Here is a 108426-nt window from a genome sequence, read left to right on the forward strand (position 1 = left end):
ACATAAAGTTGAGAAAATCCAACTTTCGCCGCCCCGCTCGCCTTCCCACAATACCCTACGCGAGCGGCGACGCCCCGCTCGCCTTCCCACAATGCCCTACGCGGGCGTCAACGCCTGGTTTCATTGAAAATGAATGGGAAGCCGACGCCCCGCTCTGCCCGCCCCGCTGCAGTGTGAACGCACCGTGCGTTCACACTGCAGACTTTTTTACCGCTCAGCACCGCCGGCCTTCCCACAGTGCACCACGCTCGGGGGCGTGCCAGACAGATTCATTCAGAGCTGTAGTTCTCTTAAATCACTGTTGTAGTTCTATAATGTCATGGCAAATGTGCAGACAAAATACAACTTTTACACACATTAAGCAAGAATCCGACACGCTTTCTAGATCTGACATGATCTTATCTTCAGCACACAATAGGTTATCTTTTTCCACACTTTTTTTAGGCCGAGTGAAAGATTAAATGCCACCAGCACTCTATGTAACGGGTCTTTTTCCGGCTGGAAAAAAAGATGCATCAGACATAAACGTTGACATGTGTAACCTTTTATTATATTACTCGAAATCTGTGCAAATCATTCGCTAGATTATGACTTGCCTCTACACATTCACTGTATGGATAGCGAGTGGCCGCCAGCCAGCATTTCAGCGTTGAATGTCAATTGTGTGCCGGGTGAGCTATAGACTATGCAGCTAGCACAGAAGAAAGTTACGTAATGTGAAGAAACTGAATTAAAGTACAAAATACAACAAACCAAGGACGCCGACAACCTCAGCAACCCTGCGCCAGGCATATTTTTTTTTGTTTACGTCTCTGTAATCTAACATAGACGTATCATACAATACTGGGTATGAAGACACATACGATGAGTTGCTCTTCCATCTTGAAAATGGTCAAAGTTTGACTCAAACCTAGAAATGTTTACCATTACCAACAGTTGCTACGTTACAAGAAACAAGAAACCAACCCGATTGGCCATCGCTGGCGTTTTCACGCTCCTCATTTACATAAAGTTCAGAAAATCCAACTTTCGCTGCCCCGCTCGCCTTCCCACAATGCCCTATGCGAGCTTCGCCGCCCCGCTCACCTTCCCACAATGCCCTACGCGGGCGTCAACGCCTGGTTTCATTGAAAATGAATGGGAAGCCGACGCCCCGCTCTGCCCGCCCCGCTGCAGTGTGAACGCACCGTAAGCCTAGCCATCTCCCAGAAGTTAACGAGCTGCTAAACTAATGTTCTGCTAGAGATAGTCACGCGAGTTTTCGTGACGTCAGTGACGTTAGTGGCGTCAGTGACTGGGACGTTAGTGACGTTAGTGGCGTCAGTGACTGTGGCTAGCAAGTTAGCCACCGTTAGCTTCACTTTTCGTCACAAAAACGTAATTTCTACTAAACCGTGCAACGGAACGTAAATCCCGATACAAGCAACTCAATCGCTACCAAGACGAAACTTTTGACACCTAGGTTGCCTATGTAGTCCAAATATTGACAACGTTTTAGGGGTGGGAAAATAAATAAATAATAATATATATGTGAGATATGGTTGTGCCCTTGCCGAAGGCAAAGCACACCCAATAAACACTACTAGGCTAGTACCAGAGAATGTCTAATATGGGCTCTGCTAGTACCATCAAAACGTGGGACATCTCGGAAATGTGTTTACAATAGTGCTGTCAGTTTAACGCGTTATTAACGGCGTTAACGCAAACCCAAATTAACGGCGTCAATTATTTTATCGCGCGATTAACGCTCTTTTTGGCCTAGCAAACTTTGTAGTTTTTTTCACATGCTGTTGCAACAACTACCGACGTTAGAAAAACTACAACACCACACCGGATCTAGCTAGACCGGAAACAAAACAACAGGCACGCCAAACACTCGTTTGGCTTGCGAGCTGGCTAAAGAGTAGTAGCAGAGCCCGTTTACGGATATTAGACATTCTCTGGTAGTAGGCTAACGTTACGTTTTGAGTGGATGACGAGCGCGAGATGCCGAAATGGATGCCAATAAGATTCTGAATGGAAAGTTTGCTTTTAAAAAGTTGCCAAATGGTTCTATTGACAAGACCAGTGATCTGTGTGTTTTGTCGTTGTAAACTGAGCTATCATCGCAGCACGTCCAGTCTGAAATACCACTTGATGGCCAAGCACACAGCTGATGCGAATTCTCTGCCCCCTCGTCAAAGCCAGGCGATTGCAATGTTGTTTTCAATAAAAAAAATATTTGCACAAAGCAATCCGAACCACTTTTCTATGTTGATAAGAGCATTAAAAATCGAAAAAAGTTTGGGACAAAAATAAATCAGGGACATTTAGAATAGATAAAAATTTGAGATTAATTGTGATTAATCGCGAGTTAACCATGACATTAAGGCGATTAATCGCGATTAAATATTTTAATCGTTTGACAGCACTAGTTTACAACGTTGGGAAAAATATTTAATTAGCGATGATCTTGGGGGGATTTTACAGGTGGGACTGGCAAGTAAAAAAAATAGCTAGCCCATAGGTAGCATGATGTCTTCTGCTGTACTACTAGTACTACTAGAGGTAACCAAGTGGATTTTTTTGTAGGGCAAGTGGAAGAGAAATGTACTTGCCCCACTGGACAACAATCGCTACCAAGATGAACACAGCAGTAGTCTAGTACTGTACGGCTACTGTAGTAGTACAATTTACTGGTGCAGCTTCTCCACACAGGGCTATATCGCATTTTGCGTTGTTACTGACAGTGATCGCCACCAGTAAACTTTTTATCAATGAGCGATTTTTCCCCTAAATAAATGTTTTTGGGGGCATATTTTCAGTTCGCAGATGGTACTGTTTGAATCGCGTTTCCATCTGAGCTAGCTACTGCCTGGTAACGTTGTTGTTAAAATAAGCTTCAAAGTTCAAATTCTTTATTAATGAATTAATACAATATGATTAGGCTAAATGCCTACAAATATCACAAGAAGGGAAAAACTTAGAAGGATATTTAAGTCATAGAGATAAGCTCAATTTTTACACCGGTATGCCAAATGTATTCGTTTTGATTCAACTATGAGGCTGCTGTAGCCGATCACCATTTCCTCTTGCAGGGGAAATGAGAAGACAACTATTTCATTCTACACTTCAGTCTTAGTATTTTGAGTTGTAAATGAGAAACACAAAAAGTATGCTTTTAAATATATGTAATCTTTATAACTAATAAGTACGCTATGCATTTTAATATAAAATATACACAAATATGAAGCCAAGAAAATGGCTCCATGGTAATCAGAGGAAAGCCGCACTCTCAAGAGGTCCACTAGAAAATTTGAGCATAAGTGGCATACTACTACATTGGAGGTTTTCCGCCTGGCCTGGAAGGACAGCCAAATGGAGTTCAAGCAAGTCCTCATCAGGTCCAGATCAGAATATTTCTCTAAATTGATTAGTAAGAACAAACACAACACAAAGTTCCTATTTGATACTGTTGCAAAACTCACTAAGAAAAGTACACTCTGTGTTAGTTCAGATCTCTCTCCCAATGATTTCTTAGATTTCTTTGACCAAAAAATGTATGCAATAAGGGACAAACTACAGACTAGTCCTGGAGGAGTGGCCATCAACACTGAATTTGACTCTATACCCAGCATGCTGCATGTTGAGGCTCTTACTCACTTTAACCCTATTTCTAGGGAAGCGTTCATCGAGCTGGTAGATTCCTCGAAACCCATCAGCTGCCTTCTTGATCCCCTCCCTGCCAAACTTTGTAGGGAACTTCTCCCTATTATTGGACCACCCATGCTTAGTATTATTAATGAATCTATTGTAACTGGACAAGTCCCTGACGATTTCAAACAAGCTATTATTAAGCCCCTTCTTAAAAAAACAAACCTTGATCCAGGTTTTCTTAGCAACTACTGGCCAATTTCAAATTTGCCATTTCTCTCCAAAATTTTAGAAAAAGCTGTGGCACAACAGCTCACTGAGCACCTCTCTTCAAATCAGCTTTATGAACCTCTCCAGTCTGGATTTCGTCTTCACCACAGCACTGAAACTGCATTAGCTAAGGTAGTCAATGATCTATTATTAGCCTCTGACGCGGGCTCTATCTCTGTTCTGGTTCTTCTAGACCTTAGTGCAGCATTTGACACTGTGGATCATGAGATTCTCCTGGAGCGTATGGAGAACTATGTTGGGATCTCTGGTACTTCACTTCAGTGGTTTAGATCGTATCTATCTGATAGATCACAATATGTCCACTAGGATGGTTGCTCATCCAGGAGCACTACTGTAAAATACGGAGTACCACAGGGTTCAGTTCTAGGCCCTCTGTTATTTTCACTCTATATGTTGCCTTTAGGAAACATAATTAGAAGCTCTGGGGTAAATTTTCACTGTTATGCAGATGATACTCAGCTATACATGTCCATAAAGCCTGGAGAATTTCCACATGCTATGGAAAAATGTGTTTCCGGGTTGAGAACTTGGATGACAGCAAATTTCCTTCTTCTTAATTCGGATAAAACCGAGGTTCAAATTTTCGGCGCTAAAAAATACAGAAATAATTCATCCAATCTGACCTTAAACTTAGATGGTGTCAAAGTATCTCAAAGCCAGTTGGTAAAAAATTTAGGAGTCACATTGGACCCAGAACTTTTGTTTGAGTACCATATTAAACAAATCACCAGAACTGCATTTTTCCATCTACGTAATATTGCCAAAATACGAAAATTCCTCTCAAAGGATGATGCTGAAAAACTAATACATGCTTTTGTTACGTCCCGATTGGACTACTGCAATGTGTTGTTCTCTGGCCTCCCAATTACCTACTTGAAAAATTTACAGCGGGTACAAAATGCTGCTGCTAGACTATTGACAAAAACAAGAAAGTTTGATCATATAACCTCTACTCTTATCTCTTTACACTGGCTCCCTATCCAAGCCAGAGCTGATTTAAAAGTTTTACTACTAACTTACAAATCTCTGCATGAATTGGCACCACTGTACCTCTCCGGTCTCCTTGCACCCTATTGCCCCGCAAGGACTCTAAGATCTCAAGATGCCGGCTATCTGGTAATACCCAAAATTAAGAAAAAAAACTGCTGGAGGTAGGGCGTTCTCATATAGAGCACCTCTTCTCTGGAACAAATTACCTGTCTCAATTAGGGAGGCTGATACTGTTTCGACATTAAAACGTTTCGATTAAAAACGTTCTTGTTTAGTCAATCCTATGATTGTTAAAGGTAAGTATGTGTGTACTTTCTATGTAAGCCTGGGGTGTGCGTTTGCCTATGTGTGTATCACATGTAACTTTTAAATTGTAATTTTAGCTTATGTTCACACTGCCCATTTAAATGTTACAAATAAAGTAAACCTGTTATTGTATATTGTTACTGTAATAGTTCCGTTGCTGTATATTTTTATTGTTATTGTTTACTAGTTTGAGACAACAGGGGGCTGGTTGTTTTCATCCTTATTCGTATAAATATAACCTATTTTAGAGTTGTTTCCCCCGGAACAGATTTCATGTTCCAACCAAGGGGGGCTGTCGCTGTCTTGGTGTGTGGGGCTGCATCAAATACCATCTTAGCTTTGTTAAATTGCTGCACTAGTCCACACTTGACCGGTGGGGATCTCATTCTATTACGACTGTAACTGTTAGCTGCTCCTGGCATTCTCTAATCCCTGTTCTCCTCTCTGTCCCCCCCACACAGCCAACAGCGAGTTTCCAGGTCCCATCCAACATCTATAAAGCCGAACAATGGATTTTTGGTGTTTCAAAACCCATTGACATTGTATGACTATGTTTAGCTTGTGTTCTGCTCCTCTCTCTTACCAACCGTCTCTGGAGGAGGGGATCCCTCTCTGAATTGCTCCTCCCAAGGTTTCTTCAATTTTTTTATCCCGTTGGGAGTTTTTCTGGGAGTTTTTCCTTGTCTTCCTTGAGGGTTTAGGTTGGTTGAGGGGCAGTTCTATGGGCGTATGTGAAGCCCTCTGTGACATGCTTGCGTGTAAAAAGGGCTATACAAATAAATTTGATTTGATTTGAAATATCAGTTGTAAAAATGTCATTAAAAAACACCCTACAATTTCCCCAGAAATTGTAGGCCTACCCTCTCTAGTTTCCTTAGTTTTATTTACTTTCAGTTGTAAGTTATTGTCAAATCGGCCTCTGCCCTCCCAATTAACGTAACCAAATTATTGGCAATAGCCTAAAACAACAACATTTTGACAATTCAATCACACAGTGGCCAACAGAATATCTCACCCGTTCTTTGAAGATCCCGCGTCAGCAACAACGCAATCAGTCAAACTCCCTCAAAATCGGCCCCGCTGTCTCCGTCAATTTGGATGGAGGTAAAGGCGGCTGTTCCAGCCGGATTGATCAAATCGCCATCTGAGGGAGAAGTCTGTTAAACGCTGAGCAGACGAGGAACCCGAGTTCCGGCATCAAACTGTGGAAGAAAATTCTAGCTGGACTGTGTAGATTTGAATAGTCGAAGATGGCGGTTTCAATGTAATTTATTTAGACTATACAATTACATATGATTAAACAAAGCTTTGCTGATCTGTCATTACGAAGGGTGCACTAGTCACAAAGAGTGATAGAGAACTATCACACATGCACTGCCTTATATCAACTTTAGATCAAATGGCATTCTATAAGGTCAATCAATCAATGTAGCAAACTCTGTGATTGGCTCACTCAACTTAGTGACAGCTTGAAACAATACATCTCCATACCAAGTGTCACAAAGTTCTTTGATGTCACAGTCTATCCAGAGCAGTAGATAATAAAGCCACAGGGGTTGACCAGTCAAATGGTCAACTGTCCTTTGTGTGACCATCTTCAAACAATACTTTTAATTAACACAAACAATGAAACAGGACCCAGTCCTTCTAGCCAAAGTTTAGAGCAACTGTCTCATTGACCCCTTACAGTGACCAGAAGACAGAAGGCCATATAAGATGCTTCACCAATCCCCCAGGGCAAGCTGCCCACAGAGCCATCAGCACCTCATATTCCTTTGAACTCAACTTAATCATCTTCCCTTCCTGGGGCCTCATTTATCAAGCGTGCGTAGAAATTGTTCTTACGTGGAGGTTTGGAATATTCCCACGAACAGTTGAAGGTGCGATCTATCAAACATTCGTACGAGCGCCGTACGCACACTTCTAGGAGTTTATCCATGATAAATCTCACCTGTTCTTAGTCTATAAACTCATGCACGAACAAAAGCATTTGCATACAAAACGCCCCATATTATCTAAATTGGTTGAATCACCACCAATAAAAAGGGAGCTAACAAGTTCAACTAGAAATTGGTAATGAAAATGGTGCAAGAAAAGAAAGGAAAGAAAAAGAATTTTTCGCAAAATGAAATTGAGGTGTTAGTGTCGGAGGTTGAGTGCAACCACAAAGTTTTATTTGCAACACTTAGCGGTGTTGTGACCAACAAAAAAAAGAATATGATTTGGGAAAAGGTAGTGATTGCTGTTAACGCATCATCTTCTCAGAGGCGCTCATTGGCAGATATAAAAAAAAAGTGGTTTGATTTAAAATCAAGTGCAAAAAAGGCCGTAGCCGCACACAGGCGAGACATTGCTGCAACTGGAGGTGGACAAGTTGAGACCAGCGTTTCTCCCATGCAATTAAGAATTGCAGCAATTATTGGAGAAACATCGCTGTCTGGAATTGTGTCAGGTGGAGACAGTGACCTAGTTGCAGGTCCTACCGTGTCCAATTCACCGGTGTCTACTCATGGTCAGGTTGAAGGTAAGTAGAATAATTTGATTTACAACAGTGTTGTCAATATTGTGATCATCACTTTATTTGACAGGAAATTATAATCTGCCCTGATGCAGTAATTAAATAATTCCATAAATTGCAGTTAGTGGAGACAGTTCCGGTGTCATCCTGGGAGAGGCAAGTCTTCCCCCCGCTGCGACCCACAGTGAGGCACCACGCTCCCGCGCCACATCAAGCCGTGAACCAAGGGTCCTGACAGACTCAGTCCTACAAAAACAAGATGAAATCATCAACTCCATCAAAGATATAAATGATAAATTAACTGGCATCTGCACTGCACTCAATGACATTAACAAATCACTACAACAACTGGTTAACCGTGGCAGTCAAATGTTAAATAAATGAGCTAAAGGCATGTGGGCTTTTCTTTTCTTGGGGAGGTACTTACTCGAAAACGTTGAATAATCTCCACCCTCCTTTGAACTGCCAAGGCATTTGGAGGTAGGAAAGGTGGTGCGTCTGGCATCGCTTCGTCAGGTTGGTCTTCCTGAACAAGTGGAATGCCATGCTTGATGGCCATGTTATGTAGGACACAACAGGCCATGACTATGTTGCAAGCCTTTTCCGATCTATACTGCAAAGCACCCCCAGCAGATGACAAACAGAGCCACCGGCCTTTCAGAGTTCCTATTGTGCGCTCCACGATCGACCTTGTGCGACTGTGAGCAGCATTATAAGCTCTCTCCTGTGCCGTCACAGGATTGGTCAAAGGAGTCATCAGCCACGGTTTCAATGGATAACCTCTGTCTCCTACAGGGAAACCAATAGGTAAATAAAATACACTAATGGCAAGTAGCCTACTTGTTTCCTGGGCAATACATACCAATAAGCCATCCATCCTGAACAGCTCCCTCCTCTAAGCGAAGGCCAACGTTGCTGTTCTGCAAAATGAAGGAGTCATGCGTTCCCCCCGGCCATCTCGCCACCACATTCAACAAGTTCTTCTGCGCATCCGAGATGATTTGCACATTAATTGAGTGGAAGCCTTTTCTGTTCACGTAATTGAACTCGTTCAGGGATGGTGCTTTAATTGCAACGTGGGTGCAGTCCACAGCTCCAATTGTGTTTGGGAAGCCGTCGACGGCAAAGAAGCCTTGTTTGACTTCTACCTGTTGTGCTACTGTATATGGGAAAAGTATGTACTGACGGGATCTACTGATTATTGCATTTAAAACAGCAGGCATTGTTAGGCTGATGGAGGGTTGTGAGATGCCAGACCGATCAGCAAGCTCACGCTGAAAAGTGCCCGTCGCCAAGATACCCAAGGTGGATAGCACCTGAATGTGCACTGGAATGGCATTCGTTCTCCTTGTTGGTCTTTGCAGAGTTGGTCTTAGATCCTCGCATAATTCCACTAAAATGGGTTTAGGGAAACGATATCTACTAATGAGCCACTCATTACTTTCTGCAAAGAAGTCGTATCTGTCTCTGAAAATTCGCTCTCGGCGAAATGCGGCGTGTGCTAAATCTTCCAACACAGCTAGATCTGCCATCTTCTCTTAGATATTCCGTGTTAATTGACTGTCTTTTATAGTGGTTGTTCTGTTCAACAAAATCTCAATGTGTATTCAATTGTATTGAGACTGTTTTGTTAGGCTGCACCACACTAATTGTGGTGCAATGGCGACGCCTAGTGGCGAAAGAGAGATACTGTTTTTGGATGACGTTACTGTATAAGTAGATGAAGTTTAGTTTCAACATGTTTTAAACGGATAAGTACCAACGGCTGTTCTGAATATCGGATCCTCGGAGGAATACATCCTTTTACGGTGAAAGAATTGGATTTCAATAAATCTCAAGAAGATAAACCAGCCTGATTCTTTGCCGTTCGCTATCTGTCTATGGCCATTGTAGACACAACTGCTAGGACAGAATAGTAAAAGGATAAAACACAGCGGGTGAAGATCAAAGAACATCGTAGCATCACTTCAGAGTCACAGCGACAACATGGCTTCTCAGAAAAAATAAAATAAAGCAGACCTAACATTAGAAACTAGGTCATCTGTTAGATCTTCGTCAAGCAAGACTGTTTCATCAACGGCTAGCAGCGCAGCAACTAAAGCGAGGGCCAAAGCAGAAGCACTAAAAGTAAAGAGCGCATATGCAGAGAGGGAGGCAACCATGTTGAGGGAGAAAGCGCGCATTGAGGAACAGCGGCAGAGAACACTTGCACAAGCAGAGCGCAATAAAGCAGATGTGGAAACGGAGCTCAAGGTATTGCAGTTAGAGAGGGAGGCAGCAGCAGCATCCAGAGAGGCAGAGGTATATGAAGCTGCAGCAGACTTGGATGATAGGCACAGCGATGTAGGGGATGAAGAGAGAGCTCAACGCACCAGGGAGTATGTGCAGAACCACACTCCGGTACAAAACGCTCAGGAACCACTTCCTGACCCACAGCACGCACCTATGGATCCAAATCCCCCTCTACACCAGTCACTCCAGACACCCCATCACCACGTCAGCTACCAACAGCATGCTACTGCAGAGCCAAATCCCCCTCTCCACCAGTCTCCTCAAACTCCCCATCACCATGTCAGCTCCCCACAGCATGCTGGTATGGGCTTTGAGCGCCAGCAGAACAGTGCGACACGGAGGCAACCAGCTACAGTCCCTCCTTCTCGTGTCTTACCAGAAGGCTATACCAACATGCCACCTCAGATACCTGATATCGCCACCTATTTGATAAGGAGAGAGATGGTGAGTTCTGGGTTGACCCAATTTGACGACCATCCCGAAAATTATTGGGCATGGAAAACCTCATTCCAGAACATCACACATGACCTCAACCTGACGCACCGAGAGGAACTCGACCTTCTCGTCAAATGGCTCGGCCCAGAATCATCCCCCCAGGCTAAACGAATGAGGTCAGTGCATATAACCAGCCCTGCAAACGCAGTCAAAACAATATGGCAGCGACTAGAGGAATGCTTCGGGTGCCCTGAGGTCATCGAACATGCTCTACTGAAAAGGCTGGAAGATTTTCCATGCCTCACCAACAAAGAACCTCGTCAGTTAAGAGAGCTCGGCGACCTGCTGCTTGAATTGGAGTCCGCAAGGTGGAGCGGTCTAACGCCTGGGCTTGCATATCTCGACACAGCACGTGGTGTTAACCCTATAGTTGAAAAACTCCCCTTTAACCTGCAGGAAAGATGGGTGACACAAGGCTCCAGATACAAAGAGGACTACAAGGTAGCTTTTCCACCTTTCAGCTTTTTCGTACAGTTCATTTGCAACCAAGCAAAAACCAGAAACGACCCAAGTTTTGCATTCTCATCATCCACCTATTCAAACAGCCAGAAGCCAGACAGAGCAGCTAAATTCAGCAACACGCCCTCTGTCTTTGTCAAGAAGACTGAGGTGTCAGCAACAGCTCCAAGCTCCCTGAACTACCAGTCTGAAAGGAAAACTGATGAGCCAGATAAACATTGCCCCATCCATAACAAGCCCCACCCCCTTTTTAAGTGCCGCACCTTTAGGAACAAGCACCTAGACGACAGGAAAGCATTTCTGAAGGAGAACTCCATCTGTTATCGATGCTGTGCTTCTACTAGACACCTTGCAAAGGACTGCAAATTGTCTGTCAAATGCAGAGAATGTGACAGCGATAGACATATCTCCGCACTCCATCCTGGTCCTGCCCCCTGGTCAGCTGAAGAGACCAAATGTGAACCAGAACAAAACAGAGTGGAGAAGAATGACATGCCCTTTAATGTCACCTCAAAATGCACCGAGGTATGTAATAGCTCTCGTCAGCCCAGATCATGCTCTAAAATCTGTCTGGTGGAAGTCTACCCCTCAAACCAACGTGAAAAGATGAGACGTGTCTATGCCGTGCTGGATGAACAGAGTAACAGATCATTGGCTAAGTCACAGTTCTTTGATCTGTTCAGCATTAAAAGTAACCCCTCTCCCTACACTCTGAGAACATGCTCTGGCACAGTTGAGACGGCGGGGAGAAAAGCAAGTAACTTCACTGTAGAGTCACTCAATGGAGAAACCATAGTGAAGCTCCCTACCCTCATAGAATGTAACTCAATGCCTGACGACAAAGAGGAAATCCCGACACCAGAGATAACACAGCTCTTTCCTCACCTCGCTCCAGTGGCTGACAAGATCCCGCCTCCTGATCCCAGCGCTCAGATCCTCCTACTCCTGGGGAGAGACGTCTTAAGTGTGCACAAGGTACGTGAGCAGCATAATGGCCCCAACAACGCACCATACGCACAACGCTTAGACTTGGGCTGGGTCATTGTAGGAGAGATCTGCCTGGATGGAGCTCACCAGCCTACTGATGTTAATGTCTACAAAACAAACATACTCCCAAACGGTAGAGCCTCATACTTCACACCATGCCCCAAAAGCATCCATGTCAAAGAGCAGGCAAGTTCTAAATCTCTCCAGTACTTACCCGTAAAAGGCTTCAGCGCTGACACAAACTGTATTGGAGACAGTGTTTTCTTCAGGACGGCAGACGATGAAAAAACAGCCCTGTCAATTGAGGATAAACTCTTTTTGGATTTAATGGAAAAAGAAGTGTATCTCGCTGAAGACAACCACTGGGTGGCGCCATTGCCTTTTCGCTCACCACGAATCCGGCTTCCTGACAACAAAGAACAAGCAAAACACAGGCTAAACTCATTACAGCGCACCTTTCAAAAGAAACCAGGAATGAAAGAACATTTCTTTGACTTCATGCAAAAGGTCATTGAAAATCAGCAAGCAGAACCCGCTCCACCTCTGAAATCAGGTGAGGAATGTTGGTATTTGCCAATATTTGGCGTCTACCATCCCCAAAAGCCCGACAAAATAAGAGTGGTGTTCGACTCAAGTGCCCAGTACAGTAACATCTCACTCAATGACGTTCTGATGACGGGGCCCGACCTCAACAACACATTAATAGGTGTCTTGCTGCGTTTTCGAAAAGAAAGGATTGCCATCACAGCGGACATCGAGCAAATGTTTTACTGTTTCAAGGTAAAGGAAGATCACCGCAACTATCTTCGCTTCCTGTGGCACAAAGAAAACTGCCCTGAAGAGGAGATAATTGATTACCGGATGACTGTACATGTCTTTGGAAACAGTCCGTCACCAGCTGTTGCCATATATGGACTGAGACGCACAGCAGAGCATGGCGAAGCAGAGCATGGCACTGACGCTAAAGAATTTGTGCTCCACAACTTTTATGTCGACGACGGCATCACATCTGTTCCCAGTGAGGAGGAAGCTGTTGACCTCTTAAAACGCACACAGGAAATGCTGGCAGAGGCTAACCTGAGACTCCACAAGATGGCCTCGAACAGCGCCACAGTCATGGAGGCCTTTCCACCAGAGGACAGAGCGAAGGATCTCAAAGACTTGGATTTTAACGCTGATCCACTGCCTCTCCAACGCAGTCTTGGTGTAAGCTGGAACCTTAAAAACGACTGTTTCACATTCAAAGTGTCAAGAGAGGTCAAACCATTCACACGAAGAGGAGCACTGGCCACTGTCAATAGTCTGTATGACCCCTTGGGGTTCGTCTCTCCCGTCACTATGCACGGAAAAGCCTTAGTGAGAGAATTCACATCAATGCAGCAAGAATGGGACACGCCTCTCCCAGCAGAAAAAAGGGCACAATGGGAAGCATGGACTACATCTCTTACTGACCTTGAACACCTACATATCCCAAGACAGTATGTTCCAGTCACTCTCTCGCAGGCTCATTCTAAGGAACTCTGCGTCTTTTCAGACGCGTCTGTTCTGGCCATAGCTGCTGTTGCATATCTGAGAGTCATAGACTCAGTCGGACAATATCATGTGGGCTTTGTGATGAGCAAATCTAAGCTGGCTCCATTTCCTGCTCACACCATCCCACGGCTGGAGCTGTGTGCCTCAGTGCTCGCTGTTGAACTCATGGAGCTAATAGAGGAAGAGTTGGACACAGGGCTGCAGGTCAAGTTCTACACAGACAGCCGTGTAGTACTCGGCTACATTCACAATACCACAAGGAGATTTCACATGTATGTGGCCAACAGAGTAACACGCATAAGAAAATCAACCACACCGAGCCAGTGGCAGTACGTTCGAACTGACCTGAACCCAGCTGATCACGCCACCAGGATTATGCCGCCAGCTCAACTGCACCTCACCAACTGGTTCACCGGTCCTAAGTTCCTCACACAGCCAGGCGCTCCAGAAGACACCGAGGCAGAGTGTTTTCAGCTTGTAAACCCGGACCTGGACCTTGAAATCCGAACTCAGGTGACTACACTGGCAACCTCAATTGCAAATCACACTCTGGGCTCAGACAGATTCCAGCGTTTTTCAAGCTGGAAATGTCTTGTGAAAGCTGTTGTTGTACTTACCCATGTCGCAAAGTCATTCTCTCAATCATCATGCACAGAGACCTGTAGAAAATGGCATTACTGCACAAAACCTTGCACATCTGAGCACACACAAGCAAAATCTACAGTTATTAAAGCTGTGCAACAAGATGTGTACGAAGACGAGTTCAAGAGCCTAACACAGGATGGGAAAGTGTCACAACATAGCTCACTCAAACAACTTGACCCCTTTATCGACGATGAAGGACTGCTGAGAGTTGGTGGTCGTGTGCACAAAGCTGACCTCTCTGACCAAGAAAAGCATCCTATAATCATACCACCAAATCATCACGTAGCTATGCTGCTCGTTCGACATTACCATAGCCATGTAGCCCACCAAGGCCGCCATTTCACTGCGGGCGCAGTACGCACAGCAGGACTGTGGGTTGTAGGTGCCAAAAGGCTCATATCAAGTGTCATCCACAGATGTGTCATGTGCAGGAAACTGAGAGGGAGACTGGAAAATCAGAAAATGTCAGATCTTCCTGCAGACAGGTTGTCTGTAGATCCCCCATTCACACACACCGGGCTGGATGTGTTTGGTCCATGGAGTATTGTGGCACGTCGAACAAGAGGGAGCAGTGTTGAAAACAAAAGATGGTCTGTCATATTTAGCTGTTTAAGCACCAGAGCAGTTCACCTGGAGCTGATAGAGTCAATGTCAGCTTCAAGTTTCATAAATGCTCTGCGCCGCTTCTTGGCTGTCAGAGGCCCAGTTCAACATCTATGTTCAGACAGAGGGACAAACTTCATCGGTGCCTGTAGGGAACTACAAATCAACACAGAGGACGCAGAGATAAAAAACTTCATGCAAGATCGAGGCTGCACCTGGTCATTTAATGCACCACACTCATCGCACATGGGAGGAGCATGGGAAAGGATGGTTGGGATCGCACGCCGTATCCTCGACGGCCTCCTGTTGAAAGAAAGTGCCACAAGACTCACACATGAAGTTCTGACTACACTAATGGCTGAAGTCATGGCCATCATGAACTCTCGACCTTTGACCCCTGTCTCAACAGACGCAGAAATGCCTCAAGTTCTCTCACCTGCAATGCTGTTGACTCAGAAAGCCAGTGTTGCACCTGCTCCACCAGGAGACTTTAAGATCGACCGCCTACACAAAAGCCAGTGGCGTCAGGTCCAGAGCCTAGCAGACTGCTTCTGGAGAAGATGGAGGCAGGAGTACTTGACCACGCTGCAGCCTAGGAGGAAGTGGACTGAGGCCAGACCTAATCTTCAGGAAGGTGATGTCGTTCTGCTTAAAGACTGTCAGGTGAAGCGCAATGAATGGCCGGTTGGGCTCATCACGAAGACCATGCCAAGCAGTGACAACAGAGTTCGTAAGGTCATGGTGAAGACTGCCAAACAAGGGACTGTAAAAGAGTACTTAAGACCTATTAATGAGTTAGTTGTCCTTCTTCCCAAGGTTGGTAATTAATGGGAGAATAATAATATAGTGGCATAATAGTTATTACGCCAGACGGGGAGTGTTCTGTTCAACAAAATCTCAATGTGTATTCAATTGTATTGAGACTGTTTTGTTAGGCTGCACCACACTAATTGTGGTGCAATGGCGACGCCTAGTGGCGAAAGAGAGATACTGTTTTTGGATGACGTTACTGTATAAGTAGATGAAGTTTAGTTTCAACATGTTTTAAACGGATAAGTACCAACGGCTGTTCTGAATATCGGATCCTCGGAGGAATACATCCTTTTACGGTGAAAGAATTGGATTTCAATAAATCTCAAGAAGATAAACCAGCCTGATTCTTTGCCGTTCGCTATCTGTCTATGGCCATTGTAGACACAACTGCTAGGACAGAATAGTGGTCCACAAGTATATTGTAACATTACACTACATTACATCAATTCGCCAATATTAACAACTTCCCTTATGGTGTTCAATTAGGCTATATCATTACAATATTTCATTATACCAAAATATATTTTATGAAAATCCTTGCAAAATGCTTTCATTATTGATTTCAATCTTAAATGCACATATAGTTCCCGTGTTCACGATGCAATTGCCTTGTTTCACCACTTGGAATTGTTCGTACTCAGCTACGCATAGTATTGACCATTCTTAGATTTACGCACACTTCCAAGAAATGTCTTGGCATGATAAATCGCAACTTTTGCGTGGATTCATTCGTACGCACGGTTTACGCACATTTTCGTGCGTACGAACGGTTGATAAATGAGGCCCCTGTCTCTTACCAATGAACATAGAAGATTATAGATTTCATACACATACATCTATGCATATGACCAACATTTCTACCACAAGGCTGAGTCGTCAGCGCCAGCACCGGATGAGGCGCACCACTGTTGTGTCATCTGCAAACTTGATATGGTTCAAAGTGTTTTTTGCACAGCAGTCATGGGTCATCAGCTTAAATAGCAGAGGGCTCAGGACACAGCCCAGTGTTCATGATGGTGGTCTCTGAAGAGTTTTTACCAACTCTTACTGTCTGTGGTCTATCGGTGAGAAAGTCCAGTAACCACTTTTGTGCCTAAAGCAATTAGGCTGTACAACAATTAGCTAGCATTCAGCTAGTTAATTTTTTATTTTCTTATATATTACATATGTTACAATGTTAACTGTTTTTGTATTTAATGCTTTTGTATTTATGTTTTTATTTGTATGCAGCAGGCTATCTAACAATGGAGCGTGTAATGGTGACCATATGAATTTCCTACTTGTGGATAATAAAGTTGACCTTGAGTTTCATAGTGGGGTGCTGATGCCTATTGGGCAAAGTTTATTTACCAGGTGTTGGGGGATGACTGTATTGAAGGCGGAGCTGAAGTCAAAAAACAGCATCTGCATGTAACTGTCTTTGTTTTCCAGATGAGCCAGGCATAGGTGGAGTGCTGTTGCTATGGCATCATCGGTGGAGCGTTTGGGACGATATGCAAATTGAAATGGGTCAAGTGTAGTGGGGAGACTGGATGTTATATGGGCCTTTCAAAGCACTTCATCATGATATTTCGATATTTGATATTTCGAATGCAACATTCAATTTACCCAACAAAAAATGATATCCTGAGAAAAGTGGATTTTGAGGGGTATAGCTCCATTGACCTTCATTTATTCTGCACTTACTGGTGAGCGCCTTCATATGGAATCAGAGTGTAACTGCAAACAGTTCAGAAGCCGGAAGTTTCCTGAGAGTGGCAGTTCCCCCTATATTAGACATTCTCTGGCGAAACTGAAGGTGTCAGAATACAAAACACACGTCAAAGTGCAGTTGCTCTCGAGAAAATGCGCTCAGCTACACAGCCGGCAGTTCTCAATTTTGTTTGAATTTTTTTACCCGAGTTATTTCTTTTATTATTATTTTGTTCTGTCACAGTCTGACCTCTTTCAGTAATTGTTCAATTTTACAACTCTACCAGTGGAGGGAGGGAAAAAAGGGTGCAAAATCAAGAGCCAAGCTTAGGCTAGCATGTCGGACAGGTCAGAGGGGTGAGGGAGGAGGAAGAGAGTCATGTTTGGGGGGTGGGCAACAGTCTGGGAGCAGGTGTGAGGTGGAGGAGCCCTACTCCGCAGGGAGGTAACTGTTACTGGTGCACCAGGGCAGTGAACTTATCGATATAAATCTTGCCATCGACCTCGTGTCGGCTGCCTGTATGAATGCTTTAGTTTCCTTATAGGCCAGGTCCCTTCAATCCGGGGCAAATCTCTTCAATAAGGTTTTCATCTCGTTCTCCTCTATGAAGCTGCTGCTGTCAGCATCCACAACCAGGAAGACCTTCTTAACATCATCAGCTGACTTGGCCTTCAGACCCACCATCTCAAAGAACTTCTTATGGTTGAATGAATCAGTAGCTGCAAATGCTGCCAGGGCTTTCTTGTCATCAGCGTTGACGATACAGTTAATGGCCATCTTGCTTCTGGAACTTACTAGTAGCTGGTGATGTGTGGTGTCCGCAGTTCTCAAATCTATCTCACTGTTGTCAAATCAATCTCACGGTACTTTGATGGCATACATCACAGTGACCTAGCCTCTGCGCTCTGTCTCAAGTCTGACAAAAAGTCTAACCAGCATTCACTGCTTCAACTCAGCCGGCTGTTGGCGCAGCCGGCGCTGAATGAAGTCGAACACACCTTACGTAAAGTCCACGCGACCACACCCAGTCTTGCCCACCCCCCAAACATGACTCTCTCCACCTTGTGCGAGAGACAAGTTTGCTTGTTGTTAATGCTGCAGTACAGTCTTGAAACTTCACACCCATTCAACTCTGCCAATATATTAAATTAACTTGTATCTGCCACTGAGTGGACCTTTCATATTGAGTGAATAACAAGGTTATTCAGGGAATTGTTTGGCCATTTGATTAAAATTGGGAAATGTTCATGGATTTTTTCTTCTTCTCTAGACCAGGAGAAGGCCTTTTTAGGCTGCTATCATAACTGTTGATGGCTGTAGCGTATGTGTATCATGAAACTTTGATTTATTTAGGTTAGAACTTATTATTCTTATGCATTTTTACAAATTTAAATCACTGGAAAAATATGTCACTATATTTTATTTACTCAAGAAACATCCCAAGGCTATCCCCACCGCTGTTGAGTGGTTAATCAGTTATGGAGGGTAAACTGCAGATAATATTGTGCTGTTGTAAATCTGCTTCAACTATCCTACTTCCCTATATCAAGTCATTTCAGCACTAGTGTAGGATTGTCAAGTTTGGTGAAAACTGTCTCTGTATCACATTAGATGAATTGTGTTCATGTGACGATATGAAGGTTAACAGCTCAAAGGACAGCTACTCAAAAGGCCCTATGCGTGTGAAGTGTAATCATGGAGTGACAATCCACAATCCCCAGAAAACATGTTGTCATTCAGAAGCAAATGGACAGTGGGACCCTTATGTGGAGTGCGAGGTGAGACTGAGAATTGAAACTATCAAGATATTTGTCTGAATATCTCATAGAAAAGTAATGTTCATTTTGTGGCAAGCATATTAATGTGTGTTACGTACGCCACCCCGGAGGGTGGGGACCGACAGCCCGCTGCTCAGCGGACAGTGAAAAGGGCATGGAGTCGTGGGTGCGAGCAAGGACACAGAGGTGAGGTGTACAATGAATCAAAGGGTTTTATTTACCCGGTCAATGCTGGACGGAACAGTCCTGCCGCCTACCCACCCTAAGCTGGCACACGATCAAGGCGCCTTGTCCAAAACACAGACGGTGGTCCGCCCAAATGTCGCGTAATGCGTCTAACAGAGTTTATCCTACGGAAGTAAAAAGAGAAATCGTTAGACACAAAACAGTACTGACAAATGTACGACCCACCAAATCAGAGAGAGAGCACAAACTGAACATTGACGGCTTTTATATCGTCCAAAAACCAGCCTCAGCTGGTAGCGCGCTGATGAAAGATCAGAGACACTGGCTGGAATCGAGGCCTCATCTCCGACCCGAATGGTTCCTGCTTGGTGACTTAGGTGGAGTACAGAACATAAGACAGCAACAAGCAGAACAAACAGTAACAGTAAACTGGGGGATGTAACACCCACCACAAAACGAGCAAACCACTACGGTTTGCATTTCGCAATAGCCATACACAGTAGTCTTCAATAAAAAACTATTATAACGAACCCCAGGGTTACGCTCAGGACAAAGCATCTGCGACCACGTTTGCAGATCCCTTACAATGCTGTATATCTAGGTTGTACTCTTGTGCCACCAGAGCCCACCGCATAAGCCGCCGGTTCTGATTGTTAATCCTATTTAATAAGACGAGTGGGTTGTGGTCAGTAAAGACCTGTACTGGCTGAGAGCTGCAACCCACGTAAACCTCAAAGTGTTGTAGTGCCCACAACAAAGCTAGGCTTTCCTGCTCTATTGTGGAATACCTTGACTGACAGGGGTTGAACTTACGGGAGAAGAAGCTGATAGGCCTATTCACCCCCTCAACGTCTTCCTGTAACAGGGCAGCCCCCACGCCCACAGCACTGGCATCCAATTCCAGCTTAAAGGGTTTACTAAAGTCGGGGGCAGCTGAAACAGGTGCACTACAGACCAAAACTTTGGCTGCCTCAAAGGAAGCGTAACACTCGGGGGACCGCACAAAAGGTACTTTCGGGCTTAGCAGAGACGTGAGTGGCACCACAATGGTGGAAAAGTTCTTAACAAACGTGCGATAGTACCCAATCATCCCAGGAACCTATGCAACTCTCTGCGAGTGGTGGGAGCAGGGAACACAAGCATCGCCTCCACCTTACTAGCTAAGGGACGCACCTGACCCCGTCCCACCTGTTTACCAAGGTACATTACAGTTACCTTGCCGAACTCACATTTTAGCGAGATTGAGGGTTAGAGATGCCTCCTCCAACCGCTGTAACACTGTTCGCAAGGTGGTCATCCCAAGTAGGTGAATGGATGACTACGTTGTCTAAGTACGCGGTACAGTTCTTAACCCCTGCAAACGCAATCCTAACATGCCTTTGGAAAGTAGCGGGCACATTGCGCATTCCAAACGGCATGACAGTATACTGTGCAAAACTGTTAGGAGTCACAAAGGCAGATATCTCCGAGGCACAAGACATAAGAGGGACCTGCCAGTATCCTGCCAAGCATTTGATGAGGGCCACAAGGTCCTTAGTTTGACCGTCATCTAAGTGCTCGGTGGGAGAACCCAACTGTGTATGCATAACGGAATTACTCAACCTCTCACACTGCGGGAGTGAATTGCTGAGCTATAACCGTTCTCATCTTGTTCCTCCAGGTCGGAAGAGCACAGTACCACGGTGGCCACACTGGACTTGGTAGATTGGCTCAGAGCACCTGGACATGGAGAAGGTTTACGGACGTGATATGGCTTCAACATGTTGACGTGGCACAGCTGAGTCGTTTGTCTCCGCACTGGAGTACTAACTACGAAGTTGGTTTCACTGATTTTCCTGTCAACGGTCAGTTGTCCAGTGTAACGAGCCAACAGAGACGAGCCCTGAACTGGCAACAGCACTAGAACCTGGTCACCTGCTTTGAAACCGCGGCTCACTGCCGATTTGCCATAGCGCTGCTTCATGCGTTTCTGGGCGGACAAGAGAGACCCCTGTGCAATGGCACACGCGTCATGAAACCGGTTACGCATGTGGTGAACATACTCAAACACATTCTTCGGGACACCGGTAGGTGTGTCCGCTGAAAGGATATTCTCCTTCATTACTTGAAACGGAACAGGGCTGAAACCCAGTGACTCCTGCACATCTCCCTTACGGCGAACAACACGAACGGCACCCCCTCGTCCCAGTCAGCCTCGGTGTCCCTGCAATTCTTGCGTAGCATGACCTTTAGCGTCTGGTGCCACTGTTTCAGCGCCCCTTGGCTTTCCGGGTGGTACGGGTGTCAACAGCCTACTTGTATCCCTACTTTTGTTAACATAATTGGGTGTGCTCACGCCTTCGGCGAGCACAACCATTGTTCTGTCACATATATATTATTGTTATTATTATTGTTTATTTTCGCCCCCCTAAGGATCAGTCAATATTTGGACTACATTGACAACGTCGCTGCCAAATCTTTATCTTGTTCACGATTGTGTTGCTTCTATTGGGATTTACGTTCCGTTGCACAGTTTAGGAGGTTACAACGTTTTTGTGGCAAAAAGTACCTTTCGTCGACGAAGGGTACTCATTGCTAGCTACGACACCACGTCAGAACACGTTAGCAACGACGCATGGATACAACGTGCATAGATGTGCTGTTGCACAGCCAGTATCGTGCCGTGGAGTACAAGCAGCACATATACATTTAAGCAAATCAAGACTTGCATGTACAGTAAGTTATGTCACATTAAATTATGTAAATAAACTCAAGCTTGTGTGGTCTTCAATGCCACAGCCTAAACTTTATGTCAAAAGAAACATTCTCATTTGTGCCGCTTTCAAACAATCCCATAGACATATACAGGTTATATGTCTATGAACAATCCCCTCACGTGACGTTTGGTTAGCAACAGCAGCTTGCTCGTAGCAAACTTCTTTTGAATCAGCCATTTCCCCCAAAATTAATGTCAAACTTGTTTACGTTTTTGGGGACATATTTTCAGTTAGCAGACGGTACTGTTTGAATTGTGATTCCATCCTGAAATACTGCCGGTGACATCGTTACAGTAGTTTGTTTCAAAGGGGGTTTGCTCGTTTCAAAGGGAGTTCTTAATGAATTATGAGTAGACTAAATGCTTGAAAATATCATTGGAAGGGAAAAACTTAAGGGGACGGACCCACCTGCAAGCGAGCACACTCTACAATTTCCCCAGAAATTGTACCCTCTCTAGTTTAACATAATTTTTCCCTACCTGAACATTGCCAGTGGTTGGTCAGTTCTGGTGGAAAAGATGTTCCTGTTCTTGAACAAAATATGTATATTTTTACTGAAATTCAAATAACATATTTTAATTGTTAGCTAGCTAACACAGCTAGCAACCGTTGCTACGCCTAACAAAGAAGACAATCACTGCCACCGCTACATCGCTCTACTATTATGTGGACAGAGCTAGCTAAGTCGATAAGGCACCTAGCTATAACTATCTACCCTCACCATTATGCCATGCCGGTTTTACCATTTCCATTTAGTGAGACGACACCTGAAGTGAAGCCAGACCATTCAAGATATTACCCATACCTTTGGATTTACAGAACTGCTTCAAATTGAAGTCAAGGTTATTAACGCTTTGTTAATATCGGCAATTTAAAGTTGGAACTAACGTGTCCAGACCAAGACCCATTCAACACGGTACACAATACCCAAACCCAGATATTATAATTTATGTAATTCTTCAATATTAAATCAAACCACTACCACTAGTCTGTTCAGGTTTGTGCCAATACAACACAACACTAGCTAGCTGATGACAATATGCCACACTGATGTCGTCCTTTTAATATTTTTCCAGCTAGCTAGCCGGCTAGCTAGTCACTTGGCCTACAGTTGTCAACTTAGAGACCGGTGATAGCCAACATACCACCTAGGAAGACGTAGTGGTGGCAGTGATTGTTAGCTTTGCAGACGAGTTACACTTCCCATGAGCTAAAGCAATGTTTACAAAGGTAACTTCAGCGCTACGTCGCAGCTGTCAGAATCAGAAGGGATTTAATTCGCCATGAATGTTTGCACAAACAAGGAATTTACTTTGGCAGGAAGGTGCATAGGCCTACATTAAACATATAGGAATCTTGAAACTTAAATATGTGGTCTAACTATACAGAAGGAGCAAAGTCTAGCTAATACTAAGGGGATTTAGAATAAAAAATAAAATATAAACATAAGTAGCCATAATTACAATCTAACCTAAAAATACAGATAGTGCAAAGAGAAGGATACAATATCCAAAGAAAAGGATATCCAAAGAGAAGAATATCAAAGATATCAAAGACCAAGTCCCTAAACTTAGGCTACTAGGTCACCGCCATCACTCCCATTGGGAACCAATGATAAAAACACAGAGACGACACAGACATTGTGGGCAAAGCTTGTCTACATTGTATGCTTTTCGGCACGATGCCACTGTCAGCCCCCATACAGGTAACTCTACAGCTATCCCCTTAGCACAGGTACGGGACACCCGCGGTGTTATCGCCCTGGTTTCCAGACTACCTGGTTTCTGTGAGCATGCGAGCTGCACGTTCACCTAACAACAGCAGCTGCCGTTGGCCTCTATCACCAGATTTGTCACAAATTCACAACATTCAACATTATTGACAAATTTCAAGTTGCATCTCGTATTTGCTCTTGTAGGCTAAGAAAATAAAACAGTTGCAAGCTGGCATGAAGTGGGATTCAATCAATCGACTAGAGCAAAAATACATGACTGTTGGTCCGTTGAAGCTATTCAGGCTCATGGATGAAAGGAGCTTGTAGTCACAAATTTATTGGCATTTAAGAAACATTTAGTACGGCCTGGGTTCATCGAAAACAGCTGGTTATCACGGGCACTCCAGAAAATACCCGAATGTGTAGGCTAATTGCGTAGGCCTATTTGGGGTTGTCTTGAGGCAATAGCCAAATTTCCCACAATACTACATCCCTTATGAAACTACATCTTACAAATTAGCCTACTTAAATCGTCACTGTGAACCCAGACAATAGGTTACGATCAAAATACGCTCAACCCTAAAGGAAGATTCTTGTTGTGGCTTTCTAAACTTGCCTTCTTCCACAAAAACACGGTGCTTGATAAGTCTCAAACCATTTAAGACTTAGCACATATCCGCCCAAGTACCTCTACAAAATCTACAATGTGTGCCAAAATAATACATCCTGACAAGCCATGCTGATCAATTTGATCTTCATTGTTTGTGTTAGTTAAAAGTATTGTTTGAAGATGGTCACACAAAGGACAGTTGACCATTTGACTGGTCAACCCCTGTGGCTTTATTATCTATTGCTCTGGAGAGAGATGCCACATCAAAGCATTGTGAGACAATTGGTATAGAGATTTATTATTTTAAGCTGACACTAAGTTGAGTTAGCCAATCACAGAGTTTGCTACATTTATTGATTGACCTTACAGAATGTCATTGATCTAAAGTTTATATAAGGTTGAGCATGTGTGATAGTCTCTATCACTCTTACCAACAATCTGTGTGGATGGCACCTCCTTCGTTAATGACTGATCAGCAAAGCTTTGTTTAATCATATGTAATTGTATAGTCTTAATAAATTAAATTGAAACCGCCATCTTCGACTATATTCAATCTACACAGTCCAGCTAGAATTTTCTTTGACAAAGTCTCAAAAAATAAATAAATGTGGCATTAGGAAATAAAAGTCCCATGAAATAAATAAATGTTGTCTTTACAAAAACGTCATTTTGAAATTAATAATGTATTTATTTATTGATGTTGGTAAATTGATTCAGCTATATAATTATATAATTCTATATTTGTATATTTATTGTCATCTTTTTTTAATTTCAGAATTTTTTCATAGCCATATTTATTTATGTATTTATCTATTTATTTACCTATTTATTTAATTATTTAATTTTGACTAACTCGGCGTTCCATAAACTATGACATTAATGCGATTAATCGCGATTAAATATTTTAATCGTTTGACAACACTAGTTTAAACAGATGACAAGGCTCTTGTTTACACTGATAGCAGATAAGAGTGATGAAATATGTCTTTAACAGAAGAGGGAGCTGTTCTCTAAAAATCATGTTACCAGTCAAAACCAAACCTTTGAGTGGTAGGGTTTGTATGGAAGCAAATCGTGACCAAAATTAAAATGCATTTCCAGAAATGCTTTTTCATTAAAAAAATGTGGCTGCATTATTTGACTCATGAATGAAATTAGTAATCAATCATCCTATTTGCATTTTCTTTTTCAAGACTGCACATGTTATGCCATAATCAAAAAGAAAACAAAGTGGACATTGCTTTTTCGTTTTCGTGGTCTGCCCGCAAAGTACTGCCCTTAATTCAAAAACGAAAAAGCAATCTGAGTAGCGCAGCAGAGTGACGTCAGTAGCCGCTCTTCTTCAGCTGCCTGCTGACCGAGCTACCCATATTGTTAGGTAGGGGGCGGTGGCCTATGCCGAACAGCTCCGCTATTTCCTTTATTTTTAAACCATTAAATAAATAGCTTTCAATGGACTCGAACAGGATGTTGATGGTTGGCTCCACAGCCTCAAACTATGTCAACCTCATTATTGTGTAAATCTGTGACGGCAGAGTATGCAGCCAAGCTCTCTATGCAGGGGCGGAGCAAGGGTTGTGTCTCAGGGGGGGCGGAAACTGATTGGGGGGCCCCCTGTCATTAATATTTTGCAGTGCTATAAAATATAACAATAAAAGTAACCAATGGCAACTTCTATTGTGAACAGCACATTTTAGCTTAATAAACGTGTTCAGTCATCATAGCCCATAATGTGCTAACAAAACATAGGCCAGTAGGCTCACATTGAGCATTTATTAGTACACACAGTATACTAAAGGCCTACACAAAACCATGCATAAAATGGGCCACTCCACAGAGACTGCCCTCATTTCAGTCACCACTGCCCTCAAGTCTGCCAGAGCGGCTTCGAGGTCATCCGTCATCATTCTGCTGGACCTTTCTGCAGCGTTTGACACGGTTAACCACCAGATCCTGCTCTACAGACTTTCTGAGATGGGTATCACTGGCACTGCACTCCAGTGGATCTCATCCTACCTCTCGGGAAGATCCTACCAGGTCTCCTGGGGAGGCAAACTGTCTGACCCTCACCAGCTCTCCACCGGTGTCCCACAGGGCTCCGTCCTTGGACCCCTCCTCTTCTCTCTGTACACCACCTCACTTGGACCAATCCTCACCTCCCATGGCTTCTCCTACCACTGCGGCCCGCCTGGTCTACAATCTACCCAGATGCTCCCATGTTACCCCGCTCCTCATCTCTCTCCACTGGCTACCCATCAATGCCCGTATCAGATTCAAGACCCTGGTACTGAACTTCCGAGCAGTGAACGGGACTGCACCCGTCTACATCAAGTCTCTCCTGCAACCTTACACCCCCACCCGTCACCTACGGTCTTCTTCAGACAACCGCCTGGTGGTCCCACCATTCAAGACTGCCTGGTCCCAACACAAGCTCTTCTCCTGCCTGGCCCCCCAATGGTGGAACCAGCTCCCCACCTCCATCAGGGACACTGACTGTCTCCCCACCTTCAAGAAAAGGCTCAAGACGCACTTGTTCCGGGAGTACAACGGCACTTAAGAATGCTTGGCTGGACTTGTTAGTTAGTTTCCTCCAGGATCACAATGACTCTTATTAAGTGACTCATTGCTCTTTTAGGTTAGATATAATGAAGCTAAGTCTTGTACTCGCTGTGAAATTTTTTACTGTTGATTGTTCTTCTACAGGTACAGTCCTGCACTTTTGTGGTTTATGTTGCTTTAATTTGTAACTTGTATAACTGCATGGCTCTTATGGGTCTTCCCTTTTGGCACTTGTTTAGCTTTTTCACAATGTATGCTTCATGTTTTGGCTACTTGCAATGTTTGGGACAACCTCGTTGTTATGATCAGTGACCTATGCTCTTTTGTAAAGCTCTCTCTTGGAAGTCGCTTTGGATAAAAGCGTCTGCTAAATGAATAAATGTAAATGTAATGATCTGTCCATTTACCAAATACATTATATTCAAATTCAAGAAGAGGTCATAAGCCCCCCAAAATGAAGTTAAATACAGTAGCCTATCCTAACAGTGACAACTTATAATAAATAAACATAGGCCTATATAACAATTCTTTTAGCAACAATTTGGGTCGAGCTACACGCGCGAACCAAGCTCCCTTGAAGAAAAACAAGTGCGCAACACACACACGTGACGCACACTGCAGTAGGCCACCTACAGCCGGCATGCTACAATTGAACTAAAATTCCATTAGACTATAATCATTTTCTTTTCCGAACTGACATGTATCGGGATATTCAAAACCAGCAAACTCATAGACTAAAGGTCGAAATACAAACACATTATTTAACTTTAGTTTTACAAAGGCAGAATATAGCCTAAGCTATATGCAGACATGAAACATAGGCCACAACAAATGCCCTTGCCTATTTAAATCATAATCTGTCTGTTCTGATTGTTAGCAAATCTGGCAATTACTTTGTTAATGTCAATCTCGATGTCCCTCTCGATGCACAGCAGCGCAAAGATGGACAGCTGCTCCTCTTCCATGCTTGATTGCAAGAAACTCGTTATCAATTTCAGACGGCTGAAAGTCCTCTCTGCCACTGCTTATCGGAATTGTCAAGTAAATGCGATAGAGAATGGAAAGGTTGAGGAAAGCACGGTCCATGTCGTTATCAATGAGAAATGGTAGGATGCTGTGTGTGTTTAGTTCATGTTTTTCCATGCTCAGCTCACGGTACATAGTAGTCTACGAAATGTAACAAATTCGTCAACCACATCATCGGCCTTAAACATATCCTCCGAAAAGGACTCCGCAAGCGCTCTAACTTTCCGAGCAGCATTGGGGTGACAAAAACGTTTCGGAAAATGTAGGCCTATATGCTACATTTAGTAAAATTGTCTACCATGGATACAATCAACGTTTTGTTGCGAGAGAAATTATGAAGATAAAATATATACATCGCGGGCCCCCTCGGGTGCGGGGCCCGGGGTTTTCGGCGCTCCCTTCCCTACCCCCCCCCCCCCCCTCCGCTACTGTCTTATTAGATTCTACCTGCTCAGCTAATTCTAACAGTGTTTGCACAATTTGAGGGAGCGCCATTATCTGTGACGCGTTCTCTAAAAATCCGGCAATTCAATCAATTTTCCGGCACATTTGCAATGTATTTTTAGGTTTGATTGTAAAGGATGGCTACTTTATATTTTATTTTGTTTTCTAAATCCCCTTAGTATTAGCTAGACTTTGCTAATTTTTTATAGTTAGTCCACATATTTAGGGTAAGGGTTAAATCTATCAATAAATATATTGCATACATATAAATAATTTTTCTATTAATTTACTATAGTCTTTTATTTTCTACATAATTTATTTCTGTCTGTATTTACTTATTTCTGTGTACATTTATTTCTGTATTTCTTCATCATTAAGCAAATTAGGGGGCTGGATCAGGGCGGGATCAGGGCAGGACGTTCAGCCAAGCATTATGCCATAACAATGAAGACCAGATAGATTAGAGACGTAAAGTCACAGTAAACATGTCTAGAGGGGTATTGAAGCTAGGCCTACCAAAGGCAGCTGATCAAACTATTGATATCTGGTCAGATGATATGTGGATATTTTCAAGTGTGTAGCCTACTTATCGCGTACACGGCAACCACAAATTTAGATGAATTTAGCTCCAGCTAGCAACGATCTGTCAGACGAGTTAAACTAAGGAACTCGTGTAAACGGAGACGCAAAAGCATATTTCAGCCTTTAGACGTAGCTCTAATAATTTTAATCCAATGTTGTAACATTAGGCAGGTCAGGGCCGGTGTTGTATCACCCGATGCATGACTCTCTGGATTGGCACCCCCTCGCGGGAGCGCGCGCGATCCTAAAATTCGTCATTCAAACGGTATACGCGAACCAACATTCTTGCTCCACGACATCGCATTCTGAGGAAATATACCCCAGTATGATCATGATTATTGCTACACAAAATGTATTTTGTGTAGCAGGTTCAAAGTATTTCACATGGCATGGCTCTTCATACTAATGTATAGGTTCAAAGGCATGCGATTTTAATGCAGTTAGCCTGTGCGTAGGGTGGGTTACTCAGACAGGTTGAAAACAACAGCCTTCTGATCCAGAATCAGCTGTCCTGAAAAGGGACCAAAGGTTCACATGCCTAGCCTACAAAAGACAAGTACTAAAAACAATGTATCAACCATGTATCAACATCAAAAGAACCATCAAATCCTTTTTTTAAATAGGAAATATTATTCTTATTGTTACAGGATTGTATTCAGGAGGAGCAATGTGGTTTTCGTCCTGGCCGTGGAACAGTGGACCAGCTCTATACCCTCTGCGGAGTCCTGGAGGGTACATGGGAGTTCGCCCAACCAGTCTACACATGTTTTGTGGATTTGGAAAAGGCGTTCGACCGTGTCCCTCGGGGGCTCATGTGGGGGGTGCTCCGAGAGTACGGGGTACCGGATTCCCTGATCGGGGCTGTCCGGTCCCTGTACGACCGGTGCCAGAGTTTGGTCCGCATTGCCGGTAGTAAGTCGAACTTGTTTCCGGTGAGGGTTGGACTCCGCCAGGGCTGCCCTATGTCACCGATTCTGTTCATTACCTATATGGACAGGATTTCTAGGCGCAGCCAGGGTGTTGAGGGGGTCCGGTTTGGTGACCTCAGGATCGGGTCGCTGCTTTTTGCAGATGATGTGGTCCTGTTGGCTTCATCGGGCCGTGACCTTCAGCTCTCACTGGAGCGGTTCGCAACCGAATGTGAAGCGGCTGGGATGCGAATCAGCACCTCCAAATCTGAGGCCATGGTTATCGACCGGAAAAGGGTGGAGTGCCATCTCCGGGTCGGGGAGGAGATCCTGAACCAAGTGGAGGAGTTCAAGTATCTCGGGGTCTTGTTCACGAGTGAGGGAAGAATGGAGCGCGAGGTCGACAGGCGGATCGGTGCGGCGTCCGCAGTGATGCGGGCTCTGCATCGGTCCGTCGTGGTGAAGAAGGAGCTGAGTCAAAAGGCGAAGCTCTCTATTTACCAGTCGATCTACGTTCCTACCCTCACCTATGGTCACGAACTATGGGTAGTGACCGAAAGAACGAGATCGCGAATACAAGCGGCCGAAATGAGCTTTCTCCGCAGGGTGTCCGGGCTCTCCCTTAAAGATAGGGTGAGAAGCTTGGTCATCCGGGAGGGGCTCAGAGTAGAACCGCTGCTCCTCCGCGTCGAGAGGAGCCAGCTGAGGTGGCTCGGGCATCTGATTAGGATGCCTCCTGGACGCCTCCCTGGTGAGGTGTTCCGGGCACGTCCCACTGGGAAGAGGCCCCGGGGAAGACCCAGGACACGCTGGAGGGACTATGTCACTCGGCTGGCCTGGGAACGCCTCGGGGTCCCCCAGGAAGAGGTGGTGGAAGTGGCCGGGGAGAGGGAAGCCTGGGCCTCCCTGCTTAGGTCGTTGCCCCCGCGACCCGATCCCCGGACAAGCGGCAGATGACGACGACGATTCTTATTGTTCAAATAAATAAAATAAATGAAAAAATCTAACATAATAATCCCTCACCTACCATGGACTGTTCTGTTTTCAGACCTGTCCACCCTATACATACACATGTATTGGTATTCAATTTATGCTATTAAATGTACATAATGCTGGCGTAGAAGGATAGAAACGTATGCGAGGGGAGAGCATTTCATGGCATGTTTCCCATTAGATGTAAGTGCAATGAACCCCCTGTTAACCCTGACCAGGACAGTGTGACATGCCTGAAACTTACTGTGGTTACTCATACTAGTGCCCTTAGTGTACAGTAAGAATCATTTGATGCTGGGATATACAGAACAGACAATAGAGGGGGGGTGCATCTCACGACAGGCTTAATGCACCCCCTGCTAATCCTGACTAGGACAGTGTGACATGCCTGAAACTTACTGTGCTTACTCATACTAGTGCCCTCAGTGTACAGTAAGAATCATTTGATGCTGGGATATACAGAACAGACAATAGAGAGGGGGTGCATTTCACGACAGGCTTAATGCACCCCCTACTAACCCTGACTAGGAAAGTGTTACATGCCTGAAACTTACTGTGGTTACTCATACTAGCCCCATATTGTGCAATGCACACACTCTGTGAATAACAGACACTATAAAATTAAAGCTATTGAATACAATTAAATAATATAAACCTTTTATTATTTGCAATGCTGTTGCAGTCCCATATTACCTGCTGGTAGGTATTTTGATTTTGGGAAACAGTACAAATGAGCTGACAAGACAACCACTGTCCTGTTGTAGTTATTTGCATAACCAAAACAATCTAGTGTATGATAAATACGTGACTCCTTTTGTGTTTTTTTCTTTGTTACTAATGTTTATTGAGGTCTTCACAAAGTATTTCTTTCTGTCAAGGCAGTTCTGTATATCCTAGCATCAAATGAGTCTTACTATACACTGAGGGCACTAGTATGAGTAACCACAGTAAGTTTCAGACATGTAACACTTTCCTAGTCAGGGTTAGCAGAGGGTGCATTAAGCCTGTCGTGAGATGCACCCCCCCTCTATTATCTGTTTTGTATTTCCCAGCATCAAATGATTCTTACTGTACACTAAGGGCACTAGTATGAGTAACCACAGTGAGTTTCAGGCATGTCACACTGTCCTGGTCAGGGTTAGCAGGGGGTTCATTGCACTTACATCTAATGGGAAACATGCCATGAAATGCTCTCCCCTCGCATACGTTTCTATCCTTCTACGCCAGCATTATGTACATTTAATAGCATAAATTGAATACCAATACATGTGTATGTATAGGGTGGACAGGTCTGAAAACAGAATAGTCCGTGTTAGGTGAGGGAGTATTATGTTTTATTTATTTCATTGACTTAAACAATAAGAATAATATTTCCTATCTTAAAAAAGGATTTGATGGTTCTTTTGATGTTGATACATGGTTGATACATTGTTTTTAATAGTTGTCTTTTGTAGGCTAGGCATGTGAACCTTTGGTCCCTTTTCAGGACAGCTGATTCTGGATCAGAAGGCTGTTGTTTCGACCTGTCTGAGTAACCCACCCTACGCACAGGCTAACTGCATTAAAATCGCATGCCTTTGAACCTATACATTAGTATGAAGAGCCATGCCATGTGAAATACTTTGAGCAATAATCATGATCACACTGGGGTATATTTCCTCAGAATGCGATGTCGTGGAGTAAGAATGTTGGTTCGCGTATACCGTTTGAATGACGAATTTTAAGGATTTTGTGTTGAAAATAGCATCTGATATTTACACAGATAACAGACATCCTTCTCTGTGAGACTTCTGTCTCCCCTTCTTTTGGATGCGATATCAAGACGAAATCCTTCACTCTTTGAATCGCGCGCGCTCCCGCGAAGGGGTGCCAATCCAGAGAGTCATGCATCGGGTGATACAACACCTGTTCCGGCCCAAGCCTTTATGAAACTTAAGCAGAATTGATTTAGGGGCTCCCCTGTGACGCAAATATTATTGATTATTTTTCATCTTTGATTATTCACACACTATTAATCTAATGCACTAATTAGCAATGTTATTAGTTGTGTTGCTTACATGATAACATTGATTTATTTCGCCCTTATAAAGTTTTTAATTTTAACAGTAGCAAACCCAGATTGGTCATGTGATAATTTGAACTTTAAGTCTTAGGGCCCTATCTTGCACCCAGCGCAATTGACTTAGTCAACGACGCAAGTGTCATTCCTAGTTTGCACTCGACGCAAAGCCGACTTTTCCCTCCACAGACGCACGTCGAAATGACTATGCGCTCCCGTGGGCGGTTCAGCGAAAAAGGAGGCGTGTTCCGGCGCAAACGTTCCCTGGTGCTATTTTGCAGTTTCCGAAAAACCTTTCCGCCACTGACCGGGAAAAACGTGGATTAAAGCCAATGGCGTAATATTCAGATGCTATTTTAAGGGCGCAAGCTTGGTCCGTGCGCACTGCTGGCGAGGCCAGGGTCTTCTTTCTGCGAAGCTAAGTTACATTGTTTTGATTTATGGCGTGTTACATTTCTTCAATGATTATACAAATATTTTCATAAGAAATTTCTATGTAGCCTATGTGAACTTCATTTGTAACATTTCCATCGAATCAGAATTCGGTTTATTCGCCATGAAGCTTATGTTACACAAATATGCGATTTGCTGTGGTAGGAAGGTGCAAACAATAAACATATGCTGGTATAAATTAAGTACATTACTTAAACTAATTCTAAGAACTAAACAATTTAAAAATACAACAATAAAAAATATATATATATATGTAAAAATAAGAATAAGAATTTGAATGAGTAGCATGAGTGGGCAATTTAGTGCAATGAGAAAAATGCTCTGCCTTTCTCATACAATGTCACTTCTCTATCTTTTACGGCCCTGACGACAACGTCTATCTCCTCGGCTGTGAACCACTGGCGTGCGCTTGGCAAATCCGCCGTTATAATAGCAATTCGCAATGGAACAAGCGCTGCTCTTAAAGGGAATGTGAGATGATGCTCTGATTGGTTTATTGCACGTTACGCCCAAACCACACCCATAAGTAATGTAGCTACTTCAGACCAACCCTTTTTAGATTTGCGCCAGGCGCAAAGTCATTTATCCTCCCAGCAAAATAACAACCAAGCTGAAGTCACGCCCACAAAGTTACTTGCGCTTTGCGTTTTGATACTTTCGTTTCAGATTGTCAAAATAGGGGGGTTACAGTACTAAGCAGGGCCGCGTTTGTGCAATGGGCTGGAGGGGTTGCTGCCCCGGGCCCCGGCCACTAGGGGGCCCGGCACGGGAGATATAAAAAAAAACCAGAACAATTTTTTTAAAATTTTATGCATCCACCCGGAGTGAAGTGCACGTTCTCTTAGCGTCCCGTATCGTTGCCGGTATCAAAGCATGCAAGACAACAATGGCTTCATGAAGGTGATTGGATACGGTCATTGGACAAATGCTGCGGTTATGTCTCGCACTGGACGCTCAGCGTCTCTGGCAGGGCCGGATTAAGACATTTGGAGGCCTGGGGCTAATTACCAGAATGAGGCCCCTATATCACCCCAACGCACATCATGACACACACACAAACCACGCCAGGTGCACTGACACATCAGTGCTTTAAAGTCCACAGAACCACTCTATAAATATGATCAGTTTAAACATGTGACTCACCATCATCACATCAGTGATATTAAAAGGTTTGTTTTCTGCTCTTTCTCAATTCAAACTCATCAATGAGCTCTTCAAAGTAGAGAAGAAGTTGAAAGAAAAGAAAGAAGTTGGCGCAGTATGTCATGCTCTATTGACTAGGGATGCACCAAATCCAGGATTGGGTCGAATATTGGGCTTTTGGACGGGATTCGGTTTCGGCCGAACTTTAAATTTGTTCCCACCGAACCCAAACCCTACGCTTGCACTACGCCGGTTACGCTGATTGAAATAATGACGCTGCCGTTGAATACGGGAATGTGTTTACGTAGCTAGGTGGTCCGTTCAAGGTAGTAGGCTGAGAGAAAGTGAAAATGGAACTCATAAGCAGAAAAAGTGTTGTGTGCAGTGGCGATTTCTTTAACTTTGTTATAGTTCATGTTGTTTTTCTCTCCCCCCCCCAAAAAAAAACCCCCCAAACAAACACATTTTTACAGTCTGTTGATGTTAACTTTGTTATAGTTCATGTTGTTCTTCTCCCCCTTAAATAAATACATCTTTAGCTATGCATTGATGTTTGTGTTAAATTTCATGTTTCAATTTCTGCTGTTTTGTCACCCGTTCTATTCAGTAGGTGTGGCGGGCAGCTGTGGAGCAGTGATCGGGCACCACCTCCAGATTTATAGCTTATATTCATTTAGTTACAGTTTGCGTAAATGTTATAAATGTGTATACATTTTGGATCCATCATGTACACTATGAACAGTGAGCAGCTGCAGAGCATTGACGGGTGACCCACTCCAACACCACTGGTCATTCTGGAAAAGTGTGTACAAGTCTCAATTATCCAGATAAATTTAAGTGCACCAGTTCTCAATGTTCTTGAGATTCAATTCACATTGAATATGAGATACAGGTGCTACAAGGGCATCAATAATAACCATTTTGGACAGTATTTATAATAAAATCATGTAAATGTACCTGTAGTTGTTACAAAATAAACCTGAACTTTCAAGGATTTCAAGTGTGCTTTTTAAAATACTTGTTATTTGTTTGTTAAAATCTGATACCTTTTGCAGGAGACACTTAACCCCAAATCTATATGATGCTTGAAATAATTATGGACATCAAATATCCACTTTAGATAAACTAGTTGCTGGAAATCTTAACCTGGAAAATTGGACATAAATGTTGATGGAATTTTATTTTGATCAATTTCACACAAATGTCATGTAATAAGGTAAAACATGTTCTTTGCATAACATTCCCATATCCTTTTGGTTACTCAAGGCTATCTTTCTGTCGCTTTGGATGAGTAATTTGTATATGTTACTTATCAACTGGAAGACATTTTGGTTATATGGTTTATTACAAGTTTACAAAATTACATGTCAACTAATGGTTGCTATGCAGGAATTATAATCCTAGGAACCAGATAACGGGACGAGTTGACCAATAACCTACACACATTTTCTTTGCTGTCTAAAACCAATGTAAAAACACACTGAATGGTTGATATCAGTAAACACCAGGAGACTATGGGTAAATTGGGCAGCCGTAAGCACACCCTCACAATTTCCCCAGAAATGGTATGGTCTCTAGTTTATAAAGTGCATTGACATTGGATTTGTCACTGATGTTTACTGATGTAAAAACTGCCAGCACATTGCAAATATGCTACCACATTATAATCACCAGCTGCATTACAGACATGGGCATTATTCCTACCACGTTAGCCTCCTTGGTCACTTTCTTTAGGCATGGATATAGAGATCCACAAACGTGCATACGACAGGCACAATATTTGTGTGAATTTAGTCTCCTCGTCCAGTTGTCATGTCTTATTTATGCGAATGCAATATAGGAAAATACAATACTATTTTACAGCAGTGCATAGCACAAAGGAGAAAATACAAACGTTTATGTAACCATAGCAAACACTTTTTAGGCAGAACTGTAAGCTAAAGGCTGTATGGTGAATTAGGCCTACAATCATGATAATTGGCGAAACCATTGTGCATGTAATTACTTCTGTTTTGAAGTAAATGTCTAGATGTTTGTGGTGACATTTTGATCAACATAACATAGCAATTGATAACGAAGGAAACAGCAGACAAATTAAGGCTACATTTTAATTTGCGTGAATGTACTAGAGTGTTGGCAATTTGTTTAATATAATGAGAAATTTATGATAGGCAAAAGTGACAAGAATAGATAAGAAGTAGGCCTACTTCAGAGATGACAGAGCATTTTAATTGTGATCTGAAAAATATAGGTACCAAAGCCACTGAGAAGAACTGTCATCACTAGCTGCACCATGGCCACTGCACAATCTATATAATTCCAGGAATCTGTGTGGGTGAGTGTGTGTTTATGTGTCTGTCACCAATTTTATCACAGGGACTGTGCACTGCTTATAGTTCAAGTAATCGGTATTTATGTGTTTCACTGACATCTTCAGCACCAACTGCATCATGGGCACTGCACGCGTATGTTTAATGTCATTCCTACTTCTATGACGAAAATGATTAGGCTACTTGAATATGGCTATAGCTCCTCCCCTAATTCCCAGTGCCTCTTCAGCCGTCTGAGCCTCTGTAGTCAGGGCTGACGGACACTTCAGAATTATGCCAAAACCTATACGATACAAGACTGAATTGAACAATATCCTTGTTATGTATTTACATTGAATAGGTTTATATGGAATTTGTTAAATTCCATGTCCTGATGCGCTTCGTTTTTGTGTCGTTATGTCAAACATGAGGAGACAAACTTCATGGCAGGAGGATATAGCCCGAAACTTTTCCAGACTGTTTCTGAGAAGTAAATCTCAGGATCACGAGAAAACAGACGATGAAGATATCAGGTTAGAAACTATCATTAAAAATCATAACACCAACAAGGTTTTCTAAACGTTTTACGTATTTTCTCAGGGGAGGCTCCAGCTTTTTGCGACGATGTATTAAACAGCTTTCGATGTGAAATTTGAGGACGATAGATCTTGGCATAAGACGCGAGTAGCCTTAGCAGTTAATGTAGCCTACAATGTGCTACTTCCTACATCTGAATGATATTGAAGACGTATATGTATTCAGTATTAACTTATCATTCCCAAAATAATAATTCAAGCTAAAGTAAACAGTATCCTGATTATTAACGTGCCAATCAAGCAGCGGCTACTGCGTCAACTGGCACAAATTCTGACCATCTGTCACCCTAAAGAAACAATTGTGTTGTTGTAACTCCTCTCTACAGTCACAATGGCCCCATGCAAAACACAGCTTCCACTGGCTATGATACCGGCTAGATAAGAGTATTTTAAGTAAATTTGTATTGCAAGGCACAGAGAATGTCTCAAATAGAAATATCACACAACTCTGAAATTTATTTTACCATTCACGTACAGTAGGAGGGCCAGCACTGTCTCTGATTGCTACACCTGCCTCAGGTACCACCTTTTGAGAACTGCAGCCCCCAGAGACTTGTGCAAACACGATACATCCAAAACAGGTTTAGTCAGGTATTGTGGTTCTACAAGGAGTTATGTCCAGATGTCAAAGCTGTAGACGATGCACACTATCACAGTTTACTGTGGAAGTCCTATGCAAAAAAACAAGCTACATAATATGGGATTGTGCAGGATCCAAAAATGACAAGAATGGCAATTACTCAGTTATTTTAGACTAGTACTGCCAAGAGGATTGCATTTTATGGTTTAGCTTATGGTCTATTGTTTTGTTTTTTTATCCAGTCCCAATGGCCAGGAGAACGGAGTCTGCAACCTAAGCACTGGGCCAAGTGATGGGGACCCATCCCTGCTACAGGAGCACCTATCCAAGGTACAAAACATACCGTACAGTTGCACCCCACTTAACTGCACAATAATACATAGAGGCCAAACCACTAAACCAGGCAGAATTGGTCAGTATAGCTGTCCTAGATGTAGCTTCTGTGCTGTATGAGGAGAGAATGTAAACACAGACGGAAGCTGTAACATCAGCGTTACTGGAGCTGGGTGTCGAGGACTACAGGGAAATGCATGTGGTATCTGCTGAAATTTGTATGAGGGTTGCATAAGATGTGGCCCTAGGGCTCTCTTGAAGCTCTCATACCCTGAGGCAGTGTGTGTTTTTGTGTGTGTGCCCCTTTTTTGGCTGCGTCTCAGTGAGCTGGTGAGTGTGTGCAAGTGTGTGTGTGTGCATGTACAGTATGAGAAAAAGTGAGTGTGCACGTGTGGTTCCAGAAGCTTTACATGGAATTTGACCAGGATACTGCCAAGTGGGGTTTTGCATGCAGAACTCATACTTTTCACTTTTTTTGACTAATTATGGACAGGCTCTTTCAATAGTATTTACAAAAAGTATTCCAAATAATATGAACAGTTTGGATACTATCAGTTATGTGGAGTTGTCAATAACAGCTATCACAACCCCCCCCTGCATCTTTTCTTCTATTAAAATCAATGCCCTCCCTTGAGCAGATTCATGACGTAAGTCTTTGCTATGAACCTGGGTAAGGTAACAGGTAGCTATTTTGTCTGTTGAATACAGTCTTATCATTCAGCTCCTAAATTTGCTTGTAGGAGAACTGGCAATCGGTGCTCTGGTGGGTTTGGTGCTCTCAACGCCATCAATGAGACTGGTAGCTCTGTCACAGAATGAGCTCTTGCACTACTCTATATACTCAGCCACTCAGCAGAGAGAGATGTGGTTATACTGTAAGAGATCAAATGTCGTCCCTGCTAAATCAGGCCAGCTCCCCCTTTGATGGGGGATATTAACCACAAGCAAGGTATTGACCTGGGCGAAAGTTGCAAATGAGTGTGCTGCCCTTTCTTATTTTATTATGACCTTCCAATAGTGTTGTGTGTATAGTCCACAAGATAGTCCATTTGCACCAAGCTCACGTCAACATCTCATGTGACTAGTTGAGATGCATGTGTATACATGTGTTTGTGCACGTGTGGGAGTGTGGGTGTACTGCACTCTCATGACCAGGAGGAGCTATATTAGGAGCACTTAAAAACTCTCCAGAGTTTGGGAATGCTGCAGTCACAACTGCATGTAAAACAACATCCAGAACTTACATTGCCTTGAGTACTATTTCATTCCCATTCCCCTGAAATCCTCCAACTCTTTTTCACACGGCCGTCCATAATGTCACTCAGCCGCAACGTGTGGTTGTGGAACTGGACCACTTTGTCATATGCTGATTTTGTCATATTTTCTCGTGTCACACTGTGCTTATTTACAGTGGAAACAGCAGGCATTTACTGTGAAGACTGGAAACATTAAAAGTTTCTGGAACCTTTAAGAAATTGTGACCCATGATAACAAGAAATTATGAAACTATGTCTCTCAGAGTGGCAAATCAGAAGCTAAAGTTAGGCAAACTCTGGTAATTTTGCATGATTCTGTGTGCATTTCTTAGTGTGGTGCGATTTTGTAAAAATGTTTGGCTTGTGACCCTTTTCTGCTGGTAAAATGTCTGTTCTTGGAAAAATAAAGTAGGTCAACAGCAACATTGAAAGGAGGCTGTTCTCCCCCTCAGTTTGTTGGCTTTGTCAGAAGGCCAAACAAGCAGAGAATGGGTTCATCAAAACACACAGTTCTTTCCCCTTCCTCTGACTTGCGGCTGGTACTCTCAGCGGTGAGAGCGACGGAGAGAGTTAGAAGTGGCAAGGGAGAGAGAGACTACAGTCGGCAGAGAGTGAGATGAAGGAAGAGAGGATGTGAACGAGGGCGTCTGTCTTATGGCATGAATGTTTTCATCAGGATGACTTGGTCTCCGTTTTGTATCTTCTTTTCTGAGGTGTGTCCTTGTTGTCCCGTTTTCAATACACACAAGCTAGTGTTTTCTTTAAATATCAAGTACTACAGTCGTGGCCAAAAGTATTGGCAGTGACATAATAATTTTTGCCCAAAAAAGCTTTTAAAACCAATTCAATGTGCATTATTGTTTTCCAGTATTCAACAGAAACGTGAAAACATTTTCCTCAAATACTAAACTAGCAAACTTTGCAAAACACAACATTTGTCACTGCCAAAACTTAAGGCCTTGACTGTACATCCCAGTTCTATCTGTAGCCAGCCCCTTCATATTTTCAAAGAAAGATTTCAGGTGAAAAGTTGTGGGGGGGGTTTCTTCATAAATATACATTTTGGGGCCTCCTCAAACACTAAAAGTGAAACTTGATCCTAACCAGTTATCATACACAACCCCACATGTGAGATGTGAAAATCTCAAAAAGGCAATTGTATGTCAAAATGAGTTTAGCCGTGTGTGAGTATTACCTACAGTGATTAAACAAGAAAAAAATACTTTCTTATTGAGTTACTCAATAACTAGCTCTTTCCTTCTAAATCCATAAACAGTTACTAGTGAGGAAAGAAAGGGTTGCGTGTCGGAACACACACATTATGTTTCAGATTGGGAGAAATGTATAGAAATGCTCTGGGGTCTCATTTATAAAACTGTGTGTAGGATTCTTACTAAAGTGTACGTACGCCCAAAAGCTTAAAATGGCGTACGCACACAAAACTTCAGATTTATAAAACCGTGCGTAGGCACACCTGTACGCAATGTTCCCTTTATAAATCACAGATTACCCACAAGTGTGCATACGTGAATCAGAATTGTACCCCACCCTGAACATGCCCATCTTTATATGGAGCTAAATCAGGGCCAAATGTTTTGTTAATTCGAGAGAAAAAAGTTTGACATTGAAAATGTACGTTTTGGTCGAAAACTTGAAAAATAAAACCATGTATTCAAAGAAAAAATAAGTGTACCAATTTTTTTTTCAGGTTGAATAAAATTTCAATAAAATTTTGGAATAATTTGAATAAGTTATTAATTTTCATTTTTCACTTTCATATTTTCACATAGTTTCACATTTTATGTTTTCAGATTCAAAACTTTTTTTTATGGCTTCAATTTTTTTCTTTGTATTTCAGTTTTTTTTTCTAGTTTCAGTTTTTTTTTTTCAGTTTCAGTTTTTTTTTTTTTCAGTTTCAGACTTTTGGCCCCGATTTTGCGTAGGGGGCGTGGCTTCAACTCAGAGGCGGGAATTGTGAGTGACAGCCTAAACACAGAGGCAGAAGACTCGGCAGTCGGCATGGCGTCCGCTCCGCCAACCCAGTCTCATACTTCTGCGTATCTATCATCTATGACACGGGTTTACACATCTATTTAGCGTGCCATATATTCGCCAAATTGCTGTTTTGAGTGCAGTTTATACTCAAATTCCTCCCATCAATTCTATCAACAGAAAATGCGTCTCTATCACACGCAGAACTTTATTAACTCTTTATCCATTATACGTCATCCTTCAGACTCTGATTTTACGGAGATTCACAATATCGAAGCTTCCAATTGTATTTTTTACACGTTTTTGTGGGGTTATGTTCACCTCAACCACCTTTAAATAACAACCAGTAATTATTATTTGCCACCAACACCAAGCAGCATTCTTGTAAATATAAATAAGAAAAAAAGATAGGCACACACACACCAGGAAATATAAGATGTAGTCTATAGACTACATCTTATATATCCTGTGTGTGTTTGCCTAGCAGCCTATAGACTACATCTTATATTTGTGGCACACACACGTGGTGTGTGTGCCTATCTTTTTTTCTTATTTATATTTAAATAAGAAAAAAAATATAGATACAGGCCAGGTTCTTGCCAGCTATGGAAGGGTGGGATGTGGAGATTTAAAAAAAAAAAGATTTCTGATTTAACTCTTTATAACTCGAGACAACATCATCTCAATATTTAGAGACAATATCATCTCAATATTTACCACACACGTGTAATTAGTGATCTCCGATTTGGCGTATATATGGCACGCAAAATAGATGTGAAAACCCGTGTCATAGATGATAGATACGCAGAAGTATGAGACTGGGTTGGCGGAGCAGACGCCATGCCGACTGCCGAGTCTTTTGCCTCTTTGTTAGGCTGTCACTCACAATTCCCGCCTCTGAGTCGAAGCCACGCCCCCTACGCAAAATTGGGGCCAAAAGTCTGAAACTGAAAAAAAAAAAGAAAAAAATAAATGAAACACAAAGAAAAAATTGAAGCCATAAAAACAAAGTTTTGAATCTGAAAACATGAAATGTGAAACTGTGAAAATATGAAAGTGAAAAATGAAAATGTATAACTTATTCAAAATTATTCCAAAATGTTATCGAACTTTTATTCAACCTAAAAAAAAAAATGTGTACACTTATTTTTTCTTTGAATACATGGTTTTATTTTTCAAGTTTTTGACCAAAACGTACATTTTCAATGTCAAACTTTAGTTTTTCGACTAAAGATTTTTTTTTCTCGAATTAACAAAACATTTGGCCCTGATTTAGCTCCATATTTTTTACCATAAATAGTCAATGCAAAGCACCTCATGAATGCTAATCTAGTATCTCATCATGACCCTGGCATACGATTGTTCTTTACGGTGAATCATAGTGCATGACAACTTCTCAGACACTGTTAGCCTATTGGTGGAGCCCGAAAACTCCGAAAATGTGGTGGCCGGAAGATCACCAATTTAAAAAAACTGTGCGAGTGGCGTCAACTGTGCCAGTGATACTGCGAGTTGAGATACAATTTTAAAACAAAAGTGTTTTGTTATGAACAGTAATCTATTGAAGTCTGGACTGATAATGAGGACGTAGAGTGTAGCGATTGCACGGGAGCTTTACGACTGTATTTACAGTTTTTGACATATGAGGATATTTGCACAGTATTAAATAAATATATTTAGTTATACACTGTGTTCTGCAGTTATCTAAAGATAGGATATGTGATGTTATCCTGTATTCCATGCAGTCGGGGAATCTCCCCCTCCTGAACTCCCGTAGTGGACAATCTGATGGTGAGGAAGTGCTAAATTTTTTATTTAAAATTTGAGTTGGATTGTACAAGGTGTTTATGGAACAAGAATCACTCAGTACAAGCGCAAATAATACTGCTGGATGTAATCTTCATGATAATCATGAAATTGAATGAAAAAAACGTGTGTGAGGAAAACAAAATATATAAATGTTCTAAATGAGTAATGTTCTTCCCACATTCAATTTCTGCAGTCTGACTACAGTATGGTCATCTGCGTCGCCAATTCCAACTGTTTTCAAAATGTGCGTAGGCCTACGGGAGGGTTAGAGTTTGCGTGGAGGACCGCACATTCTTCTGTCAAGTTCGTTTTAAATAAATCACAACCTTTGCGTGGAAAGTGGCCTACACACATTTTCAGCCCCGTTTTGTACGTACGTAAGCTTTATAAATGAGACCCCTGGGCAGAAAATTCTGGAAAAGGGTCTGTAACATTAGCTTCTGGGTAGACATGCTGATTTTTGCTACTAGAGTCAGAGAGATAGGGTTCTAGAAAGTCCTGTCTGTCCTTAATGTCCTTGTCATAATTGTGATGAACCCCACATCTGACAGTGTGACTCATATTAACAGTTCACTGTGAAGGGCTCAGTATGTTTTATTGTTGACTATTGTGATGTCATGGTATGGTGTAGAGATAATAGTGTTGAGTTTCCACTTTTATTTTGAAAATATTAGTTTATTAATATTAGTTTATTTTGAAGTTACGGGTGCTGGGTATCAATACTTGTACATACAATTACAAGTACAAGTATGTCAGCGATTTGGTGCATAAGTCTAATACTCTGTGGCAAAGTGCCTTTATGACATACTACATCTGGGGCCTATTCCATAAAGGCCGCTCAAAAAAGCTAGACTTAAGTTCTAAACAAGACTTGAATAAGTTTAATTAGTCAAGCGGGGCTTAAGCGGTTCCATAAAGGCCAATTTCAGCTCACGCAGTCCTACTAATTCAAGTCAGATTTACGTAGTCAAGCTAATTGCGCGTGCACCCTATTTTTTAACAGCCCGAGAGGTAAAACATGGATCATACAATTCACCACGGCAAAAGCAATGCACACGGCCACATGACTTCTTCCAGAAAGAACGTCCCCTTTAAATCGTGTACATTGACAGCTCCCTCATCCACCGCTTCAATCAATGTAAAATGACACGCCATTTGCCAGTATTTGTTTGTCATTGCTTTGTATAAAAGCATCTGCTATGGTATAAAATGTAAACGTAATTCTAAGATGAAGTAGTATGCCCCAAACATGCTGCATTTTATGCATAATGTCTGCAATAGTCCATGCTGTATAAGTACAGCTGCAGTACCTACCAAAAGTTAAAGAAAAGTAAGCCTTGTTCATTTCCATGGATCGTAATTCTGTGAAAGCAAAACATAGCCAGTTGTAATAAAATTAGGGCTGTCAAGCGTTTAAAATATTTAATCGCAATATTTCACATGATTATTCGCGATTAATCGCAAAACTATTTAATATGTAAAAATGTTACCCCAATAAATGATTACAAAAAGCAAAACATTAAAAGGGTGTACTTATAAACTTCAAATAGGCCTAACTGGATGATAATGTCCATATAAGAAGTTCAGATGGAACACAACTTAAATTGTGAGGGAGTTTTATGCACTCACTAACTATACTTCTGTAGCTATAATAAACATCTACAAAATTTGACATCTGGAAAATAAAATACATTTAAAATACATTTAAGACACGTTGTCTCATAGCCTACTACGACATCCTGCTCCATAATATTCAAATCTCACTCAAACATACTTCAGATACTTAAGCAACCACAGATTGACCTTAATATTGAAACATGACAGTTTCAATTTTGTTGAACAAGACAGTTTCAATTTTGTTGAACTCAGTCAGCTGCTCGCTTCTTTTGCAAGTGTTGCCTGCCATTTGTTACAGGAGCTAACGCTGCTGCTGCTACAGTGCTAACGCTGCTGCTGCTAGCTGTGTGCTTTGCTTGCATGCGATAGTTTAGGCTGGAAGTACTCCGGTGATAACTAAACTCAGCCTGACAATCAGTACCCACAGCCTTTTGTCAGCCGAGCTGTCTCTCAACTTCTCGAAATGGAACTTCCCATCTAAAACCCCTCTCTCCATCATTCAGCTACCATCAGCAGTCAAAGTCATGTGACGACAGGCGATTCCCAGGGTCAAAAAGAAACTTGCGTTAACGGCAAGCGTTTTTTTTTTTCGCGTTAAAGTGAGATTGCGCTAACGTGTTAACGCGTTAACTTTGACAGCCCTAAATAAAATCATCATGCATTTAGATTGTTATTAGTCAAATTGAATTTAATCATAGAACATAAAGGAACATTTTTTTATATCTATACATAGTATTCATATCTCATCATACCCCTTAATGCCCCTTTTTGAAGTGTTTCTCCATATCACTGAGGATGTAAGAGGCTGTTACATGATAGATTCCTCTTGGCTTTGCTAATCAGTATTCTCAAGTGTTCCTCATCAGTGTCTACAACTTTACTGTTAAAGCTGGTGTAGGGAAGGTTTGCAGGTTAGCTATTTTAGCTATAACGATTGCAACAATGCCAAACGATTCAGACCATAACATCCCACCCCTTCCCTTCAAAGCCACTCCCACAAAACACATGACTACAGAACTGCTGGGAGACTAGTCTAGTTAGTCCACGAGATAGAGCTTTTGAGAGACCAGCATTGTTTTTTTGCCCATGTCGCATTCAAATGTGAACAAACACAACACTATCCTAATGAACATAAAGATTGTTAACGTTAGTATTCACTACTTTCAAGCTAGCATGTTAGTATTGGGACATTCTATAATAGAGTTTTAACCTATTGCTGCACTGTAAAAAAATATTATAAAAAAATACTGTACTTTTTCTGTAAATTTTAGGTGTATTTCTGAATGACAGGTAATGCAGATAGAAAGACAATGGCAAACTGTAAATTTATAATTTTACATAAGAATTACAGCCAAATGCTGTTTCTTAAAAATACACTAAAATGTCTGTTCTAACAAATATTAATAACATTTTCACAAAAAATTTCTGTCAAAACACACAACTTCACTTTATCAAAAGTAGCTATTTTAACAGTTTTTTGCTGATATTTGCTTTCATCCCACGGACAAATAACTTAATAACATAGTTTTTGGTTTAGACATAGGAACCTTGAATTGTGAATTGAGCTCGGGTAGTTGACGTCATGCAATCCCAGCATGCACCAATCAATATCAAAGTCTACAAAAGCCTGCAAAAGCCTTTTTGGGGCTATCTCATTGTTTATGATCATTGACCAATGCTCTTTTAGTGAAGCTCTCTTTTGGAAGTCTGCTAAATGAATAAATGTAAAGACACCAGGGGCCGGTATTTCAAAATGATCCCACAGGATTAATCCTCCTGGATTGGATTAAATCCTGATCAGATCCTAAAAAACGGTATTTCAAAGCAAATCTGATCCTGAAGATTCAGATTCAGATTCGGGAATCCAATCCTGCCTTTGATCGGGATAAAAGACTGCCGTTGAGTATTTCAAAACTTTAGTGGGAAATCTGGATCAGTTTGATCCTAAAAATCAGGATTACCCTGATCCCACCTCAGAGGTGGATTTGAGGGAGATTACATGTAACGGTTTCAACAGCCGTGTAACAGAGTGTAACTTCTCCCAAAAGTTCTTTGTTTGATACAGATATAGCTTCACTGCTGTTTGATCAATATTTATTTTCTTTGCACATTCCTTTCTTTTTCAGCAAACACCGTGAAAATGAATGCCTTATTTAATTTAACAGTTTTTTGTTAAATTACACCCACTGATAAAGGCCTCCACTGAAAATCTGTCAAATGTATTTATTAACATGCATTCAGCACACACTTAATTTTCATAGCCAAAGCTCAAAAGGTTATGCCATTTGGAGCAGGTCTGTGTTAACTGGCTGTCTTCTCTTTCCACAAACATCTGTAAAGAAAAACAAATATTACGGTTTTAGGGCTGTCCCTTTTGTTGACAACTGTTTCCTAAAAAGATATGTACAACACATTTTAAAATCTACACACAATTCCTTGTGAGTAAATGCATTAAAATGTGAACTGTGGATCGCAACACACCGACGCTAGCCTATTTACTAACTTGTTAGCTCCATAACACTGAAGTCAATGGAGCAGGGTTAGCTCGCATTAACGCGAACTCGGCTTTAATTGACTTCGCCAAGCTTTCAACTTTGCGATAATTTACGTAATTTGTTAACTCAATATAATGGTTGCCTTTCATCTAGTCTTAGGACGCATTAACACTGACCAAGATTATACTTACATTTAGAGACAATTAGTTATGCCAACTTCTCCTTTTTTTTGGTAAAATGTTCGCTCCATTTCCTGTTTCCTATCTGTGATCCAGGGGGCGTGACGGATTTGGACATCCCAATCTGCCAGTATCAGGATCACTCTGATCCAATCCGGCAAAGTTTTGAAATACCGTGATGGATCAGGTTGATCCGTGGTTGACGACAGGGGGATTTGGTTATCCTGATCATTCTGATCTGGATTGCAAGTTTTGAAATACTGGCCCCAGAGTAGGACAAAGGAAATTTGAGTAGATAGTTGTGTAGTGGCAGCGCTCCCAGAATTCCCCTCGGCAAGCTGAAAAGCTACAGAGTTAAGTTTGAGCTTAGTTAGATAAGCATTGTTTGGAGTTTTGTTGTTGTGTTTGTTCTATTTTGGTATGTGTAATGTGATGGTCTGTAGTTTGGATTAGGGCTGGGCGATAAATCGATAAAAATAACTATCGAAGTAATGACTTCCCTCGAATAAAAGAAATCGTAACATTAATTCATTTTCAATAATATCGATAATGTCGATGGAGAATAATTAGGAACAGCAGTCCATTTAATTTCTGTGATGCAGCAGGAAGTTGCGGAGAAATAGCCTACACTCACTAAAATATACTGAGCACGTCGAGTGGAGTACCTAATGTAAACCTAATGTAAAAATTAGTCTTATTGCCGAAAACAGTGGCAGCGATAGCCATGGCGAGGGAGCAACTTCCAAGAAGAAATTGTTGATAAAAAGGGTTAGTCTTGTTCAGTAATTTGAAAGTTGTTTGGCTTTTTGAAATCCGACAAAGAGCAGGTAATGTTCGGTGCAAATTGGTGTAGTAAACAAACAGGTGGTTACCAAATCTGCTAATACGACAAACTGCAAATGTGGAGTTCTTGTTTATTGAATGTAAAACTGTAAAATTATGAACTTTGTGACATGACGTGAAGACAAGGTTGCCGCTCGACTATGCGTCTGTACCGGCAACATTCTCACTCAAATTTCAAGACTTTCGTGACCCAAATCAAAATTCTGATGCGACAGATCAATGGGTAATCGCTTTCTCTCTTAAAGGCTGTCCTCCTCGACCTTTTTGTTCTTTTTAAATCTAACTATTTGTATTATCCGTGTGTTCCTTTTGACATTTAAAATGCTATCCATTCCCGGTTTTCTGCAACCACGTTGTGCGCGCATCCCGAATGTTTACAAACAAATAATTGGTCTATTGATAAAAAGCAAGGTTTTATAAAGCTTAAGTTACTTGACCCCAGGTACACGCTCCCTGGCTGCAAACATTTCTCTCACACTGCTCTGCTTAAACCTTATGCCGAGTGTTGGGAAAAAAGTTGAGGAGGAGACTTATTTAGCTTCTACTATAGATCTGTGGTCTATCGTTTAATTATCGTTATCGGATGTAAATATAAATATCTATATAGATCATTTTTGACCCATATCGCCCATCCCTAGTTTGGATACATTAAGTGTTCACCCCGAGTGTGAATGTTGTCCAGTTAGATCGGGATCTAACCTGTCTTTAGACCTACGCCTAGACCTTTAGACCTAATTCAGTTTTTTTTACAGAGAAGTTGAATTAATAAAAGTCATATTTACCGGCAAAGAACAGCCTGTAATGTGATATAACAGATATATCTCGTACATTTGGTACCATTTGCCGTAATTTAATGGGTTATTGGGATGTTTATTTACGTTTTTGGGGGCATATTTTCAGTTGGCCTAGTATTATTTGAATCGTGATTCCATCTGAGATAGCTACTGCTGGTAACGTCATTGTTAAAATAAGCTTCAATAGGTTTTTTTTTTATTAATGAATTAATGCCATATGAGTAGGCTAAATGCCTGAAAATATCACAAGAAGGGAAAAACTTACAATGACGTTTAAGTCATAGAGATTAGGTCAATTTATACACCGGTCTTCCAAATGTATTCGTTTTGATTCAACTATGAGGTTGCTGATCACCATTCCCTCTTGCAGGGGAAACGAGAAGACAACTATTTCATTCTACTCTTCACTTAGTATTTGGAGTTGTAAATGAGCAGAAAAAAATATATGTATATGCTTTTAAATATATGTAATCTTTAAAAATAAGTCGGCTATGCATTTTTATATAAAATGTACAGAAATATCAGTTGTAAAATGCAATTTAAATATGGACCCCTGCAACCAACGCAAGCAAGCACACCCTACAATTTCTCCAGAAATTGTACCCTCTCTAGTTGATTTTATATTACCGTCAAACCTTTAGATGTATTGGTTGCCATCAAGATGTGAAGTTTATTTCAACAAATATGAAAAAACAACATTGCCTACACCATCTCTAAGTCTGCTTACTCACTAACATGGCTGTCATTTTGTAAACAGTGTCTGGCTGTCGCCAGAAAAACTTAAACGTTTGAACTTAATTAGTAGTAAGAGATACTTCAATTATAGCAAATTGGCTTGTCTGACAACGCAGATATAATCTTGTTCAATAAACAACAAACATTTTGCACTTTTTCACAACATATTTTATGTACGTCTGATTTTTTCGATGTATTCATTTACACTGCAGCGATTCTGATTTGATTATGCTTAAAAAACAGGCAAGAATATGTTCCTAATCTAATCCCAGCTAAAAAACAAAAAATTGTCCATCTAAATGATCCATCCTTTATATAGGAACAAATAGAATCACTTGTACAACAGCAGGTCCATTGAGAACTACCATTCAGACAAACACCCTGGGAAGCAGGTGCTGGGGATCGATAAATCATTTCTTATCGGAGAAACTAAAGTGATCTCATTGGATTAAGTCTTCCCAGGGGATTGGTTGTGTGACCAGTCACTAAATGATCCCTGCAGCCTCCATTGCTCTGGCTTTGTGTCTGGACTTTGAGAAACAGCTGTCTGATTGGTGATGTTAATTCCTCCCCTCGGGGTTCCTCCTCCCACGTGTCAAGGTGTCATGGTGTCATGGTTGACATCGAACTGCTTCCTGTCTTCATTTCTGCTATCAGACAGACAGGAAGTGCTCCTGCATGGGTGCCAAACAATCATACTACAGTTCCACAGCATGAGTCTGTGCTACCGCCCAAAGTTGCTATAAGTCCAAGAGCTTGGGTATTCCCATCGACTTTTACAGGATATTTTAGGTGTTTCTGAAAATCAATGAATAAAGTGTTTCTCGTGTTGTGTCAAGGCTACAGCTTCATACACAGTTCAAACCAGTTTAAACCAGTTTACAAAAAACTGCATAAACTAAACAATGATTCAATAATCGGTAAATCCTATAGGAATTTTGTTTTCTGTAATCAAATATTTAACACACCAGGCCAGCATCTGTGACGCCCAGCCAGTCCAGAAATGCGTGACTTGCTGGTCCCTCCCTCTCCCCTGTGCACCATTCATGCGTTGAAGAAGGCTCACTGACAGGATGGATGTAGAGAGCATGCTGCAAAGTGTCAGCTCTCTGAACCAAGACCCCCACCAAAAACATGCACACACACAAGCTACTTTAACACCCTGTGGCACAGTGAGGGTTAACTCCATTGTGGGTTGGGTTACAGGGGGGAGGGGAGCCACGCGGAGGGTTTTATAGACACTTTTGCATCAGAGAGAGAGAGCTGTTGCTGGCTGATTCTGTCGGTAAGGACAGGCTGGCATGAAGAGAGAACGAGAGAGAGAGAACGAGAGAGAGAGAGAGAACAAGAGAGAGAGATAAAGAGACTGTTCTGCTGAGTCCTTCCTCCTCTCCCTGCCAGGGTACAGCTGCTACAACGACAGCAACCTCGCCGTTGACAAAGTTAATCTGTGGGGTTTTTTCTCTCTCTTTTTGTCCCCCTCTGTCCTCTTCCATATCGCCACTTTTAGGTGTTCCGGAGCACCGAGGAAGAGCTTTACGGAGAGAAGCCAGATAGGAGGGAAGGAGCAGAGGAGGGAGTAGCAGAGGGAGGAGGGGAGAGGAGTGTGTCTCACGATGCTGGGGCTTCCTCCCATTACCAGCTCCCCATCCAGCTCCCTGCCGACTCACCCCAGGAGCCTGTCTCCCCACCCACTCCTTTGCCAGTAGAGAACTCCTTCCTCAAAAGGCTAAGCAGCCTGTTCCAGTTCAGGGCTGAATCCAGAGAAACCACTCAGCCCGAGGAACAAGCGGTAGAGAATAAGGAGGAGGAGACAGCAGACCTCACAGGAATGACATGTGGCGCAGACGGGGACCAGGGACACTGTGACATCGCCCAGAGCGGGACGCCAACGGGGATAAAGAGAGAGACAGAGGAGTGCGTGGACAGACTGTCTCTGTCTGTGACTGACCCAGAGGGTTCATTGTCATATCGACTGGTGAACACGGACGCACAGACTGTGGAGACCCGGTGAGTCCTGGACTTCCTGCTTTGGCTTTTGAAGTATTTGTGTGAGGGAGACAGAACTGTGGTAGTGAAAACTCAACAACTTTGGCTGTTGTCACAATAAAACTGGAGTTACAAAGTATCATTAATCAAGAGACCATCTGTCAATCCAAACCCCAAAGATGTTCTCGTTTCTAAATGCACAACAGCAATCCTAACACAAGTACACACAAACACGATAGTTTTCATCACAGAACAGGCAGGCAATACCTCACCTTACGACTATGGCAACATCATAGAGGTAAGGCTGATGGAATCCTAGACTCTGTATTAGCTCTTCTGTTAGACTATGATAACTTTATTCTCTATCAGAAGAAATATATATCCCAATGAACGGAATGGAGAACCTTACACAGTTTATTTTTAAGAATTGCTTAGTAGCAAGTTTGTTCATGTCTGTCTTGCTAGCTTGTACATTTACCATGAGCCTTAAAGGGGTTTCATGCAGTAGTCACAGATTCAGAAATGCAGTGTTGCATCATACAGTCCTTTTATAGATTTTACAAAATGATGACATGATTGTTGTCGGGGCTGTAGTAGAATGTGCATGACATTTGTCAACAAGTTAGATCTACAGCCATTTTGTGGTTCATATTGTTGTGGAGTATGAAAACCAAAAAAACACGCATGCTCTGGAACCTCAACTTCTCCCACAATGTAGTTTGTCAGAATGTTGCAGCAACCTACTGGCAATGTTGCTACAATGCTGGGTGTCAGCTTGGGAGTTAACTTACCTGGGAATGTCACATAACCTGCTTTTTGGAATACCCCCCTGGAATAGAGTGAGTGTTGTGTTACCAGCATAGAGGTGGATAAACTTCAAAGGCATCTCTAGCGGTCCTGCTAGCAATTAGCACCGTTGTGCCAGTTATGGAATGTGTGTGTGTGTGTGTGTGTGTGTCAGAGCAGCCACTGGGCATGGGTGTTGGCACCTGCATCAGGGCAACTAGTGAGATCGTCAGCCAAGCGGGCGATGCCCTATCTTAACACTCTGCATGTAACAATGTAGGGGCACATCAACCCTGTGATGCCAGCCAGTGTTTGGGACAACAGTGCTTCTTGGCACCACGGTTGTACGATAGAGCTTTCTAGAATGTGTGCACAAGATAGTTTCACAAACACTATAGTTCTTATGTAAATTTAGCTTATGTTTCTAGATATATGTGCAGAAGAGGTTATAGACTCTGTGTGGTAATCACACAAGAAAATATCAGATTTCCAGCTTCTTTTTATTCTGTAATCGTGCTTTTTCCCACCACCTTAATCAGTGAGAAAAAGAGAGCAATGTGTTATCAGTGGACTTAATAAGAATAATAAACTTAACCCTTGTGCTGCCTTCGGGTCACATGACCAAAAGGTTCATAACGAACCATCGTTGTGTTTACCCAATTTTACCCAATACAAAAGCAGATAAATATAATTTTCTAATTTTTTTAACCTTATAACTGTGGGGGGTATGAGACAGCCCAACGGTTAAAAGAAAATGCTTCACTTTGTTTTTGTATGCGGTAAAGTTGTTGCAAACGACGGTGGGTCACAATGACTGATGGGTCAGAATGACCCGAAGAGAACACAAGGGTTAAGGTTTCAAACTCCAAATTCCCCTAACAAAGATAAAACGAAAAGGAAGAATGACTGCCCTCTTTTAAAACCAAATGGGACTCTATGACTTCTTAAGCACATCCTAGAACTATGCCCACGGGCAGCATTAATTCTAACTTCTAATTGGGAGTTCCCATGGTTGCTTGTATTGCTGTTTCACGGAAAGGAGTGTTGAGCTAAACTTGAGAAGAGGGATCATATCAGGATAATGCTAATAGATTAGCAGGCAGCTTTACATAAGCTCTAGAGCTAGTTAAACAAGGAAGTAGAAACCCAAATATCACACACACACACACACACACACACACACACACACACACACACACACACACACAGTGTACCACTGGATTCAACTTAACTGTTCCTTTTGTGATTATCAAAGTGATATGCTGCACAGAAGCTGACAAGAAAGCAATAAAGATAACACATAACTATATATGTGGGGTTTTGAACAAATAGGATTATACTGAATTAAATACAATCAGACATGTGGTACACATACCCAACACAATGTGCCATACTGGTCAGAAAGACCCCATCAACCAAAACAGGCTATACATCCTGCTAAGAGGTGATTCATTATAGTACTGTTGCTTTCAGGTTGCACCATCACAGAGGATTAGGCTTCCAGCTATTTTGCTTCTTGTTTCACAACATCTTAGTGTTGACTCCAAATGTATGTGGGTTAATCATAATTGCCATGAACCACAAACCAACTACAACATGAATAATATTTTAGTTGAGTGTTAACCAGTAGGAATGTCTTGTTTAGGCCTCAGGCCAAACTGAAATTGACACTGCCTAAGGAAACATTTCCAACCAGCTACTGAATCAAAAAAGTGTTTAATTGGAGGAAATAAGGACTGTTCAATGACCTGTTCGCTTAGTTAATATCTGTAATGACTAAAATACTTGAACTAAGTTGAGAGCTGACCTCTGGTTGGCTGAAATGGGCATGACTCAGATGTTCTGACTGATTGTGTTACATCATCCAGGAAGGGATTCCAAATCCTCCCGCTCACTTCCACCAGCGGCTAACGAGGTCTTCACTCCCAAATCCCAGAGCCATCCATTACCCCCCCGCTGTCTTTAGATTGTCTGGGCTCTGGGGTTTTCACACGTACATACACACACACTCTTTCTCTCTTTTTCTATCTTCCTCTCTTTCTCCTGTGTGTCTCTCTCCTGTATCTCTCTCCTTCTCTCTATCTGTTCCTATCTATTCCTGTGCTCCTGTCTCTGTCCCCAAAGCTGCAACATAAGATGCACTGTGTTTAGGGGGGGTGTGAGGATGACAGTGGGTTAAACCTTGGACAAAGCTGGGCCTGCAGAAGGAGTGATCCCTCAGTCTGATTGTTCAGGTGGGATTTGAGAGGTAATGGAGTATTATACCTGCCTCTTTGCAAACGTTTGATCTTTTTCAACTCTGATAGACATGCAACAATCCCATTTAGATTCATAACAACATTCCAGCATTTTCTAAACCGGTCTCGATGGACTCAGGCCATAAGCCATGTCCTCTTTGCTCTCTGCTTATTGGCTCACATTACACAAGTGTGTATGTGTGTTTTTTTGTGTGTGTGTGTCTCTCTTTCTCTGTCTCTATCTCACACACAGTCATACACACACTTTCTCTCTCCATCTGCCTTATAAGCCTGTAATCACACAATCACTACATTTCCATGATGGTATCAATTCAAATGTAGCTTTATTCGGATAATGCAAATTTTTGGGGCAACTGCTATTATCCTAACATATATGGCACGGAATAAACCAAATCATTGGCCAAAAGCATGTCATATCCCAGTAAGATACGTGGCGCTGTTTTCATTACAACTAGTGGTGATACAGCCCTTTCCGCTTGACCTCTTCACCACTACCAACAACAACAACATCAACATTTTGAGAAAGACGGCGAACGGAGAGCAAGGTGAAGCTACGTCCCTCTACATTTCGTGCATGATGACAATTAGGAGTACTGCGAATGCAAACAGCGCTATTGGCTCGTTTTGTTTGTTTGTTTCTGCCGGGCCGGGTCCCGGCAGCGACAACTTCGTCGTCTTTTTCGACTTCCAAGTCACAACCTGGGAGGGAGGGCGGCGGGATCTCAACCATGTTCATAGTCCAATTCACGGTTTACAAACATGCAATGTCCGAATTATCAACCAACTCGGATAGAGTTATCTTGGGGTGTCGATCGGATTGTAGTTGGACCGCAATTATTCTAACCAAGGTGTTTACAAGAATGGGATAATTCTATTTCAGTCCAAATAAGACAGTAATTTGAATCCCTATAACCACGGTGACTATAAGGGAGTATCACCCTGCTAGTTTCATGCTGTACTGCACCATTGCGCTCCTACCTATCAGGTCACCTTGGCCTTTGTGGAAAAGGACACTTTTTTGCCTATTGACCTCAAATCACATATTCAAAGCAAATTGAGCCATTAGGTTCTTATTGAAATGCATTAGACTGTTATTTATCTGTATGCATAGATAGCAGGCCAGATGTAGAGTTTGTGATGGTGTATCCTCAGCAAATGGCCTGCAGTTAGAGACATAGAGGCCCCTGTCATGCATTGCTCACAGTCAGTCTTCTCTCTCTCCGCTGATATGGAACAAGAAAGAAAAGCGATTGTCTGACAGAGAGAGGAATGGCCATAAAGATGAGGTGACCTCCGCTAAAAACTGGAGAGGGATAGATAAGGGAAGAAGAAAGGGAGGGAGATTGAGAGGGAGGGAGAGTGGAAGAGAGAGAGAGAGAAGGAAGGAAGAAAGGAGAGAGAGAAGACAGAGAGATGGAGGGGAGAGAGAAAGGGAGGGAGAAAGAAAGAAAGAAAGAGGAAGGGGGTGGGAACTAACAAGAAGAAGGGGTGCACTGTGTGCTCCATAGAGAATGAGGGGAAATCACAAAGGAATGGAGAGCAATGATGAGACGACAGACATTTAGAATGTAAAATAACAAATAGGAATCACAAGATTTGTGATTCTGGCTAAATTCCATTGTGTATTATCAACATAACTTTAAATCCTTAAGATATTGAATTGACAAAAAACATTCACAAAATATTTTAAAATAAACACATATTTGGTACTTCCATGCAATTGATTCAAATAATTCCAAACTAAACCTAGTGCATAATTTTTGTTTTTGTGTGTGCGATTCTTACAGCAATGACCTTACCGACTGCCTTGGTCTTTTGGGCTGTTAGGGACTACTACAGATAGCCTTTACATTACAACCTAATATGTTCAAGTTTTGTTATACATATTTACTGTCACGAGTTCACTGCTCTCTTTCTCTCTTTTTCTGACAGCTCTGGTGACAGCCTGTTTGATACTGAGGGCCCTATCTTGCACCCAGCGCAATTGACTTTGTCAACGACACAAGTATTATTCCTAGTAGGGCTGTCCCTGACTAAGATTGGTCGACCAAGACTCGACTAAAACGTCTGAAAATCAACTAATGGAACTTTGAAACGCTTTAAAAAACAAAACAAAAAAAACGTACAAACATTTTCACGATCTGACTCAATGGCTGCTGTACGGTGTTCATTTTAGGACATCCTCAGATCTCAGACTCAATTGTCAGACTTAAACGAAAAGGCGTCAAGTCTCAGACCAAAGGTCGTCAGACTCAGAAGAAACGGCTTCAGTCTCAGAAAAACCTCTGTCATTCTCAGACAAAACGTCCTCAAACCAAACGCCGTCAGAAAAACCTCTGTCATTCTCAGACCAAACGCTCTCAAACCAAACGCCATCGTTCTCAGACAAAACGCTCTCAAACCAAACGCCATCGTTCTCAGACAAAACGCTCTCAAACCAAACGCATCGTTCTCAGACAAAACGCTCTCGAACCAAACGCCATCGTTCTCAGACAAAACGCTCTCAAACCAAACGCCATCGTTCTCAGACAAAACGCTCTCAAACCAAACGCCATCGTTCTCAGACAAAACGCTCTCAAACCAAACGCCATCATTCTCAGACAAAACGCTCTCAAACCAAACGCCATCATTCTCAGACAAAACGCCCTCAAACCAAACGCCATCGTTCTCAGACAAAACGCTCTCAAACCAAACGCCATCGTTCTCAGACAAAACGCCCTCAAATTAAACTTTGTCAGATTTTTTGTTATCAAAGTTAGTTAGATGGGGGAGCTGCTGACTAGCTTTCTGAATTAGCTAAAGTAGCAGTTTTTAAAGTGAATACCATGGTGTTGTTTCTGTTAACTGGTACAGCAAGAAAACTTACTTTTGATATAGCTAATACAAAATAGTTGTTTTCTGCAACAAACTGTAGTTCACTCTTGTAACGTAAACTCGCGTGTAGTCCTCCGGTTGCCATGGATACTACAAACAAACTTTGCTAAAGAATCATAAACGTCATAAAACACGCGGCGCGACGATCAGAACTGTTCCGCCAATACAATCAAATAACCTACAGAAAACAACTATTTCGTATTAAATCAAAAGTAAGTGTTCTTGCTGCTGTACCAGTTAACTACCCGGAAGTTTGAATCTGTCAATGTCATGCCAACTTTACCGAACTTTACAACACCATGGTATTCACTTTGGCTGCTACTTAAGCTAATTCAGAAAGTTAGTCTACAGCTCCCTCATCTAGCTAGCTTTGACCCAAAAAATCTGACAGTTTAGTTTGAGGGCGTTTTGTCAGAGAATTACGCCGTTTAGTTTGACAGAGTTTTTTCTGAGAATGACGCCTTTTAGTTTGAGAGTGTTTTGTCTGAGAACGATGGCGTTTGGTTTGAGAGCGTTTTGTCTGAGAACGATGGCGTTTGGTTTGAGAGCGTTTGGTCTGAGAATGACAGGTTTTTCTGACAGCATTTAGTTTGAGGACTTTTTGTCCGAGAATGACAGAGGTTTTTCTGAGACTGAAGCCGTTTCGCCTGAGTCTGACGACTTTTGGTCTGAGACTTGACGCCTTTTCGTTTGAGTCTGACAATTGAGTCTGAGATCTGAGGATGTCCTAAAATGAACACCGTACTGCTGGACATTGCAGATTCAGCCGCTAATAGCCTACTAATAATAAGACTCATATCACCAGTCCTGTTGTAACTGAATGCCGATGGTATTTAGTATCTCTTACAATGTACTACAAATTAAAAATATTGTTTGTTTAACATGCAAATCATCAGAGCGCACTTATCACTGCCTGAAAACTTGCAGCATGCAAATTTACGTAGAAGCTGAGTGGGGAACGGTGAAACAGAGAAAGATTTTGTTGTTTTGGCCGGAGAAGATAATGTCATACGATTTGGATGTTATTCTTATGATACGCATATTAATTTTTCAACCCAGCGTGTTAGCATGAGCGAAGTAGGGCCAGGCCAATTTACGTTTTTCAGGTGGTAGGCTACATCATTTTCAACGCCGAACTATGAAAAATAAACCATTGTTGGCAGAGTTTGCATTCAAAGTTTTTCGAGTCACCCGGTAATTTGTAAATGTAAATGTACTTTAATGAAATACTGCCATACCACAGATTTCTTTGCCATTTTGACTAATAACACCGACAAAGTAGGCTATGGCAGTGTTTGTAATTCTGCAGCCAATTGTGCTCGTGCCGTGTGCAAAATATCAAACCAAAACAAAGCGCAGATTAACGAAAGGGAAAACGGTAACACCTTTTCTTTTCAATTATATATTTTTAGAGTTGCTTTATTTGTCTTAAATAATATAATCTACAATCTCTGTAGAACATTTAGTTAATTCAGCAATGATGACACAAGCGGGAATCTTATCTCACACTGCCATACGGCAGCTCGACGAAAAAAATCTTAGTTGACCAAGAGCATATCGACCAGAAAGTCGACTAGACGACTGAGTGGGGACAGCCCTAATTCCTTGTTTGCTCTTGACGTAAAGCGTTGGTAAATTAGGGAGTGAACTTGCACTCCAGGGGGCGGTTCGGCGCAAACGTTCCCTCGTGCTATTTTGCAGTTTCAGAAAAACTATTCCGCCACAGACCAGGAAAAACGTATTATCAACTATTAATAACCTATTTTAAGGGTGCAAGCTTGGTCCTCGCGCACTGCGAGGCCAGAGTCTTCTTCCTGTGAAGGTACTTACATTGTTTTGATTTATTGTATGGCTGTGTTAAATTTCTTTTATGTCAATGATTACAAAGATTTTCATGAGAAATCTCTATGTATGTGAACTTGATTTATAACAATTGTGGCAATTTCCTCCCACGCTTCTTTAACCAAAGCTAATTTTGGTGGGTTTCTTCTCCCATATCCCAATCAGAATCAGAATTCGGTTTATTCGCCAGTAGCCTTTGTTATACAAACACAGAATTTACTGTGGCAGGAAGGTGCAAACAATAAACATATACGGGTCTTAAATTAAGTTAAAAAGTACAATGGTTAAATTAATTCTAAGAACTAATCAATTTAAATATATACAAAAATAAGAATTTGAATGGGCAGCATGAGTGGGCAACTTAGCGCAATGAGAAAACTGCTCTGTCTTTCCTATACAATGTCACTTCTCTATCTTTTACGGCCCTGATGAGAACGTCTTGTCTCCTCGGCTGCGAACCACTCCTGGCGTGCGCCTGGCAAATCCGCTGTTATAATAGCAATCCGCCATGGAACAAGCGCGCCTCTTAAAGGGAATGTGACATGACGCCACTGATTGGGTTATTCCACGTTACGCCCAAACTACACCCATTAGTAATGTAGCTACCAACCCATTTTAGATTTGCGCCAGGCGCAAAGTCATTTTGCCCGTATTCTCATTTCCGGTTTAGATACTTTCCGCTTTATAACGGTACTAAAAGAGAATGTCTTAAACAGGCTCTGGTACAAAATTAAGGCTAATAGAGATGCCCAGCGTCAACTGTGCTGTTCGTGGCTGCCATAACAGCTGGAGAAAACGGAATCAGACCCTGTATTATCATTGTTTTGACCATGGAAAGAAGAGGTCCGAGTACGTGGGCCGACATTTGCTTTGCACCGACCTCCAAACAAAGTTGAGGATCTGGGTCCCTGGCTGAAGGCACTGAATTTAAAAAACTCACCAAAGTTTCCTTTAGTCTGCTCGTATCACTTGCAACATAAAGTGTGTAAGAAGAGATAAACTAGCTATATTGTAGTATGTTTTAGTGTTCTCAATTTAAGATATTAGTAGATACAAGATTATAACCAAATATATGGGCATGGCTGTGAGCAAAACAACTGCTGCAATGCATCTAAATGTAATGTAAGGCTTTTGAAACAATGCAGCAATCACATTATTTAATAGACGTGTCTTTCTAATTGCCATTAGATAGGAGGGAAGATTACTAGTGCACACCCTATAAACCATGGAAGTTTTAACATGTTGCATAAAGCTTGTACCAAAAACCCTTGATGAAAAAGTTGTTACTATTTTATATTACAGCACAATTTGTGTAATTCGTCACTCACTTAGGCATTTTATGGCTAATAGCAGAGACCTGATGTAAAAACTAGAGCCTCTAGTAGATTAACATGAAGCTAACGTTCTACTGCTAACAATGTTAGCTGGTCGGTTTTGCGGGGGAATCCCTAATACTGACTGTAATGTACTGACTGTAAAATGAATCAAACGACTAGAGGACCTAAGCTTTCAAACAAGGTATAGCAAATGCATATGCCCTGCAGTGAAATCGTTTGAACATCTTATGTTTGTGGCTAATGTCACGCCTCACAGCACAGCAGAGCGCAGGGCAGCAATCTGACCAGCAAACAAATTATATAAACATTTAAAAGTCGTTTTCAAGCCATCCAGTGAAAGGGTGTATTGTTGACTTGTTGTAGCACACGAACATAGCACATCTGGCACAAATGCACGTATCATTGATATGAATGATACATGCATGTATCATTCCTAATTTGCACTTGACGCACAGCTGACTTTTCCCTCCACAGACGCACGTCGGAAAATTAAGAAATGAACTTGCGCACCCGGGGGCGGTTGAGCGAAAAGAGGAGACGTGTTCCGACGCAAAGTTTCAGAAAACAATTCCACAGACCAGGGAAAACATAGTATAAAGTCTGTGACGCGTTATTCAGATGACATTTTAAGGGTGCATGCTTGGCCCGTGCGCACTGCTGGTGAGGCCAGGGTCTTCTTCCTGCGAAGCTGCGTTACATTGTTTTGATTTATTGTATGGCTGTGTTACATTTCTTTCATGTCAATGATTAAAAAGATTTTCATGAGAAATCTATGTATGTAAAATTGATTTGTGACAATTGTGGCCATTTCCTCCCACGCCTGTTTAACCAAAGCTAATTTGGGTGGGTTTCTTCTCCCATCCCCATACAATGTCACTATCTTTTACGGCCCTGTTGAGAACGTCGGTCTCTTCGGCTGTGAATAGCTCCTGGCGTGCGCCTGGCAAATCAGCAATTATAATAGCAATCTTCCATGGAACAAGCACGCCTGCTCTTAAAGGGAATGTGAGATGACGCTCTGAACCATCACTGAATTTAAGTAATATTTTTGCGTGAGCTTGCCTGGTAACAAAGATGAACCTGATAAATAGAGCCTGGAGGTTGGATTGATAACATTCACTCTCAGTGACGGCATTGTCACTTGTAAAGGTAAAGCACCACTGTGCTTGTAACACAGACAGGCCAAGTCGAGGCTAGTGCTCAGAAGAGAGGAATGAGAAAGAGAAAGAACTGAGGATGGGGCATAGAGAGAGAGAGGGAGAGACACATGACAGAGACAGCAACTGCTTTGTCATTGAAGGTGAAACAGCTTTTCATGCACCTGAGTGAAGTAGGCCAGGCAACAGTGCTATTCATAGCTCAGCAATTACCTACAACAGAGTAGAGTAGCCACTTAGGGAGGTAGACAGTATTGGGGGAAACCAATTTAAGATGGAGGGGGGCTTACCAAATCAAATGAAAGGGAAAATAGCCATGTCGAGGGAGAAAGGGAGAGGGGGAGGTGGATGAGAGAAGTATGCGGAAGACAAGCGACTGATTGCAATAAGATGAGGCCTGATTGAATAAGATGCATCAGGCTCTGCTACTTGGCGGAGTACAGTTACCAAACACTGCGCACAATCAGCACATACACATACACACACAGTTGGAAAGGGATAGAGCGAAGACTAGATGAAGAGAATCAGGTTTTAGTTTCAAAGTGAGGTTATATGCTGTGGTGGGGCCTGACTTCAGGGTTATATGTTTGAAATGTGTTTCACAGTCATTGTGGCAGGTAGCTTGTGTGGGAGCTATAAGATAAAGGAATATACTTAATCTTATCCAATACTTATCCAAGGACTAAATACGAGTTCCAATGTCCAGGGATATAAATGGAGCATATCCTTGAAAGCTTTGTCAGCTGTGAGTGGTCAGACAAAACACTGACTCGGTTCAGAGCACAAATCTTAGAAAGGAATGGACAATGGGCTCCTGTGGGTCCACCCAATCTATCATTTTAGTTGAGTTTGTGTGTTTGTGTGTGTGAGAGAGACTGTGGGTATGTGTGTGAGACATTTTGAGTGTGATTCTGTGTTGTGTTAGCGTGTAGGCAAGTGTGTGAATGTGTGTATTTATGTGAGTGTATGTGCAAGTGTTATTTGTGTGTCAGTCCAGGAAGTCAGTAATGGTCCTGTGAGGGCAGGGTGTGTCTGGCTGTGCCGGAGAAGGCTGGGCTCCTGCTCAGCTCTCCTGGCAGACAGTCAGCTCTGGGCCGCTGCTAAGTCAGGAGGGGTAGACATGGAAACACATAAGGGAAGCCAGGCAGCAGAATGAGCTTCCGTGCACACTCACACAAACACTCATGCACACACATAAACGCGTGCATGTAAATTCACTCTCACAACTCACTTAGACAGGTATCAAAGGAAAATCTTTTCTCTCTCTCTCTCTCTCTCTGTCCTCCCCCTTATTGCTTTACAGCTCTCTCTCCTGCCAGCACAGAGAGAGGATGTGTTCGGTACAGTTCTTCCCTTTGTGTCAGAAATGTTGGCTGGATTGGAGAGTTACTTGGTTGGAATGGTTTCAGCCATTTGGCCCGGGGAGATGGGGGGTCTATTCGTATTCTCACACATCAAAGTGCAAGATAGACCGACAGATGAACATTCTCAGAAGACAATCTTCTTGACTTCTTGTTGTTGATTGGTCCACACCTTCACTGTCAACAGAGTGAGTTGACAGTTGACCTAATTATTCACGTTCTCGAATGGGATTGGGGAAATAACATACATAATATTCAAAGGCAGTCTCATTTATCATCAAAAAGTAAGATATTTGAGAAATTGAGCAGAACAGAGACATTAGTGAGTCTTACTTCTAAGCCCCAAGTCTCCATTTCCACTTAGTGACTCATACATTTGAGCATGAGTCTTATACAGTATGTAACAGACTTACCTCCCACCCACATTGTATAGTCAGCCGTAGAACCTGTATTGCAGCCAATATACAGTCAGAACCCTGTATTGAGGCACATTAGGCCCTCATCAGTATCCCATGTTATCAGGACGATAGACGATATCAGCTAGTACCTTCAAAAACCTGATATACCTCAACCATACCATCACAAAAGAATATGTGTCTTGGATGTTACCATCTCTTATGTGTACAAAACACACAAATGCTGTCTGTGTCCTGTACAGAGCTGTTTGTCAAAAAACACTAATGCTGCAGGGCATTGTTGTGTAGGGGGGGTAAATATTGTCCAAACAACCAAAACAAATTCCCCTATGGTTTAAAAGAAGATGGGAAACTGAACAGTGTATTAGCACAAACCGAATAATGCCAATACCAATAGAATTCCAGGTATTTGACTCTATGGGTTAAATCAGAGCAAGAATGGTCAAAGTACGGTTTAATGAAATGCGCATTTAATAACTTTGCAAATGAATGAAATCAATTACAAGGCAAACATGTTACAATATGAAAGCTTTCAATCTTACCTACTCTACCATGATAATTATAAATCAGAGAGAAAGCAAGAGGTGAGCAAGGAGTAGGACAGTAGGACAAAGGAGAACTGAGGAGAAGGTCTCAGGAGATGAAGAATCTAAAGAACAATGCATTACAATTCCCTTTATACACAAGAACAACCAATCAGACCACATCTTGAATGGGGTGTGAGAGCCATCACGTTGAGACCGTCCAGAAACTCCAGACTTTAGCATATGAGAGGTGGGGGCAGGTTTGACACACAGCCTTACAGTTGGAAACTGGCTGGTGTCAAGACATGGCGGAAAAAACAGTGTGCTCCTTGTGTTCTCCTCCAGTCTATTTATAGTTGTTGGTTGAAGTTGGTTGCTGTCCCTTTAGGGACAGTTTAAAGTTTTGAATTGAAATACTTAGCACAGGCTTTTGGAGAGGAAAAAAATTACTGCAGGAACACTTTTGAACAGAGGTTGAATCCAAATGACAAATAGGGCTACAAGGATGTCTAGAATGGATGTTGATAACAGAAGCGTTGAAAGAGGGATGTTATTAACGCTGTAATGGAGTTATCTTGTTTTGGTCGTGTGCTATTTTCAACTGAATGGCGTCAATAAAATGATTCCAGTTGGCACTCAGTGGTAAGGTGGTTTTCTTGTGGACTCATACTAACCATTCTTTTAGTGCCGACTCAAAGTAGCAGCTTGAAAACATGGTTTGAGGCTAACCAAAATAATCTTAAAATCTTATATCGTCCCCTGACAACTCCTACTATGTCTGTTTAAAATAATAAAAACATGATAGGCATCGGACGGTGTTTGTTTAGCTTTTTCTACTCTGAACATGCTTCCAGCTCTAGTATTGATGTAGCAATAAACCGTATTGAGTATATAGTTGCATATAATGCATATTTCATGAGCCGATGGCATTGTAACCAATTACTAATTTACCATGGGAATTGCTTTGTTCCTCTGTAAGATGTCTCTCTCTCTTTCCCTCTTTCTGATCTCTCTCACACGCACACACACATACACACTCTACCATCTTGCTGTTTGTGACTCATGTGTAAAGTCAGAAACCAGAGTATAGCACCACCAGGGCAAGCTAGGCTGGGACTAGAGGGAGATGTGCTGTGGTCTTTGTACAAGTCCAGAGTAAGAAGGTCACTGAGCAGGCATAGATGATTTGACGTGCCTTTAACCCTAACCCTTTTCCATCCAGGGAAGCTAATTGAAAACACTTGGGCCTCATACATTTGCAAACGTAGCGTTATTAGCGCCATGGCCAACTCGCAGATTGCGCAACTCTGATACTTCAGTTTTATTTCTTCCAGTAACTGTAATATTGCATGGCTGCTTAATCTGACGCAAAATGATTTTGTGTTCACTCAACTCAAGTGTGATCCTTGTGGCAAAAATACTTTGGCCTATGTCTTTGTCTTGCTCGGGTTACGGCTGCCATTTCACCAGGAGGCATATGCGCACCCTGGTTTACGCCTGCTTTTAACAGGCGGAGAATTTTCACTACAAAATAGAGGTGCGCTTGCGGTTTTTGCATTAAAAGCAAAAGCATTAGTACATGAGGCCCTTGGTGCCTTTGTGTCAGAGAGCATATGGCTTTGTGTTTTGCACTTTAGCTTCCTGAACGCCTTCACCTTTTTTGAAGATGGAGAAGCTTTTTATCTCTCACCAATACCATGTTCTTGTAGGTGTGGGTGGGTGTTGGTTGGGGGAGGTCTTTCACATCCAGTTGATCTGTGTGTTCTGCCTCCGGACAAGCCCTATCTTTGTACAGCAGCTGTGAGTTAATATTTCATGAGGACGTTCTTGATCTAATGAAGGAAGGGCTTTTTATGCATACATGACCTCTACCTTCCCAACACATTCTTTGTTTAAACCAGCATTGAATATACTGCAAGTCCTTCCTTGTATCAGGTGTCAGGTGTCAGAGAGTCAGGTGGCTGAGCGGTGGGGAATCGGGCTAGTAATCTGAAGGTCGCCAGTTCGATTCCCAGCTGAGCCAAATAACGTTGTGTCCTTGGGTGAATGTCCCTGTACTTACTGTAAGTCGCTCTGGATAAGAGCGTTTGCTAAATGACTAAATGTAAATGTATAATTTAGGTATTATGCTCTAATTCTCTCTCGATTTCTCTCCCTCTTTATTTCTCTATATATTTCTATTTCTCTCCCTGTCTTTCTCCCTGTCCTTCTCTTCAGCAGAACCTCAAAGGATTCTCATGCAGGCGAACATGGGAAAGTGCAGGGGGAGGGCAGGGTGTCTGACAGTGGGGTTCTGAGGGACGGTGAGGTGGCCTCCGACGACCTCCGCCTCCAGACCCTGTCCCAGCCGCCCGTGGTCACGTACGGTACCTATCGGGGACAGAGGGAGCAGCGCAGAATGAGGCGAAGACACCAGGTAGCCTCCCCCATCTTGGAGGGAGACGAGAGCCAGCAGGGGAGGGGCAGTGGGGAGGGTATCCCCGCGTCCATGCCCTCTTCTGGGCACCAACAAGGAGGGGAGACCCCATCTGCTTTAGAACTCTCAACATCTTATCCAAATGACAGTCAAACTTTGTTGACCAATCTCAGCACGGCTCCAGCATCAGAAACCAATAACAGGGAAGCTTGGACTTTTGAAACAAACTCTGCAGCTTTGGGGCCTACCGGGCCATGCCATAGTTTCAGCGACATTCCAGTTCTAACTCAACTTTCAGGGTGTAGTGTCGCAAGTCAAAGTGCCTTCTCATCCTCCAGAGAGGGAGACTCGACTGCGAGGGAAGGTCACTCCACAGACTCCCTCTCTGGGGTGAAATCGTTCCGAGACAGTCCTCCTGACTTCTGGGTGGCTCCAACGGCTGGGAAAATAAGTGTGTCTGTCAGTGAAAGCCCCAGTGTGGAACAGAACCCAGAGATGGAAGTAGGGGAGGACACAGGCATGGACGTAGACAAGGCTCTGCCTGAGCACACAGGCACCTCACCTGCACTGTCTGCCCAGACTGGGTCACCTTCGACGGTTGCTGAGTTGCTCAGCGAGCCAGGAGGCGCCAGGGGGACTGCAAACACACACTTGTCTGCTGCTGTTGGCAGCAACAGCCAGCTGGCTCCTCATCGCATTTCAACGTCAGGTTCTCTGGCTGAGGACAGTGGGATACCCGTTCCAACAGCCATGGTTCCTGACTCTGGGGCTGTACTGGATACATACTCCAATGCTGAAGTGAAGCCCTCAGCTTGGAGGGAAGTGGAGGGTGGGGTTGGAACACCTGACAGGGGGCTCTCAGAAGACCAGGACTTGTATGAGGAGGCCCTTCGCTTGGAGTCTAAAATAATGGTCGATAACATTCTGAGGAACGCTCTCATAGCTCTGGAGGGGATACAGTCATCCGAATTCAAGGCAGAGACTTTTCAAAGCACTTGCGAGGAGTCTAAGTGTGCTTTACCAGAAGAGAGTGTGGAAGATTTCGGACACTCGCTTGAACCAGATAAGCTACCTGGGGCTAGTCTCTCAGAAGATGGACGTGATACCTGCTCCTCAGCTGCCCCAACAGAACAGGCCCTTTCGTCCTCCCAGGTTCAGGTTGAGGGCATTAGGTCCACCCCATCCTCAGGATACGAGTCCATAGCAGGGTCAGACACTGACATCAGGAGTAGTCCTGGCCCCACTTGCGACAGTATATCCACAATTGGCTGCATGGAGATGCACGGAGAACAATGTTCTGAGGGCACCACAGTCATTGGTCATCTGGCAGAGGTTAAAGGGCAACAGTTAATGGATGTGAGCAAGCTGTCTGTTGTGGATGGGGCTTCTCAGCCAGACGATAACAGGGAGGGAGGCAAGCTTGGTCCAATGAGCAGTCAAGGTCTAAGCCCAATAGCGAGAGCAAGCAATGAATACAAGCAATGCAAGTCAATCTCAGGAACAACAAATGAAAACATATGTCAAGTGGTCTGCTCTGCAAGGGATAGTGACAATAATAAAGTAAAACACATTGGAAATCCACAAGTAGGGGATTTGCTAGTCGGTGTAGCCAAAGATGATAGAGAAAGCAATACATGTTACAATCAAATAAATACTGAATATGATGTTACTCTCCCCAATAACCTTGAATATCCCTATAAGCTCGCTGGTTCTCTACATAACAATGCTTCACTCATTGAACCTTCTGGAAGGCAAACGGCATCTCTTGACTTACCAGTGACAGTTTCTAATTGTGAAATACAAAGCATTGACGGGCAAAACCATGTGACTGTCCAATCAAAACAAGTGTCGGAAGCCAGGAATACGATAGGCGAAGATGTCACAGATATCGATGACAAAGCCCAAAACAGTGGAGCCGGAATAACAGTATTGAGCCTCCAGAAATTTCCTTTTACAGAAGACAACAGGCTAAACGACAACGAGGATCAAAGCTTCGTCCTGGTGGAGACGTACTTAGCAGCAGTGATCGAAGATTGCTCTGACTCGGGGGGTGAGGAGGACGGGGCTTGCAGACCTGGGAGTTCTGTCACCGTGGACCCTACTTCCTCACAGAGATCCCCAGAAGACCTGGGCTCCTTTGAGGTCCTAGCGTCTATATCAGCCCCAGGCTTCAGTAATGGGGACAGGTCTCAGTGGAGCACAGTGAGAGCGACTCGTTACGATATCTCTGCCGAGCTTGAGCTCTGTGCCTCGGAGACACAGGGACACAGTGCCTCAGTAGCGGCAGGAGGAGGACCAGGAGGACTGGCAGGGTCACATTCAGACCTGAGCAGCAGGCTGTCAGGGCTCCATACGTGGGCTGGTCGAAGAGGGGGCCACCTCCCTGACCTGACAGCCTGTGCCGTCCAAGCCCAGGCCTTGGGCCCCCTCCCCCTCCTGGACCTCCACGAGGTAGAGGCTGGGGGCTTCGCCATCATCGACGAGGAGGAGGAGACGGACGCTGTGTTTGTCAACGACACGGGGCCCATGCTGAGCCCCACCAGCAGGCGTGCCAAGGCCTATCCCTTCTCCCTCTCGCCCATCGTCGAGGAAGACAGTGTCCGCGAGGAGGCCGGGGAGGGGCGGCTGTCGCGTGAAGACAGGGACCTCCTGGTGCCACCTGCCACCGAGGAGGAGCTGAGGAGTTTGAGCGGAGGAGGTGGAGCCGAGCAGCAGGCGTCGGCGTCTGCGTTGTCCATCCTTTCTCTGCTGCAGTCTGTCAGCGAGCGTCTGCAGTCCAGCGCCCTGCCAGACAAAGACCCAGACTCGCCCCCCTCGCAGCTCCCCCTTTGGGAGTGTTTCTTCAACAGGGATCAAGGAGAAGAGGATGGGGAGATGGAGGATGGCAAACACCAAGCAGTCGATGAAGACCAAAGATTTCCACTGTACCCTTCATGCAACAGACAAGAAGTTCCTGATAGCCGCATGATTGGATCCTTCAGCAGTGTAGATGGACTCTCAACTGAATGCGAGGAAAAGGCTGATTTGTTCAGTCATCAGCTTTCCGTTCAGAAACCTGCCGACACGCCGTTCTATAAGTACCTGAAATCAGCAGCCTCGATATCACTGGAGTACAACGAAGGTGAACATGAAGCCACTCAAGTAAAAAAAAACAGCGAGAGGTGCACATCATCAAAAACTAATGAGGTAAAAATGATCCTTTTACATTCTAACTACTCAAAAGACATTTATCAACTTTTTAGAAATCACTATTGCTACGAATACTATTTGACCCCATTTCACTACTGTTTCTTTGTAGGAGGAAAATCTGACGTTTTTAAATACCACTCCAAGGCCAACCCTGGTGAGGGGACATCTGTAGCACGACTCTCCCACTGTCTCACTCAGACTCATTTCTGTTCTCATGCTAATTACTATCTGAACGTCCTGGGTAGTTGCTCCCCTAATTGCTGTGCTGAGTGGACCGAAGATGCCATGCCAGTGCCTGTTAGCCGGCCAGAACATTTTCTTTCATTAGCTAATGATACCTTAGGCAGCAGAACCGAAATAGCGCATCAGCTTGTCTCCCTTTTCACAGTTCAATCTATACATTGGCCTGTCATAAATGTAAACAAACAAGTGATTATGCAATGGCCCATTAATTGCTTTCAAAGGGCTTTCTCATCTGATTTGGTGGACTTGCAGTTTTTTTTATTCAAAGATATGTACTTTAGACTGTTGTCTCTGTCAAAGACTAACAAAGAATCCAGTGTTTCCCACACATAGACTAATTTGTGGCGGTTCGCCACAGAATCAACACCGGCCGACACATATTGCATTTTGTAAAACATTTTTTTAACACTATCTAGGTGAAAACCCAGGCGTATTCGTTCAGCTGCATGTCCTTTCCCTGCTTTCCCTCCGTCTCTCTGTCACTGACACATCTTTCTCACATACGCACACTGTCACTACTAGGGTGACCAGAAGCATGACCCTGAAAAGAAGACACTTGGGTCCAAAAAGGAGGACAAAGGGTCAAAAAGGAGGACAAAGGGTCAAAAAGGAGGACAACCCCAAAAAGTTGTTGGGGGGGGGGGGGGGTCCCTGCATTATCCTTGTGCAATTGCGTATTGCTGGCATGCTTAAAGCCCATTTCCCCCTACTACTCACGTCAATGTCAATGCGACAGAACTTACAGAAGGTATGATATTGATCTTTGCTGCTCTTATGGCAAAGCGTAGTTCTGAACTCCACGTAGGTTAGAAGGAGGTCTTTCTTTTAGGCATTGGAAAACTTACGCGAGTGGTAAATTGCGACGGTGGGACGGCAGGAAGGGTCAAAAAGGAGGACAAAAGGGCAAAAAGACGGACACGCAACAGTGGTCCGGACAAAAGGCTTGAAAACCGGACTGTCCGGCCGAAATACGGACGTCTGGTCACCCTAGTCACTACGTGAGCACACGTTAGCAACGATGCATACATATGCCGTTCTAGTAAGATCGACAGCTATATCAGCAAGCCTACAGTATTAGGGCCGTAGCTAAAGGTCTAGGAAAGTTAAGGCTAATTTTCGCTAGGTACCTACGGACATGTCTTAATCGAAGGTTCCCCTTCGTTCTTTTGGTGAGAAGTCTCCGGAGCTAGCTACTTACCCGGCGTCATGTAGCCAACCAGTTAAATAGTTATTTAGCACTAGCGTCGCTACCTGCATATGCAGAAGTTATTTGTTTGTTGTTGTTGATTTTGTGAATTATTTCGAACCCCCCCTCCAATAATCATATAGGAACCAAAAATGTTAATATGTAAAAAATATAAAATGTAAATATGGAGTTGTCCTATCCAGCCCAACCAAACGGATAAGGAGAGTTGATTTTCCACCAAGAACTTGTGTGTGGGCTGCATAGATTATTAGGCTTAGACACACTACACATGCGGAGGAAAAAAGACTGCATAAAACACAACGTGCTGAGCGAGCTGGCCAAACAAAGCATGGACGTGGCTTTGTAAGGTTGTTTAGCAAGCACTAATACAATTGCTTTTGCAGCATCCAATCACAGTTTTCTGTTAACTGCTCCAAAAGTATGTTGTTGTTGTGGTTAAAACAAAGAAACAAAGACAGAAAACAATTCACGAGGAAAGTAGCCTGATTCCGTGTTGATGTAGGGATTAACAGAAGAAAAAGCTCACCCTCTTAATCATAGAAAAAGGAACACTCCTTAATGATTGTTTGGGGCACTTCTGGGGCAGGTAGCAGGATTAAGAACAACCCTCCCTCTCTTCTCCTCCTCTCCTTGTGTACTACCCAGTCCCTCTCTTCTCCTCCTCTCCTTCTTGTTTACTACCCAGGCCCTCTCTTCTCCTCATCTCCTTCTTATTTACTATCCATCCCTCTCTTCCCTTACGGAAAAAAATATTGCAATATATTGGAAAATATAATGTGCAATATTTGTCCATATATGGGAAATATATACTGACAATGATCGCTTCCAGCAAACTTCTTTTGAATAAGCCATTTCCACCTGAATAAATGTCAATCTTATTTATGTTTTGGGGGGATATTTTCAGTTTGCAGATAGTACTGTTTGAATTCCATTTGAAATACTACCGGTGACAACATTATCAGGATACCTTCTAGATGGCGGTTACGAAATCAGGCTATTAATCAGAAAATTGCCGGTTCAATTGCCGGCAGTGAAAAAATGATGCTGTGTCCTTGGTCAAGGCACTTTACCCTACTTGCCTCGGGGAATGTCCCTGTACTTACTGTAACTTACTGTAAGTCGCTCTGGATAAGATTGTCTGCTAAATGACTAAATGTAAAGGTATATATCACCATATATGTACATACATTGTGTGTGCATGTTCTCATATATGTACACATACATTAACAGTACATATATATGTAAAAATATTTAATGTATATCTTTACATATATTTTTACATACATTTAAAATATATTCAACCATATATGAAGCATACATGTGACACTATATTTTTACATATGTTATGCATACATTTTCCCACATACAGCGGCATACATTATGGTGGTTATTATGAAAAAAATAATTGCATATATTGTGGGATATATAACCACATATATTATATATTCATGTGCAATATATTGCAACATATGGAAAGCGGCAATAATTTGTATATTCTGCAATATATTACATTAATATATTTTATAGTGTATAATATATTTATCATCGATATATTATCCCATGTATTTTCATATATTATATATTAGAATATGTAATAGAAATTAATATATTACAATATATTTCAAGTCATATATTGGTGAATATATGTTCTTTCCGTAAGGGTTATCCTCCTCTCCTTCTTGTTTACTACCCAGTCCCTCTCTTCTCCTCCAATCTTTGTTTACTACCCAGTCCCTCTCTTCTCCTCCTCTCTTTGTTTACTACCCAGTCCCTCTCTTCTCCTCCAATCTTTGTTTACTACCCAGTCCCTCTCTTCTCCTCCTCTCTTTGTTTACTACCCAGTCCCTCTCTTCTCCTCCAATCTTTGTTTACTACCCAGTCCCTCTCTTCTCCTCCAATCTTTGTTTACTACCCAGTCCCTCTCTTCTCCTCCTCTCTTTCTTGTTTACTACCCAGTCCCTCTCTTCTCCTCCTCTCCTTCTTGTTTACCCAGTCCCTCTCTTCTCCACCTCTCCTTCTTGTTTACTACCCAGTCCCTCTCTTCTCCACCTCTCCTTCTTGTTTACTACCCAGTCCCTCTCTTCTCCTCCTCTCCTTCTTGTTTACTACCCAGTCCCTCTCTTCTCCTCCTCTCCTTCTTGTTTACTACCCAGTCCCTCTCTTCTCCTCCTCTTTCTTGTTTACTACCCAGTCCCTCTCTTCTCCTCCTCTCTTTCTTGTTTACTACCCAGTCCTTCTCTTCTCCTCCTCTCCTTCTTGTTTACTACCCAGTCCCTCTCTTCTCCTCCTCTCTTTCTTGTTTACTACCCAGTCCCTCTCTTCTCCTCCTCTCCTTCTTGTTTACTACCCAGTCCCTCTCTTCTCCTCCTCTCTTTCTTGTTTACTACCCAGTCCCTCTCTTCTCCTCCTCTCTTTCTTGTTTACTACCCAGTCCCTCTCTTCTCCTCCTCTCTTTCTTGTTTACTACCCAGTCCCTCTCTTCTCCTCCTCTCCTTCTTGTTTACCCAGTCCCTCTCTTCTCCACCTCTCCTTCTTGTTTACTACCCAGTCCCTCTCTTCTCCACCTCTCCTTCTTGTTTACTACCCAGTCCCTCTCTTCTCCTCCTCTCCTTCTTGTTTACTACCCAGTCCCTCTCTTCTCCTCCTCTCCTTCTTGTTTACTACCCAGTCCCTCTCTTCTCCTCCTCTTTCTTGTTTACTACCCAGTCCCTCTCTTCTCCTCCTCTCTTTCTTGTTTACTACCCAGTCCTTCTCTTCTCCTCCTCTCTTTCTTGTTTACTACCCAGTCCCTCTCTTCTCCTCCTCTCCTTCTTGTTTACTACCCAGTCCCTCTCTTCTCCTCCTCTCTTTCTTGTTTACTACCCAGTCCCTCTCTTCTCCTCCTCTCCTTCTCGTTTACTACCCAGTCCCTCTCTTCTCCTCCTCTCTTTCTTGTTTACTACCCAGTCCCTCTCTTCTCCTCCTCTCTTTCTTGTTTACTACCCAGTCCCTCTCTTCTCCTCCTCTCCTTCTTGTTTACTACCCAGTCCCTCTCTTCTCCTCTCCTTCTTGTTTACTACCCAGTCCCTCTCTTCTCCTCCTCTCCTTCTTGTTTACTACCCAGTCCCTCTCTTCTCCTCCTCTCTTTCTTGTTTACTACCCAGTCCCTCTCTTCTCCTCCTCTCTTTCTTGTTTACTACCCAGTCCTTCTCTTCTCCTCCTCTCTTTCTTGTTTACTACCCAGTCCCTCTCTTCTCCTCCTCTCTTTCTTGTTTACTACCCAGTCCCTCTCTTCTCCTCCTCTCTTTGTTTACTACCCAGTCCCTCTCTTCTCCTCCTCTCTTTCTTGTTTACTACCCAGTCCCTCTCTTCTCCTCCTCTCTTTCTTGTTTACTACCCAGTCCCTCTCTTCTCCTCCTCTCTTTCTTGTTTACTACCCAGTCCCTCTCTTCCCCTCCTCTCTTTCTTGTTTACTACCCAGTCCCTCTCTTCTCCTCCTCTCTTTCTTGTTTACTACCCAGTCCCTCTCTTCTCCTCCTCTCCTTCTTGTTTACTACCCAGTCCCTCTCTTCTCCTCCTCTCTTTGTTTACTACCCAGTCCCTCTCTTCTCCTCCTCTTTTTCTTGTTTACTACCCAGTCCCTCTCTTCTCCTCCTCTCCTTCTTGTTTACTACCCAGTCCCTCTCTTCTCTCAGAAGTGAGACTTGGGACCTCAGGACTTTTGACATAGTAGAGGTCTAGCACGCATCTTGTTACATGCTAGAAGACCTTTGTCCCTGGCTCTGGATTTTACCGTGTCTGTGAGTTCAACTAATAGCCCAGCTAGCTACGATATAGGTGAAGCTATATTATTCATTCAAACTCTACAGCCCAATTGTGAAACATTTCAATTTTAGTTTTTACTGGTACACTTTGTTACACACAGAACATAAAGTACAGCCTTTGGTACTTCTCTATTCTCTAAGGGCTATTGTGAATCCTTTGTCGGATTTTAGATCATTGTGATGACTTGCTAATGAATGTTCAGGTTACTGTTTATTTACTTCTCCAATTTGTCCACGCTCTCTTCCCCTCTCTCCCTACATCTCCCCCTCTGCTAACTAACCGGCTTGCAGATGTACGTCTATGAAGGCACATCTTTCTCTGGCGAGAAGAAGGAGATTCATGCCGACCTGGAGAATGCTGGGATACAGTTCCCAAACGGTGCCTCAGTGCGAGTACTGGGAGGATGGTAAGAGAAGATAAGACTCTACGAATCTTTGTGTTCTGATGAAAATGTACTCTTCAATCGCACATTAAGGTAATTTTGTTCCTTTGGACTTCCGAAATATGTTATAGACTTTACTCTGACTCACTTCCCTGACACTTTCCTGACAATTGTAAATGCAATTAGAAATTGTCCACGTTCGCTTGGTTCTTGTTGGTGTTGCAAAACAAAGAAAAGGTTTGTAACAACAGGGAGTTAGTCAGGGAGATAGTTAAATGGCACATGCTACAAGATCCCCAAGATTATCTTGACTTTGGATTTGAACTGGGAACACCTCGGCCCTCTTTACGCTATGCTACTAAACACACAGGAAACAATTAAATTTGGCAGCTAGAAAGCATGTATAACGTATTTGTAAGTCTCCTCCAAAGACGCCATCAGAATCTTCCGGCAGATTGCTTCTTGTTCTCTCTTATCTCTAGGGCTCTTCTCAAACTCACATACACAACCTCACTTTCCTGTCCTCTCAAAGAAACTAAGCAATACGAGGATTTTAAAATATGTAAAGTTTTGATGACATCACATTCATTTGTGTGTGCCTGTGTAAATGTGTGTGTGTATGTGTTCTTGCATGCTGGCACGAGTGTGTATGTGTGTGAGTGCGCACGCTTGTGTAAATGTGTTTGTGTGTTAATCTGGCTTGGCTGGCACTGACGGTGATTGGATAAATCATTAGTCTGGCATTGGGGCTTCTTTCATTGAGAAAGGCCTGATTAATCTGCCTCTGTCTGACCCTGCTCTGGTGGAGTACTAAATGTTTGATCACTCTAAACTCGGCTGCACAAATAACTCATATCGCTGGAATTACAGTCTCCTGGAGTGTGTCCTCTTTTTGTCCTCTTTTGTTGCGTCAGCATTCCAACTATTGTTCTTTGAATCTTTATTCAACTTCCTCATATTATTATTCTATTTCTTCTGTCCCTTTCAGCTGCTTAAAAGTTTCAGCTATTAAAACCGTCCAGCTATGAAAAAATCCAGCACTTTCAGGGGTTTCCAGTTATGACTTTTCAGCTTTCTACCTCTTATGCTTGAAGTAATATAAATCAATATTCATAATATTTTTAACATGGTTTTCCAATTGAGTTTTTTTTTCATCCTCAAACTTCTTAAACTTTCAAATCCTTTTTCTTCCAACTACAGTCACCATTTAAACTTAAAAATGTTGACAAAACTCAAGACAATAATTTTTACTATTCAACTTTTTTAAATACAGTACCAGTAAAAAGTTTGGACACATGGGATGGGAAAATGTGTCCAAACTTTTGACTGGTACTGTACGTGAACAACATGATGTTTTGCCAACCTGTGTTTTGCTTGTGTGTATCTGTGTGTGTGTATGTGTGTGTATCTGTATGTGTGCGTGCATGTAAGTGTATCTGTGTGTGTGTGTGTGTTTGTAAGTGTGTGTGTGTGTACACAAACAGTCAAAAGTTTGGACACATGGGAAAATGTGTCCAAACTTTTGACTGGTACTGTATTTTAAAATTAATTCCAGCTTTCAGCATTCCAACGCATTTTCTGCAGGAAATGCACTTTCTAGTTACTACTGCAGTGCCAATGGAAAGGTGATGACAACCTTATTAAATTCTGGATTAGTGAAGATCCCATATGAGTACAGATTCAAAGGTTCTAGTCATTTTAAGATATAAAGTCATATGTTATACTATTTGCATGTGGGTATTTAAGACATGCATGTTTGCATGTGGGTATTTAAGACTAGGTAAATGATACCGTATTTTTCGGAAAGTAAGCCGTATTTTCTATACATTGCATCCCACCAGAATGGAAGGTTTGTTTTTGTAAATCTGAGTATAAACCGCACTGGAATATATGCCGCACTTGATACTGGAACAATGATACCAAGCAATGCACGAGTACAGGCGATCTTACAGCATGCCGTTGCAACACACTTTGAAAATGAAATTAAGTGTGTAATGTATGTTTTCTATTGCTCGGGAATTAACTAATATTTACCTTTAGACCAGGGGTTGGCAATCCGCGGCTCCAGAGTACCGCCATAGTGGCTCCCTGGAACTTTTTCAAAAATATGAAAAAAGTTCATGTTGTCAAGAAGAAATGTTGTGAACTTATTTTTTGTTTTAATTATTAAAACAGAAATGTTTTAATATTATTCTGTCTGCTTCGTCTGTCTGCTTCTGCTTCGTTTTGTCAACGAAGATTTACGTCATAGCCTGCGACACACGTTTCTTTCAGTTCGGCGTAGTGCCAGACAGGTGGCTGTTGCAAACAAACCGGCGGGTGTGTCATGGGCCATGGATCCCAAAAGGAAAAAGAGAAAGATAGCTGAGGAGAACAGAGGATTCAACAGTTCTTGGACCGAATCATTTGCTTTCATTGCCAATGCGGAAGGATTGCCTGAATGTTTGCTTTGTAATGAGAAGCTGTCAAATAACAAAAAGAGTAACGTGGAAAGACATTTCCAGGGAAGGCATGCTACATTTGCAGCCGAGTACCCAGTTGGGAGTGAGAGAAAAAGTGCGATTGCATTACTTTTGGAGAAATTAGACGAGCGCAAAGATAGAGCTCAAAGAATTTGAGTGTATCTCCAAACTCCACTACTGCTGCTAGTTTTGTTGCAACCCGGGAGATAATAAATTAGTCTACAGGGCTGCCAACTCTCACGCATTGGCCGCGAGACACACGCATTTCAACCATTTCACACGCTCTCACGCCACACCTTGCATATCTCACGCTGAAAAGGCAACGCCAACCAAGTAGCCCTGTTAACGTTGTAAACAGGGCCGGGGTGGGGGAGAGTTCCCGTTGGGCCGCTACACTTTTGGGCCAGTCGAGGATTTTTTGTTGTTGACATTTGTCACGTTTGTATTATCTTCTCTTAAAGTAGGCTACACACTTTTCGCATTCTGACACCTCAGCCTCTGCATGGGTTGTACCATGTGAGGGAGTTCTCCTCTCCCAATAGAGTTGGTTGGGTCCATAGCCCGTCTTTTCCCAAAAGTTTTCTCATATAGGCTACTGATAGCTGGACCGGGCCGCCCTACCGTAATGATACTTGTCAGCGAGGATGGATGGGAGAAGAGCCGGAGTGATGGCATCACTAGACAAGTTTTTTTGATAAACGTCTATGTTTATTTTCCATAAGGCTCAATTAAACTATTTTGCACTCAAATAATGGCAAAAAAAAATTGCTCGCGCGCTATGCACGCTTGCATAACGAGTGGGGCCAAATACCAAATCTCGCTCCAAGGTTTTTGCAAAAGTTGGCGGCCCTGAATAAAGCATGGAAAATAGTAGGCTAATATAGCTACTATAGACACTTACAGCATGTGTTGCCTTCATTATAAGGCTTATATAAGGCTTTTAATTTTTTTGCGGCTCCAGACAGATTTGATTTTTGTTTTTTGGTCCAATATGGCTCTTTCAACATTTTGGGTTGCCGACCCCTGCTTTAGACGCATGAGTTGCATGTTTTCGCAGAGGAAAAGAAGCCTTCAGTAAACTCCTATCTTTCAACACATGGTTGGCATCAGTCTGTTCGGCACACAAACTGAGATTTATCGATAATTTCAATATGTTCAGGAACTGTGCAGACCGTTTTCAAGCTGACGGCCTCCACCCAAACCGTAGGAGGGTCTCGACTACTAACAGCAAACATCAGTCACCTGCTTCTGACCACAAATCAAGTTTCTCTCCCTATCCTTGTTGTGTCTAAGCTGACTGACGCATCCCAAACAACCTCCCATGGAACAGAACATTCAAACAGCCTCCTGCAAGGACATGAGCACTGCACAGATCTGCACCCCCCGGATGAATTCCCTTGTGCTGGAACAGCTCAGTGATATATACTTTCCCAAAGAAAAGCTATGCTAGGACAGCCACCTAGGACACTACCTACAAATGGATCAACCCCTGTTTTATCTGTTAATACCCCACAGATGGAACTGGCCCTTCTAAATGTTAGATCACTAAACAACAAAACATTTCTAGTTAATGATCTGGTCAAAGACAACAACTTAGACTGCATCTGTCTAACAGAAACCTGGCTAAACAATGACACAGCAACAGCAACTTTAATAGAAGCATGTCCGCCCGATTACAGCTTTCACCAAGTTTCTAGGAAGTAAAAAAAAAGGTGGAGGAATCGCAGCTATTTTCTCATCTAAACTCTTGTTCAAAATCACAGAGTTAGGTGAATTTACATCTATTGAATATCTGGTAACACTTTAGATTAGCTCACCAAATTCATAATTTATTCACCAATTTGTTACTCATTAGTAAACGGTTTGTTCACCATTAGTTATTTGTTGTTCATACAAAATGTATCATTAGTAAAGCATTAGTAAAGCTAAACCCTAACTAAAACTTAAACCCTAAACCTAAACCCTAGCCCTAAACACGAACCCTAACCCTAACTGTGTGAACAAATGCTTTACTAATGATACATTTTGTATAAACAATAAATAAAAAATGGTGAACAAACCGTTAACTAATAAGTAACAAATTGGTTAAGAAATTATGATTTTGGTGAGCTCATCTAAAGTGTTACCGAATATATATAGAGCTCAAAACTGAATCAATACTTTTATTATATATTGGCCACCCAAGCACTCGACAATATTCATACAAGAATTCTCTGAACTATTATCACTATGTGTCACTAGATAAGTAGTTTTAAACGAACACTTAAATATCCAAGTAAATTAAAAAGCAGACCCAACTGCTTTTTAATGTGGAAATTATCCTAAAAAAAATAAAAATAATTGTTAGTCCAAAGATCACATCTAGAAGATAGAGCTATGATACATTTTTCTGAAAAATTTGCTCTATATGAGCCAACCAATCGTGAATGCTCTTGAATGAAATGGTAGAGAACCTCAATGATGCACTATTATCTGTGTTAAACTATATTGCACCACTGAAGTCCACAAGCAGAACCTCCCCATGGCTGAGAAATACAAATGTTAGTGAAACGAAAAGACAATGCTGTGCAGCAGAGAGAAAATGGAGGAAAACAAAGATCACTATCCACTACAATATCTACAAAGATACATTAACCACCTATAACAAAACCATCCGTCTAGCAAGGAGAAAATATTTCTCCAACATTATTACAGAAAATGCTAGAAATACCCTCAGGTTTTGCTAACCTGTTCACCCCTGCATGTTTTTCTGTGGAACGATTCACTCCATTGCAGGCTCACTGCAGTTAAGGTTTATAAAGAGGCCTTATGCAATATCTCATGCTTTATGTATGTGCCTCTCTTTTTTGTACAATGGCGGATATCACTGAAACACGAGCACACACACACACACACAGATGAAGAAACACGGCAGAACAGAATTATTTACAGCAGTGTGACATTCCCAAGCCCAAAAGTAGGAAAGGAAAACAAGACCGTCCCTGACCACGTGATTGGTTATAAATCTCTCCACTGTCCACAGAAGCCAGCATAGAAAGGAAATTAACCTATTTGCCACAATATTGTGATCGTCTCCTCTTTGCCCATAAACTTCTTATGCTAACAACTGAAACCATCCCTCTTTTGTTCACTTCTTAAACTAAGAGGAAGCTGCATGGATGCAGTTGTTTCTCAAGTTTTTCCTTAAACTGTCAAACAGCTCTTGCTTATATTTTAGTCTGCTTGTGCAGGAGCCAAAAATCTATTTGAATGCCTATTGTGAGTGTCCTCCTGTGAGGCCTCCAGACTTATCTCCAGACCTATCCCGTTAGAAGGTATTGATCTCTGTCTGTCATTGCACAATAGAACCGGGGGGAAAGGAGGCATTCATGTTGTTACAATAATTCTGTCTGTCCGAGTCCATTTACATTACATTTATATTTATACATTTAGCCGACGCTTTTATCCAAAGTGACTTCCAAGAGAGAGCTTTACAAAAGAGCATAGGTCACTGATCATAACAACGAGGTAGTCCCAAACACTGCAAGCAGCCAAAACATGAAGCATACATTGTGAAAAACTAAACAAGTGCCAAAGGGAAGACCCATAAGAGCATGCAGTTATACAAGTTACAAATTAAAACAACATGAACCCCAAAAAGTGCAAGACTGTACCTGTAGAAGAATAATCAACTGTAAAATATTTCACAGCAAGTACAAGTGTTCAAGAGTTAACTTCGTTATAACTAACCTACAAGAGCAACAAGTCAAAACATTTAGATGGACTTCTCCTGATTAGTACAAAGAAATAATTGATAAAATATTTGTATTTCTGTGTACCACTTGCACGCTTGTATGCACAAACCAGATGCTTATGTAAATGTGTGCTGTGCACACATTATCCCAGTGTAATTGTAGAATCCCTCAGTGTTTGTTTACTCAATGCAAGCTCTCTGAAAGTTAAAAGGTAGCTCTGTAACCACGTCATGGCATGACAGAAGGCTTCTGCTGATGTTCACCCCGCCTCCTGTTGTGATCTGCGGACGATCTAGTTTAGGGGCATGATTATTAAGCCTCTCTGAATATTTCAGCCAAAGGAAAATGTAAAGTGAGAGAGCAGGATTGATTTCCATTTGCGCCAGTGCAGCCCCATAGTGTCTTCTCCTGGAACACTTATGAATCGTCATTGCAACTGGTGTGTGGGTGTGTGTACGTGTACCTATTTGTGTGGAAAATAGACTTGAAGTGTGTGGGTTGTGTGTGCGTGTGAGAGAGAGAAAGACAGGGGTCTTTGAATCCCAAGCCTCATCACCAAAGAGAGGAAGGTGGGGCCAGGTTTCCATGGCAGCGGCCCAGCACTGTTTGCGCATGCTTTCAGCAGTTGGTGGCTGGCATTCCCAAACTATGTTGCGCTGTGTGGGAGAGACAGACAAAGAATAAGTGAGAGAGAGAGATGGAAATGGGGACTGAGACAGTGTGTGTGTCCCGTAGCTGGCTGCTGTACCTGGAGCCTGGCTTTACGGGACCTGGGGTGGTTCTGGAGGAGGGTGAGACTGTGCTCACCCACCAGCCAGGACAGCAAACCACCCAGGACAAGCCCACTGCCATCACCATTGGCTCCATCAGAAGACTTGTCAAGGTGAGGATCATTAAGCACCAGCAGACATTGGAACTGTTGGTCAAAATCACCCCCACATTGTTTTGGAGATTGTTTAAAAACATAGTAGCCAGTTGTTTCATATCCAAAGTAATTGTGATACCTGTTTGAACTCTAGACAAGGTTTAGGAGTCCAGACTGTTTTCTCACTCGTTCACACACGAGGCATCAGTGTTGGGTGTAACGCGTTACAGTAGTCAGACTACTTTTGTAAGGTTACGAGTAACTTAACGCGTTACTTATTTAATTGATCCGTTACTAGTTCCTTGTTCAAACAAGTAACAAGTTACTAAATTTAGTCTTTTAGTCGCGAGCCCTCAGCATGTAGCTAAAAGTTTAGGAAAGTTGAGGATATTTATCGCTAGGTACCTACAAATCGTATTAATCTGCTAGACAGGTGGGTTCCCATTCGTTCTTTTGGTGAGCAGTCTCACGAACCCAATTTACCTGGCGTCATGGAGCCGACCAGCTAAATAGTTTTTTAAGACTTGCATGTACAGGCCTACGTAATGTCACATTAAATAATGTATTGAACTCAAACTTGTGTGATGTGTTGCTGTATCGTTCAGTGGTTTAGGTTTAAGATTATATTACAGTAAGTAAAATAGTCTGGTTCAGTACATGAGTGAACACCATTTAGTGAACACCATTTTGCTATTAACTGTAATTAGTTACTTAAAAAAGTAACGTTACCCAACACTGCTAGGCATTGTATTAGAATACAACTGATAAACCAAGTCAGTGAACTGTCTGCATATGTCATTGTTTCTCTATGTCAAACTCTTCAGGATGACAACACCCCAGAAATACATCTCTCTTGGCCCGGAATGTCAGCACAAGATACTGAATGCCTCTGCTCTCAGACTGACAGCCTGGTGACACACATACCTGTCCACCCGTCAAACCTGAGAGTCCAGTCTGGATGGTAAAACAACCATTTCGTAGCCTGTTAAATGGCAGAGGAACTTGATACCATGGTGCATGGGAAGCTGTTATATGGTAGCCACTGGTTACACACACTGAAATAGGAAGTCCAGAGCAAAAACAATTGAGGGGAGTGACTCAGTGAGTGGATGCATTCTTGCCAAGTACCACATTGTTTCAGCGACCTGTTGAATTGTTTCAACACTGAGTCAGTGGGCTCCAAACGGGCTCACAGGCACCTGCTAGGGAAAGGCTGTTTCCTGCTCAAATGGACAAATCCTTCTGGGTGGAAGTAGTGAACTTAAAAAACTCCATACTTTGTCTGACTTTAAATCTCAACTAAAAGTACTGAACTCCTACTCTATCTACATGTAAAATAACATTTTTATTTTTAAATGGCACAAGTTGGAGTTGTTGGAATAACTTGGTCTTCAAGTTAACTTAATCAAGTGAAAATATCTTCTGAGGTATTTCTTCATGCCCAATGGTTCAATGTAAACTAAAACCTTTGTCAGCACCAAGTACAGACATTAACAGAAAATATGAGTGCAAAAATCAGTTGACAAAATTCCAGTATGAGTTGTCCTCAGTTGAATCATCCAAATCTATGGCCTTGTATGTATGCAGTGACATTTAAGAATGTTTACTGCACTGGACGCTTTTGAAAATAGCCATGTCTGCGTAGTGTTGCCTTTGTAATCCAGTGATTATTGCTTGATTTTGTTTACCCTCTTAGCTGGCTCGCCTACGACAGTCCCGGTTGTCATGGGAACTATGTGGTTATGGAGGCCGGTGGTCTATCGACACCTGGCCCGGGTCAATCCAAGGTCACCAGTGTGAGGTCACTGCGACCTTTGAGAAGGGTAAGGGTTACAGAGGGGTCAAAGATCATTCTGAGTAGACAGTTCCTTGTTTCCATTAAGCAAGATTTGGGAGACTCCATTTTGTTTTGGATTTATGGAATTAGCTGACACAGAAACATACATGACAAAGAAACATGTCCAAGGTCTTAGATCATTTTATAAAATAACAGAATAGAAGAATTTGGTATGCCAGTGGAGAGTTTGGAAAGGAAAACCAGTGGATTTAAAGATGATATAAGGTTGTTGTTGTTGTTTTTGTTTACCTGATAGGGGGGACTCAAAGTGAGAAGACCTTTCGATCCTAAGGTAAGAGCATGTGACTGGATTACTTTACAACAAGAAACCCTCAATCTGACACTTGACTACAGTGATATCCCAAAAAGATCACAGTGTTCATTATTGATAATAAAATTCCCTCTCCATTATCAATCAGCACATCCGTCTAGCACACTTAACCAAAATCCAGCAGTGTCAGAAGTGACCTGTTACTTACTGCTGTTACTGTTGTTTCATACTGTAGATACTGGTGTTTGAACAGACCCTCTTCCAGGGGCGGGGCAGAGAGCTGCTGGGCCACACCCCTCTCCTGGGTACTGCTACTGGACTGAATGGGGTGGCGTCACTCCGTGTGATTGGTGGAGTGTGAGTGTCTGTGTCACTGCGTTCTCTCCTCTCTGCCTGGTTACTTACACACAGCTGTTGTAGATAGATGAGGGCTTTCACTTCTGGACTCGGATGAATGAACATATGAACCAGACCTCCTTTTAGTTGAGAGGAATGAGTGTGTGTGTGTATTCGTGAGATCGGGACATTTTTGGATGTGCTTCAGGGACCAGGGTATAACTGTTTACATACTTGGTCTTTAGGTGTGTCTTCAGCACAGTTTCACAATTCCTTGATGATGACATTAATCAGGAATCCTTCTCCTACACTTATCCAAAAGCATCCCGCCTCCCTTTGCAAACATGAGTGAAGTCTGTGTGTGTGTTAGCGTATACAGTATGCATGTGTGCTCAAGGTACAGGGAGGGTTTATTATGAATCCTCTTGATAACATCCCAATTGTAAAAAAAAAACTTAACAACAACAAAAATATTCTTTAAATGGATACAAACCCTCCACAATCATAATCAATCAAACTATAAAAATGAATTAAGCTTTTGTCTGTGCCTTACCTTGGCTGCAGTTCAAATGTCGATTTGTACCAGAAAACACCCATATGGTCATCACAGTATCACTGACTCACATACTTCAATATAAGCTTTGTTAGGAGAAGCGTGTGTGGGAGTATTTGCACCTCACTTGACCCCTGACCTTTGGTGTTTGACAGATGGGTGGGCTACACTGGAGAGGGATACACAGGGCGGCAGTATTTACTGGAGGAGGGGGAGTATGCTGACTGTAAGGAGCTGTGTGGGACCGATCCTCCTCTGCTGTTCTCCTTCCGCTTCTTACAAGCGGTAAGTCATCTTGTTTTCTTCATTGCAAAGTGTCAACCTCAAATGTGACACGCTCTGGTGAAAAGAGTGTCTGGTGTTTTTTGTTTTATTTTTCTTGCATACTACAAAAGTTAAAGTGTTGAAGAAGTCACTCAATATCATAAACTGCATGTTTATGATCACTATCCATCCATCCATCATCTGCCACTTTTCCGGGCATCGGGTCGCGGGGGCAGCAACCTAAGCACTAACCACTTCCACCAGCTCTTCCTGGGGGACACCGAGGCGTTCCCAGGCCAGCCGAGAGACATAGTCCCTCCAGCACTTCCTGGATCTTCCCCAGGGCCTCTTCCCAGTGGGACGTGCCCAGAACACCTCACCAGGGAGGCATCCAGGAGGCATCCTTATCAGATGCCCGAGCCACCTCAGCTGGCCCCTCTCGACGCGGAGGAGCAGCGGTTCTACTCTGAGCCCCTCCCGGATGACCGAGATTCTCACCCTATCTCTGAGGGAGAGCCCGGACACCCTCCGCATTGCCGGCAGTAAGTCGTCATCAGCTGCCTCTGGAGTCCTACCAGTCAATAAAGTCCGATAGGCCTCCTTCAGCTTGACGACATCCCCACGCGTTGCGTATGTCCCCACGCAATGTCCCCTACCCCCCCCCCCCTTCATGAGCATTGAAGTCCCCCAGGACACTTTCCAGCACCCCCCCAGAGACTCTGCGCTGCCGTTTGGTGCGTCAGCACAAACAATAGTGAGGACCCGTCCCCCCACCCGAAGGCGGAGGGAGGCTACCGGGGTGGACCCCATCGTACAGGCGATGAACCGAGGGGAAACAAGTATTCCCACCCCAGCTCAACGCCTCTCACCGAGGGCAACTCCAGAGTGGAAGAGAGTCCAGCCCCTCTCAAGGAGACTGGTTCCGGAGCCTATGCTGTGCGTCGAGGCGAGGCCGATTATATCTAGCCGGAATCTCTCTACCTCGCGCACCAGCTCAGGCTCCTTTCCCGCCAGCGAGGTGACATTCCACGTCCCTAAAGCTAGCTTCTGCAGCTGAGGATCGGACCGCCAAGGCCCCCGCCTTTGGCCGCCGCCCGTCTCACAATGCACCCGACCCCCATGACCCCTCCTGCGGATGGTGAGCCCACTGGAAGGGGGTCCCACGTTGTCTCTTTGGGCTGTGCCCGGCCGGGCCCCATGGGAAAAGGCCCGGCCACCAGGCGCTCGCCAGCTAGATAGCGTAGCTATGTCAAAAACACTTTCAAGCATGCCTTCTGTGTGTTCGGCATACATTTTTGTCATACGTTAGTTTTAGCCTACATCCACAGACTAATTTGAATGAATAGGCTTATCTCGGGCATGGCATTGTGCACAGGATTAATTTACAGTAATTTAATATACTCATTTACTCATTTATTGTAACTCACTTGACTTATGTGTAACTCTTGATATTTCAGAAATGCATTTATTTGTTATGTGTATCTGGTTTACAAAACATAAGCTACTTCATTTTACACAATTATCAATCACAATTATTGTTACCGCTAATGTTATAACATAAGAATTGCGCTTACCTGTCGACACACAAATGTTTATGTAGTGAAAAAAAATGCACTTCATAGAATTTTTATTTTCCTATACATAACATTTTATTTAGTTTAAAACCGTCTGAATTACATACTTGTGCAAGGGAGCCTTTGTGACCTCTGCTGATAGAAAAGCAAATCTCAGCCTTGAAAGGTAGAGAAAAAAATGACAGAAACTGGAGGAAAATAGCTTTTCCCCGTGTGGTATCTTTTTTTCTTATCACTGCGGTGAAATGACCGGCGCTCGGCGCTTCGAATGATTAACACAAAAACAATCACACCCTGTCTGAAGGCGTGAAAAGGTCTAGAGTCTTTCAAGGGGGATTTCTCTGCTAGAGCATTCCAGGTTTACCAACATAGATACGTATATCTTTTTCAACTATTTTCAGATTTCAATGTATGACACATCATTCGAAATCTTATAATCTGCCCTTTCACAATCAGTAAAAAACTGCGAAACAATCCTGTCTGACAATGGCCCCTTTAAACCACAGCGTGTCACAAATATTGATGTCATTGTTTGATACAAAATGTTTGGGGCAGAGTTGGTCACTGTGAAATACAATGGAGCTTGGTTGTCTGTGTAAAACTGACTGTATGACTGGACTCGCTAGTGTGTATGTGTGTGGGTGTGGGTGCACATGCGTCCTGCTTAACCCACCCAGATCTCAGTCTCTTACCAGTGTTGCACAGAAATCCGTGACCTATCGTAAACTGTGACCTGGGGCCTCATGTATAAACGTTGCATGCGCACAAAAAGCTTGCTGTTTGTATGCTCACAAAAAGGGAGCATACATTGTGATAAGCAACCAAGTGCTAGTGGGAAGAAACATAAGAGCAAGTAGTTAAACAAGTTACAAATTAAACAACATGAACCTCAAAAGGGCAAGAGTGTACCTGTAGGAAAGCAAGCAACAATAATATAATTTACAGCGAGTACAAGTAGTTAACTCAGCTACAACTAACCAACAAGTTACAACTAACCAACAAGTTACAACTAACCAACAAGTGCAACAAGTCCCTCAGTAAGTGTCATTGTGTTCCTGGAGGAAATAAACTAACATCGGATCCAACAAATCTTATAATTATCCACCACTTAGGCTAATAACTTCTGTTAAACTTGTGTGTCAAACGAACGACAAAATCAGTCAGGAAATGCATGTTACCCTCTGTATATGGTTAATATTGAACACAGCACGTATTATTTACCACAGACCGAGGTGGCACCACACGTCCAAAAGTGGTGTGGCAAAATGTGTTATATATTTGTTTTAACCATCTGCAAACCCTCTATGCTCTATAGCGTTAGCAGCAATGAGTTGTTGAGAGGGGTGGTCGATGCTCTGCCTCTGGGGCCGGGTTGGCTGTAGCGAGGAGATCACTGTGACTGACAGGTCCATTCACTTGTTGCAGTCAACGTTTGAAATAATGTGTTGCAGTCAACAGAGTAAACAGGCTGTAATTTGGATCAACTGCAAGAATAAATCGTTTTTTTTTCATTGCAAATGTTTTTTTAGTTTTTAATAGTAAATACATTACATGCGCTCAATACTCCGCGGGGGCGGGGCCCCTTTGCGATCTTTTATACATGAGGCCCCTGGTATTGTTGTTCAGCAGTGTTAGAACCCTAACCCTTATCCTAACCGTTACCCTAGCCCTTACCTAGCCCTTACCCTTATTCCTACCCATATTCCTACCCATACCCCTACCCATACCCCTACCCTAACTCTAACCCTCAAATTTGCTGGTCACAGTTTTTGAAATATCATCAATTTCGGTACAACACTGGCATTTGTCTGAAATCAGGCATTCACATTCGTCACCAGTCTGACCTACTTTAGCCGTCTTTTTCCTCATCCTATCCCACACATCCTCTTCACTGTAGAGCTGAAGTCTTATTTTAGCATCCTCTGAGTCTGCTCCTAGCAAGAGGTAGAAGCTGGCTGATTACTAACACTTTCTGTGCTTGCTAAATCCCTGCTAGGCTAAGCTAGGCTATGCTTCTAACAAGATTAGACAGGTAGAGCTAATTGCTAGCTGTCGTGTCTTTCCTGTGTTCATTAGCATTCTGTCTCTCCAGCCCTCATGCCTTCTGGCTATTAGCGGTACTTTGCTCTTTTGATCAACTCAGAGCTGACGTTAAATCAGCAGTAGCCACATTCTTCAAAGCTCCCATTGTGGAGGGTGCTTGCTCTGATTGGGATTTAAAATACTCCTTCCATAAGCTAAACGCAAACACTATGCTTATGCAGCTTTAATCAGGCCTTGTACAGTTTGAGGCTACTCAAATATGAAAAGCAAAGCTCAATCACAGAAAATGACTACTGTCTGTTTGAAATGTTGTCAGACGACATTCATGAATGATAGGGTGTAGCCTACAGTAAAGTAACTAGATCTATAAAGTGCTTTGTGTAATTGTTGTGTTTTGAACAGGACTTTATAGAGCCCTCACTGTCACTCCTGGAGGAAACAGTACCTCCACCAAGAGCCGATAAGACGGAGATCTTGGATCTGAACATCCCTGATCTCGAGAAGGCTGGAGCCACTGACAAAACCACATCCATATATGTGAACAATGGAGTGTGAGTATATGACCTTAAAATATAATTGGAAAAAACAATATACAAAATACAGTTGACTAGTGTTCGTCAACTGGTCTAACCTCAGAACCCAATTGACATGACATGTAAGTACTCAAAACAACATAGGTTACACCTATGATAAGCTAACATATAAAGTAAACCTCCTAAATATACATAATAATAAACAACTCACACAGACTGGACAACACTTTCTTTCCAAGGGCCATCTTTCAGAAGCCTGATGGCCCTTGGAATGAAACTGTAGTCCAGTCTGTAGGGAGCTTCCTGCCGATGATTCAATTCAATATTTATTTGTCATTGTCATAGAAAACAACAAAATGCTGTTTAGAGCATTCAAACACTGCATAGTTTGACATAAAAGTATTATACAAAGTGCAATATCCCTTCAATAAAATTCCCATAAATAACCCTTGTGTAAACCTTAGCACAATCAATACATGTAACAATATTCAGTATTAGCAGCATTGTGAAGGGTTTTCCTGCCGATGATGAACGCAGCAGACCGTACCACACTACGTAGGGCCTTGCAGTCCCTGTGTGTGCAGCTCCCATACCACACTGTGATGCAACCAGTCAGTATGCTCACTATAGTGCATCTGTAGAAGTTAGTGAGGATGACTGAGTCCATGCCAAACTTCTACTGTCTCCTCAAGAAGAAGAGGCATTTCTGTGACACTTTGACCACCTTGTACGTGTGAGCAGACCAGGTCTGATCATTGCTGTTCATCCTGAGGAACCTGAAATAGCTGACCTTTTCCACTGCTCCTCCTCCTGCGCCTCCTATAGTCCACAATCATCTCCTTAGTCTTGCTGACGTTGAGAGAGAAGTTATTGTCCTGACACCATGATGTCAGGGTATCAACCTCCTCTCTGTAGGCTGACTTGTCACTGTCAGAGATGAGACCCACAATGTTTGTGTCATCAGCAACAAGGAGGTTGCAACTGTGTGTGGCAGCACAGTCGTGCATGAATGAGGAGAACAGGAGAGGGCTGAGCACACAGAATTTCTTCAGCTGCCGAAGGAAGTACATCCTCTGTTGAGCTTTGTGCATTGTCAGGGTGATGGCATCGTCTGTAGACCTGTTGGACTGGTATGCAAACTACATAGGGTACAGGGTGGGAGGCAGCGAGGAGACAGCAACTGGGTGTCTCACCGTGAATGCCTGAGCACCCTTCAAATTAAAAGCGCAACATTCGAAGTTCGATAACTTATAAAAATATACGTTAGATTTTTTGATGGAGCCAAAGGGGACGTCCCTGACCCTCTCCACACCAGCGGAGAAACACTGCAGTAGACCATTGCAAAGGTCTTTCTCTATACTCTGAAATGGCTTCCTGTAGTGAAGTCACCTTGTTTTTACCTTGTTAGAGAACTGTGGTGGATGGTTTACATTCGCCACAGCTGCTGTGGGGGAGTTGAGACTGTGAATGTGCTGGGTTCACCTGTGTTTCAGATGGGTAGCCTACAGTGAACGGGGCTACAGAGGAGAACAATGTGTTCTGGAGAAAGGCAGACATCCTAGCACACTGGACTTCAGCAGTGGTAACCGGCAACCTGCCAAGTCTGTCCAACCCATCCGATTGGTGAGTTCCACAGCCATGTTAAAAACAAAAAAAGGCTTGAAAGGGGACATGGTGTATCATGGTGAGATTTGTGCTGTCCAGGTGAGCTTTCTAGAGAGTTCCGTGATGTGAAGTCCAAGGTGGCATATCTGACATATGTCCTTTTTCCAGGATTTTTGTGGTACTGGAGAACTGAGACCATTGGTAAGTCATCTACAGGACATCGATATACAACTATAAATATAGATATTTATAACCCTATCCATATTTAGAATTTCAATATCAACAAAGGACAAAAGTCCACGCCCCAAAATCAGAAGCCGTAAGCACTTTCAAGGATAGCCAGGCTACATGATATCCCTCTCCCGTTTTGCATCTGTCCCTGCAGGTAGCCGTGTACAGCCAGCCTCAGTTTGAGGGAGAACCTAAAGAGTATGAGGGTGAAGTGATGAACTGTGGAGCCAACAGCCCCAGGTCCCTCAGGGTCATTAGGGGAAGGTGAGTTCCACCCTGGCCTCTACATCCACACTGATAAAGCAACAGTAGTCTCTTATCGATGGTTTGATGAAATGTTGTTGTTGTCCTATCATCAGTACAATGTAAGTTGTTACTACCTTGACTGATAGAAAATTAAGAATTGTGTACTTCTGGACCTTGCTTATCTGCTGTACTTACTGTTGTGTCTATGCGACTACTTATTAATAAAATATCCAGGCTTACTCTGAGGTTTAGTTCACACGTGAAACATAACTTGGTTTACTTGAGGTTTCTGCATTCAATGTATACATGTGCATGGCAAATAACCAACAGGATAACAATGCATAGGAGAGTGCTTACACATAAATAAATAGATCCTTATGAAACACTCCTCCCTTTTTGGATTAACACTACGCTTACTATGCACTATGTTTGTCACTCCATCATCTTTTAAATGAATAATATGAACTATTTGAACAAACCAATTGTCAACCTACTGTCCACTAATGCTAACCCTAACCAGAGTGGCAGTAGCTAGTTTGTTGATAGTTGGAGTGTCTTTAAACGAGACTACGTTACCACTCAAATTAACTACTCATGTGTTGCCACTGTGGCTGTGTAAAATATTCCTTGGCTCACTGGTTTCTCTCCTGACTGGATAGGAATACAACCCCAATTCCCAAAAAGTTGGGTGAAATAAAATAAAAAGTGAATACTATGATTTACAAATCTCATAAACCCATTTTAAGAAAAAAATAAGGTAATTTTGAATTTGATGGGAGCAACACGTCTCAAAAAAGTTGGGACAAGGCCATGTTTACCACAGTGTAGCATCCCCTCTTCTTTTAACAACAGTCTGTATCTGTCTGGGAACTGAGCAGACCAGTTGCTGGAGTTGTGGGAGAGGAATGTTGTCCCTTTTGTGTCTGATACAGGATTATTGCTGATTAAACGGTCCTGGGTCTTTGTCATATTTTTCGTTTTGTGATTCACCAAATGGTTTTAACTGGTGACATTTCTGAACTGCAGGCAGGCCAGTTCAGCACCCGGACTCTTCTATAACTAAGCCATTCAGTTGTAACAGATGCAGGATGTGGTTTAACATTGTCTTCCTAAAATATGCAAGACCTTCCCTGAAAAAGATGTCTGAATGCAAGCAAATGTTGCTCTAAAACCTGTATATACCTTTCAGCGTTGATGTTGCCTTTTCCAGATGTGCAAGCTGACCATTCTATAGGCACTAATGCACCCCCATACCCTCAGAAATATAGGCTTTTGAACTGAGCACTGATAACAAGCCGGTTGGTCCCTCCTCTTTAGTCCGGGGGATGCAGCATCCAAGCCCTTACGGAAAGAAAATATATTTACCAATATATGATTTGAAATACATTTTAATATATTGTTAATATATTATTTTCCACTACATTGACCAATATATTATATATGGAAATACATGGGACAATATATTGATGATAAATATATTACTAATATATTATATTATAAACTATAATATATATTCATGTAATATATTGCAATATATTGCAGAATATAACAATGATTGCCGTTTTCCATATATTGCAATATATGGAACATGAATATATAATATATGTGGTTATATATCCCAAAATATATGCAATTATGTATTCATAAATAACCACCATAATCTATGCCGCTTTATATGGGAAAATGTATGGGTAATTTTTGTAAAGATATAGTGTCACATGTATGCTTAATATATGGTAGAATATATTTTAAATATATGTAAAATTATATGGAAAGATATATTGTACAATGCATGTGTACATATATGAGAACATGCACATACAATGTACAGACATATATGGTGATTTTTACATTTAGTCATTTAGCAGACGATCTTATCCAGTGACTTACAGTAAGTTACAGTAAGTACAGGGACATACCCCGAGGCAAGTAGGGTGAATTGCCTTGCCCAAGGACACAGCTTCATTTTTGCGCTTCCGGGGATCGAACCGGCAAACTTCTGATTAACAGCCTGATTCCCTAACCACTCAGCCATCTACAAGGTATTCTAATAAGGTTGTCAACGGCAGTATTTCAAACGGAATCCCGGGTCAAAAAGTACCACCTGCTAAGTGAAAATTTGCCCCCAAAAACGTAAATACCATAAGATTGACATTTATTTATATATGCCTGAATTAGAGCTGTTTGAGCTTTGACCAAATGTGACTATGATTGCCATACGTCAAAACGTCTTCTTTTGTTATTTAGTAACTGAACACTGCAGAGTCAAGATCTTGGAATGGCTCAATTGGATGAGAGGTTGTGCTGGTCATTGAAGGGTTCCAGGTTCAACTCCAGACCTTGGCATTTTTTTTTTTTTTTACAAAACAGTTTCTAGTTTTCTGAGTAATCCCGGTGTAACTATCTATTATGTCAATTTTAAAATATTTTGCAATTTTGAAGGAGGAATTTGCCATTGCTGCTTGCAGCTATATTTTTTACATATAATTCAAATATATTCTACCATATATTAAACATACATGTGACACTATATATTTACATATATTACAAATACATTTTCCCATATAAATCAGAATACATTATGGTGGTATTTATAGATATAAAATTGCATATATTTTGGGATATATAAACACATATATTATATATTCATGTTGAATATGTTGCAATATATGGAAAACGGCAATCATTGCTGTATTCTGCAATATATTGCAATATATTACATGAATATATATTATAGTTTATAATATATTAGTAATATATTTATCATCAATACATTATCCCATGTATTTCCGTACAATATAATTATTAAATCCCATATATGGACATATATTGCCTAATATATCACATCATATTTTCCAATATACTGCAATATATTTTCCTTTCGTAAGGGAGGTTTCCAAAAATGTCTGACCACAGAACAGTTTTCCCACTTTGCCTTTGTGTTTCTGGATTATGTTCATGTATTTTCATTTCAGCTTTTTTCATTTGTGGATGGCATATTAAACTGTGTTTACAGACAATGACTTCTGGAGGTGTTTCTGAGTCCATGCAATGATTTCCATTACAGAACCATGCCTGCAGATCACAGGCATGCAGAATTTGTTTTCCCCCTTGTCCCTTACACATAGAGATCTCTACAGATTATCAAAATAATTATATTATATTATGTACTGTAGATGATGATAAATTCAAAGTCTGCAATTTTACGTTAAGGAACATTATTCTGAAATGGTTCCACAATATGTAGATGTAGGTTTTGCAGATTGGTGAACCTCTGCTCATCTTTACTTCTGAGAGACTCTGCCTCACTAAGATACTATTTTTAAACCCAATCATGTTACTGACCTGTTTGAAATTAACCTAGTTAGTCGCAAGATGTTCTTTCAGCTGTTTATTTTCAGTCACACATACTTTTTCCAGCCTTTTATTGCCCCCCGTCCCAACTTTTGAGATGTGTTGCTGCCATCAAATTCAAAATTACCTTATTTTTTCCTTAAAATTCTACATTTCATCAGTTTAAACATTTGACATGTTGTATATGTTCTATTGTGAATAACATAATGGGTTTATGAGATTTGTAAATCATTGTATTCAATTTTTAATTTTATTTTACACACCGTCCCAACTTTTTTGGAATTGGGGTTGTACATTAACGGTGTCAAACACACAGGTACATGGCACACAAATGCAAATACAAAGTTAATTTGAGGTTGAAAAACAAACAAAACTGCAGGCACACTGCACAATAGAGTTGTATAGGCTACTGTACCGTGTGTACCTGGTTGACCCACCAGGCGGATGTGTGTTTTTGTGTTCCTCCTTGCTCCTCCCACCAATGTCCAGCTGGCTGCTTTTTGAAGACGAGGGTTGCTGTGGTAACCAGTATGTCCTGGGAGAGGGTATTTATCCTGACCTAATTTCCTGTGGCTGTCTGACCACTTCTGTCAAATCTCTGAGGCCCATTCCCTATGTGAGTGTACTGCATCATTACACTAAGCTGTGTTTAGCTGGTGCAGGATAGCAGAACATGACCACGCACACAGCATTACTCATATTAAATCCAGGTAAATGTCACACACTTTGTTTTAGTTGATCTAAAAGCGCAAATAACTATTGTGCAAAACAATTGTGTGCAATAATGTACCGTTGCCATACACGTGATTTAAAGTGTCCTGTTTTCTCAGCACATGCTCTGCCCTCAACTAAAATGTGATGTCACTGTAGAATTTCTCTGAGCCATCGCTCAGCCTGTTCAGCCTGGACTCCTATGAGGGTGTAAAGACGGCTGTCGTGACCCCCCTGGACAGCATGAAAGACATCTTCACTCAGTCTCTCCGAGTCGACAGCGGAACGTAAGACCTTTTTTAAAACATGGTTTGAGGCAACATGTTTCTACATTTCTTATCCGACTGGAAAACATGTCTTTGAACTGTCTTACACAAGATTTGGCTCCTAGCTTGGGTATACAGTGCATCCGGAAAGTATTCTTTTTGAAACGGACTACTTTTTGAAACTGAGAGCTACTTCATGGGTACTGAGTCATACGAAGGGCTACCAGTTTGATACACTCTTCTAAAATAACAAATTTGCTCAGTTTACCTTTAGTTATATATTATTATTAATGATTAATGATACTCATCTATGTGAAGACACTGATAATGTTAATGATTTCTCACAATAACTACCAACATTGACTTAACAAGGTGGGAAACAGATAATGGCCAGGTTTCCCAGATTCGTTAAGAAGCTCTTAACGCTAAGAGCTTCTTAACGAATCTGGGAAACCCGGCCAATATCAATATTCAACACTATTTCTATTAATATCAGCGATTGTTTAAATTTTCAGATGATCACTTCTACATTCTCCAAAGCAGCAGTGGTGTATAAAGTACCCCAAATCCATACTTGAGTAAGATACCTTACTGGAAAATGACTCAAGTAAAAGTAACCTTTTAGAATACTACTTGAGTAAAAGTCTTAAAGTACATGATCTTTACTGTACTTAAGTATCAAATGTAATTTTCTGATATTAAATGTACTTAAGTATTGAAAGTAAAAGTACAAGTAAATGCTATTAATAAAAAAGCAAAGGGTCAGAATTTTGAGAATTATGAAGTTTATTTTGACTAGAATGAGCATACCTATAAACTGGGCCTTATTTGAACACAATTTTAACACAATAGGCAATACTAAAGCAACCCAGTCATTACGTATAACTGAAAAATGTTTTGTTCATCTTCTAAAGGTATGCATAAGGCACAACGTTGAGAGCAATAACTTGGCAATCTGATATAAAGCCATAGCATTACATCAGGATCCTCAGTTTAACAAGCAAGTTATCAGTACAGTGACTGTGAAATCTATCAGCAACATGCACACACATCCCTTGAACAATATCGTTACTAGCATCTTGCTCCACACTGCTACGTTACTGCACTGTACTTTAGATTGTCACCATCCTAGCTTGTGCTAGCTAGATACCTCGCCAGAGATGGAATAAAGAATAATAATAATCTTTGTAGGTTATTAGCTAGCTTGAAATATTATATACAGATCTTACCCAGCGGTGAAAGAACATGACTACAGTCTACAAGGTTGTGCTGGTGGCATTAAATGAAGAGGTTGTGGGGTTTCTCATTTTTTGATTGAGACCTGTATACTTTTGCTTCGATTATTGTTGTGTCCCCTTCGTTGTTGGTCTTAATGTTTTGGATATATCCTTCCACTGCATATTGCAGTCCATTTTGCCTTGATCTGGAGGATATCGCAAAGATATTACTCCAAAAAGAATCACTGACACTGACAGTGTTGTGTATGAAAGACGTAGCAACAGTAACTAAGGGCACGGGGCTTTTGCAAACAGTCATAGCGCATTAACATTTGGACCACTGATTCGCCAAACCTGCTTGCTGTCTGTGTTATACCACTGTCCTCGACGTTTGGTCTCATCACTCTCTATTCTAAGGTCTATTACACTTGGAGTGTCGATCAGGTCATCATATATCTCTGGCCACTGGATTGCAGGGCTTGATATGAACTTTTTGAGGCTCTTGGCCTTTGGACAAATACATTTACGTTTCACTTGTCTATGCACAAAAGTCACTTGACCCCGATACCCTTAAATAGCCTGACAAGGTGATCGGGCAAAACTAGCCTGGCTAACGGAGGTCGCTTTCTCAGGCAAATGACAAATGAAACAGGATCGGTTAGAGAAATCCGAGATGCTGGCTATCTTCATCAGGCTCGTATCTACATTAGGCAGTCCTCCCTGACGTTTCTGTTGTAGAATGGAGTGAAATACAACATTGTGCACACTGCCATTGAGCGAGTCTGACTGAGGCTAATGTCAAAACAGTGTAACGGGGATGCAGTCTCACTCAGATTGCCAGTTTAAACAAATCAGAAAAATAATCAGACCAGCTGACTAAAAGAAGAATTCCCATATCCCTTGAAAGCTGCCCTGGTCGACTTTTTAGATGTAGAATTGACTGTAAAACTGTAAAATTATGAACTTTGTGACATGACGTGAAGACATGGTTGCCGCTCGACTATGCGGTCTGTACCGGGCGGCATTCTCACTCAAATTTCAAGACTTTTGTGACCCAAATCAAAATGTTGATGCGACAGATCAATGGGCAATCGCTTTCTCTCTTAAAGGCTGTCCTCCTCAACCTTTTTGGTCTTTTTAAATCTAACTATTTGTATTATCCGTGTGGTCCTTTTGCCATTTAAAATGCTATCCTTTCCCGGTTTTCTGCAGCCACATTGCGCGCATCCCGAATGTTTACAAACAAATAATTGGTCTATAAGTCTATGGTTGGGTGGAGGGCCAACTTCAATCAGGTATTTTACTGCCCGTAGCGCGCTTCCCGATGGGTAGTTAGCATGGTAGCTTTTGTGACAGGTAGTGAAGTGTCTCTCTACATTGTGCAGGTTTGCCGTCGCCACATTCGCCCGCAAATGAGACACATACAGCTTTCTTTTACAGTAGTAAACAATAACTCTTCCTCCCATTCACTGTGGGAATAATACTTTTTTTTCTGGCATGTTTTGGGGGTAGGAAACCACATTCAGCTCCCCATCTTCACTGCGCCCGCCAGCTTACACTCTCCACGAATGCAGAAGTTTTGTCATCCGCACTATTCTGGTTTTTACTTTGATCAATATAAGCATTTATTTATTTTAAGATATTGTAATTTTCATGCACGTGATTAAATTAAAGCAACAGAATAAAATTAAATTTTTAATGCAGCTCACTGGTGAGTTGTGCTGTTTTTAGAACAGGACTGCGGGCGGCTCATGTGGTCCTTGCGGGCGACCTGGTGCCCGCTGTTGGTGACCCCTGTGTTACAGCCTTTGAATCCTTCAAAAATGGATTAAAAAAAAAATCCTTAAATTTCTACACACAATACCCCATAATGACAAGAAGTGGAAAAGCCTTAATAGATTTGCTGAAATTACAGTATTCACTGCCTTTGATCAATACTTTGTTGAAGCATCTTTGGCATCAATTACATCTCCAGAGATCAAGTCTGGGCTCTGGCTGGGCCACTCCATTCAACATTCACAGAGTTGTCCCGAAGCCACTCCTTTGTTATCTTGGCTGGGTGCTTAGGGTCGTTGTTCTGTTGGAAGATGAATCTTCTCTCCAGTCTGAGGTCCAGAGTGCTCTGGAGCAGATTTTGTGCGTACCTGTAGCCCAGGGTGTATGTCCAGCGAGAAGTTGTTGTGAAGGCTCGGTGCTGACAGCTGAGGACGTCCAGGGAGACTCATCTCCAGCCAGAGTGTCCCTGATTTATATAATCTGGCTATTAATCAAAAGATTGCCGGTTAGATTCCCGGCCGTGCCAAATGACGTTGTGTCCTTGGGCAAGGTACTTCACTCTACTTGCCTCGGGGGAATGTCCCTGTACTTACTGTTAGTCGCTCTGGATAAGAGTGTCTGCTAAATGACTAAATGTAAATGTATGAGCCAAATATGTAATGGTATTGTGGGGTAAGGTTAAGGCTGTACACTGCGTGGCGCTGTTTGGCTCGGCTATATGAGCTGGGGGGAGACAGGTAGTGCCAGGTGTTGACCCCAGAAGGGCAAATGGTTTTGACCGCTTATGGCGGAGTTTGGAACAGTTTACTCGTGTTTTATGGATGTTTTGTTTGTACCAAATCCCTGGAATAAAGTATGATATCTTTAGCCGGCTTTTGGACTCATTGAACCCAAGACGAGCAACAAGTAAAACCATAGCCGCCTAGCGCGTCGTACCAGAGCCTGGGGCAACACGGCAATAGTGCAGCATTGGGCTGGCTGTTATAGTAAATGTAAAGAGTTCAATCTTTCTTTCATCAGACAAGAGCATTTTGTTTCTCATTGTCTAAGTGTCCTCCAGGTGCCTTTTGGCAAACTCCAGGTGGGCCGTCATGTGCCTTCTACTGAAGAGTGGCTTCCGTCTGGCCACTCCACCATACAGGCCTGATTGGTGGAGTGCTGCAGAGATACTCCTCTATTTACAGAGCAATGCTGGAGCTGTCAGAGTGACCATCTTGGTCACCTCCCTGACTAAGGCCCTTCTCTCCCGATCTCTCAGTTTGGCAGGGCAGACAACTCCAGGAAGTTTGGTGGTTCCAAACTTCTTTCATTTACAGATGGTGGAGGCCACTGTGCTCATTGGGACCTTCAATGCTGCAGAAATTGATCTGTGCCTCGATACAATCCTGTCTCGGAGGTCTACAGACAATTCCTTGGACTTCATGGCTTGGTTTGTGCTTTGACATGCATTGTGGGACCTTATATGGTGCCTTTCCAAATTATGTCCAATCAACTGAATTTACCACATGTGATTGTTTGGTCTCCAATCAAGTTGTAGAAGCATCTCAAGGGTGACCAGTGGAAACAGGATGCACCTGAGCTCAATTCTGAGTGTCATGGCAAAGCCTTTGAATACCTATGTACATGCGATTTTTTCTTTTTAATAGATTTGCAAACATTATCTTTATGGGGTTTTGTGTGTAGAATTCAGAGAAAAAAAAATCATATCCATTTTCGAATACTGCTGTAACATAACGTGTGGAAAAAGTGAAGCGCTGTGAATACTTTCCCGATGCACTGTATGTATAAGTTTGGGGTATTTACAAACTTCTGAGATTTTTTCATTGTCATTCATGTCATTTTTTTGGTGTGTGTGATTAAAGACAAGGCCCAGAACTAACTGCTGGTCTGTGTTGTCCCTCAAGGTGGGTGGCATACGAGTATGCTCACTACCAGGGAAGACAAATGCTGCTACAGCCGGGGCAGGTGCCCAGGTGGGGGGACCACAGTAGCTGGGACTCCATCTGCTCTGTACGGCCCCTCAGACAGGTGACACCACGGTTAATCTTTCCTCTAAACCATGGGCCTGCTTAAGCAGATGCTGACAACATTGACATATTCTGGATCACACAAAATCAATGACATACAATTTGAAACCTGAAGACATTTCAGCTTGTTGTTCCACTGAAGTCAACAGATGATGTTATTGTGGAAGCTGTACAGTTGTGTGTGTGTGTGTTGCAGAGTGTGTACTGGTAAGCCACTTCCCACAATGACATTGAGCGGTTTATTGTCTGTCAAAGAAGCTGTGGAGCGCTGGCCAGACTGTGCAGGGTGGAAGGGATCGTTATAGTGCTGTTAGCTCTCAGTGCCTCAGCGACATGCCAGGGAGCTGAAACCTGCTGGGTTGTGATAAACCCCCTTTCTGAGAAAGTTATTTATACCCCTGCCATGTGTGTGTGTGTGTGTGTGTGTGTCAGAGAGAGAGACAGAGAGTAAATATGAGTCGGATGGACAGACAAGGCAAGGGTTAATGAGGATGCATGTATGTTTATACGTTTGTGTGTGCGCATATGCATGCATGTAGGTGTGTGTGTGTATGTCAACGCACTTGATAAGACAGATGGGATCCAGACCAAGGTCATGGTGATATACATCAGATTCCCACTCAGCATGATTGGACTGAGGCTATAACTTCACCTTGACATATTGTTTACACTAGAATACAGCTGAAACCTTGCATTGGCCTCTATGAATACATAAGCTATCTGTGCTCACAGAGCCCTCGTTGCTGCAGAGTAGATGGACATCAACGGAGGTCAGGAATGGTTAGTCAGTTCTGTCCTGTCGTGCTGTTATTGATGAGTCAGTGGTATCATGCTGACTTGATCCCTGCTGTCCAGAGAGAACCTCCCAGTTACAGCTCACCCACAGTATCTCCACTTCTGTGCAGTTCTAAAATAGAGATCAGATTCACCTGTTGTGAATGATAAGTTATAGGAAATGTTTCTGTTAATGTACGAGCCATGGATCCTAGCGGGTGCCTCTCACTGAGAATACTAGTGTCAGTGTAAGCTAACAGCTGTTTGTCAACAGACTCAAAATCGTTGATATGTGCAGTTCTGTACAAGTTCTGAAGGTGATCACAGAATAATGATGCATGACGGTGTATTCATGTTTCTGTTTATTTGTGTGTGGGTGTGTAACTTGTGTGTGCGTGTAATGTATGGATGTGTGTGTAACGTGCGTGTGTGGTGTGTCTAATGTGTGTGTGTAACGTGTGTAACTTGTGTGTGTTTTTAACGTGTGTGTGTGTGCGTACTTGCAGCCCAGGGTGTATGTCCAGCTGAGAAGTCGTTGTGAGGGCTCGGTGCTGACAGCTGAGGACGTCCAGGGAGACTCGTCTCCAGCCAGAGTGTCCCTGTCCCCGGCCTGCTGTTTGGACACGCAGCGCTGGCTCCTCACCTGCGGCCTGCTCCGCTGCAAGGTGTGTACATGTGTAATCTCAGCTAGCTGGAATAGACGCCTTCATTAGAAGATGAAGAAAAACATTATTTTGTATTATTTGAGATTCAGTATAATTTCCTTTAACTAAAGTTGAAGAAACGGGTGGCACACAATCATGCGACCATGTCCAGGTATGCAGCTGTGCTTGTGATAGAAAGTCACTGTGCAGGGGGTGCATACTTTACCCTGTGTGCACACCCACAAGCTTGAACGTGTGTTCTGTGTAAAATCAACCTCGAACAATCCACATGCATGCAGAATATTCCACTAAGCCTTGCTCTGCAGACAGACTAGTCATCTAGGGGGTGAGCTGGGAGGTTGTTGTGGACTTGGACTGCTGCTTCTATACCGGAGCTGTTCCAAATATGGAGCCGGAGGCTGGCCAGCTATCTTTAGCTCACAATTGAAATTCTATGTAACGGGAGGATTGGGATTTGAGGATGACACGTGAGGCTTATGTAAGGTATTACAGGACATGGTTGTGTGTGCTGTTTGTCACTCAATAGGTCATGTTGCATGTGGTTTGGTGGGGGTGCACGTGTTTGTGTGTCTGCCAGCATGTACTCCACATATGCATTATCATCACAACGTAAGACAGACCAAGATTGTGGTTGGTCTCATCATGCAAGCTCCTGTTGTGTTTGATTGGAACTTGTTGTCCGCTCCGCAGGCTGGTAAAGGGTGTCTGTCAGTGATCGGTGCCAAGGCGGTCGCGGGGGCCAGAGTAGCCGTGTGGCCTGAACACGGACGCACACACCAGAGATGGAGCCTGAACCACAATGGGACCATCTCCTCCCATCTCCACCACAACCTCGTACTGGACTGCAGAGGTAACCACATTAACCATGCAGCCATGCATGCAGTCTGCTTCACTCTTTGTCACAGTAGCTTCTTCTGCTGTTATAAGTCAGGATCCAGCAGTTTTTTTGGGTGGTTGGACTTTGCTATGTCTAGCCAGTTGCTCTAGTTCTTTCAATAACTATCTCCTAGTATTCTTTTGATGCAATTCTGTCCACTGAATGGTACTTGTTGTTGTGTTTGTTGTTTCAGGTGGGACAGGTTTTGACAAGGACCACTTGGTTGTCAATGAATTTTCCTCTGACCAGGCTACACAGTACTGGGACATTGAGGTGGTATAGGAACGAATGTTACCAGAGGAGGTGTAAAAACAAATATTCCCAGGAAGTATATATACCTGCACAAAAGCCCTGCGAAGTCCCAGAATAGTAGATTTGGGGATTTAGAGTTTGGGTGGATCACGTCTACCCAGGCAGCTTAGCTCAAAACGAGAGGCGTTTCATTTGCAGTGTCTCTTGTGTTTTCTCTCAGGCGCTAGATACCATTGCAGCAGTATTGACAGATTGAACAGTCTGACAGTGACCAGGATACTCCAAAATGCACTCTTTACCAACTCCTGTAAAAAATTACACATTGGACTAGACGTGATGTACAACCGACAAAAAGCTAAACCTAAACTACACTAAAACTGTTGAGCATTCACTCAGTGATATGATAGGTGATAGCTACCACTACATTTACACATTTGAAAAAGTATGGAAGCGAGCCAGTTATATGTCTCCTAATTATTCAGCCTTTCTCTCTTTGAGGTTATATACGTTTGGATTTATACTTCTGATGTTTTCTCTCAAGCATTTTTGCACTACCATGCGTTTTCACTTGAAGTGTCCCTATGCCCTCGAAATACAGAATGAAGGGTTTTAAAAAGCATATTTTCTTCACTGGGTTCCCACCACTGAAAGCAATCTCAATCCTTAAAACATTACATGGGAACATAAACACTAAACTATGATTTTGTCCCCCTCAAGATTAATTACCACTGGTCCTCAAATGTACGTAGAGTTTTTGACAAGAATGACATGGATTTTCACTGGAGGAAAAAAGGCAAACATTAATATATACTGTGTATTATAATAAGGAATAGATTCAAAATATTAACACACAAAAAAGCATGAAAGCTGATTTAACAGTGTGTACAATTCTGTCGAAAAGGAATATTATTAAAGATGATTGTTTTTTATTTGTGATTGATATTAAAGGTTGGTGTCATATGTTGACCGGATACTTTCTTTCATTGGGATATTAAACCCTGTTGCAACTACAAGGCAATCAAAAGCTATTTGAGCTTTGGAGGCTGGATTTGACATTCACCTCCATTTGTTTGAATAGTCAAACATAAAATTCAATAAAATGAAATGCTTAACGGGTGGTATCATTATTGCTAATTGAGTTAACTGTTCATATTCATATTTGCAACAGTTGCAGGCAAATGGTTTGTGGCTCTAGCATAGAGGTATCAAAACCCTTCCCATGTTGTTTTCCGCAGTGTTGGTGTGACCAACAGTGTCAAAGCTGACAAAAGCATTTACGTCAACATTTGCATAACTAGTGACACAGCATGAAAGTCAGAGCAACTGTTATTAAGTCTGTGAGGGAACAGATGGTTTACTGTACCAGTGTGAGTCAGTGGTCAGAAGGTTTGCCTTTGGGTTGGACTAACAGTAACCCTCACGCTCCTCTCAATATAACTACAGTCTGTGGACAATGCCTCATTGTCCAGTCCAACAGACATTGCTGAATAATAGTTAATACCACAAGCCCTGCTCTGGTAAGGAGGACAGATACTGTATGGGGAACAGTCTGAGCAGAGACAGGTTTAACTTATCTGTTCTAGTCAAATCTTATCTGAGGAATGTGTTGCCTTAAATTGGTTGCTTATAATTACACTTGGAATATGGTGATTACTCAAGCAATCTTAGTTCCAGTGGTCGAATAATTGAATACAAATGCATATGTAGATATACACTATTCATCAGGGGCGTCGTTAGACCTTTTTTACTGGGGCACGTGTATGGAGCTAGAAAGCTGACAAAAGTATCTGAATTTGAATATGAAACATCTGAAATATTTGCGTGTCGAATTTCATAAAACTGAAATATTTTGCTGTTTAATATATAATATCTGAATTATTTGTATGCCGAATTTAAAACTGAATTATTTTGATCCAAAAATACACATTTCTAAAATTCAGATTTCAGGAATTCAGATTCTTGAAATTCAGATTGCGGAAATTCAGATTCAGATTTTGTCTGAACTAGGCAAGCCCCCACCCTTCGGTCCTCGGCTTGAAGCAACGGCCCCGGTGGATGTAGGTGGTATTGCATTACGGTTAGGTTTCCGACTCTTCCGGTCGTTTTTATTCTATTAACTCCAGTCAACACTTACAAAACTATCTCCCCCAATAATTTGTGTTCGATTCTCGAACCTGGCTCATACTACTAGCTTTTTCATAGAATAATTTATCCCGATTTTTGCTAAGTTTGAGACCAATCCGAAATGTGTAAACTAGCACCCCATTTATTTGCCTACGTCAATAAAAGTTGCCTGCAAATGTGCTTGCGGATACTAACAGGGCACGAGCACAATAGTTCACATTGGCCGATAGCCGATTTACATGGAGCTGAATGAGCCATAGACTTATATTGAATGAGCACAGGGAGAACTGGCTTGAGTTGCCTGCCCTGTTGCAGCAAGTTAAGCAGATGTCACACATACAAGACATGTTGTTAATATAGTTTATTCCCGTTATTTTAAAACAGATTTGATTTTTCGTAAAAACGTTCATGACATGATGGCAAATATAATATGTTAAGCGCGAGCATAGATTGTTGACGTCTATCTGGAGCAAAGACGAAGATTAATACTTTAACCGGTAACCACAATAGGAAATTATATAGGCCTATATTTAAATAATATTAGTCTTGCCTTCAGAAGCTTTTGTTAAACACACCCATTATTCTTTTGTTGATCGTGTCATCAAGCCAGACTGCTTTTGTGGGACAATGAAGGTCCTCGGTGACTAAATGTTTCACCCCCACTTACATCTGATGGAAACGTCGTGTAGCCTATATGGTTCTTCGAATATTCCCCTTTCAAAGGCAAATGTCCAATAAAGTATATTTAAGACACAGTTCTCAAGCTTTTATTTATTACATTATTACCAAGTCTTGTTAGATCACGTTATATCCATTAATAGGCGTTTGGTTAGGATGAACATATAAAACACATGGCCATATTTCTACACTGATGTTAAATTGAAGGCAGTGTGAAGAAAGTAAGCTATGCTAAGTCTGCATTATGGAAGATTTCGGTTACCAAAATAACTATAAAGCTTTCTTTGCCTGGCGAGAACAAAGACGGAGCTGTTCATGCTAACATTTTATTTCATCCGATACAATGCGTTGGAAATCATACTTATATCACAAAGAAAAAAAGCAACCTATGTGAGGAGTTCCATCTAGAATAGCCCTATATTTAGCCCTATAGCCTATTTCTAAACAACAAGTGAAAGGAATACTATACAGTGACAGAATACATTTCCGTTAAGTTTGCATCATGTGTCTGATTCTTATCGGACTTGTACCCCATTCTGCCACTGCAACGCCTTAGCTCACACGCTCGTAACATAGGCTCGTAACCATATCAATCTATGCTCGCGACTGGTTGTCGCAAAGTATGACGTGTACAGCTAGTTGCAAGCGTGCACAAGGTCTCGGAGCTAGGGAAAAAAAGAGCCACTGTTTAAAGCTAGACCGGAAGACACGGAAGTGGAAAGATGGCTGCGTCCCGTCTCGCGCTCTCGCTTGCCTCACTGCGCCACTGAGCACTTTTCATAGAAATGAATGGGGACGCCATCTTGGAAGACAGAAGTAGCTGTCTCTAGTTATATTAACTCTATGGAACTAGGCCAAAGGTGAAACAGCTTGCCTTCACAGGGAAAAGTAGACAATTTCAGAACGACCGAATATAGACATTCTCTGACCGAATTTTACCCCAGAACAAAAGCTAAGAGTTGCTCGTTGGAGGAAGAGTATGGAGCAAGTGCTTATGAAACTTGTAAAAACTTGTCTTCTCCTCTGCCAAAATCGGCATTTACTGTTACCAAGTGAGTCGAGATAGAGTCAGAGGGCGGCGGAGACCGATGGAAGACGTGGAACAACTGGCAAAGCTATAGCCTATATATTTATGTTCCGTTGTTCTCTTTTCTGTGTTGGAGTTCTTTTAAGAGCTTGATGGCATCAACATCCAGCCTGACATAAAATCATGAACTTCAATTGTGTCTCTTAATTATAATACCTACACAGAAAATCCAGGTTGAATCAAGTCACGCTAGCTAGCTACTGTATTACTAATAGCCCATTTTGGATGGTCAAGCATATTTTTCATTGTCTCCTTATTCCTATCAAAGTCAA

At 42.3% G+C, this 108426-nt stretch overlaps 1 protein-coding gene and 1 pseudogene across 2 annotated transcripts; one reads left to right on the plus strand and one right to left on the minus strand.

The window, feature by feature from the left end:
• Positions 1 to 17709: 17709 nt before the first annotated feature.
• LOC146288806 (parvalbumin alpha pseudogene) lies at positions 17710 to 18035 on the minus strand (annotated as a pseudogene).
• Positions 18036 to 37028: 18993 nt separating this feature from the next.
• LOC146288807 (uncharacterized) lies at positions 37029 to 105231 on the plus strand. Of its 2 annotated transcripts, none has more exons than XM_084698284.1 (22): positions 37029 to 37311; positions 38197 to 38284; positions 51518 to 52017; positions 66769 to 70153; positions 70266 to 70310; positions 75701 to 75816; positions 82724 to 82871; positions 83678 to 83814; positions 84550 to 84676; positions 84947 to 84982; positions 85197 to 85318; positions 86006 to 86135; positions 90134 to 90282; positions 91758 to 91887; positions 92038 to 92070; positions 92255 to 92364; positions 96190 to 96316; positions 96571 to 96698; positions 101575 to 101698; positions 102978 to 103136; positions 103827 to 103986; positions 104207 to 105231. In XM_084698284.1, the coding sequence occupies exons 1-22, from the start codon at positions 37196 to 37198 to the stop codon at positions 104293 to 104295; spliced, it is 6159 nt and encodes a 2052-aa protein (XP_084554410.1). In that variant the 5' UTR covers positions 37029 to 37195; the 3' UTR covers positions 104296 to 105231. The 2 variants fall into 2 exon arrangements, with proteins under 2 accessions (XP_084554410.1, XP_084554411.1); XM_084698285.1 differs by having other exon boundaries at positions 66772 to 70153.
• Positions 105232 to 108426: the final 3195 nt, after the last annotated feature.

Source organism: Hypomesus nipponensis, chromosome 5 (assembly GCF_054491055.1).
Source record: "Hypomesus nipponensis isolate SF chromosome 5, ASM5449105v1, whole genome shotgun sequence".
In the NCBI taxonomy this organism is placed as follows: Eukaryota; Metazoa; Chordata; class Actinopteri; order Osmeriformes; family Osmeridae; genus Hypomesus; species Hypomesus nipponensis.

What these genes read in the sequence shown, in the direction of transcription:
- LOC146288807 (XM_084698284.1), top strand. Translation starts at nt 37,196, where the DNA reads ATGTCAAACATGAGGAGACAAACTTCATGGCAGGAGGATATAGCCCGA. An exon ending in GCACAGACTGTGGAGACCCG is followed by an intron (nt 52,018 to 66,768) that starts GTGAGTCCTGGA and finishes CCTTCTCTTCAG; the next exon opens with CAGAACCTCAAAGGATTCTC. An exon ending in CACTGCGACCTTTGAGAAGG is followed by an intron (nt 84,677 to 84,946) that starts GTAAGGGTTACA and finishes TTTACCTGATAG; the next exon opens with GGGGGACTCAAAGTGAGAAG.